Source organism: Ovis canadensis, chromosome 12, assembly GCF_042477335.2.
Source record: "Ovis canadensis isolate MfBH-ARS-UI-01 breed Bighorn chromosome 12, ARS-UI_OviCan_v2, whole genome shotgun sequence".
Taxonomy (NCBI): domain Eukaryota; kingdom Metazoa; phylum Chordata; class Mammalia; order Artiodactyla; family Bovidae; genus Ovis; species Ovis canadensis.
The window spans coordinates 49,019,373-49,163,551 of record NC_091256.1 but is presented as its reverse complement, the minus strand read 5'-3'; the positions used below and the strand labels follow the sequence as shown (position 1 = coordinate 49,163,551).

At 39.0% G+C, this 144,179-nt stretch overlaps 1 protein-coding gene across 1 annotated transcript; it reads right to left on the bottom strand.

The window, feature by feature from the left end:
* Positions 1 to 32,359: 32,359 nt before the first annotated feature.
* Positions 32,360 to 127,167, bottom strand: MROH9 (maestro heat like repeat family member 9). The gene is made up of 23 exons (XM_069545094.1): positions 127,113 to 127,167; positions 126,146 to 126,197; positions 119,153 to 119,159; positions 107,070 to 107,149; positions 99,481 to 99,616; positions 98,834 to 98,920; positions 96,322 to 96,426; positions 90,439 to 90,574; positions 88,935 to 88,939; positions 87,017 to 87,139; positions 82,740 to 82,889; positions 65,417 to 65,571; positions 63,035 to 63,200; positions 61,778 to 61,920; positions 60,377 to 60,514; positions 57,970 to 58,090; positions 54,447 to 54,584; positions 51,109 to 51,285; positions 47,729 to 47,881; positions 47,510 to 47,626; positions 46,825 to 46,927; positions 34,851 to 34,913; positions 32,360 to 32,882 (listed from the first exon to the last, which is right to left on the bottom strand). Exons 1-23 carry the CDS (start codon positions 127,165 to 127,167, stop codon positions 32,548 to 32,550), a joined length of 2,745 nt encoding a protein of 914 aa, XP_069401195.1. The 3' UTR covers positions 32,360 to 32,547.
* Positions 127,168 to 144,179: the final 17,012 nt, after the last annotated feature.

Below are 144,179 nucleotides of genomic sequence, written 5' to 3'. Positions count from 1 at the left end.
TCAGAGGACAGCCTCCTGGACCCTTGTGTAATCTGAACTCCCAGGTAAGTGACCTTTGTCTTGACCATCTGTGCTTTAGCACGGGAGACTTTATATCCCCTTTCTGTGAAGAAGTTTAGAACCTGAATTGCATGTTGTTGGGCACTTTTCTCATCTGGAGAGCAGATTAGTAGGTCATCTATGTATTGTAATATTTTTCCATTAGGTCCCAGGTCCAGATCTAGGAGATCCCGGCTAAGGGCCTGTCCAAACAGGTGGGGGCTATCTCTGAACCCCTGAGTTAATACTGTCCAAATCGTCTGTTGGTGTTTTTATCCTGGGGCCTCCCACTCAAAGGCAAAAAGATATTGGGATTCTTTAGCCATTGGTGTGCAAAAAAATGCATCTTTGAGATCCAAGACTGTAACCCACTTGACAGTGGGTGGGATTTCTCCCAAGATTACATAGGGATTGGGTACTGTGGGATTGAGGGGGACTACAGCTTCATTTGTGATCCGGAGATCTTGAACCATTCACCAGGTTCCGTCTTTTTTCTTTACTGAGAGGACTGGAGTGTTACATGGCGAACTGGTGGGGACCAATAGCCCACAAGCAAGGAATTTATTTATTAAAGGCTGTAGTCCCTCCCGAGTCTCTCTTTTGAGAGGGTATTTTTTCTGGTTAGGAAACCAAGTGGGATCTCGGAGGACAATGATGACTGGTTCGGCTTGGTAGGCTCGTCCAGGAATCCCCTGGTCCCACACCTAGGGGTTAATTTTGTCTTCCTGTGGTTTTTGGTCCCTCTCTATTGAAGGTGTAATGGGTTCCTCAGTAGTAACCAGGAGCTGTAGAGCTCTAGGGGCTGAAAAACTTCCCACCACAAGGGTGGTTCCCAGTTTAGTGAGTATATCTCTTCCCGATAAGGGAGTAGGATACTCAGGGACTACCAGAAACTGGTGGGAAAATATTTGTCCATCCCAGCAACAAAGAAGTGCTCAGGTGAATCTTTTAGTAGTTTCTTTTCCTGTAGCACCCAAAATGGTACAGATTTGGGAGGAGAAGTCTCCGGAGTAGGAGATCAAGACAGAGTAGGTAGCCCCTGTGTCAACGAAGAAATTTTCGGACCTACCTGCCGCATCCAGTTGCACCCTTGGCTCCAGCCCCGTGATGGTTATCTGTGACAGGCGGGTTGGCTGGAGTGGGCCGCTTCAGTCCTCTTGAACCATCGTGAGGGTAGGCTTGGCGCTTGACCTTGAGGCTCTTGGGTCCCAAGAGCAGAGTGCCACCCAATGTCCCAGTTGATGGCATTTGTGGCAAGCCATTCTAGGAGACTTGTCACGGTTTGGACACTCTTTGGCCCAATGCCCCACCTGTCTACAGATCAGGCATTTGTCTCGTGCCTTGTCCTTCAAGGACTCAGGGTTTGCCATAGGGCTTCTCTGGAGGGCGGCCAGTATCTGGGCATGACTTGTCTCTTTCTTTCTCTCCTTCTCCTGGGCCTTGGCCTCCTTCTGTTCCCTGTTATAAAAGGTATTAGTGGCTGTCTGGACCATCTCATCTAAAGAAGCAACAGGGTCCTGCTGTTGTAGCTATTGTAACTTAATTCTGATATCTGATGCACATTGGGACAGGAATTTGTCCTTTAAAATCACCTGTCCCTCGTAAGAGTCTAAGTCCAGATTGGTAAACTTTGGAGTGCCTCTTTTAGCCTTTCCAGAAAGGCAATGGGGTTCTCATTGGGCTCCTGAGTTATTGCTGAGACCGGCCACAGTCCCACAAGTAATAGGCTTCCTTCTGTTTCCATGGGTGGACTTCCTTAGCAGTGAGTCTTTCTGAAGCTTATCCTACCCAGAACTGTTGCAACCTGAGAGCCAGGCATCCCCGGGTCAGGGTGCAGATCCCCAGGCAGGCTGAGGCATGACAGCCTCCTAGAGATCGAATCCCCGGGCAGGCTGAGGCGTGACGGCCTCCCGAGAACTGGGTCCCTGGGCAGGTCGAGGCTTGACGACCTCCTGGGACCCCTGGGACTAGCAGATCCCCAAGCAGGCTGAGACATGACAACCTTTCAAGGACCTGATCCCTAGGCAGGTCAAGGCGTGATGACCTCCTGGGACCCCTGGGACTAGCAGATCCCCAAGCAGGCTGAGACATGACAACCTTTCGAAGACCTGATCCCTAGGCAGGTCAAGGCGTGATGACCTCCTGGGACCCCCGGACTGGAGTTTGGTTGTCTCCAAGGTCTCCAGTGTAACCAGTACTGGGTAGGATTAGGGGGTTGGATATTATAGAGTATTTCCCTCCCAAGGCCGGCTATTTTCTGGTTGTCTATCCAGAAGATTGTAGAGGCAACCTTGTGGGTCTGGATGGGGCTCAGGCAAAGAGCATGAAACAGGAGGGAAGGGGGCAGAGCACAACCTTTGAAAGAATGATGTAGCACAAGGGTATAATGTAAACCAATTAAAATCAATTAGGTCCAAGATGACAAGTCAAATTCAAGTACTTAATCCCCAATCTATAAGCCAACAGACACACCCAGGGGTGGCAGGACAGCTCCAAGGCAAGGTCAAAAGAGGGAGGAGTGGGTGGTTCCCCAATGGTAGGGACGATCCTCCCACTCATTAGCATATGAATTCCACCCCCCTCACAAAACCTAGCCAGCCCTTGGCAATGGTTCACACCCTGAAGAGTGGATTCCCTCTGGATCCTAACAAATCCACCTCTTATCTTTGTCTCTCAATGAATTTTTGCAATAAGACATCAGGGCCTGAGTTTTATTAGTTTTGGCCAAGCTTGAGTCCTGGGAGAGAGCTGAAGGACAGGAGGAAAAAGCAGTGGGAAAAACATGCCAAGGAATCCCCTTTATAGCCTGCTGGAAAATTTGCTAAATATCTGACCAGTGCTCACAATTTCATTGATCTGATCCTTGGCACAGAGAAGAGAAAGGACAGAAGAACCCCTACCAGCTTGTGTAACAGCTACTGGGGCTCAGCAGATAGCACCTTTGGGACATGCTGAGAAGTAGCCTCTCCAGAGTCCCTCAATTGTGCCTCCTGCCTCACGCCTGTTCACAGGAAGTTTGAGGGAACAAGAAACGAGAGATTGTAAAGGAATTAAGATTCCATTAGACATGGTCTCCAGCGAGGACCTGTTAGTTAACCGGAGGTCTTCTGGGATCTGAGACTGGGCCACATGAGCTTTCTGCTGAGTTTCTTTTTTGCTGTCACGGTTTCCAGCACGATGGGCCTTCCCCTGCGCTGGATTTTCTTCATGTTCCGCCTCTACTGCGGGAGCTTCGCTGAGTTGGGCTCCTGCTGTGCCTGGCCTCTTCTGTGTGGAGGTTGTTTCAGCCAGGTTATATCTGAGTCATGGCACCTTAGATGTCACACGAGTGTATGTTCCTCGGCTCTTTGTCTCATCACAACAAAGATTTGGAGCAACGGACATTAAAGCCCTCGGCGCATCACAGCTCTCGGGTCTTGAACAAACCATGTTATAGCTCTTAGGCAAATCAGTGTTACAGTTCTATTTTATTTAGAAGATAGCAGGAGAATCCATCCTCAAAGTGTGAGGACATGCCAACCCAAAGACTTGAAGAGAAGAGAGTGGAGGATAGAGAGAGAGGGAGAGAGAGAAAAAGAGCACACGCACGCAGGAGAGAAAGAGAGCGCTTTGGCTCCTCCTTTTATATGTTTTTCTTCCACCTGGGCCTGCCCTATGCAAATTGGGCTTAGCCAGGAGTGCTGTTTGTTCTACCTGAAGTCTTCACTCTGGTCCTCGGACCTTCTTTTGTTCTATTTTTGTGGGCTTTTCGTTCCTTGTCTTTTAGCCACCGCTATTTTGGATTCCTTTTCCCTATTCTACCTACCTAATAGAAGAACAGACTGGTTCCATATAGGAAAAAGAGTACATCAGGCTGTATATTGTCACCCTGCTTATTTAACTTTACAGATTACATCATGAGAAACGCTGGACTAGAAGAAATACAAGCTGGAATCAAGACTGCTGGGAGATATTTCAATAAGCTCAGATATGCAGATGACACCACCCTTATGGCAGAAAGTGAAGAGGAGCCAAAAATCCTCTTGATGAAAGTGAAAGAGGAGAGTGAAAAAGTTGGCTTAAAGCTCAACATTCAGAAAATGAAGATCATGGCATCCGGTCCCATCATTTCATGGGAAATAGATGGGGAAACAGTGGAAACAGTGTCAGACTTTATTTTTTGGGGCTTCAAAATCACTGCAGATGGTGACTGAAGCCATGAAATTAAAAGATGCTTACTCCTTGGAAGAATAGTTATGACTAACCTAGATAGTATATACAAAAGCAGAGACATTACTTTGCCGAGTAAGGTCTGTCTAGTCAAGGCTATGGTTTTTCCTGTGGTCATGTATGGATGTGAGAGTTGGACTGTGAAGAAAGCTGAGCCCCAAAGAATTGATGCTTTTGAACTGTGGTGTTGGAGAAGACCTTGAGAGTCCCTTGGACTGCAAGGAGATCCAACCAGTCCATTCTGAAGATCAACTCTGGGATTTCTTTGGAAGGAATGATGCTAAAGCTGAAACTCCAGTACTTCGGCCACCTCATGTGAAGAGTTGACTCATTGGAAAAGACTTTGATGCTGGGAGGGATTGGGGGCAGGAGGAAAAGGGAACGACAGAGGATGAGATGGCTGGATGGCATCACTGACTCGATGAATGTGAATCTGAGTGAATTCTGGGAGATGGTGATGGACAGTGAGGCCTGGCGTGCTGTGATTCATGGGGTCACAAAGAGTCGGACACGACTGAGTGACTGAACTGAACTGAACTGAACTGATGAGCTAAGTCTCAATAAAAAATTACCTTCTCATCTATTAAAAGGAAAACTCCCACAATTATGGGGAGGATCTACATGGTTAAGTCCAGGCTATGGTCATTTAGGTTTAAAGGCTTCTCTATGAGTGAACTCCGGGAGTTGGTGATGGACAGGGAGGCCTGGCGTGCTGCCATTCATAGGGTCGCAAAGAGTCGGACACGACTGAGCAACTGAATTGAACTGAACTGAATGATCAAGCTGGTGATTGTGAGACAAGGTCGGGTGCTTTATGAACTATGCCTATCATTACCCTTAGAGAGAATGATTGGTATGGAACTCAGTGGATTTGTGGCTCTAATTTATGGCCTTCACATCTACAGGGATGGATATGAAGGTGTAGCCTGGGATTCCCATGAATTTAAGGTCATACATGTTAACAAATTAGAGGTAACCCTAACCAATCTACCATTGGTATGATCCCAGTGGGTCAAAGATCTGTATTCTGCTGGTATGACCACTTAGCAGCTTGTGTTTTGTGTGCCTTCAATGGGATTGAAGGATGTAATTGACTGTATTGAAGCCTTAACAACGTTCATAAACTTTAAATGATAGTAACTGGGCTATTAGGCTATTGAATTCTGTCTCTATGATGAGAAAGGCAGTGCTCAGTTCAGTTCAGTCACTCAGTCATGTCTGACTCTTTGCAATCCCATGAATTGCAGCACGCCAGGCCTCCCTGTCAATCACCATCTCCCGGAGTTCACTCAGACTCACGTCCATCGAGTCCGTGATGCCATCCAGCCATCTCATCCTCAGTCGTCCCCTTCTCCTCCTGCCCCCAATCCCTCCCAGCATCAGAGTCTTTTCCAATGAGTCAACTCTTCGCATGAGGTTGCCAAAGTACTGGAGCTTCAGCTTTAGCATCATTCCTTCCAAAGAAATCCCAGGGTTGATCTTCAGAATGGACTGGTTGGATCTCCTTGCAGTCCAAGGGACTCGTGAGAGTCTTCTCCAACACCACAGTTCAAAAGCATCAATTCTTTGGGGCTCAGCTTTCTTCACAGTCCAACTCTCACATCCATACATGACCACAGGAAAAACCATATCCTTGACTAGACAGACCTTGGTCGACAAAATAATGTCTTTGCTTTTGAATATACTATCTAGGTTAGTCATAACTTTTCTTCCAAGGAGTAAGCATCTTTTAATTTCATGGCTGCAGTCACCATCTGCAGTGATTTTGAAGCCCCCAAAATTAAAGTCTGACACTGTTTCCACTGTTTCCCCATCTATTTCCCATGAAATGATGGGACCGGATGCCATGATCTTCATTTTCTGAATGTTGAGCTTTAAGCCAACTTTTTCACTCTCCTCTTTCACTTTCATCAAGAGGATTTTTGGCTCCTCTTCACTTTCTGCCATAAGGGTGGTGTCATCTGCATATCTGAGCTTATTGAAATATCTCCCGGCAGTCTTGATTCCAGCTTGTGTTTCTTCCAGTCCAGTGTTTCTCATGATGTACTCTGTATATAAGTTGAATAAGCAGGGTGACAATATACAGCCTTGACGTCCTCCTTTTCCAATTTGGAACCAGTCTGTTGTTCCATGTCCAGTTCTAACAGCTGCTTCCTGACCTGCATACAGATTTCTCAAGAGGCAGGTCAGGTGGTCTGGTATTCCCATCTCTTTCAGTAATTTCCACAGTTTATTGTGATCCACACAGTCAAAGGCTTTGGCATAGTCAATAAAGCAGAAATAGATGTTTTTCTGGAACTCTTGCTTTTTCGATGATCCAGCAGATGTTGGCAATTTGATCTCTGGTTCCTCTACCTTTTCTAAAATCAGCTTGAACATCAGGGAGTTCACAGTTCACGTATTGCTGAAGCCTGGCTTGGAGAATTTTGAGCATTACTTTACTAGCATGTGAGATGAGTGCAATTGTGCGGTAGATTGAGCATCCTTTGGCATTGTCTTTCTTAGGGATTGGAATGAAAACTGACCTTTTCCAGTCTTGTGGCCACTGCTGAGTTTTTGCAATTTGCTGCCATATTGAGTGCAGCACTTTCACAGCATCATCTTTCAGGATTTGGAACAGCTCAACTGGAATCCATCACCTCCACTAGCTTTGTTCGTAGTGATGCTTTCTAAGGCCCACTTGACTTCACATTCCAAGATGTCTGGCTCTAGATTAGTGATCACATCATCATGATTATCTGGGTCATGAAGATCTTTTTTTGTACAGGTCTTCCCTGTTTTCTTGCCACCTCTTCTTAATGTCTTCTGCTTCTGTTAGGTCCATACCATTTCTGTCCTTTATCGAGCCCATCTTTGCATGAAATATTCCCTTGGTATCTCTAATTTTCTTGAAGAGATCTCTAGTCTTTCCCGTTCTGTTGCTTTCCTCTATTTCTTTGCATTGATCGCTGAAGAAGGCTTTCTTATCTCTCCTTGCTATTTTTTGGAACTCTGCATTCAGATGCTTATATCTTTCCTTTTCTCCTTGGCTTTTTGCCTCTCTTCTTTTCACAGCTATTTGTGAGGCCTCCCCAGACAGCCATTTTGCTTTTTTGCATTTCTTTTCCATGGGAATGGTCTTGATCCCTGTCTCCTTTACAGTGTCATGAACCTCATTCCATAGTTCATCAGGCACTCTATCAGATCTAGGCCCTTAAATCTATTTCTTACTTTCACTGTATAATCATAAGGGATTTGATTTAGGACATACGTGAATGGTGTAGCGGTTTTCCCTACTTTCTTCAATTTGAGTCTGAATTTGGCAATAAGGAGTTCATGATCTGAGCCACAGTCAGCTCCCGGTCTTGCTTTTGTTGACTGTATAGAGGTTCTCCATCTTTGGCTGCAAAGAATATAATCAATCTGATTTTGGTGTTGACCATCTGGTGATGTCTATGTGTAGAGTCTTCTCTTGTGTTGTTGGAAGAGGGTGTTTGCTATGACCAGTGCATTTTCTTGGCAAAACTCTATTAGTCTTTGCCCTGCTTCATTCCACATTCCAAGGCCAAATTTTCCTGTTACTCCAGGTGTTTCTTGACTTCCTACTTTTGCATTCCAGTCCCCTATAATGAAAAGGACATCTTTTTGGGGTGTTACTTCTACAAGGTCTTGTATATCTTCATAAAACCGTTCGACTTCAGTTTCTTCAGCGTTACTGGTTGGGGCATAGACTTGGATAACTGTGATATTGAATGGTTTGCCTTGGAGACGAACAGAGATCATTCTGTCATTTTTGAGATGCATCCAAGTACTGCATTTCGACTCTTTTGTTGACCATGATGGCTACTCCATTTCTTCTGAGGGATTCCTGCCCGCAGTAGTAGATATAATGGTCATCTGAGTTAAACTCACGCATTCCAGTCCATTTTAGTTCGCTGATTCCTAGAATGTCGACGTTCACCCTTGCTATCTCTTGTTTGATCACTTCCAATTTGCCTTGATTCAAGGACCTGACATTCCAGGTTCCTATGCAATATTGCTCTTTACAGCATCAGATCTTGCTTCTATCACCAGTCACATCCACAACTGGGTATTGTTTTTGCTTTGGCTCCGTCCCTTCATTCTTTCTGGAGTAATTTCTCCACTGATATTCAGTAACATATTGGGTACCTAATGACCTGGGGAGTTCTTCTTTCAGTATCCTATCATTTTGCCTTTTCATACTGTTCATGGGGTTCTCAAGGCAAGAATACTGAAGTGGCTTGCCATTCCCTTCTCCAGTGGGCCACATTCTGTCAGACTTCTCCACCATGACCCACCTTGGGTTGCCCTGCAGGCATGGCTTGGTTTCATTGAGTTTGACAAGGCTGTGGTCCTAGTGTGATTAGATTGACTAGTTTTCTGTGAATATGGTTTCAGTGTGTCTGCCCTCTGATGCCCTCTTGCAACACCTACCATCTTACTTGGGTTTCTCTTACCTTGGACATGGATGTATCTCTTCACGGCTGCTCTAGCAAAGCACAGCCGCTGCTCCTTACCTTGGATGAGGGGTATCTCCTTACTGCCGCCGTTCCTGACCTTCAACTTGGGAAGGCAGTGCTACACAACTGCAAGGCCCTTGATACCTTACAGCATCTCAGGGAGATATCTGTGCTATAGTTCAAACTGAATGCTACATTTGCATACCTGATAAATCCTTCAATGTAACATGTTTGAACCACATGAAAAATCTGATTTCTGCTTTAAGTGACTCATTCCCTAGTCTTAACGATCTTAAAAATAAAACTGGTGTGGGAGGCTCATGGCTAAAATATTTACTTTTAATTCCACTAATGTTATTAACTATACCATTTGTATTTTCTTGTTTCACAAGATTATGATTTCTTATATTACCAAGTATATGACTGAGCCTCCAACGGCAATGATGAATAGACTTGAAATAGTGATCAAATGTATAGCTCGATATATGATCAATGATTGTAATAGTGTAACTCTAGATATGAAAACATGCAATGAGATGGACTACTTTCCTGGACCATAGAAGACGGGTGACCAGAAATCTTTGACTATAAAGACCTAGTCCAGTAATAGCACATTGAGTGTCTTATTGACAAAAACCTTCTTCAGAACTGGGAACGAACCTTTCCAGCAACGAGGGACAAAATGGTCATGAAATGCCCCCTAAAGTATGGTCGGATTTATAACCACAAGGAGGGGCATGTCAAGTACAAATTGACACTTAACAAGAGCATTGCCAGTGATTGAACAACAAAGTCATCTGCCATCTGCCTCTATGGAGATTGAACCCCATGCTGCTATAGCTGTTCAACAGTCCCTGAGGGAGTTCAGGGTGGAGGGAGGCACTCTGTGCTCCAAGGAATCTGGTGGGACAGGTCTTTAGATAGTTGGATGGTTTGGGGGACATATTTTATAATCTCAGTCCTTGCATCTCCTCACATCTTGAGAAGCATTAAATCCCTTCATGGTGACATCAGACCCTCATCACTAACAAAAAATCCTTTTGTAAATTGAGTGCTTCATGGTATTGAACTCCCCCTTCACCAAAACTTTGTGTATTGACCCTCCTCCACTGCCGCTTTGGAGCAGTCTCTCAGAGCTATCTGAGATGCTATCTCCTGGGCTGCAGTCCTCATTTTGCCCCAAATGAAACTTAACTCACATCTCTCAAGTTGTACATCCATAGTGAACTTTTATTGAACTCTTTGAGTAAATTCTTCCCAAGAGGCAAGCATTTTATATGGATTATATGATTTTTATCCACAACCTTTGAAGATAAGCATTTTTTAAATTGTCTTTCTGTAGACAAAGAAACAAAGACACAGAGAGTAATTTGCCCAAGGACACACAACTAGTATATGAAGTCTAAGTTCAAGCCCAGATTTCCTAACTCTAACACACCCAAGTCTTGACTGATAAGCACTAATCTTATCACATGAGCTCACCACACTTTGTTGTTACAGTACCTTAGTCATACAAAGATCCTGATTATCAAAAACCTTTTATATCTAGGATATATTCCTATTTAAGTATTTTTTAAAAATTAAACTTTAGGTTTATTAGTTTTCCTAATTAAGAGTTAACCTCAAACTGAGCCAGCCTTAGATATCTGGAGAAGTAGTAAGCCTGGGGCATCAAAAGCACACCCAGCTTCTCTGCCAAAACCAAGCCAGGGTACACTCCTTGCAAGCCTTTCATTTGTCACTGAGTTAATATTTGTCAAGTGCCATCTGTCAAGTGGGCCTCCCAGGTGGCCTAGTAGTAAAAGAATCTGCCTGCCAATGCAGGAGACACAAGAGACACAGGTTCCATCCCTGGGTCAGGAAGGTCCCTTGGAGTAGGAAATGGCAACCCACTACAGTATTCTTACCTGAAAAATTCCATGGACAGAGGAGCCTGGTGGGTCACAAAGAGTTGGACACAACTAAGCTACTGAGAATACACACACAAACACACAGTCAGATGGACCATCATGTGTGAAGGGAGGGATGTCATAATAAGCTGGCCTATTTAAGAAACAAAATAAATCAACTATAATCCAATAAAGATGAATTTAAAATATTGATCCCACATGCCATAACTACTGAAGCTCCACAACAAGAGAAGCTACAAAGCCGGTACACCACACCTAAAGAGTAGCCCCCACTCGCTGCAACTAGAGAAAAACCCAAGCACAAACAGAGACCCAGTATAGCCAAAAACAAATAAATAAAATTATATTAAAAAATACAGCCAGGGTTGATGGTATACAGCATGCGCAGGGGGAGTGACACAGGATGATACTGGAATTATTGACAGGGGTGAAGGCTGTGCCAAAAATTGTGGGCTTTATTTCAAATTCAATGAGAAGCCATTGAAGAGTTTTAGTCAGAAAAAGGACATCCAGTTTGAGGTTTTAAAAAAGATTGCTTTGGCTGCTTTGTCAAGAAAGGATTGGAGATGAGAGTGTGGAAGCACAAGGGCCAAGAAAGAAGTGGAGGTAATAAAATGTTGTGATTCAGGAGACAGAGAATGCATGCCAAACTAGGACATACAACACAAGCTGAGGTCAAATATTCACCAGTTCATTTAGATACACGTGTTCCAGAAGACCACTGATTAACTGATCTAACAATAGCTACACAGGCTCAAGCTTTCTCCAAACCAGCATCTCCTGCCAAGTTCACAAATTCTGACCAACACCTTGCCTTCTAAATTCTGCCTTAAAACTTCACGTTGATAATTCCAATCCCAGAAATGTGTAAGTACCTTTCCCAACACCCTTTCCCCACCCACATGTTAAGACATTGAAATTCCATCTGCAGGTAGCTTTCCTCTGGTCTTTGTTGATGGCAGCCTTGTCAGTAATGCTACCAGAGAAAACAGAAGTGGATCGACTCAAGGTGGACATAGACTCCATAGGTCTTGAAGCTGAATGTAAGGGTCAGAGAAGCAAGGTAATAAAGGTTAGTCCCAAGTTTCTGCTATTTCAACACCAAGGAAATAAATAAATCCTAAGGAACTAATATTTAGGAGCAGAAGCTCTGGATCTAGTGAGACAGAAATTTACTCCTTACTCTGTGACCCACTTTTACTTTTGCAAAAGTTGCTTGCCTAGTACAAGCCTCGATTTCTATATGTGTAGAATGGAAATAGGACCTCTGTCCTAAATTTATTAGGATTAAATGAGAAAATAAAGTACTTAGCACCATTCTTAGTATATGTCCAAAAATAAACATTACTTTCTATACTGAATATTATTCGCAAGCACAAATTCTAATATGCAAAACATTTAGTTTAATACAGTACCTGCATTTTTTCTATGACAACTTAATTTTTTCACAAGCTCCTTTTCTGCCTGGTAACAGAAATGTATTCTCAGTTACTTTAGTTTGCTCCAGCTCCTGCCTGCAGGTAGGATCCTGAGGGGCTCACCAAGCCATCAGGGGATGTGGAAGAGTGATGCAGCTGACCTTCAGTCACCATCGTTACAGTGACCTCTCTGAGACTGTCTCACATCTGTTAGGTGTTCAGTCATTCATCCTGTTGGGGAGGAAAAAAAAATGCTTCCTCTGCCCTTTTAGGTTTTTTATTTATTTTTGACTGCTCTAATAATTAAATTTATGTGAAACAGATTCAGAGGACAAACTAACATTTTAATTTCATATGTACAGAAATTCATAGAAATGTGAAACTCAAATAACCAAAGCAGGCAGCCTGTATAAGTTTTACACAAAGAAACAATGAATTTGTGAAGAACTGATAAGACAAAAGAACTTGGACTTGGGTGCTAGTTATTGAAGAAACTAAGCAATTTCTTCTGCCAACCACCAAGGGTAGGAAATTAGGTGGGGCTGCTTAAAGCACTTGGTCTTTTATGCTCTACTGTTCCCACTCCATGCTGGGACAGGGAAGCTCTGGGTCTTACCAGCTTCCATGTGCTTTCCTGAGTCTATAAGGATGGGCAGGAGGCTTAGGTTCTCTGCCACAGATCTGCAGATCCCTGGACAGCATGTCTCCCTCTCTCCCTTCAAGGGAATTGAAGGAAAGGGTGCCTGAAACCAAGGGTCCCAGTTCTCTCTCCTCCACTGAAGACACAAGCTCACCTGGCCTGAGGGATGAGACAAAATTATGTCCTTTTATATCTTTTATGTTCAGAGCTCACAATTTAATTCTTTTTAAAATATATTTTTATGTGGACCATTTTTTAAAATGTAGATCATTTTTTTAGTCTTAATTGAATTCGCTACAATATTGATTCTGTTTTGTATTTGAGGAATTTTTTTTTTTTTTTTTTTTTTACCATGAGGCATGTGGGATCTTACTCCTCATCAAACTCTCACTCCCTGTATTGGAAGACAAAGTCTTAACCACTGGACTACCAGGGAAGTCTCTCACAATTTAGTTCTTCTGTTTCTTGTGTTCTATTTCACCATGCCTTGCTGAGGGCACTAAGTCATAGGTGCTATTTGAAGGAGAGAAAAGATCATAAGGTTCAAGGGATACTGAGAACAATAGTATTTAATATATCAAAATGTGGATTATCCTATTATACAGCTACTATCATTGTTCATATTTATGTGAATTCACTGATTTAAGGAGGGCTTGTAAAGTTGTGAGTAAGCAACTTAGGCTCTAGAGCCAAATGGCTTGGGTTCAAATCTCAGTTAACTATGACTTTGGGTGTTTTTAGTGCCTCGATTTTTTTGTTTGTGTCATGGAGATGATCGTGGTACCTTCCTTACAGCATTGTTTCATGTGTTGAATGAGATAACAAACGTACAGTGGTCAGAACTGTGCACACAGTAAATGCAGTATGTTAGTCACTCTGTTGTGTCTGACTCTTTGCAACCCCATAGACTATAGCCCACCAGGCTTCTCTGTCCATGGAATTCTCCATGCAAGTATAAGTGGAGACATGTTTTCTTATGATATTAGAAACTGAGATCTAATTGGCAAGTTGAGGGATCGGTTTACAATTTGCTTTGTATCTTTTATAACAAAAATGACCATGAGATAGTAAATGTGAAAGTGACTTTTTATCTCAAATCATAAAATAAAAACTCTGAAACCTGGTATGTATGAGTATATACCTATTAAGTATGATCTGATTTAACTTCCCTACAAATACTATCTACCCTTGACTTTTCCTTTCCTATACATTCAGTTTGATATAGCAACTGAGTTATATGGGTAGAGAGTTCTGTGGCTACAATGCAAGCACAGTCTTCAAAAACACTTCAAAATGCCTCACTTGGCTTAATTCTCCTCAGACCCTACAGAGAACCCCAACTCAGCTTCTAAATCCACCTCCTGGTGAATGGGTCAGAATGGACACATTCTGGGAGCAAAGTGATTTGTTTTCTTAGGATTTTCAGTTCACATTACTACTGAATGTATACTGTGTGTCCAGCATTAAGTGCTGGGGATGTAGGAGCAAAACAAACCAAGAGGAATCCTCACACTGATGAAGTGTATGCTGTAGTAGAACATGGGAAAATACGCAATAAACAAAATAAATGAAAAAAAAAAAAAAAAAAGACCATGTTGGCTGATGGGGAGTATTGCAAGAAAAAATTATGTAGGGAAGGGGGAGAAATGTGAGTAAGAGTTAACTGTTGAATATGGCTTCTTTTGCTCTGCGTATGCCTAGGGTGTAAAACCAGAAAAGGACATCTCAATACTTGATGCACCACAGCAGGGCTCATTTGCTTTTTTCCAATGACAGAAGATCATGGCTAAGAGAGCTACTCTTCTTGGAGTTGTTCTGATGAGTAATTTGAGTCTATCTGCTTGGGAGAAACAGTGACATGGGAAAGACTGTGGAAATTCTGGGATGGAGGTGTCGCCTACATGGGTTGGTAACTTCCTCTTATTAAGGTTGTTTATCTTAGGAGGTGCAGACAACTTGGCAGTTATACCACTGGGAGGGAGAATGGGGTGGCCTGCACTCCCCTTGCAGTACCAATTCAACAAACATACCATGCTCTATTCCAGGCTCTGTGCTGTCCCTGAGAACTCTCTACCCATATAACTCAGTTGCTATATCAAACTGAATTTATAGGGAAGGAAGTCAAAGGAAGATAGTATTTGTAGGGAAGATAAATCAGAGTGTACTTCTGAATAGTTTTATACTCATACATACCAGGTTTCAGAGATTTTATTTTACGATTTGAAATAAAAAGTCACTTTCACATTTACCATCTCATGGTCATTTTTGTTATAAAAGATTCAAACATATTGTAAACTGATCCCTCAATTGCCAGTTAAATCTCAGTTTCTTATATCATAAAGTTGGTTTTAAATTATTTACCTTTACACTGTATGCTTTACTCTCTCTGCAATCCAGTGACCTTCCCTTCCTTACCACGTTAGCCTTTACTCCGGAGCATAGCAACATTCTGGATCTTGCCATCACCAGGAATTACCTGAGGAAACCTAGGGTAATTTGGGAAGTACCTACACTAAACACTTGTAGTGTACTGTATAATATCACATATTATATTCAGTATAAACATGGGCTTCCCAGGTGGCTCAGTGGTAAAGAATTGGCCTGCTAATGCTGGACGTGCAGGAGGCAAGAGTTCAATCCCTGGGTTAGGAAGATCTTCTTCCTAGAGTAGGAAATGGCAACCCACTCCAGTATTTTTGCCTGGAAAATTCCATGGAAAGAGGAGCTTTGCTGGCTACAGTCCATGGGGTTACAGAGTCAGACAAGACTGAGCACACATACCTATAAACACAAGCAATTCTCCTTTGGAATTTCAACTTCTTATCTTTCCAGAACCTTGACACCTTCTGTATTAGCTTGTTAGGGCTGCCATAACAAAGTACCCCAGAATGAGTGGTGTAAGCAACAGAAACTGACTTTCTCACACTTCTAGAAGCTACAAATCCCAGATGAAGATATTGGTGGGTTGCTGCTGCTGCTGCTAAGTCGCTTCAGTCGTGTCCGACTCCGTGCGACCCCATAGATGGGGTCCCACTGTCTCTGGGATTCTCCAAGCAAGAACACTGGAGTGGGTTGCCATTTCCTTCTCCAATGCATGAAAGTGAAAAGCGAAAGTGAAGTCACTCAGTCGTGCCCGACTCTTAGCGACCCCAGGGACTGCAGCCTACCAGGCTCCTCTGTCCATGAGATTTTCCAGGCAAGAGTACTGGAGTGGAAGTGCCATTGCCTTCTCCGATTGGTGGGTTAGATTTCTTCTAAAACCCCTCTCAACTGGATTAGTCAGGGTTCTCCAGAATAGAACCAATAGGATATATGTGTATTTGTATGTGCGTGGTAAGTCACTTCAGTCATGTATGACTCTTTGAGACCCCATGGACTGTAGCCCACCAGGCTCCTCTGTCCATGGGATTTCCAGGCAAGAATACTGGAGTGGGTTGCCATGCCCTCCTCTACAGAATCTTTCTGACCCAAGAACCCAATGGGTGTCTTGGATTATGTCTTATGTCTCCTCCACTGGCAGGTGGGTTCTTTAACACTAGCACCACCTGGGAAGCATGTAGATCTGTACAACAGGAGATTTACTGTAGAAATTGATTCACATGAACATAAAAGCTTCAAAAAACTCCACTGTCTGCTGACTGCAAGCTGGAAAATCAGGACAACAAGTGGAATAATTCAGTTTGAGTCCAAAGGCCTGAGAACCAAGAGCTCCAGCATTGGAGGGCAGGAGGACCTGGATACCCTAGCTCAAAAAAATAGAGTGAATTCACCCTTCCGTCACCTTTTTGTTCTATGCAGGCCCTAAATGGATTGAATGATGCCCACAGGCATTGGTGAAGGCAAATCTATTTTACTCACTCTACTGATTCAATACTAATCTCTTCTCCAAACACTTTCACAGACACCCAGAAATCATGCTTTATCAGATCTCTGGGCATTACTTACCCCAGACAAGCTGCCACCTAAAATTAATCATCACAGCTGCTTTCCCTCTGTGTCTTCACATAAGTCTTTCTTCTCTCTGTGTGTGTGTGTCCTATCTCCTCTTCTTATAAGTGGACCAATCATATTGGACTAGGGTCTAGACTAATGACCTCATTAAACTCCAATTACTTCTTTAAATAACTGGTCTACCTATAAAATCACATTCTGCAGTAATGGCAATTAAGACTTCAACAAAGGAATCTGGAAGGACACAATTCAGCCCATAACCTTCATTCCTACTACATCTGGTCTTCCAGTAGGACATTCAAACTGTCGAGCCCATCCTCTTGCATCTTCATTTTCTTCTTTGTATAGCCTATGATCTCTTGTCTTTTACTTCAGCCACCCTCCTAACAAAAGCCACAATTCCACCATCCCTCTTCCATTGAATCCATGTAAGAAATATACACTGTGGGTCAATTTATCTGTTACACATCCCTTCTCTGATCTTAGATTAACATTGCTCCTGGAGAAAAATCACACAAGCACATCCCAAATGGTGCTCCTGTGCATGAACAAGTTATGTTCTGTTTGAAATGCATGCTTCTCCATCCCAACTAGGCTCCAGGCAAGCCTCACAGCTATTTCCTACATTTTATGCTCTCCTACGTCTATGGGAAAACAGTGGAAACAGTGTCAGACTTTATTTTTTTGGGCTCCAAAATCACTGCAGATGGTGACTGCAGCCATGAAATTAAAAGACGCTTACTCCTTGGAAGAAAAGTTATGACCAACCTAGATAGCATATTCAAAAGCAGAGACAGATTTTTGGATCGCAGCCATTCTGACTGGTGTGAAGTGGTACCTCATTGTGGTTTTGATTTGCATTTCTCTAATAATGAGTGATGTTGAGCATCTTTTCATGTGTTTGTTAGCCATCCGTATGTCTTCTTTGGAGAAATGTCTATTTAGTTCTTTGGCCCATTTTTTGATTGGGTCGTTTATTTTTCTGGAGTTGAGCTGCATAAGTTGCTTGTATATTTTTGAGATTAGTTGTTTGTCAGTTGCTTCATTTGCTATTATTTTCTCCCATTCAGATGGCTGTCTTTTCACCTTGCTTATATTTTCCTTTGTTGTGCAGAAGCTTTTAATTTTAATTAGATCCCATTTGTTTATTTTTGCTTTTATTTCCAGCATTCTGGGAGGTGGATCATAGAGGATCCTGCTGTGATTTATGTCTGAGAGTGTTTTGCCTATGTTCTCCTCTAGGAGTTTTATAGTTTCTGATCTTACATTTAGATCTTTAATCCATTTTGAGTTTATTTTTGTGTGCGGTGTTAGAAAGTGATCTGAGGGTGTGGAGAAAAGGGAACCCTCCTACACTGTTGGTGGGAATGCAAACTAGTACAGCCACTATGGAGAACAGTGTGGAGATTCCTTAAAAAATTGCAAATAGAACTACCTTATGACCCAGCAATCCCACTTCTGGGCATACACACCGAGGAAACCAGAATTGAAAGAGACACATGTACCCCAATGTTCATTGCAGCACTGTTTATAATAGCCAGGACATGGAAACAACCTAGATGTCCATCAGCAGATGAATGGATAAGAAAGCTGTGGTACATATACACAATGGAGTATTACTCAGCCGTTAAAAAGAATTCATTTGAATCAGTTCTGATGAGATGGATGAAACTGGAGCCGATTATACAGAGTGAAGTAAGCCAGAAAGAAAAACACCAATACAGTATACTAACACATATATATGGAATTTAGGAAGATGGCAATGACGACCCTGTATGCAAGACAGGGAAAGAGACACAGATGTGTATAACGGACTTTTGGACTCAGAGGGAGAGGGAGAGGGTGGGATGATTTGGGAGAATGACATTCTAACATGTATACTATCATGTGAATTGAATTGCCAGTCTATGTCTGACGCAGGATGCAGCATGCTTGGGGCTGGTGCATGGGGATGACCCAGAAAGATGTTCTGGGGAGGGAGGTGGGAGGGGGGTTCATGTTTGGGAATGCATGTAAGAATTAAAGATTTTAAAATTTAAAAAATAAAAAACTAAAAATTAAAAAAAAAAAAAAAAAAAGCAGAGACATTACTTTGCCAACAAAAGTCCGTCTAGTCAAGGCTGCGATTCATGGAGTCACAAAGAGTCGGACATGGCTGAGTAACTGAACTGAACAGTCTATTCTTCTAAAACTTACTCGCTCACTAGTTTGTTTGTTTGTTTAATAAAATAAAAATAAACTAATAGAAAAAACTACAGGGAGGGAGGTGGGAGGGGGGTTCAGGATTGGGACCATGTGTACACCCATGGTGGATTCATGTTGATGTATGGCAAAACAAATACAATATTGAAATTAGCCTCCAATTAAAATAAATACATTTAAATTAAAAAAAAAAACCCAACATATGGAGGCTAAACAGCACACTTCTGAATAACCAACAAATCGCAGAAGAAATCAAAAAGAAATCAAAATATGCATAGAAACGAATGAAAATGAAAAGACAACTCCAAACATATGGGAATCAGTAAAAGCAATGCTAAGGGGAAGGTTCATAGCAATACAAGCCTACCTCAAGAAACAGGAGAGAAATCAAATAAATAACCTAACTCTACACCTAAAGCAGCTAGAAAAAGAAGAAATGAAGCACCGCAGGGTTAGGAGAAGGAAATAAATCATAAATTAGAGCAGAAATAAATGTTAAAGAAGCAAAGGAGACCATAGCCAAAATCAGCAAAACTAAATGCTGGGTTTTTGAGAAGATAAATAGAAACCATTAGCCAGACTCATAAAAAAAGGGGGGGGGGAGGAGAAGAATCAAATCAACAAAATTAGAAATGAAAATGGAGAAATCACAACAGACAACACAAAAATACAAAGGATCTTAAGAGACTACTATCAGCAACTATATACCAATAAAATGGACAACTTGGAAGAAATGGACAAATTCTTAGAAAAGTATAACTTTCCAAAACTGAACCAGGAAGAAATAGAAAATCTTAACAGACCCATCACAAACAGAAATCAAAACTGTAATCCGAAATTTTCTAACAAACAAAAGCCCAGGACCAGATGGCTTCATAGCTGAATTCTACCAAAAATTTAGAGAAGAGCTAACACCTATCCTACTCAAACTCTTCCAGAAAATTGCAGAGGAAGGTAAACTTCCAAACTCATTCTATGAGGCCACCATCACCTAATATCAAAATCAGACAAAGATGCCACAAAAGAAAACTGCAGGCCAATATCACTGATGAACATAGATGCAAAAATCCTTAACAAAATTCTAGCAAACTGAATCCAACAACGTATTAAAAAGATCATACATCATGACCAAGTGACTTTATCCCAGAGATGCAGGATTTCTCAATATTTGCAAATCAATCCATGTGATACACTACGTTAACAACTTGAAAGATAAAAAGCATATGATTATCTCAATAGATGCAGAGAAAGCCTTTGACAAAATTCAACATCCATTTATGATAAAAACCCTCCAGAGAGCAGGCATAGTAGGAACATGAAAGTGAAAGTGAAATCGCTCAGTTTTGTCCAACTCTTTGCGCCATGGATTGTAGCCTACCAGTCTCCTTAGTCTATGGAATTTTCCAGGCAAGAATACTGGAGTAGGTTGCCATTTCCTTCTCCAGGGGATCTTCCTGACCCAGGGATCGAACCCTGGTCTCCTGCATTGCAGGCAGACGCTTTACCGTCTGAGCCACCAGGGAAGCCCAACATTCCTCAACATAATAAAAGCCATATATGATAAACCAAAAATTGAAAGCATTTCCCCTAAAGTCAGGAACAAGATAAAGATGCCCACTCTCACCGCTACTATTCAACACAGTTTTGGAAGTTTTAGCCACAGCAATCAGAGCAGAAAAAGAAATAAAAGGAATCCAGATTGGAAAAGAAGAATGAAAACTCTCATTGTTTGCATGACATGATCCTCTACATAGAAAACCCTAAAGACTCCACCAGAAAATTACTAGAGCCAATCAATGAATATAGTAAAGTTGCAGGATATAAAATTAACACACAGAAATCCCTTGCATTCCTATACACTAACAATGAGAAAACGGAAAGAGAAATTAAGGAAACAATTCCATGCGCCATTGCAATGAAAAGAATAAAATACTTAGGATTAAATTTACCTAAAGAAACAAAAGACCTATATATAGAAAACTATAAAACACAGATAAAAGAAGTCAAAGAGGACACAAATAAATGGAGAAATATACCATGCTCGTGGATCGGAAGAATCAATATAGTGAAAATGAGTATACTACCCATAACAATTTATAGATTCAGTGCAATCCCTATCAAGCTACCAATGGTATTTTTCAGAGAACTAGAACAAATAATTTCACAATTTGTATGGAAATACAAAAAAAACTCAAATAGCCAAAGCAATCTTGAGCAAGAGCAATGGAACTGGAGGAATCAACCTGCCTGACTTCAGGCTATACTACAAAGCAACAGTCATCAAGAGAGTATGGTACTGGCACAAAGACAGAAACATAGATCAATGGAACAAAATAGAAAGCCCAGAGATAAATCCATGCACCTATGGACACCTTATCTTTGACAAAGGATGCAAAACTATACAATGGAGAAAAGACAATCTCTTTAACAAGTGGTGCTGGGAAAACTGGTCAACCACTTGTAAAAGAATGAAACTAGAACACTTTCTAACACCACACACAAAAATGAACTCAAAATGGATCATAGATCTAAATGTAAGACCAGAAGCTATAAAACTCCTAGAGGAGAACATAGGCAAAACACTCTCCGACGTAAATCATAGCAGGATCCTCTCTGACCCACTTCCCAGAGTAATGGTTGCTGCTACTGCTATGTTGCTTCAGTTGTATCTGACTCTGTGTGACCCCATAGACAGCAGCCCACCAGGCTCCCCCATCCCTGGGATTCTCCAGGGAAGCACTGGAATGAGTTGCCATTTCCTTCTCCAGTGCATGAAGTGAAAAGTGAAAGTGAAGTCGTTCAGTCGTGTCTGACTCTTAGTGACCCCATGGACTGCAGCCTACCAGACTCCTCCATCCATGGGATTTTCCAGGCAAGAGTACTGGAGTGGGGTGCCATTGCCTTCTCCAGAGTAACGGAAATAAAAGCAAAAATTAACAAATGGGACCTAATTAAACTTAAAAGCTTTTGCATAAGCAAGGTGAAAAGACAGCCTTCAGAATGGGAGAACATAATAGCAAATGAAGCAAGTGACAAAGAATTAATTTCAAAAATACCCAAACAACTCCTGCAGCTCAATTCAAGAAAAATAAGAGATCCAATAAAAAAAATGGGCCAAAGAACTAAACAGACATTTCTCCAAAGAAGACATACAGATGGCTACGAAACTCATGAAAAGATGCTCAACATCACTCATTATCAGAGAAATGCAAAGCAAAACCACAATGAGGTACCATCTCACGCCAGTCAGAATGGCTGCTATCAAAAGGGCTACAAACAATAAATGCTGGAGAGGGTGCAGAGAAAAAGGAATCCTCTTACACTGTTTGTGGGAATGCAAACTAGTACAGCCACTATGGAGAACAGTGTGGGGAGTCCTTAAAAAACCGAAAATAGAACTGCCATACAACCCAGCAATCCCACTTCTGGGCATACACACTGAGGAAACCAGAAGTGAAAGAGACACATGTACCCCAGTGTTCATCACAGCACTATTTACAATAGCTAAGACTTGGAAGCAACCTAGATGTCCATCGGCAGACGAATGGAATAGAAAGCTGTGGTCAGGTCAGTTCAGTTCAATTCAGTCACTCAGTTGTGTCCGACTCTTTGTGACCCCATGAATTGCAGCACTCCAGGCCTCCCTGTCCATCACCAACTCCTGGAGTTCACCCAAACTCATGTCCATCGAGTCAGTGATGCCATCCAGCCATCTCATCCTCTGTCATCTCCTTCTCCTCCTGCCCCCAATCCCTCCCAGCATCAGAGTCTTTTACAATGAGTCAACTCTTCGCATGAGGTGGCCAAAGTATTGGAGTTTCAGCTTTAGCATTAGTCCTTACAAAAAATACCCAGGACTGATCTCCTTTAGAATGGACTGGTTGGATCTCCTTGTAGTCCAAGGGACTCTCAAGAGTCTTCTCCAACACCACAGTTCAAAAGCATCAATTCTTCAGTGCTCAGCTTTCTTCACAGTCCAACTCTCACATCCATACATGACCACTGGAAAAACCATAGCCTTGACTAGACGGACCTTAGTTGGCAAAATAATGTCTCTGCTTTTGAATATGCTATCTAGGTTGGTCATAACCTTCCTTCCAAGGAGATAGCGTCTTTTAAAAAAAGCTGTGTACATATTAGAAATGGAATATTACCCAGCTATTAAAAAGAATACATATGAATCATTTCTAGTGAGGTGGATGAAACTGGAGCCTATCATACAGAGTGAAGCAAGTTAGAAAGAAAAACACCAATACAGTATATTAACGCATATATTTGGAATTTAGAAAGATGGTAATGATGAGTCTATATGCGAGACAGCAAAAGAGACACAGATGTAAAGCACAGACTTTTGAATTCTATGGGAGAGGGTAAGGGTGGAATGTTTTGCGAGAATAGCATTGAAACATCTATATTATCATATGTGAAATAGATCACCAGTCCAGGTTCAATGCATGAGACAGGGTGCTCAGGGCTGGTGCACTGGGATGACCCTAAGGGATGGGATGGGGAGGGAGGGTCAGGTGGGGAACACATGTACACCCATGGCTGATTCATGTGAATGTATGGCAAAAACCACCTCAATATTGTAAAGTAATTAGCCTCCAATTAAAAAAAAAAAGAATCTTTACCCAGTTCAGAAACTGTTATTTATCAAAAAGTCCTTTTTATACATCTTGAAGAGGAAGCATTTTTGAGATAGTAACTAGAATTATGCCTGATAACATTTTACCCAAACATCAAAATTTTAGGAACTCCATACAGTTTCTAGGATATCTATATTAGTAACATTTATCATCAATATAACCTGAGTCTTGTTACTCACTTGACAATACAACCCATGTAATTCTGTATACAAAATGAACCTAATTAGTGTAATATCTCTCTTTGGGATGTTTCAGGGGCCCTGTGAAGCATCCCAAAGTTAGCTAGAAATCTTCATTAGGATGATTTAGGAAGCTTTGTCAACAAACATCAAAAAGTTTTAGAACACTCAGTCAGATAGCATCATAGGCCATTGTGAAACAATGCTATTCACTTAGCCAAAGTAACAATAAGGGATTTCAGAACAGATAATTTACTATATAAAGAAACAAATCTATTATCAAAGGCAATTCAATATCTGAATAAAAGGTGTCCTCTTAACAGAGAGAAAAGCTAAATTCAAGTGTTTGCACCAGCTTACTTAAAAGGTAAACTTAATTTACTTTATTTTAAACTTAGTCCTAACCATATAGAAAACTCTTAACTCATGGTTCACTTTTCACAAACCTTATCACTTTCTATATCCATTATTGTGTTCTTCCATCCTAAAAAGCTACCTGTAAGTCAAGCTTACTTCCTTTTCCCTTCACAAAATGCAGTTTCATTCCTCATACTTTTTTTTTTTTTAACCAAAAACACACTTCCTACTTCCCTTAAGGAACCCAAAACTGACTTTTATATTAGCATTTTATAGATTGGTGAGCATAAATACTAGTGATAACTTCTAAACCTGTGTTTTCTTAGAACATTTTAGGATAGCACCAAACATCATTTATTTTTAATCTCAAATCTCTTTAGTTTCTCTGGAAGAGGTAATCAGTGTTTAGTAGTAAATGCTTCAAATTCTAATTTCATTTGGATATGACTTAGCTATTCAATAGACTTCCAACAGTTAGTTTAGCACAACTCTTAGAATTTCAAGGGCAGTGGCCAAGAGGAGCTACCCCACATCCAAGGTCAGGGGTGGTGGCCAAGAGGAGCTACCCCACGTCCAAGGTAAGGATCAGTGGCTGCACTTTGCTGGAGCAGCCATGAAGAGATATCCCAGGTCCAAGGTAAGAGAAACCCAAGTAAGATGGTAGATGCTGAGAGAGGGCATCAGAAGGCAGAAAGACTGAAGCCACAATCACAGACAACTAGCCTATCTGATCACACAGACCACAGCCTTGTCTAACTCAGTGCAACTAAGCCATGCTGTGTGGGGCCACCCAAGACAGATTGGTCATGAAGGAGAGGTCTGACAGAATGTGGTCCACTGGAGAAGGGGGTGAAAAACCACTTCAGTATTCTTGCCTTGAGAACCCCATGACCAGCATGAAAAGGCAAAAAGATAGGACACTGAAAGATGAACTCCCTGGGTTGGTAGGTACCCAATATGCTACTGGAGATCAGTGGAGAAATAACTCCAGAAAGAATGAAGGGATGAGGCCAAAGTAAAAACAACACCTAGTTGTTGATGGTACTGGTGACAGAAGCATGGTCCAATGCTGTAAAGAGCAATATTGCATAGAAACCTGGAATGTTAGGTCCGTGAATCAAGGCAAATTGGAAGTGGTCAAACAGGAGATGGCAAGAGTGAACATCGACATTCTAGGAATTAGTGAACTAAGATGGACTGAAATGGGTGAATTTAACTCAGATGACCATTATATCTACTACTGCGGGCAGGAATCCCTCAGAAGAAATGAAGTAGCCATCATAGTCAACAAAAGAGTCCAAAATGCAGTACTTGGATGCATCTCAAAAACGACAGAATGATCTCTGTCCATTTCCAAGGCAAACCATTCAATATCATGGTAATCCAAGTCTATGCCTGGACCAGTAACACTGAAGAAACTGAAGTTGAACGGTTCTATGAAGACCTACAAGACCTTCTAGAATTAACACCCCAAAACAATGTCCTTTTCATTATAGGGGACTTGAATGCAAAAGTAGGAAGTCAAGAAACACCTGGAGTAACAGGAAAATTTGGCCTTGGAGTACAGAATGAAGCAGGGGAAAGACTAAGAGAGTTTTGTCAAGAGAACGCACTGGTCATAGCAAACACCCTCTTCCAACAATGCAAGAGAAGACTACACATGGACATCACCAGATGGTCAACACCAAAATCAGATTGATTATATTCTTTGCAGCCAAAGATGGAGAAGCTCTATACAGTCAGCTAAAGACAGACCGGGAGCCTACTGTGGCTCAGATCATGAACTCCTTATTGCCAAATTCAGACTTAAATTGAAGAATGTGGGGAAAACCACTAGATCATTCAGGCATGACCGAAATCAAATCCCTAATGATTATACAGTGGAAGTGAGAAATAGATTTAAGGGACTAGATCTGATAGACAGAGTGCCTGATGAAGTATGGACAGAGGTTTGTGACATTGTACAGGAGACAGGAATCAAGATCATCCCCAAGAAAAAGAAATGCAAAAAAGCAAAATGGCTGTCTGAAGAGGCCTTACAGATAGCTGTGAAAAGAAGAGAAGCAAAAAGCAAAGGAGAAAAGGAAAGATAGAAGCATCTGAATGCAGATTTCCAAAGAATAGCAAGGACAGAGAAGAAAGCCTTTCTCATTGACCAATGCATAGAAATAGAGGAAAGCAACAGAATGGGAAAGACTAGAGAGCTCTTCAAGAAAATTAGAGATACCAAGGGAACGTTTCATGAAAGATGGGCTCGATAAAGGACAGAAATGGTATGGCCCTAACAGAAGCAGAAGATATTAAGAAGAGGTGGCAAGAATACACAGGAGAACTGTGCAAAAAGAGCTTGACGACCCAGATAATCATGGTGGTGTGAACACTCACCTAGAGCCAGACATTCTGCAATGTGAAGTCAAGTGGGCCTCAGAAAGCATCAGTACGAACAAAGCTAGTGGAGATGATGGAATTCCAGTTGAGCTATTTCAAATCCTGAAAGATGATGCTGTGAAAGTGCTGCACTCAATATGCCAGCAAATTGCGAAAACTCAGCAGTGGCCACAGGCCTGGAAAAGGTCAGTTTTCATTCCAATCCCTAAGAAAAGCAATGCCAAAGAATGCTCAAACTACCACACAATTGTACTCATCTCACACACTAGTAATGCTCAAAATTCTCCAAGCCAGGCTTCAGCAAGACGTGAACCGTGAAGTTCCAGATGTTCAAGCTGGATTTAGAAAAGGCAGAGGAACCAGAGATCAAATTGCTAGCATCTTCTGGATCATGGAAAAAGCAAGAGAGTTCCAGAAAAACATCTATTTCTGCTTCATTGACTATGTCAAAGCCTTTGACTGTGTGGACCACAATAAAGTGTGGAAAATTCTGAAAGAGATGGAAATACCAGACCACCTGACCTGCCTTTTGAGAAACCTATATTCAGGTCAGGAAGCAACAGTTAGAACTGGACATGAAACAACAGACTGGTTCCAAATAGGAAAAGGAGTACATCAAGGCTGTATATTGTCACCCTGCTTATTTAACTTATATGCAGAGTACATCATGAGAAACGCTTGTCTGGAGGAAGCACAAGCTGGAATCAAGATTGCCGGGAGAAATATCAGTAACCTCAGATATGCAGATGACACCACCCTTATGGCAGAAAGTGAAGAGGAACTAAAAAGCCTCTTGATGAGAGTGAAAGAGGAGAGTGAAAAAGTTGGCTAAAAGCTGAACATTCAGGAAATGAAGATCATGGCCTCTGGTCCCATCACTTCATGGCAAATAGATGGGGAAACTGTGGAAACAGTGTCAGACTTTATTTTTTGGGGCTCCAAAATCACTGAAGATGGTGATTGCATCAGTGAAATTAAAAGATGCTTACTCCTTGGAAGGAAAGTTATGACCAATCTAGATAGCATATTAGAAAGCAGAATTATTACTTTGCCAACAAAGGTCCATCTAGTCAAGGCTATGGTTTTTCCAGCGGTCATGTTTGGATGTGAAAGTTGGACTGTGAAGAAAGATGATTGCCGAAGAATTGATGTTTTTGAACTGTGATGTAAGAGAAGACTCTTGAGAGTCCCTTGGACTGCAAGGAGGTCCAACCAGTCCTTCCGAAAGGAGATCAGTCCTGGGTGTTCATTGAAAGGAATGATGCTAAAGCTGAAACTCCAATACTTTGGCCACCTCATGCGAGGAGTTGACTCATTGGAAAAGACTCTGATGCTGGGAGGGATTGGGGGCAGGAGGAGAAGGGGATGATAGAGGATTAGATGGCTGGATGGCTTCAGTGACTCAATGGATGTGAGTTTGAGTGAACTCCGGGAGTTGGTGATGGACAGGGAGGCCTGGCGTGCTGCGATTCATGGGGTTGCAAAGAGTCGGACATGACTGAGCTACTGAACTGAACTGAACTGAACTGAATGGAATACTTTCTTCTGCATCTGAGAGTTTGTGAAGAGAAATTTTATCTTCAGAACCAAAATTTATTTGGGAAATATTTATATATTTCTTACATGTTGGTTGTAAAAAAGGGAAAATAAAAGGCAGAGAGAAAGTCACTTACTGAAATCAAGCCATAAAGAAATAGTACACCCAAATTTCAGGAATTAAATTCTGTAACACTGTGGGACAGCCTAATAAATATAATTCTAAGTGGTGATTCAGTTTCAATCAATGTATTATTGTAGAATTCTGGTTCCTATGGCCTCTGACAAAGGACCTCCAAAAAGAATATTCCCTACCATTCTCTTTGCAAACTATAGATTTTTAGTTCTGCTAGACTTTCTCTCTATGCCATAGTGAGGTGATGAGGGAATGATGGTTTCTTTGCAGAGAAGTCAGCAGAGTCTCATTGAAAGGGAGCGTTAGAAACATTAGTAGTGTCATGTGACCCACAGGTCACAGAACTGATGCTGAGAGCAGTAACTGGATAAGACCCTTGTCTTCCTCAGGGAAGGGGTATGTTTTGGTGGGATAGAAGGGTTGTGTTATGTTCTTCATTCACCTCCAGAAAGGATCCTTTAGACTCATTTATTTGTAGACACAAGTGAATGCTACCTCATTATGCTAATGCTTTTTTGAGATACAGGGTTTGTATCTTAACAGAGTTGTTTTTATGGCAAAGGATAAAGACTTAAAGGTGTAATTTCAAGCTTTAGGGAGCTGGGGGTTTGAGAGAGGCAGAATTAATTAGAGTCAAGAGCAAATCATTGCAATAAAGAGATCTGTAAATACAAAGACTAAAATGGTAGTTGTTTATTTCTCTTTTAATGTAAAAATGCATCCTGGGTAGAATTTACTCTGAGAAGCTTTCCAGATATCCAGGCTGGTAGGGGCTTAGCCATATTCCAAGGGGCATATTATTATTGTCTGCAAGTTTGAAGCTGAGTTCCACATCCATATTCAACCATCAGGAAGAGATAGAACAGATTTCCTCTTTAAGGAAGTGATTGAAAATGAAAGTGAAGTCACTCAGTCATGTCCGACTCTTTGCAATCCCGTGGACTGTAGCCCACCAGGCTCCTCCATCCATGGGATTCTCCAGGCAAGAATACTGGAGTGGATTGCCATCTCCTTCTCCAGGGGATCTTCCCGACCCAGGGATGGAACCCAGCTCTCTGGCATTACAGGCAGATGCTTTAAAGGAAGTGATTAGGCTAAAGACATACACTTTGCTTCTGCTCACCTTCTATTGGTGAGAACTTTGGCCACTTAGAGACCAAAGGAGACTGATCTCCCCTTGAGTAGCCATGTGCCCATGTTGGGTGATTAGCTGACTCAGTTATTTGAGTGCACCCCACCACCACTCAACTCTATATTCAGAAGTTATACTTTCTTTCTATTCTTTGAAAGAAAAGATAACTGATGCTGTGATGGTCACAGACATAATAGCTGAAAACTTCCCCACGGTGGGAAAAGAAACATACATCTAAAACCTGGGAGATTGCAGAGAGTCCCATATAGGATTAACCCAAATAGTGACACATCAAGACACACTGGAATTAAAATGAGAAAAATTAGAAAAGGAGAAACAGCAGAAAGGACCAGGAAATGATGGAGGACATTACTGTTGTAGTTGAAAGCGAGAAAGAAATCCCTGGTCACCAATCTACAGGACTTTAAAGAACATGTAAATATCACAGATTATCTGACCTTTTACAAAACCCTCAACTTTTGTATAACAGGGCTTCCCTGGTGGCTCATATGGTAAAAAAAAAAAAAAAAAAAAAGCATCTGCCTGCAATGTGGGAGACCTGGGTTCGATCCCTGGATCAGGAAGATCCCCTGGAGAAGGAAATGGCAACCCACTCCAGTATTCTTGCCTGAGAAATTCCATGGATGGAGGAGCCTGGTGGGCTACAGTCCATGGGGTTGCAAAGAGTTGGACATGACTGAACGACTTCACTTTCACTTTCAACATTTGTATAAGGTCCACTGCTGTTATGTCTATTTTTGTGGGGAAGAGTTGAGGGTGGCCAAGGTTGAAGGGTTATGAACTGGTTTGGCTTGCTTTGTTTTGTAGAAATCTAGGTAGGTATATTAGCTTCCTACTGCTGCTTTAGCAAATTACCACAAATTAGTGCCTTAAAACAGTACCAATTTATTTTCTTATAATTTTGGGGCTCAGATGCCCAAAATGGGTTTCACTGGGCTGAAACAAAGTTGCTGGCAGTATTGTGCTCACTCTGGAGGCACTAGGGAAGGATCCATTTCCTGGCCCCTTTCAGCTTCTAGAGTTGCATTCCTTGAATTCCTTGCCTCATGGCCCCCATCTCCCTCTTCAAAGCTGGCATCACTGCATCTTCAAAAATCTTTCCTCTCTAACTTCCATCTTCCTCTTATAAAGAGTCTTGCAATTACATGGAGCCACTCCAAATAATACAGAAATCATTTCACCATCTCAAGATCATGTCATTTAATCATGACTGTAAATTTTCTTTGGCTACGTAAAATATACTCATAGATTCTGGGGATTAGAAATTGGTTATCTTTAAAGAGGTTATTGTTCATCCTACCACAGTAGGTATCCTGTTAGCTTAGAAGGTGGGAAAGAAAATTTGCTGTGATTTGGAAGAGTTAGGTCTGGGACATCTGGATGATATGAAATAATATGGGTTCAAAGGTAAATTAAAATAATTTATTCTGGCATCATTTCTAATATAAAGTAGCACTCATAATTATCTGAAAATTCTTATTGAAGCATGAGAGCAATATGTCGCTTTAGCATTTTATTCATTTGGCAAGTATTCATTGAGCATATATTAGGTGCCAGACTATGAGTTTCAGAGTACTTAACCAAGTGTAACATTTCCTTTCAGGAAATTTCAGTTTTGTGGGGCAGAGAGAGAAGGACATTAGTAATTTCACTACAGTGTGATGAATTTAATAATAGGTATTCAGAGCATTAAGGCAAAACATAGGAACAGCATCGAACTATCTGATCAAAGAGGATTGGAAATGCATCTCAGATATATCAGTCAGGGTTCAATCAGAAAGGCAGAACCAGAGGTCTGACTGTAAGCAGCTGTGGAAGCAGGTGAAGAAATCTCTGCAAGGTTGCTGTCTTCACATCTGACGTTGGAGCTTGAAATCTGCAGGACAGGCAACTGGGAAGGTGGGTGGAAAGTGGGGAGCAGGGATAAGGTAGAGCCCACAAGCTGGGGACTGTGTCAGGCTCTTGCTGCCTCCGACACTGAGGATGTTGATGATGTGGTTGTCCTGCACGAGAAGTTGGTGTCTTTTGTCAACATTACTCAACCCACTTGCCCCAGAAGTGACAGAAGCTGGAAGAAGACCCAAGGGAAAGTAGAGTGGCCCCTGCCCCACACCAACGAGGTGAGCTGGCAGAGAGATGAAAATGTGTGTGAACTGCAAGTTGACCCATCCCAAAGCCACAACACTGGAAGTAATGGAAGAAAAGGGGCTTTCATCTAACTATAAGTAGATGTCCTGTGGCTGGGATGGTTTACGCTAGGATGTGACATGGGTGGGAGGAAGGTAAGGTGAGGTGAGTGGAAGATGAACCTGAAGCCTTAAGTCAGGCAAGATCACTGCAGGTCAGCATTTATATATCAACTTTCTTATAAACCAGAGTCAAGTGTTAAACTGGATCCTGATGGCAATGGGGACCACTAACTATGTTGATTATGCAGTTTTCATTTCAAAAAGTTTAAAGCCATTAGCAGAGCACACTCTTCCCCTCAGGTTTCAACTCTACTTATTCTTCTCTCCTTAACCATCTGTTTCCACAAGAAACTCTCCAGCTTCCCCCAACACTCTTCTTGCCTCAATATCTCTACCTGGAATAGTTTGCCTGCTCTCAATCTTCTTCCCCTACAACGCTGTTTCTTCCTTTGTAAATACTGCACAAGGAGATCAAACCAATCAATTCTGGAGGAAATCAACATTGAATATTCATTGGAAAGACTCATGCTTAAGCTCCAATACTTTGGCTGCCCGATGGGAAGAGCTGAGGCATTGGAAAAGACCTGATGCTGGGAAAGATTGAAGGTAAAATGAAAAGGGGGCAGCAGAGGATGAGATGGTTAGAGAGCATCACTGATTCAATGGACATGAGTTTGAACAAACTCTGGGAAATAGTGAAATACAGAGGAGTCTGGCATGCTGTAGTCCATGGGGTCACAGAGTTGGACATGACTTAGGAACTGAACAACAACAGGCAGCATTCAGTGCAGGATGGAAAGAACAATACTGTGTGTCTTCCTGAGGATGGGAACCTTGTTGACATCATCCAGATATTCCCACACAGTGTCTGGCACTTAGAAGATGTTCAGTAGGTAAGTACTGACCGTATCTAGCTCCAAGAGTTTCTCATCAAACACTTTGCTTATATGTTTTTTCAGTTTTATTAGTGGTTTTGAAGAAGTAAGGCTTTTTAATCATTGTCAGACAGAGAGAGGCTGTACATTTCTACATTTGAGTAGAGGATCAAGAAGAGACTATAAAAGTTTCTTGAATCCTTCACAAAAATATCTAAAAAGGACTCCAGTTATCAAGGGAGAAAGGAAATCATTTCTCTTATGAGGAGTGCTCCAAGGCACTGGGGAACTTTGCATTCTTTACCGATGCACCTTCATTCTTTACCAATCCATCTTCATAATTATCATTTATGACGGCTTCTTTATCATTCCTGATTTCTTTAATCCCCATAGGACTGCCTGTCGGGTCCTTGGTCGGGTTATAATTATAAAGAAGCTTCAATTTTTTTAAGTAGAAGAAGTTAGACAGTCTTTGGAAGCTTTGTTTAATATTTGAGGTAGTCAATTTATACGCTATTTCCATAAAAATTTTGTTTGTTTTTTCTGCCAACTCCCTGATCACAGGATCTTCATCCCGAATCACTCGGTCAATAGCTGTAACAGTAGAAAGGCCATTAATTCAAAACATTGCTTTCACAGTCTGAGAAGCTCTCAGACTCAAAACAGTCTCACCATTTTTCACAGGAGCCCCGCTGCCCTAATTTTTGTTACTTAGACAAATAGCATCCAGGAAGTTTTTGTCTTCTGTCCTCACTGGACCTCGTTATGTGCTGAGGGCATATTTACGTGTTGAGCATTCTGCTAGACAGCATAAATATATATTCATGAATAGGCTCAATATTGCTCAGAATAATGAAAAAAGTAGAATCAGTCTAAATGTTCATCAGCAGGAAAGGGCTTAAAGTTATTAATGTAATATCATAAAGCCAAATAGGACATACATGTTAACATGATGATGTAGACTCATGTTTCTTAGCATGAAAAGATGTTTATGACATGAGTAAGTGAAAAAATTATAAAACAATTATGATAGTTAAAAAATAAATACATAATAGTTTATATTCTTTAAAAATACTTGCAATTAAATATATACCAAAATGCAAATATCATTATATCCAGATGCTGAGCTTGTGGGAAGTTATTATTTTCTTTCTTAATAAAAAGAAATAGAGAAGGAAAAAACAGATAGATGTAGAAATGAGAGAAAAAGAGAAGGAACAGAAGGAGGAGGAAGAGAGCAAAAATATCTGAGTAACATGGAGAGAGTGCTTAGCATTTAGCAGGCTGTTAATAAATATGAGTGAATGAAAAAATGAAGGAAGAAAATGATGTGTCAATGTAGGTTCATCAATTGTAACAAATATGCCACTCTGCTGGGAGATGTTGGTAACAGGAGGAAGCTGTGCATGTGTGGGGGCAGGAGGTATACAGGAAATCTCCATCTTCCACTCAGTGTTTCTACTAATCTAAAATGGCTCTTCAATATAGTTTGTTACCAAAAGAAGGAAGGAAGGCAGCCACCCTATTTTCTGCTGTAACCTGTTTGAAATTCTGATCCTGAAGGGGAAATAGGCAGAGGCCGAGAGAGATCCAAACATGTTGATAGAATAAGTATTGAAAAGTGAAAGTGAAAATCACTCAGTCGTATCCGAGTCTTTGCCACCCTATAGTCCATGGAATTCTCTAGGCCAGAATACTGGAATGGGTAGCCTTTCCCTTTTCCAAGGGATCTTCAAAACCCAGATTGAATCCAGGTCTCCCACATTGCAGGTGGATTCTTTACCAGCTGAGCTTCCAGGGAAGCCCAAGAATACTGGAGTGGGTAGCCTATCCCTTCTCCAGTGGATCTTCCCAACCCAGGAATAGAACTGAGGTCTCCTGCATTGCAGGTGGATTCTTTACCAAATGAGCTATCAGGGAAGCCCAAGTCACTCAGTCATGTCTGACTCTTTGTGACCTCATGGACTATATAGTTCATGGAATTCTCCAGGCCAGAATACTGGAGTGGGTAGCCTTTCCCTTCTCCAGGGGATCTTCCCAAACCAGGGATCAAACCAGGGTCTCCTGTATTGCAGGTGGATTCTTTACCAACTGAGCTATCAGAGAAGCTCTTCTGATGCAGGTATATATTGCTATCTCCTAAAATGTAAATTCTCTAAGGAAAGGGACTTTGCTTTGTCTGCTGCTGTATGTCCTGCTCTTAGAATAGTGCTGTCATATAGTAGATGCCAGATAAATATTTGTTGAACGAATTAATGAGTGATTGAATTCTTAACTCTCTGTAGTTCCTAAGGATTCTAGGATGATAGCTAGGTCTCAGATAATGAGAGGGGTAGATGGAGAGATTGAAGCAGAGAGAGAAAGATAGAGGGAAAGAATAAAAAGTAAAGAAAGATGTCCCTTAACCCAGTCCTTCTACTGATTTCCCCTTAACCACCTAACTACCTCTGTAGTACTCTCGTATCCCTGGCATCACTATAGAGCTCAGATATAAATGGAATCACAAATAGGGAAGTTATTTAGGCCTATATATAAAGATTTCATTATAATTTCAACACTTACCCTCAAGCATGACATCAATTTCATCTCTGAGCAGTAAATGGCCACCCAATTTTGCCAAGTACCCTATGCACAAATTAAAATTAAAGTTATCCCAAAATACATTATGAAAATACATTATCTGATATTATCTACCTTCAGTGCTTTTTTCAAAGCAAAATATCTCTAGATTATTCTTGAATAATCTATTAGTGATTTAAAATAATTAATAAATCTTTATTGAGATATATGTGTGTGTATAAATGTGCACAAATCACATTTGTACACCTTAATAAATGACCAGAGTGAATACTTGTAGCTACCACCTAGGCCTTTAAATAGAATATTACCATATCCTAGGAGCCGCCTTTATGCCCTTCCCAATTTCCTCCTTCAGCTTTCAGAATATATTCTTTTGCTCAACACTACATTGTGAGATTCATCCTGTTTTTAAACATAGCAATAGTTCATTCATTTCCATTGCTACATGACAGAGGTTAGCAATGTTCTCTCGAAACAGAGCCATGCTTATAGGCTTATTTGCTTATGGATCATCTCCAGCTTTTCTCACCCTACAAACAGCAGAGTTGAGTAGTTGCCACAGAGCCTGGTATTCAAAGCCTGAAATGTTTCCTATCTGGTTCTTCACAGAAAGAGTTTTCTGAATGCTTTTTGTATGATATGCCATCTTATTAATGCATCACGTTTTAGCCATTCTGCTTATGATGGACAATGTATTGTTTTTAATTTGAGGCTATTATGAATAGTGATGTTATTGTGGGCATTCTTGTACATGAACTTTGGTGTAGATTTATATGCATTACTGTTTGGTATATAGCTAGGAGTGGACTTACTAGCTAATGAATATGCTTATGGTCACCTTTAATCATTACTGCAGAAGGGTTGCCAAGGTGATTACCAATTTTCACTCCTACCAGCATTGTATGAACATTTCTACTGCTCTCCATCCTCTCTAACACTTGATAATTGTTAGTCAATCTTTCAGTCAATCTCATGGGTTTGGTGGTATTATTATATTGGATACACAAATTGGATATATAATTATATATATATTTAATATATAATTAGATATATAATTTTGTATATTGGATATACAGTTGTATATTTCTTTTGCAAAATGTCTGTTCCGTATGTCTCTTGCCTGTTTTTCTATTGAGTTGTTTTAAAATTATTTATTTTTGGGCATTTTAAATTCTGGTTACTAGTCTTTTAAAAATATTACACCTATTACAAATATTTTCTCCTACCCCAGGGAAAAATTTTCCATTTGTACTTTTCTTTTTGATGAGCAGAATTATTTATTTTTTGGCTGTGCTGGATCTTTGCTGCTGTGCAGGAGTTTTTCTCTAGTTGTGGCTAGTGGGGGCATCTCATGGTGGCTTCTCTTGTGGATCACAAGCTCTAGAGCACAGGGTCCACAGCTGTGGCACGTTGGCTTAGTTGTCCTGAGCCATGTGGTATCTCTCCAGACCAGGGCTCAAACCTGTGACGCTTGCATTGGCAGGTGGGATTCTTAACTGCTGGTCCACGAGAGAAGTCCTCTAATCTTATTGCAGTCCAATTTACAATTAGTGAATTTTGGGGTCCTGATAAGAAACAATGGCACCCCACTCCAGTACTCTTGCCTGGAAAATTCCATGGACAGAGAAGCCTGGTAGGCTGCAGTCCATGGGGTCGCGAAGAGTTGGACACGACTGAACGACTTCACTGTCACTTTTCACTTTCATGCATTGGAGAAGGAAATGGCAACCCACTCCAGTGTTCTTGCCTGGAGAATCCCAGGGAAGAGGGAGTCTGGTGGGCTGCCGTCTATGGGATCACACAGAGTCGGACATGACTGAAACGACTTAGCAGTAGCCGCAAGGTCATAAAGATATTCTCTCATATTTACTTCTAGAAACTTTATTGTTTTACCCTTTCACATTTTTGAATTTCAAATTCAACTGAAATTATATGGCATAAAATAGGGGTTGATTAATCAAGCACTATTAAGAGAGGAAAAAAAAAGTCCTTTCCTATTGCTTTGTAGGATCATTTACATCAAAAATTGTGTGAGGGTCAGTGTCTTAACTCCATTCTATCATTGTGCCATACCTTAATATATGATGGGTCTTGATATCTGATGGTATAAATTCTTCAACTTTGTGTTGGCTATTCTCAAATCCTTAAATTTTCATGTAAAAATTAGAATCAACTTCTCATATTTCATATACATACACACCCAAAACTGCTGGTAAAATTTTGTTTGGGGTTGTATCAAATATACCGATCAAGTTGAGGAGAGCTGACCATGTTACAATATTAAACATTTAATCCATTAACATGATATATCACTCTAAGTATTTTTTAAAAACTTCTCAGAATTTTCTAGTTTTGTTTTGTTTTGTGTGTGTATGTTTATGTATCAGTCTTGTACCTCTTTCCTTAGTTTTATTTTGGGATATTTGATAAATTTTGGTGCAATGTATTAGGCATTAAAAGATTAATTTTCTAGTATTTATTGTTAAGTGTGTAGAAACTGAGTTGATTTCTGTATGTTGGTATTATATATAGAAAACTTGCTAGATTTAATTCCTATAGTTTTTCTGAATTCTTTCCAGTGTTCTAAATACTCAATTATTTATCTGCCAATTTTGGAAGTTTTATTTTCTTTTTTTCCAAACATCCATTTTATTTCTTGTTATTACCTTATTTGGGAAATTCTTGGTCATTATCTCTTTAAATATTTAGTCTCATTTTTCCCCCTATCCTCATGGAAGTGTATATTAGGCCTTTTAACCATATCTCATGTTCTTATGCTCTTTTCATATTTTCCATTTTTATCTTTTCAAGTTTTGATCTTGAGGCTGAATATTTTATTCTGACATTTCTTTTTTTCTCTTCCTAAATTTATTTATTATAAATTGAAGGATAAGTACAATGTTGTGTTGGTTTATTCTGACATTTCTAATTCTCTTAATCTCATTTCAGTTCTTTCTAATATGCTGCTAACTTCATTCATTGAGATCTGCATTCTATCTCATTGTGTAATCTTTTGAACATACTAATCATATTTATTTAAAACTTCATACCTGATAAAGTTGAATAACTGCATATACTAGATTCTGTTTCTACGGTTCTTGCTTGTAATTAAAAAAATCTAAATGATTTTTAAAAATTAAATATCAGTTATAGTGTATACAGGTTTGTGTCGATACTGTTAGTTTCTGGGCATTTTATCTTCTCCCAGAGAGGATTTGTTTTTGCGTTTTTGGCACGCAGTTAGGCTAGAAGTATATCTCTTTAATTCCACCATGGAGTTAGATATTCAAAGATTCAATAATTATAAGGGCTGGTATATTTTTAGTTTACTCTTACTTGTAGGGTAGAGACATCAGGGATCAAGTGGAAAACTTGGGTGTTTTTACTAGGATCCCTCCTCATTGTCAATCCACTCCAAGTTTTGTTCCACTGGTTCAGTGAAACAGGTAAAATTTCTTCATAGTTTATCAGCCTCCCACTACCCTTTTTGAAATTAGAATTGGAAAATCTATAAAGGAAAATAACCCTCAAGTATCAGGCCTACTTCTTTTAGTTTTTCTACTCTTTACTGCCTTTATAAAAGCTTTTAAATGTTTTCAGATAGACTTAAAAATATTTTTGTTGATATTCTTATTATCTTCCTTTTACACATCATAAAAATTGATGTTATTGTTGTTTAGCTGCTAAGTCATGTCTGACTCTTTTGTGACCTCATGGACTGTAGCCCCACCAGGCTCCTCTGTCCATGGAATTCTCCAGGCAAGAAGACAGGAATAGGTTGCCGATTCCTTCTCCAGGGCATCTTCCCAACCCAAGGATCAAACCTGCATCTCCTGCATTGGCAGGCAGATTCTTTACCATTGAGCCACCAGGGAAGCCTGATAAAAATTCATAGGGATAAAGAAATTTGGTGAAGGTCACATGGCCAGTGGGTATTCATTCTGAGATTTCAGTGGAAGCTTATATATTCTCACCAATATTTCACATTGCCCCTACCTCAGTCAAAATAGGGATCACAAAAATCACAGCAATATATTATTTTGATAGTATGATTTACAGATAATAAAACTTGGGATATTCTCATTGACAGGTGGAACATGGGCTTAAGAATTTAAGACTAAAAAAAAAAAAAAAAGAATTTAAGACTAATGCTTAAAGACAAAGCCCTGTGTTGTGGAGGTATCCTTAACTGGCATAGTTTTGCTTAATTTTGTAATCCAGTGTAATTCCTTTTAGAGTTAGATGGAGGGTACAAATAAACGAATGAAAATTTCCTATGCTAGAGAGTACTAATCGTCTCTATTGTCAAATTACTTTGCCAATAAAGGTCGATCTAGTCAAAGCTAGGGTTTTTCCAGTAGTCATGTATGGGTGTGAGAGTTGGACTATAAAGAAAGCTGAGCACCAAAGAATGGATGCTTTTGAACTGTGGTGTTGGAGAAGATTCTTGAGAGTCCCATGGACTGCAAGGAGATCCAACCAGTCCATCCTAAAGGAAATCAGTCCTGAATTTCACTGGAAGGACTGATGTTGAAGCTGAAACTCCAATACTTTGGCCACCTCATGTGAAGAACTGAATCACTAAAAAAGACCCTGATGCTGGGAAAGATTGAAGGTGGGAGGAGAAGGGGGCAACAGAGGATGAGATGGTTGGATGGCATCACTGACTTGATGGACATGAGTTTGAGTAAGCTCCAGGAGTTGGTGATGAACAGGGAAGCCTGGCATGCTGCAGCCCATGCGGTCACAAAGAGTTGGACATGACTGAGTGACTAAACTGAATTGAACTTAGTGTGTGGGGAGGGGCAAATAGGGATTCTACAGGAAATAAATGAGATTTTAAGGGAATAAATGGGATGGGGAAAAAAAAATCTCAGTCCATAGCAAAAATGATTAAAGTATGGCACTATGAATATTATCAGATCAATTATTCACAATGTACAAATACTTTTTCAAGAGAGAGAAGTTAATGATAAAGTTAGATAAAATATTCTGCTTTAACAGATACTGTTAATCTGTTAATAATAGTTTGATTGTATAGAACTTAGTTTGTTGTTCAATGGACAGTGAGGTAGCAGAAAAGTAACAGGACAATGCTAAGGTTTTGGAAATATGTAATATGAAGCAATTGTTAGTAATAATAATAATATTAGTTTTCTTATATTATCTTATGAATTAGCTTTCATTTTATTTTAATGATGAACAATTTACATTATTAATTGCTTCAGTTTTTCTTACTGGTTATTTTAATAAAATGTGAATTACAGATAAATGATAAGCTTACATAATGAAAGGAAGCTATATTATAATGTTCCCATATAATACAACATCAAATAAATTTTCTTAGCATTTAATTAAAAAAATTACTTCTTTATCTTTAGTTCTCTTAGTAAAACTAAAGTGAGTTTTAGCTGGACACATGGTTGTTGAGCAGATGACTAGACTTTCAAGACTTCTCTGCAGCTAGGTATGGCGGCATGTCTATGTTCTGGGCAAATGATCATTTAGTAGGTTATATTCACTCTTTACAGAGATGGCTGTGTCCTCTTGATATATTTCCCTTTCCAGTTGATTGTTACATAGAAGTGGTGGCAGGAGCTAGAGCAAACATCTTGGCTCTGATGTAGGAAACTGTATGATGAGAATACAAGAGCAACAAAAGAACTGGCCCTAGTCTACTTACACTAGTATTGGTAAATGAGAAAGAAACCAGCTGCTATCTTGTTTAAGCCATAATTAGATTAACCCAGTGACACCTTTTGCCCTTTATGATTTTGCTTATGTCTTGGTGTAATGCTGCTAATACTGTCTGCAATGCAGGAGACCTGGATTCGATTCCTTGGTTGGGAATATCCTCTGGAGAAGGAAAAGGCAACCCACTCCAGTATTCTTGCCTGGAAAACCCCATGGACAGAGGAGCCTGGTGGGCTACAGTCCATGGGGTCACAAAGAGTCAGACATGACTGAGTGACTAACACACACATAATACTGCTAAAATGCTAAAGTTAATCAGAAAAGACAAAGAAGGACAAAAACCACATGCTAAGAATGATGAATTATAAATCCAATGATGCAATGAATATCTACATACACATATCACTTCTCATATGTGAATATATTGGAGGATAAATTCTCTTGGGAGGAGATCATTGAGTCAAAAGAACATGCATCTCACATTCGGATGGATATTGCCAAACTGTTCTTAGAGATTGTAGCTATTTACACTAACCAGTAATGTGATTGCCTAGTTCCTGCAACCTGGACAGAACTGTAGAGTATAAACTTTTTTGTTCTTTGTCAGTTTGATAGATGGAAACACCTTATCAATTCAGTTTGCATCATCTTTTGAATGAAGCTGTGAAAATTTTATGTATATGAACCAAATAAATTTTTTCATATATTTTGCCCATTTTCCTAGTGGGTTGTTTCTTTTCTTAGGGATTTGTAAAGATTAATTGCTATGTCGTGTTTAGTTGCCCAGTTCAGTTTAGTTGAGTTCAGTTGTTCAGTCCAGTTAAGTTCAGTTCAGTTGTTCAGTTGTGTCCAACTCTTTGTGACCCCATGAATCGTAGCACGCCAGGCCTCCCTGTCATCACCATCTCCCGGAGTTCACTCAGACTCACGTCCATCAAGTCCGTGATGCCATCCAGCCATCTCATCCTCGGTTGTCCCCTTCTCCTCCTGCCCACAATCCCTCCCAGCATCAGAGTCTTTTCCAGTGAGTCATCTCTTCGCATGAGGTGGCCAAAGTACTGGAGCTTCAGCTTTAGCATCATTCCTTCCAAAGAAATCCCAGGGCTGATCTCCTTCAGAATGGACTGGTTGGATCTCCTTGCAGTCCAAGGGACTCTCAAGAGTCTTTTCCAACACCACAGTTCAAAACCATCAATTCTTCGGTGCTCAGTCTTCTTCAAAGTCCAACTCTCACATCCATACATGACTACTGGAAAAAACATAGCCTTGGCTAAACGGACCTTAGTCAGCAAAGTAATGTCTCTGCTTTTGAATATGCTATCTAGGTTGGTCATAACATTTCTTCCAAGGAGTAAGTGTCTTTTAATTTCAAGGCTGCAGTCACCATCTACAGTGATTTTAGAGCCCCCCAAAATAAAGTCTGACACTGTTTGCACTGTTTCCCCATCTATTTCCCATGGAGTGATGGGACCGGATGCCATGATCTTCGTTTTCTGAATGTTGAGCTTTAAGCCAACTTTTTCGCTCTCCTCTTTTACTTCCATCAAGAGGCTTTTTAGTTCTTAACTTTCTGTCATAAGGGTGGTGTCATCTGCATATCTGAGGTTATTGGTATTTCTCCCGGCAATCTTGATTCCAGCTTGTCTTTCTTCCAGTCCAGGGTTTCTCATGATGTACTCTGCATAGAAGTTAAATAAGCAGGGTGACAATATACAGTCTTGACATATTCCTTTTCCTGTTTGGAACCAGTCTGTTGTTCCATGTCCAGTTCTAACTGTTGCTTCCTGACCTGCATACAGATTTCTCAAGAGGCAGGTCAGGTGGTCTGGTATTCCCATCTCTTGAAGAATCTTCCACAGTTTACTGTGATCCATACAGTCAAAGGCTTTGGCATAGTCAATAAAGCAGAAATAGATGTTTTTCTGGAACTCTCTTGCTTTTTCCATGATCTAGCGGATGTTGGCAATTTGATCTCTGGTTCCTCTGCCTTTTCTAAAACCAGCTTGAATATCAGGAAGTTCACCATTCATGTACTGCTGAAGCCTGGCTTAGAGAATTTTGAGCATTACTTTACTAGCATGTGAGATGAGTGCAATTGTGCGGTAGTTTGAACATTCTTTGGCATTGCCTTTCTTAGGGATTGGAATGAAAACTGCCCTTTTCCAGTCCTATGGCCACTGCTGAGTTTTCCAAATTTGCCGGCATATTGAGTGCAGCACTTTCACAGCATCATCTTTCAGGATTTGAAATAGCTCAACTGGACTTCCATCACCTCCACTAGCTTTGTTCGTAGTGATGCTTTCTAAGGCCCACTTGACTTCACATTCCAGGATGTCTGGCTCTAGGTGAGTGATCACACCATCATGATTATCCTGGTCGTGAAGATCTTTTTTGTACAGTTCTTCTGTGTATTCTTGCCATCTCTTCTTAATATCTTCTGCTTCTGTTAGGTCCATACAATTTCTGTCGTTTATCGAGCCCATATTTGCATGAAACGTTCCCTTGGTATCTCACATTAATGGACACTAAATGCTATATGAACCTGAAGTAAGCAGAGAAGGGAGCCTGGGGGATATAAAACTCAGAGGTCAGTTTTCAGAGGCATGGAGAAATTTAAAAAATAGTAAAAAATGGATTGGGAGCTGGAAGTCCTACTGTTAAGCATATACTGTATGTTCTACACTTCAGTTCGGTCGCTCAGTCATGTCCAATTTTTTTTGATCCCATGGAGTGCAGCGTGCCAGGCCTCCCTGTCTATCAGTAACTCCCAGAGTTTACTCAAACTCATGTCCATTGAGTTGGTGTTGCCATCCAACCATCTCATCCTCTGTCGTCCCCTTCTCCTCCCACCTTCAATTTTTCCTGGCATCAGGGTCTTTTCAAATGAGTCAGCTCTTCACATCAGGTAGCCAAAATATTGGAGTTTCAGCTTCAGCATTAATCCTTCCAATGAATAGTCAGGACTGATTTCCTTTAGGATTGACTGGTTGGATCTCTTTGTAGTCCAAGGGACTCTCAAGAGTCTTCTCCAACACCACAGTTCAAAAGCATCAATTTCAGTGCTCAGCTTTCTTTATAGTCCAGCTCCCACATCCATACATGACTACTGGAAAAACCATAGGTTTGACTAGATGGACCTTTGTTGGCAAAGTAATGTCTCTGCTTTTTAATATGCTGTCTACATTGGTTATAACTTTTCTTCCAAGGAGCAAGGGTCTTTTAATTTCATGGCTGCAGCCACCATCTGCATTGATTTTGGAGCCCCCCAAAATAAAGTCCGTCACTGTTTCCATTGTTTCCCCATCTATTTGCCATGAAGTGATGGGACCGGATGCCATGATCTTCGTTTTCTGAATGTTGAACTTTAAGCCAACTTTTTCCCTCTCCTCTTTCACTTTCATCAAGAGGCTCTTCAGTTCTTCTTTGCCTTCTGCCATAAGTGTGGTATCGATTTCATATCTGACTTTATTGATATTTCTCCTGGGAATCTTGATTCCAGCTTTTGCTTCATACAGCCCCGCGTTTCTCATGATGTACTCTGCTGCTGCTGATGCTAAGTCACTTCAGTTGTGTCCGACTCTGTGTGACCCCATAGACAGCAGCCCACCAGGCTCTTCTGTCCCTGGGATTCTCCAGGCAAGAACACTGGAGTGGGTTGCCATTTCCTTCTCCAATGCATGAAAGTGAAAAGTGAAAATGAAGTCCGCTCAGTCGTGTCTGACTCCTAGCAACCCCATGGACTGCAGCCCACGGGGCTCCTCTGTCCATGGGATTCTCCAGGCAAGAGTACTGGAGTGGGGTGCCATTGCATTCTTGGGATATACTCTGCATATAAGTTAAATAAGCAGGGTGACAATACACAGCCTTGCTGTAGTTCTTTCCTGATTTGGAACCGGTCTGTTGTCCCATGTCCAGTTCTAACTGTTGCTTCTTGACCTGCGTACAGATTTCTCAAAGTGCAAGTCAGGTGGTCTGATATTCCCATCTCTTTAAGAAATTTCCATAGTTTGTTGTAATCCACACAGTCAAAGGCTTTGGCGTAGTCACTGAAGCAGAAGCTGTTTTTCTGGAACTGTCTCGCTTTTTCAATGATCCAGCTAATGTTGGCAATTTGATCTCTGGTTCCTCTGCCTTTTATAAATCCAGCTTGAACATCTGGATGTTCTTATGCAATAATTTATCCATTCCTTCTTTAGTTGGCTGAATTCCATCCATCAATGCTTTCTTTAAGAGTTCATGGTAATGAACTTTTGCTGAGTTTTTATGTTTTAGAAATATTTTATTATCTTTATAGTTGGATATAATTTTATTGGAGGTTCCCTGGTAGCTCAGTTGATAAAGAATCTGCCTGCCATGTAGGAGACCCTGATTTGCTTCCTGGATCAGGAAGCTCCCCTGGAGAAGGAATAGGCTATCCACTCCAGTATTCTTGGGCTTCCCTGTTGGCTCAGATGGCAAAGAATCCACTTGCAGTGCAAGACACCTGGGTTTAACTGCTGGGTTGGGAAGATCCCCTGGAGGAGGTCATGACAACCCACTACTGTATTCTTGCCTGGAGAATCCCCATGGCAGACAGCTTGGCGGGCTATCGTCCATGGGGTTGCAAAGAGTCGGATACGACTGAATGACTAAGCAGAGCACGGCATCATTTTGATGATCTAAAATTCCTTGGTCACATATTTTTCTACTAAGGATTTGTAGGTATTATTCTACTATATTTTAGAGTTGAATACTGAAGTGGAGAAGTCTAATGGAAGATTAATTTATTTTGTAATGTATAGGTGACTTTTTTTACCCAAATGTTCAAAGAATTCTTTAACTCTAAAGTCCCATAACTTTGTTAGGAATGTTTTATTCTGTATAAAATATGTCTTGAAAATTTTTACCATCTTCAGTATATTTAATTAAAAATTCTTTTAGTTTTTAAATTTTATCTTTGAATACTTTTTTCTGTTTTAATTGTTCATTATTTTTTCAGGGATATTATCTTTCTGTAATCTGTCTTCTCTATTGTTACTCCCTAACTTTTCAAACTATTTCTTATTGGTTTACATCTTATTTTGCTAACATTTCTCAACCCTTTACTCTTGTCCCTTACAGGGTTATCAACACCATGTATTTTCTTCCATTGCCTGCAATGTAGTTTTTGTTTTCTTTAATAATGGTTATATATTTTTCTTATACTTCCTACCATACTTTGAAAGATTATTTTTCATGTGCTCCCATTTTACCATTATATATTCCTGAGCACTTATATCTATAGACCTTTATTTTTAAAACTTTTAGATTCATGGATAAAATTATTATCATTTTCAAGTACTCTGTAGAAACATTTTTTTAAATTTGATTTGTCTCCTGCATTGCAAGTGGATTCTTTACCACTGAGCTACCTGGGAAGCCCACAAGTATGATATGACCAAGTATTTTCTCATTCCTTGATGCCCTATGTACTTCCTGATGGCAAATGGGAACTCCTTCCTCTCATTCCAAATAAAGGATTATTAGTTTTGATCTTCCTGGTAAGAAGCTAGTGGGAAAAAAACTGGTTGGTCAGATTTGTTCAAGGTCAAAAATTTTGGTTGTCTTCTTTTAGAATCGAACTGTACTCCCTCAACTCTACATTTTCTTTTTTTGAACTTTATTGAATTTGGTAGCTCTTCTTCATCTGTTGTGGGCTTTCCTGGTGGCTCAGATGGTAAAGAATCTGCCTGCAATGTGGGAGACCCAGGTTCAGTCCATGATTTGGGAAGATCCCCTGGAGAAGGGAATGGCAACCTACTCCAGTATTCTTGCCTGGAGAATTCCATGGACAAAGGAGTCTGGCAGGTGCTGGTTCGTGGGTTGCAAAGAGTCGAACAGGATGGAGCGACTATCACTCATATGTTGTAATTTGTGTTAGAGATGTTCATGTTCTGTTAAAGACTGGCATTTTAAAAAATGTATTATTCTTCAATGGGGAGAGGTGATTTTTAAGCAGCAAAGGAGAACTGTAGTGGTTTGCCACCTTCTTAAATTTTGAAATTCATCCGGTTGAATATTTTGTATGATAGTTTAATTACATACTTATACTCAGCTGTGTATTATAAAATAGAACTCTATTCTCATCATATATTTTAACTTCTGCTCATTATAGATACCATCATGAAAATTAGAGTCCATCCTAAACAAAGAAAATCTGTAATTTTTTCAAGGCATCTTCTAGCTGCTATCCATTCTTTACTTGTTAAGACAAATTAGGAAATGAGAACTGAATTTTACTTACCTAGTAAAATAACTGATCCTCTTCTCAGATATGTTCTGGTACTCTCCAGGAATCCTAAGGTCTCAGATATCAAATTTCTAATGTATTTTTGATGAGAAATAAGCTGAAAATAAAAAGGAAAAAAATTCTCTCACTTCTTGAAAATACACATATGCTAAATTCAGAGAGGTTTCCAGGGAAACGAATTTGGTTGCTTATACCAAATCAGGGCCAGGTTAAAACTTGGGGGTTTCTATGTAGGAATGTTACTCTCTTGCTTGCAGGTATTATTTAGCTTGTTATATGATATCCAGTCTTTGGGTTTCCAACCTTTGGTTAAAATCCTTCCATCCCTACCTGTCTATTGTTGCAGTTTATGCTGATTTTCAGAAAACCAGCTCATTTAGGCATAGAAAACTAATTCCAGCTTTTCTTTTGGTGATCTGAAATGCTGCACCCATCTTTACACTGCTCAGAGTAGGTGGGTTGGAGGAAGAAAAAATAGATGATCCATGTAAAGGAGAAGAAAGTGGGAAAGTTTAATTTTTCTCTGGTCTCAAGCCCTAGATTTAATTGTCCATTTATTATCTTCTCTTCAGAGTCCTTCTAGATTCACCTTGTGCCCATTATGCTTTTCACCACTTTGTATATCCTTTAAAATTGTTTCTGTAACTCTTAGGGTAGTAAATCTTGAGTGGACACTTACAAGATTATTACAGATGTTGAGCACCACCAGCTCAAAATTGTAATATTCATCCTTTAGGAAATATGATGTTGACCATTTTAATTCTGAGGCACAGATTTTTAATGTATATTTACACGCCTGTGAAGCAGAAAAAGGTCAGTAAAGATCCATTCCATCTGGTGTTATATAAAACACTGTGATTCTCTGCAAAACTAAGAAAAACAAAATTTCAGGACTTACTTTAACTACTCTTTCCTCTGTATCTTCCAAAAACAGGATCAGAGGCACCAAGCCTGCATAAACCACATTGTTTAGCATCCATGTGTATTGACTCATGTCCATGAGTAACTGACCAAAGTGGTGAATGGCCATACTCCGAATACCTTCATTGCCCTAAAACATGCACACGGAAAAGACCTCATTTGAGGATATATAGACACACACACACTATACATATATACTAACATATAGTATGTATATATATACACACATGCACTATATAGTATATATATTTATATCATGTATATACACTATATATGATGTGTATATATGTGTGTGTATATATTTATCGTTTGTTTTTAGAAAAGATTCGCCTTGGGTCTAAGAAGTCACCTCTTCTTCTGATTTTAAAATAAGACTTACTTACCAAAATTCATATTACATGAAAGAAAATCCCCTGTGAAAAGTAAGCTTCTTAAATTTAGGAAGATAGTATTTAATAACATACTAAAGATATGACTGGGGATGGTCTTGATCACTGTCTCCTGTACAATGTCATGAGCCTCCATCCATAGTTTTTGCTCCTTGGAAGAAAAGCTATGACCAACCTAGACAGCATATTAAAAAGCAGAGACATTACTTTGCTAGTAACAGTCCATCTAGTCAAAGCTATAGTTTTTTCAGTAGCCATGTATGGATGTGACAGTTGAACCATAAAGAAAGCTTAGAGCCAAAGAATTGATGCTTTTGAACTGTGGTGTTGAAGAAGACTCTTGAGAGTCCCTTGGACTGCAAGGAGATCAAACCAGTCAATCCTAAAGGAAATCAGTCCTGAATATTCATTGGAAGGACTGATGGTGAAGCTGAAACTCCAATACTTTGGTCACCTGATGCGAAGAACTGACTCATTGGAAAAGACCCTGATTCTGGGAAAGATTGAAGGCTGGAGGGGAAGGGGACGACAGAGGATGAGATGGTTGGATGGCATCACCAACCTGATGGACATGAGTTTGAGCAAGCTTTGGGAGTTGGTGATGGACAGGGAAGCCTGGCATGCTGTAGTCCATGGGGTCGCAAAGAGTTGGACATGACTGAGCAACTGAACTGAACTGAAAAATATAACGTGAAAATCCATATAACTTGGAGATAATTTCTATCAAAATACTTAGGGTAATGTAACCACGATGTATTCAAATGCTGGAGGCCTTTACAGAATTGCTGCTGAATACCAACTCGAGTTCTTTGTGTAGTGGCATAATACTAGGTTTCCAAGGGTTTACTTAGTCCAAATAGGAATTGAATTATAAGGATTCTAGAAGAGAAAAATTACAAGTCAGAGGAAGAGGTTAATTTTAAAAAAATATAATATCACTTCCAGTTTTTACAAAAATATTATTCCATTCTGAAGATAAGTATTTACATGGACATACTAATTATCAGCTGTATGAACTTGGCCTAATATTCACTTCAGTTTGCCTCAGTTTGCTTATATGTAAACTGGATAATAGTAATAGAGTTGTCTTCTAGTGAAAGTGAAAGTTGCTCAGTCATGTCCGACTCTTTGCAACCCATGGACTATTCAGTCCGTGGAATTCTCCAGGCCAGAATACTGTAGTGAGTAGCCTTTCCCTTCTCCAGGGGACCTTCCCAACCCAGCGATTGAACCCAGGTCTCCCATAGTGCAGGTGGATTCTTTACCTGCTGAGCCACAATGGAAGCCCAAGAGAGTTGTCTAGAGAATTATATGAAATTGTCCATGTAAATCCCTTAGAATAATACCTGGTGTACAGTAAATGCTCACTAAATTTTAGCCAGTGTTATTATTACTATTATTATCATTATGTCCTTATTAAAATCTTTTCTGGCACTAAGTTTCCTCTTTTTATAATTTAATAATATTGAGCCCTTTTTCAATGAAATCTGCAGAACTAGTAAGAAGTTACAAATTTTGGCAAGATAATTTACTATGACACAATTCTCTGGTTCACAAACAACTCATCAAAGGAGTCTTTAAAAACAAATATATTTCTCATAGCATACCAACATGTTCTTGTTTATTAAAATACTATATTTTTAATAAACTATACATTTGCCATAAATACTACACATTTACCATAAAATGAGAATTTTCAAAACACACAACTTTCTGATCACAGACTTTCTAATTAATGTTTTCTATGATAATAAATTCATTGGGATATTACACATGTCAACTCTAATACCCATAATATGCCTGCTACTCACTCTGTTTTACAGATGATGCACTAACATACTGAGCCACTTGCTCAAGATTTCACAGCTAGTCAGTGGCAGCACAAGGATTTGAACCTAGAAATTCCAGATTCAGGGTTAACAAATATAGTCACTAAACTACAATTCCTCTTTAAGAATAAAGGCTACATTTTGACTCTCATTTCCTATGGTCAGACTTCTGTAGTTTAAAAACAAACATACAGGGCTTTCCTGGTGGCTCTGAGGTAAAGAATCTGCCTACCAATGCAGGAGACATGGGTTCGATCCCTGATCCAGGAAGATCTCACATGCCACGGAGCAACTAAGCCTGTGAGTCACAATTAGCCTGTGCTCTAGAGCCCAGGAGCCACAGCAACTGAGCCCATGTACAGCAACGACTGAAGCCCACGTGCCCTAAAGCCCATACTCTGAAACAGGAGAGGAAACCACAGTGAGAAGACTGTGCTGTGCAACTAGAGTATAGCCCCCTGCTTGCTACAACTAGAGAGAAGCCTGAGCAGTATGGAAGACCCAGCACAGCCAAAAATAAATAGAGAGTTGGACTGTGAAGAAGGCTGAGGGCCGAAGAATTGATGCTTTTAAACTGTGGTGTTGGAGAAGACTCTTGAGAGTCCCTTGGACTGCAAGGAGATCCAACCAGTCCATTCTGAAGGAGATCAGCCCTGGGATTTCTTTGGAAGGAATGATGCTAAAGCTGAAGCTCCAGTACTTTGGCCACCTCATGTGAAGAGTTGACTCATTGGAAAAGACTCTGATGTTGGGAGGGATTGGGGGCAGGAGGAGAAGGGGACGACCGAGGATGAGATGGCTGGATGGCATCATGGACTTGATGGACGTGAGTCTGAGTGAACTCCAGGAGATGGTGATGAACAGGGAGGCCTGGTGTGCTGCGATTCATGGGGTCGCAAATAGTCGGACACGACTGAGCGACTGAACTGAACTGAACTGAAAATTTTTAAAGTGTGTAAAAACACATATACAAACTTAGAGCTTTCTTGGTTAATATTATTATCTCTGAAAAACAAATGGCAGATCTGCACAAATTGCCTGCCTTCTGTTCAGTTATTCTGGTATGTAATATCATTGCCTTAGCTGGTGCTTCAGCTGAATGATGAAACCTAATGATCTCACATATCTGCACAACTCACATGATCCATCAGAGGACAGTAGCTGGAGGCAATTCTGGTAGACAGGGAGGAGTAGGTCACCTTGTCCAGTTTGTCTAAAAGTTTTCTGAGGGTTATCAAGGCCCGGATTACAACTGTCGTATCTTTGGAAAGGAAGGCATCCAAGATGGATGTTAATAAGCTGCAGACATTTTCTATCTATGTATAAGAGAAAGAAAATAGTGGGAATTAGGAACTAGAAGGAGACTTGAGGTAGCATTTGATATGCACACCTCTGAGTTTGGGCAGCATGCAGTGATGTGCTGGGGCTGGCTTACAGGAATCAATTGTCAAAAAAAAGTCACTATTAAAAATTTAAATTAAAAAAATTTAGAAATAAATAAAAACAATGGTAGTAAATACTCAAGACTCATTTCTTCCTATTTCTTTTGCTAAATTTGCTAAAATTTTCTGCCTTTCAGGAAGTTTACATGTATTGTATCTGTATGGTGGAAATATTAACTAATAATGTGCTACTGTGCATCTCTGCCCAGATCCATGTTCACTGATGTCCCTTTGATAGACTGAAATCAGCGATGGTGGGAGTATTTACACCAGGGAATAAGTGGCCTTATTTTCACAGAGTTGATTGTTTAATAAATATTTACCAACATGCCATTGGCAGTACTAACACCTAAACTAGATGACAATGACCTGTTTGGACATGAGAGCCACTGAGCTCCTGAGCTAAGTTGTGGGCTTCAATTGCAAATCAGAGACATGCAGAATATCAAGCCATTAGAACATGAAAAAGAGGCATCAAAAAAGAAAAAGAAAGGCTGGAAAGAAAAGAAGTAAAAGAAATAAATACTATTTGCCAAAGTAATAGCCAGGAGACACTTGTGTCATGCAGGAAAACTGAGTCCTTACTAGTAGATGGTATGTGAAACCTCAATCCAGACCACTTTCTACTATGTCTCTCTTGGTCAGAGCACTAGACAAGGCAATAAATAACTTTCTATTTACAATTCATACTACTGACTTCTAAAGCCAATAAACTATGTCTTACTTCATTCTAAATGCAAAATGAGTGCCCACTGACTGTCTTTAAGCTTTCAGAGACTATTCTTAATAGATATACTAGGATTTATTAAAGTTATTGTTAAATCAATAACAATTTATGGAATATCTACAGTCTCAGCATTGTGCAAGGTACTTTGGAATTTGCAAGTGAATTACAAAACTTAGGAGTATGCATTGATGTACTCTTCTGGGAAGGCCAGCAGTATTCACATGACAGTGGGAAATGATATAGGACAGTAGTTCTCTGGTTTAGCCTGTATTAGAATCACCTGGCTAAAGCCTTTGACTGTGTGGATCACAACAAACTGGAAAATTTTCAAGAGATGGGGATATCAGACCACCTCACCTGCCTCCTGAGAAATCTGTATGCAGGTCAAGAAGCAACAGTTAGAAATGGACATGGAACAAAAGACTGGTTCCAGATCAGGAGTACGTCAAGGCTGTATATTGTCACCCTGCTTATTTAATTTCTATGCGGAGTACATCATGCAAAATGCTGGGATGGATGAAGTAAAAGCTGGAATCAAGACTGCAGGGAGAAATATCAATAACCTCAGATACACAGATGACACCACCCTTATGGCAGAAAGCAAAGAGGAACTAAAGAGCCTCTTGATGAAAGTGAGAGAAGAGAGTGAAAAAGTTGGCTTAAAACTCAACATTCAGAAAACTAAGATCATGGCATCCAGTCCCAGCACTTCATGGCAAATAGATGGGGGAAACAATGGAAACAGTGACAGACTTTATTTTCTTGGGCTCTAAAATCACTGCACATGGTAACGGCAGCCTTGAAATTAAAAGACACTTACTCCTTAGAAGAAAAGTTATGACCAACATAGACAGCATATTAAAAAGCAGAGACATTACTTTGCCGACAAAGGGCCATCTAGTCAAAGCTATGGTTTTTCCAGTAGTCATCTATGGATGAGAGATTTGGACCATAAAGAAAGCTGAGTGCCAAAGAATTGACGCTTTTGACCTGTGGTGTTAGAAAAGACTCTTAAGAGTCCCTTGGACTGCAAGGAGATGAAACCAGTCCATCCTAAAGGAAATCAGTCCTGAATATTCATTGGAATACTGATGCTGAAGCTGAAACTCCAATACTTTGGCCACCTGACGACTCATTTGAAAAGACCCTGTTGCTGGGAAAGATAGAATGCAGAATGAGAAGGGGACAACAGAGGATGAGTTGGTTGGATGGCATCACCAACTCAACAGACATGATTTTAAGCAACTCCGGGAGTTGGTGATGGACAGAGAAGCCTGGCATGCTGCAGTCTATGGATTTGCAAAGAATCAGACACGACTGAGTGACTGAACCAAACTGAACTGAGGATCACTGGAGGAATTTTGAAGTCATAGGTTGGTGGGCACAACCTCTAGGATTTCTGATTCCATAGGCCTATGATAGGACCTGACAATGTGCATTTTTAACAAGTTTCCAAGAGACGCTGATGCTGTTAGTTTCAGAGTCATAGGTAGAGAGCCAAAAATATAAATATTATATAAGCAATTGCTTATAGTTGGTGTGGCTCTGAAAGGGATCAGGCTGCTAGAAAGCAGAATATTCAGTGAAATTTGACTTGAGATAATCATTGAAAAATAAGAAAAATGTGAATGTGTGAAGGAGGAAAGTATTATAAAGGAAGAAAAAACTTGAACGAATGCTCTGAGACAGGAATTAATGTGTATTCATGTGTGTATGTTGGAGTGAAAAATAACTTACAGACGTGGTTTAGACTGTAACAAGAGTGTTTATGTAGGGCAATTTTGGTAAGTCCTGAGTGTAGTGAATAATCTTCTGGAAAAATATAAATAAGTTGATAAAGCCTATTGACAACACATCCTTTCAATTCAACTCAGTTTCCTTATTGATAAAATACTTGACTTGGTTTTGTTTTAGTGATGTATAAACTAAAAATAATCAGTGTTTTGTCAGTAGTCCGACTCTTTGCAACCCCATGGACTGTAGCCTACTAGGCTCCTCCCTCCATGGGATTCTCCAGGCAAGAGCACTGGAGTGGGTTGCCATTTCCTTCTCCAGGGGATCTTCCCGACCCAGGGATCGTACCCTGGTCTCCTGCATTCCAGGCAGACACTTTAACCTCTGTCGTGTCGCGCAGTTGTGTCCAACTCTTTGCAACCCCATGGACACCAGGCTCCTCCGTCCATGGGATTTTCTAGGCAAGATTACTGGAGTGGGTTGCCATTTCCTTCTCCAGTAATGATATTGAGTTATATCAAATCTCAGATCATAACTGAATGCTGGCAGACACAAATCACATACACACGCATACCTCATTGATAACTGGTGCCATACTGGCAATTTTCTGAAGGCTCAATTTGCAAACTGCAGGATCGGGGTCATTGACCCAGTTTCTGAAGAGAACCAAAAATTTTTCTGGGAATGGGTCCTTGAAGAAATTGTTGAGAAGCTAAAAGAAAACAGTTAAGTTCGTAGATGGAATAAAGGCCAAGCATGATTTTTTTGCTTCAGCAATAAAAATCACAAGATGTTTAGTAAAATGAATACAAATCACACTAAAACTCTAAATACAGACACATACTTTTACTTCACATATATTTCTGGGCCCATAGAGGGAAGGAGAAGTAGCAGATATAATAGGAAATATGTGATTTGTTATATACATATGATGAAAGAAAATTTCATCATATCTACATATAGATATGATGAAATAAATTTTTACATATAGGATAATAGAGTTTATGTTGACTTTTTATACTTTCATGCTGCCTCCTTCTTTCTCTTACCTGGAAAACCTTAATAGCGGTTATATGTTTATTTATTCATTTTCTACCATGTAATGCATACCATGGGCTTCCCTGGTGGCTCAGATGGTAAAGAATCTGCCTGCAATGCAGGAGCATGTGTGTGTGCTAAGTCACTTCAGTTGTGTCTGACTCTTTGTGGCCCTATGGACTGTAGCCCGCCAGGCTCTTCAGCCCATGGGATTCTCCAGGCAAGAATACTGGAGTAGGTTGCTGTCCCCTACTCCAGGGATCTTCCCAACTCAAAGATCAAACCCATGTCTCTTATGTCTCCTGTATTGACAGGCAGGTTCTTTACCTCTAGCATCATCTGGGAACCCAGGAGACCCAGGTTCAATCACTCGGTCCAGAATATCCCTTGGAGAAGGGCATAGGAACCTACTCTTGTTTTCTTGCCTGGAGAATCCCATGGACAGAAGAGTCTGGCCTGCTACAGTCCATGGGGTTGCAGAGAGTTGGACATGACTAAGCAACTAACACTTTCACTTTCAATGCATATCATAATCTTAAAATTATAGTATCAACACGTATAATATCAATAAACCCTCTGGGGGGGGGAATTTCTTTACAGATTTTTTTTTTAATCTTTGTGTTTTATCTCACTAATGATGTTTAAAGTACCATGTTCATATGTTACTTAATATCCTCCACAAATCTGTGGGGTGTGTGTGTGTGCATGTGTGAAAGAGAGAGAATCATACAATTCATTAAGAAAAAACTAAGGTCATAGTAGCTGAATGGATAAAGATCAGGGTATTCATATATGAAACTTTAATTTATAAATAATAATATTTTTAAAATGTTCAACCTCTCTGAAGGTTTTAACAGTAAGAACAAATCAAATCACCCTCAGGACATCCATTCTGCCTCTCACATTGGAGAGCTTGTCCACGGGGGTGAAGTGCTATGGAATGAGCTCACCAATGAACTATGTGGGGAGCACTGATGGCCCTGCCTTCCAGTTAACCGTCCCCAGCCTGAGAATGTTTATGTTGCTAAGTTGTGTCTGACTCTTCTGTGACCCCATGGACTGTAGCCCGCCAGGCTCCTCTGTTCATGGGATTTCCCAGGCAAGAACACTGGACTGAGTTGCCATTTCCTTTTCCAGATACTCTTCTTGACCCAGAGATCAAATCTGCATCTCCTGCATTGGCAGGCAGATTCTTTACCACTGAGACACCAGGGAAGCCCAAGAATGCTTATACACTTTAGTTATTATTGCAAACTCTTGGAATTTATTATAAGAAAATAAAATACCAAAAGAAAGAGAATTTAGGCACAAAGATGTAAACTCAATTGCTGTTTACAGTAGTAGGAAACTAGAAATAACAAATATTAATATATGGCATGGGCATTGGTAATACTATCTTAGGTATCATTGGCTGAGAAGACCATAGCAAGGTAAAATACATAGACTGTGTGCTCAGAATAACTAAAGGCCAAGGGGCTGCATAGTTGAACTGGAAAGTTGACAATTGCCCAGAAGTTCTAAATAGAGAAAGCAGTGGAAGAGTGTGGTCATTGCTGATTTCCTGGAAGGACAGTCATGTGATTCTCCAATTTTATTACATCCATAATATAATATTACATCAAGTAAGTATTACATCCATGATTAGAGAGACAACTAGGATTCATTCAACATTATCAGGTATATTAATGATGCTTATATACATTTTATGTAGTCGGTATGTTTATTTTTTATTTTTTTTTTTCAGGCTCAAGGATTCTTATTTTATTCAAAGGATTATATGCCATTACTGTCAATCCTTTTGATGATCAGATTGTCATGGGTTTTCCTGGGGATGCTCCTTCAAGCTGGCTTCTGTGTCCTTTTGACCCATTCTGTCATTTTTTAAGTAAGTCTAGCAGAACAGGGTGTTCCAGATTCATTGCGTACATTCCCTGGAATCAACCATTCCTATAGGGAACCTGTGTTCCTTTTTGTGGGAAATGTATTTAGAAACCAAGATCTGAGGAGTAGAGATACTCACAACTTCTAGGCCTTTCTGAGCTAAGAAATTTCTTTTCTCCCTCCCTCCATCCTTTTTTTTTCTCCCCCACCACCTGTCTTTCTCTTCATAAATCTATTTATGTTAAAAACCTGAACTCATTTGTTTTATTTGAGATAGAAATTAAAAATGAATAGTAGGTGTAAATTTCTTTTAACTGTGTTATTGTATGGGAGGGATTTTGTATGTTATGTTTAGACTGATTCGGTATTTGTATAATAAAAATAACGAGTCACAAAATAAAATATGAGAGATTCAAATGTATTAAGCAAGTTTGAAAAACATAGGTGATCTGCTATTGCAATGTTACATTAAACTAATTCTCAAAGCTTTAGAAGTACATACTATAGTATAGGGGTATGCCTTTGTAATTTATTAACTATTTTGCTATGAAGTTTGAAATCATGTCAAACTTTGGGAAATATTTAGCATCATACCTTAGATTGAAACTTGTATATTATATATTACTTTTAGGGAAGATTAGATTTCATTTAGTTAATTTCATTTAATAGAATTTTCTACATGCTTTTTGTAAGCAAAAAGCTTCAATTTGCTTAATGTTTTATGGCATTCCAATATTTGATGTAATGTTCATGTACAAAGTGATACAGTTCTATATCTTCATGTTACCCAGTTATTTAGTCCATTCTTTTTTTTTCCTCCATGCAGTCTGAAGTCTCATTTAGATTCAAAGGTTACCTAGCACCTTTAGTAAACTCAATTATCTAGATACTTTAACAAGCAGGCAGAGATATATGCATTAGTGCTACAAAAATAATTAGTTTGCACAATTCACACCCCCTTCAAAGGTCAACTTCTGAAACAGTCTAAAGGGACAACCCTCTCATAATCCAAATCTATCTTCACCTTATCCCCTCAGCTTCAGATATCTGTTATTGTCTTAACTTTTGGTAAGAATCAGTATTTGGAGAGGGAGATAAAACATTGGAGTGTTGATTTAAGTTTGGATTATCAAAGGAAATGAGAACCTAGTTATTCACAGTCTCCTAGTGAAACTCACTTCAGTGAGGAATATTATTGTGATGACACTGTCTTCTGACCTTCTAGGACCTTCTACAGCGAGTTTGTAGAGATAATGCAATGTCTCTGGAAACTGTGGAAAGTTATATTCACTGAGAGTTCTGTAAAGGAGAATAAGGCACTGAATTAGCAAAGAAGATAAAAACACTTTCTGCATCAGTATATGCTAATGGTAGAAAAGGGAAAACCATTAGCCTTATATTTTGTATCATGCAGATAAAAATAATATTCTCAAATATCCCTTTATCCAAGGTAAACTGCAGCCCCATTATGAATTCTATGCACACTCTGGGGAGTTTTATATACCTGGATCACTGATAACATCTCTGTCCTTAACATTACTCCTCTTTCCTGTTTTTCCTATCCTGTGTCACAGTACAGACTGCCCTATGTTACTGCAAGCTCCCATCCATGCCTGACCAAAAGGAGAAAAAATAAATAATGCAAAATAAATATCTTGACAATCAAAGATGACCACACAGGTTCAGTTCAGTTCAGTGCAACTCAGTTGGTCAGTCATGTCCGACTCTATGTGACCCCATGAATCGCAGCATGCCAGGCCTCCCTGTCCATCACCAACTCCTGGAGTTTACTCAGACTCACATCCATCAAGTCAGTGATGCCATCCAGCCATGTCATCCTCTGTCGTCCCCTTCTCCTCCTGCCCCCAATCCCTCCCAGCATCAGAGTCTTTTCCAATGAGTCAACTCTTCGCATGAGGTGGCCAAAGTACTGGAGTTTCAGCTTTAGCATCATTCCTTCCAAAGAAATCCCAGGGCTGATCTCCTTCAGAATGGACTGGTTGGATCTCCTTGCAGTCCAAGGGACTCTCAAGAGTCTTCTCTAACACCACAGTTCAAAAGCATCAATTCTTCAGCGTTCAATCTTCTTCACAGTCCAACTCTCACATCCATACATGACCACTGGAAAAACCATAGCCTTGACTAGATGGACCTTAGTCAGCAAAGTCATGTCTCTGCTTTTGAATATGCTATCTAGTTGGTCATAAGTTTTCTTCCAAGGAGTAAGCATCTTTTAATTTCATAGCTGACAGGTTACATTGGTAGTTTTAGACCAAATCATTCCTTTGAATGATATAATTAAGAAACTATCTTGGGAGATATCCTAGGTTATTAAGGAGAAGAGGTGGTGAGCCCTGATTCACTGAGCCATTCTCTATAAGACACTTGGGCCTGTGACCAGGCTTACAGTTATTCCAACATGCTGGCCTCGATCAGATTGGCAGGACTAGGAAGGATCATGTAACAGAGCTTCGATCTGAAGATTCCAGGTAGAGAAGCACTAAAGTGTTGTTGTTCAGTTGCTATTTTGCATCTGACTTTTTGCGACCCCATGGACTATAGCATACAGGCTCCTTTGTCCCCTACTATCTCCTGGAGTTTGCTTAAACTCATGTCCAGTGAGTTGGTGATACCATCCAACCATCTCATGCTCTGTCACCCCCTTCTCCCTGATCTCAGTCTTTCCCAGCATCAGGGTCTTTGTCTGATGCTCAAATTTGAATGTGCATACAGATCAATCAGGGATCTTGCTAAAATGCAGCTTCTGATTAGTAGGTTTGGACAGAACCTTGAGATTCTGCATATTTTACTCCCAGGTGATGCTCTTGTTATTGGTATGTGGACGATGCTTTGAGTAAGAAGATTCATATGTACTAAGGTACTGATGATAGAATGATTCTATCTGTAGGATGGAAAGGTACCTCCTTTTGTTTTTATATAAAATATATTCTTGAAATCTATGTGCAAATAAAATGTTGGTTTAAAAGCACCAAGAGTCCAGAAACCATATGCACTGTACTTTCTGAGTCAGTCACAACTTCAAATGGTCTACTAAGTTGTCAAGGCCATGTATCATGATTCTTGATCAGAAAATCTGATTCCTGTAATCAGAAGCTTGCTATTCACTGGTGGATTAGCTAGAAAAAGAACTATGGTACAAGTAAAAGCTCTTTTCTATTATACTTTCCCGAATTTATCTCTCTCATTGGGCACAGGTTTATATCAGACCTCTTCTAAGTGGGAGCACATTTATAACCATCTGATGTCTATAAAGCAGAAATCAGCTAACAACAGAGGAAGGAAGCAGCAGATTCCCCTCTAGTTCTCCTTATCTGAAAGAGAAGCTTGTTGGGTAGAGGAAGGATAATTTGGTATCTATGTCATTAGCTAAGAAAGCAAGGAAAGGAAAAGTAACCCCCCCCCTCAAAAATAAGTGAAAAAGTAGGAGTTGAACAGCAATTCAGGTTATTAAGAGAGATTTGGAAGTTTGGAGTGGATACTGACTGTGTTCCCACATGGCTCAGCTGAAGAAAGATGAAACAGGTGGGAAAGAGACAGAACAGTTCTCAAAGCCCCTGTTCTTACTTGGCCACAAGGTAGACTCCGTGATGGTGAAACAGCACTTGGGAAAACTGGTTCCAGCAGTTCTTTCTCTTTAGAGCAGTATCCACCTCTTGAAGTCCAGAACAATTTAGCAGAACTCTCAGGGCATCCCGGGCATACCTAAGGGCCCAAAGAAGAGGAGAGTCATCACCTGCCAGTAGCCGTTACATAACTAAATACAAATGACCTGCCTTTTCTACGATGGGCAGGATGCTGATTTTGGGAAAGGGGATGCTTCAAAGGAAAATAGCACTAAATGGTCTTCATCTCTGCTGATTAACAGGGTGTGGAGTTAAACTGAAATTGTAGCATATAAAATCTAGGATGAATAATAGAGCAGCATACTAGTTTATTAAAAGCTTATTAGCAAAAGATGCTTAATGATGTGAAAACATGCTAAAGGTGCTTGTTGATTGTCTTCTTTGGATGCTTTAAATAAATAGAATATATTCTTACCTACTGGAGATGATTTGGTATATGTCTGCTTGAAAGAGAGTAGATTATATTAGCATACTTAATATCTTAATGGAACAGATTGTGTTTGAGAGTCCTGCCTGGCTTAGATGAGGGCAAATAGCAGACAGTTGGGTCTAGATTACCCTGCACAGTAGCAAAGCTAACTGTAATCTCTTGGGCAAAAGAGAGAAGCTGAATTTACCTTATGCAGACAGAATGACAGGCTTCCCAGGTGGCACTAGTGGTAAAGAACCCAGCTTCCAATGCAGGAGACATAAGAGATGTGGGTTCAATCCCTGGGTTGGGAAGATCCCCTGGAGGAGAGCATGGCAACCCACTCCAGCATTCTCGCCTGGAGAATCCCATGGAGAGAATTTCCTGGTGGGCTATATAGTCCATGGGGTTGCAAAGAGTCAGACACGACTGAAGTGGCTTAGCGTGCATGCACACATGGACAGAATGGCAGCATGCTGTCATAAGCCCACGCATCCTATCACCAACCACAAGGCAACTGTACATTTCACAAAGCACATTTGGGCATATTATTTCACCTTACACCTAATTTACCCTGAGAGATCACTATCAGAGGAAATGGCAGAGCTAGTACATGTCCAGCTTTGGACCTGCTGCTCCTCCCTACTCTTTCTGTGTGGTGGCGTCCCTTTGGGGCAGGAATAAACTGTGTTTTGTGGGAGTGATTTTTTTTTATACACTACAGACACATTTGGGGAAGGTCCTAGCTTACTTTGAGGTACTTAGAGTAGTTACTTTTCCAAAGGCATCCTACCCTTCAAAGGGGAGAAAACTATAATAAATGAATATACTGCACATGGGATTATGTAGTTCCAAAGGAACCCAAAGGAGTAGAGATATTTGACAGCTGGAGTGCATTTCTTATTCAGTCTGAAACAACCCCTAGTATCTCACAAAGGCCTTTCTTCTGTCATCAGTCTCAGGTTGCTGCTGTAAAAGAGTTGAAGCATGAGGGCCATCAAAAGCTGGGGGAAAAACTGGGCCACCGCTTTCTTGTAAGGACCAAGAGGCAGTAATGTGCACAGGGCCTGGGATGCCTGTAACGGAAAGGTTTGGCGTCAAGAATGTAACCATCTCCCTTTAAACCCAGTCAGCAGTGATGAGGGATGTGGAAAGGGAGGGACTCTGCAACCCTTCCCCCAACTTCCTTGAAGGAAACCTGAAGCGAGCATGCATACTCATTCATACAATAATGGTCACTAAGTCCATTCTGAAGCAGGAACCGTGCCAAGCATTTTCTGGCCATGGGCTCCTAAAGCACTATCAACAGTGCCTGACTGCCAAACCGGCAGGAAGCAAGCTGATTCCCAAGAAGGACACAGATCCCCAGACTCCATGCCAATGTGGTTAATAACGCAGGTCCTCCCACGCTTCAACAATCCAGGACAGTGAAATATTTAAAGGGGGCGGGGCATACCAGGTCACTAACAAATTGCTTGGTGCCCTGACCACTACAATACCTACAATATCAGAGAAACATATCTCACTACCTCATGTTTGTGGAACATTATCCATTTTTTCCTATTATATCTCTGTAAGACTTGAATTTACTCTCAGGAGTGCCAATGTGGGTGCTTGGGAGATATATAATGATGGCATGAATGAGATTAGGCCTTCACTTGCCTATCAAGTCTGTGTGACCTGACTGGTGGCTACCTCTCCGATACCATCTCCTACACTTTCACCCTTGCTTAGTTCTCTCCAGATGTTTTGACCTTGCTTCGATAACATACCAGGTAAACTCCCATCGCTACATGGCTTTTGCCCTTCTCTCTGTCTAGGACTCTCATGCCCAGGTACCTGCAAGGATCACTCCCTCACCTCATTCAGGTCTTTGATTAGATTACTATAGTAGAGAGACCTGCCCTGAGCAATTTACCAAAACCCTCCCAGCCACTTCTTTTTCTTACCCTGCTTTATATCTCTTCTAAGCTTTGTATCATCTGACATATGACACATTTTTTTGGTTCATTGTCTCTGTCTCTTACGAGACTGTAAGCTTTGTGATCATGGATGTGCACTGAGTGAATGAATGAATGAATGAGAGCCAAACTGTGTCAAGGAAGCATGACTGAGTCTGTGGGCAGATAGGAATTTTCATGATTAAGAAAACAATGACAACAAATGGAAATTACTCATTGTGTTATTTACCGCCACAGGCATCATATTCGTAGTGTCGAGAGAGAAATGTTTTCTTTCTGTTGTTATTTTCTCCACTTCTCTAGGCTTTCCTTTCAGTATCAACAAGATTGTCTTCAGTACATGGGGGACCACACTTGACTCGGAACCGGCTGCATACCACATCAGTATCAAAATGCTGCAAACACAACCCCCGACCCCCAATCATGAGAATCATGCACTTTTCATTTTCTGCTCAACAGTGTGACTCAAATCAGGAAAACAATCTTGGTTTTATGTGTTTATAGAGCAAAGAAACTTCAGACAAGTCCAAAACAAACTGATATTCCTATTCCCAAATGATCCCATTAAGATTTTTGTCCTTGAAAACAAAGGAAGAATTTTAATAAGGTCTTATGGAAAATACAGTCTCTCAGTCTGCAAGTTCATTTCCTACTGTTATTTAAATATCTGTCCAGCTCAAAGTCAGGAACTGATCAGCTTCTGTACCCCATACCCTTCCTTCCATCTTGTGACCTTATTTGTCCAGGGATAATTGAATATTTTAAAACTGGTATCGATATACAAATTAACATATACGTAAATAAATCAATGTGAAAAGCTAGAAGGTAATTAAATAAGAAGCTACATAACTTAAAAATTAAAAAGTTAAATTTAAAAACTAAGCCATTTCCCCAAATGTCACATATCTAATCAGCTCACCAGATATGACTAGAATCCCAGCTTCTCAGCCTCCAATTCCCAAGTTCCTTTCCCTACATACCTGCTACTCTTCAAGATTATTCTTATTGTTGCTCATTTTAAAAACAGTCCTCTGTGTTGGTATATTCTTGATACCTTGTGAAGCCGTGCTGAGCTCTGAACTCTGTTGCTCATTCTCTCTGCATTTGGGTTCTTAATAGGGGGCCCAGGCCCTTCAGAACATGGACACACTCAGCTGTCTAGAACCCTAGTACCAAATGCTTTTGTCTGCAAGGCTTATTCATAGAACCATGCTTAGAACCACATGGATATCAAATCTTTCAAGGCCTCTTCCTTTACCTCTTGATTATATCTTCTGGCTGACCAGATCTTCTTTCTGTTTCTCCATTTAAGATTACCTACAAATTCCAGTCTTTTTTATGTCCATCCTCACCTACTACTGCACAAGACCTCCTGGTGACCAGTTTAATAAAGTTCATCTAATTCTAATTAGGTTTGCTTTCTGTACCTTCTCAATTCATACTGTTCATGATGGACCCATTGGCAGCTTTTATCTTATATTCATGTGGGTATATTCACTCTCCTCAACAAAATGCTTGAAGGTTGGGAATACTTTACACACAGTGGGTACTCAGTTCCTACCTAAACAAGAAAACACTGAGTCCTATGAATATTTTTACTTTTTAAGAATTGCCTAAGTAGTAAAATACTTTGTGAATTTAAGCTTCCTTAAAAAATGCTATCTCCAATTAAAATAAATAAATTTATATTTTAAAAACCGCTATCTTTTAGTTGAAAACAGTCAACAACAACAAGAACAACCAACAAAAAGCCAACAAACTTGGTTGACTTGTTGAAAAAATCAACAAAATTTGTTTAGCGTTTTGTTGATTTCATTGATCTCTTGTAGACATTAATTTAATCCATGTAACAGCTTCATAGATAAAATTTTTGCTCATATCACAGATTAGGAAATTGAGGATCATGATGTTTATGAAACTTACATGATGTCACACAGGATATAAGGGTCAATATGTTTCCAAGGCCTGCATTCTTTCCATAATGTAACTTCCTGCCTTTTACACTGTAATAGAGAAGTAATACCTTCCCTTCCAATGTATGAACTATAGAAATGGAGTAATGTGAATTAATAAGCTCTTCTAATTTGGCTGTTAGTTTCATAAAGTCATGTAGGCTCACATTAGCATCCTTTCTTCTTAAATATTTCTTATGATCCTGGATCATGAATTTCAAATAAACAGTTAAGGGACAAGAGACTCCCAACTATACCTGGGAATTTTGTTTTATTATTTTATTGGTGGGTGGAAATATCTTAGGTCCTTCATAAATGAAAAACAAACAAACAAACAAAAAACAACCCACTATGAATTCTATCACATATGGGGAAAAAAACATTATTACTTTGAGGAGAGGTTTTTCAATGTGGGATACACAACAGGACACAATTAAAGCCTCAAATAAATAATAACAAGTATCATTTCTTGATTGTCTACTATGTGTCATGTATTTTATGAAGCTATACATACTGTATATTATCTTAGTTAAGCCTTACAATCATCCCATGTGGTGTAAAAATAGACATTATCCTTCAGGAAAAAAAGAAATGAGATCTGCCCTGCCCTGCTCTATCTGACTCTCAAGACTGAACAAACCCTGCAGGAGGGATCTTACTCATCTGCTGGTACCGGATAGTCCATAAGTTGAAAGATGACCTTCTTCGGTGAAGTACGTGTCAACAAGGTGATGACCCGCAACATAGCTTCCCTCAGAATGGGAGAATCATCTCCACACAGCTGCTTATAAATAGTATCCACAATTTTAGACACCTGTAAAAGCAATTTCACAGGCCAATTAGAGTCTCTTGTTCCCTAGGCACTTATAAACCAAATATTTCTTAGACATTAAGAATTTAGTCCTTCTCAGAATGACCAAGGCAGCAACTAACACGCAAATAAGCACCAATGGAAAGCATATTTATGTGCTTTTTTACATAATGAAATGATTATTTTCATGAGAAATTAACATGTATTTATTTTTTTCCTTGACGTTTTTAAAAAATGTAATACTGTTTATTTGATTTCAAAAACATTTAAGTACTCCAAACATACAAACAAAATTAATAGGATATTGCAGATCATGTTTAGTACAGAGCGTTCTTGAACTTTCATTGGTGCAGTGGCTCTTGGCTTTGTTGACAATGCAGAGTTCTATGGTTTGTTTAAAAAAGTTTAAAACTACTGTACTTCAGTGAAAATGAAAGTCGCTCAGTTGAGTCCAACTCTTTGCAAACCCATGGACTATACAGTCCATGGAATTCTCTAGGCCAGAATACTGGAGTGGATAGCCTTTCCCTTCTCCAAGGGATCTTCCCAACCCAGGGATCAAACCCAGGTCTCCTGCATTGCAGACAGATTTTTTTTACCAGCTGAGCCACAAGGGAAGCACTTCAAAGAAAAATGATCCAAAACAATTCTCATTCCAGCTGACCCTCTCCTTTTCCACAGCTAATAATGGCAGTGGGATGCTATGTCACTATATACAAAAACAAGACAACCTTGGATGCCCACTCCAGTGTCCACAGGTCCAGTTCCACAGTGCACGCCCTGAGCTACAGCCCCTCTGGAAGGCATTGACCCACAGCCTCCACACCAAGCAAGGAACATTAAGAGTGTATCTCCGTTGCTTTTTTTTTTTTTTTTTTTTTTTTACAAACTATACATATGTACAGCTGAGAACTTGGGATTTCTAGCCAATGACCATAAAGTTAACCCATATACTTACAAATTTAAAAAAAAATGCCAGGAACATCTTTAAATGCCTTGTCATACCAACAGCAAAGTGCAGAGTGAGGAGAATATGAAAGCCTTTTCATTTTAGAAATATGTACAGTTTTGATACAGTTTCCATACAGTTTTGTACAGTTTGAAACACCCTTGGTCACTTCATGTAAACCACTGACAATTACTAGAACACTTTGAGAGACTAAGATATGATCATGATCCAACTGGGTAATTAAACCTAATGAGGGCAACAGACACATCTCGTGCTTGCTGCCTTCATGAGAGTCGCTGCCTCCATGAGAGTCACTGCCTTCAAGTTTTATTGAGATCATAATTGACATAAAGCATTGTATAAGTTTAAAGCATATAATACAATGATTTGATGTCCATACATCATGAAATGGTTACCACAATAAGTTTAGCATACATCCATCATGCAAAATAAAAGGAAAAGAAAAAATATTTTCTGGTGAAGAACTCTTAGAATTTACTCTCAACAACTTTCATATATAATATACAGCAGTGTTAATTGTGCCTTAGTACTTATTTATCTTCTAATTGGAAATTACACCTTCCACCAGCCTTTGGCAAACCACAAATCCTATCTCCTTTTCTATGAATTTAATTTGTTTTTGAAATATAATTGACCTACAACACTTCCTTATTTCCTGGCGTACAACATAGTGATTCCATATTTCTATTTGCTACAAAATGTTTACCATGTAAATTTCTCATCTGTCTTTATGTGAAGATATTACATTATTCTTGGCTACGTTTGCCACACTGTAACTTTCATCCTCATTACTCACTAGAGTCTATGTCTCCAGGTGAGTCCATGTTGCCTCCTGTCTCTCTAGAAGGCTCTCCAAGATCAGTGTGTTTGACCCACATTCTTTCTGAATTACTGCTTCTGCCCTGGGTCTTTGAGAATATGAATTTTACCATGTATGCTTTAAGAGTGAAGTCTTTGTTTCTTACAGCCCTCTGACTCTCCTGAAAGCAAGGCTTAGAGGCCTTCAAAATCAGATATTCTGTGAGTTCATCTTTCTGGTGCAGGACCCCCAAGCTGGGTAGCCAAATGTGGGGTTTAGATGCCTTACACCTTGGGCAGAACCTCTGAGATTGTGATTATCTTCTGCTTCATGGGTCTCCAATCTGGGGGTTTGGATACTGACTGTATAGTGTCTCTGTACTTCCTACCCATCTTATTGCGCTTCCTTCTTTAGTTCTTTAGTTGTAGATTTGTTTTTCTGCTAGTTTCCTAGTCTTTCTCATCAATAGTTACTCTGTAAATAATTGTAATTTTGGTGTGCCTTTTGGAGTGGGTGAGCTCAGGGACCTCCTAGTCTACCCTTCTGGCAGCCTCCCAGTCTGTGCATTTATGGATAATAGGAGAAAAGCCATTTTTAAAGAAAGGTTTATTTTGGTTGGGTAGACTTTATTAGGTAAAACATATAAGCTCAATTCAGAAAGCATATGTATAACTTGAGTCCTTTAAAAAGCAAGTCAAAATAATGGAATAGAATAATAATGGAACAATACACTTCCAAAAACATTTTTACAGTTAAAGAAGACATGTATCTGTATTTTGAAGGAATGAACTATGCGTAGTGGAATGGCCTAGAATGGTAAACACTGAGTTATAATCTTGCAAGTTCTCTTTATAGGCTTCATGTAAGGTTTATTTTTCCCATTTTCATTCAACTTTTTCTCTTGTTTTATGGCTTTACCTTTTTAAAAAGTATTATTGAAATATAGTTGATTTGCAGTGTTGTATCAGTTTATATATATGGGCTTCCCTGTTAGCTCAGCTGGAAAAGAATCCATCTGCAATTCAGGAAACCCCGGTTCGATCCCTGGGTTGGGACAATCCCCTGAAGAAGGGAAAGTCTACCCACTCCAGTATTCTGGCCTGGAGAATTCCATGGACTATAGATTCGGACATGACTGAGTGACTTTCACTTTCACTTTATATGTTATTTTTCTTTGTTGTCTGGCTTACTTCACTTAGTGTGATAATCTCTAGGTCCATCCATGTTGCTGCAAATGGCATTGTTTCATTTTTTTATGGCTGAATAATCTTATGGCAGCTCTATTTTTAGCCTTTTAGGGAATCTCCATACTGTTCTCCATACTGGTTGTACCAATTTACATTCCCAACAATGGAGGAGGTTTCCTTTTTCTGCACACCCTCTCCAACATTTATTATTGTAGACTATTTGATGATGGCCATTCTGACTGGTGTGAAGTGTTATCTTATTGTAGTTTTCATTTGCATTTCTCTAATAGTGATATTAAGCATCATTCCATGTACCTTTTTTGATTGGGTTGCTTTTTTTTTTTTTGTATTGAATTGTATGAGCTGTTTGTATAGTTTGGAAATAAATCTCTTGTTGGTTGCATCATCTGCAAATGTTTTTTACCATTATATAGGTTGCATTTTGTTCTGCTTATGGTTTCCTTTGCTGTGCAAAGGCTTTTAAGTTTAATTTGGTCCCACTTGTCTATTTTTGTTATTTCCATTTTTACATTATATACATTTTTATTTTTAGTGTATAATATTATGCCAGCTAGGAGATGGACCCAAAAAGATATTGTTGAGATTTATATCAAAGAATGTTCTGCCTATGTTTTTCTCCATTATTTTTATAGTATCTGGTCTTACATTTATGTCTTTAATCCATTCTGAGTTAATTTTTTATATATGGTGTTAGAAATGTTCTAATATTATTATTTTACATGTAGCTGTTCAATTTTATGAGCACAACTTGAAGAGATTGTCTTTTCTCCATTGTGTATTATTTTCTTTGTTGTAGATTCATTGACCATAGGTGTGTGGGATTATTTCTAGGCTTTCTATGTTGTTCTAGTGATCTATGTATCTGTTTCTGTTGCCAGTACCATACTATTTTGATTACTGTAGCTTTGTAATATAGTTTGAAGTAAAGAAGTGTGATTCCTTCAGGTCCATTCTTCTTTCTCAAGACTGTTTTGGGTATTTGGGGATCTTTTATGTTTCCATGTAAATTTAAAATTTTTTTGTTCTAGTTCTGAGAAAAATGCTATTGGTAATTTGATAGAGATTCCACTGGATATGTACACTGTTTGGGGTAGTCTACTCATTTTTGTAAAAAGTGTATTTCTTTGGTTTTGGCTATATTAGGTCTTTTTCACTGCCTGTAGGGCTCTAATTCTGCTGAGCAGGGGCTACACTTCATTGCAGTGCATGGATTTCTTATTGTGGTGGTTTCTCTAGTGTGGAGCATGGGCTGTGAAGCATGGGTTCTAGAGAACAGGTTCAGAGAGTTGTGGTGCATGGGCTTAGTTTCTCCACAGCATGTGGGATCTTCCTGAACCAGAGATCATAACCACATCCCCTTCATTGGCAGGTGTATTTTGAACCACTGGACCACCAAAGAAGTCTCAACCTAGTCTTTTTAACAATACTCCTCCAATCCAAGAATATGGTATATCTTTACTTCCCTTTGTGTCATCTTCAATTTTATCACCAACCTTCCGAAGTTTTTCTAGTATAGGTCTTTTGCCTCCTTATATTCAGCTCAGTTCAATTCAGTTGCTCAGTCATGTCTGACTCTTTGTAACCTCATGGACAGCAGCACGCCAGGCTTCCCTGTCCATCACCATTCCTGGAACTTATTCAAACTCACGTCCATCAAGTTGGTGATGCCATCCAACCATCTCATCCTCTGTCATCCCCTTCTCCTCCAGCCTTCATCTTGCCCAGCAACAGAGTCTTTTCCAATGAGTCAGTGCTTCAAATCCAGTGGCCAAAGTATTGGAGTTTCAGCATCAGTCCTTCCAATGAATATTCAGGACTGATTTCCTTTAGGATGGACTGGTTTCATCTCCTTGCAGTCCAAGGGACTCTCAAGAGTCTTTTCCAATCCCACAGTTCAAAAGCATCCATTCTTTAGCACTCAGCTTTCTTTATAGTCCAACTCTCACATCCAAGCATGACTATTGGAAAAACCATAGATTTGACTAGGCAGACCTTTGTTGGAAAAGTAATGTCTTTACTTTTTAATATGCTGTCTAGGTTGGTCATAATTTTCCTTCCAAGGAGCAAGCATCTTTTAATTTCATGGCTGCAGTCACCATCTGCAGTGATTCTGGAGCCCAAGAAAATAAAGTCTGTCACGATTTCCATTGTGTACCCATCTATTTCCCATGAAGTGATGGGACCAGATGCTATGATCTTAGTTTTCTGAATGTTGAGTTGTAAGCTAGCTTTTACACTCTCCTCTTTCCCTTTCATCAAGAGGCTCTTTAGTTTTCCTTCACTTTCTGCCATAAGGGTGGTGTCATCTGCATATCTGAGTTTATTGATATTTCACCGAGCAATCTTGATTCCAACTTGTGCTTCATCCAGCCCAGCATTTTGTATGATGTACTCTGCATATAAGTTAAATAAGCAGAGTCACAATATACAGCCATGACATACTCCTTTCCCGATTTGGAAATAGTCTGTTGTTCCATGTCTTGTTCTAACTGTTGCTTCATGGCCTGCGTACAGATTTCTCAAGAGGCAGGTCAGGTGGTCTGGTATTCCCATCTCTTTCAGAATTTTCCACAGTTTGTTATGATCCACACAGTCAAAGGCTGTGGTGTAGTCAATAAAACAGTAGTAGATGTTTTTCTGTAACTCTCTTGCTTTTTCCATGATCCAGCAGATGTTGGCAATTTGATCCCTGGTTCCTCTGCCTTTTCTAAATCCAGATTGAACATCTGGAAGTTCACTGTTCATGTATTATTGAAGCCTGGCTTGGAGAATTTTGAGCATTACTTTACTAGTGAGATGAGTGCAATTATGTGGTAGTTTGAGCATTCTTTGGCATTGCCTTTCTTACAGATTGGAATGACAAGTGACATTTTCCAGTCCTGTGGCCACTGCTGAGTTTTTGCAATTTGCTGCATATTGAGTGCAGCACTTTCATAACATCACCTTTTAGGATTTCTAATAGCTAAACTGGAATTCCATCACCTCCACAAGGTTTGTAGTGATGCTTCCTAAGGCCTGCTTGACTTCTCATTCCAGGATGTCTGGCTGTAGGTGAGTGATTGCATCATCATTGTTATCAGGGTCATGAAGATCTATTTTGAACAGTTCTTCTGTGTATTCTTGCCACCTCTTCTTAATATCTTCTGCTTCTGTTACACCCATACCATTTCTGTCCTTTATTGTGCCCATCTTTGCATGAAATGTTTCCTTGGTATCTCTGATTTTCTTGAAGAGATCTCTAGTCTTTCCCATTCTGTTGTTTTCCTCTATTTCTTTGCACTGATCACTCAGGAAGGCTTTCTTATCTCTCCTTGCTATTCTTTGGAACTCTGCATTCAGATGCTTATATCTTTCCTTTTCTCCTTTGCCTTTTGCTTCTCTTCTTTCCACAGCTATTTGTAAGACTTCTTCAGACAACCATTTTGCCTTAAAAATTTTTTTTTCCCTTGGGGATGGTCTTCATCACTGCCTCCTGTGTAATGTCACAAACCTCTGTCCATAGTTCTTCAAGCACTCTGTCTATCAGATCTAATTCCTTGTATCTATTTCTCACTTTCACTGTATAATTGTTGGGGATTTCATTTAAATCATACCTGAATGGTCTAGTGGTTTCCCTACTTTCTCCAATTTAAGTCTGAATTTGACAATAAGGAGGTCATGATCTGAGCCACAGTCAGCTCCTGGTCTTGTTTTTGCTGACTATATAGAGATTCTCCAGCTTTGTCTGCAAAGAATATAATCAATCTGATTTCAGTGTTGACCATCTGGTCATCTGGTGATGTCCATGTGTAGAGTCTTCTCTTGTGTTGTTAGAAGAGGGTGTTTGCTATGACCAGTGCGTTCTCTTGACAAAACTCTGTTAGCCTCTGTCCTGCTTTGTTTTATACTCCAAGGCCAAATTTTCCTGTTATTCCAGGTATCTCTTGACTTCCTACTTTTGAATTCCAGTCCCCTACTATGTAAAGGACATCTTTTTGGGGTGTTAGTTTTGGAAGGTCTTGTAGGTCTTCATAGAACCGTTCAACTTTAGCTTCTGGTCGGGGAATAGACTTGGATTACTGTGATATTGAATGGTTTGCCTTGGAAAAGAACAGAGATCCTTGTCATTTTTGAGATTGTATCCAAGTACTGCATTTTGGACTTTTTTGTTGACTATCATGGCTACTCCATTTCTTCTAAGTGATTCTTGCCCGCAGTAATAGATATAATGGTCATCTGAGTTAAATTCACACATGCCAGTTCATTTTAGTTGATTGATTCCTAAAACGTTGATATTCACTCTTGCCATCTCCTGTTTGACCACTTGCAATTTGCCTTAATTCATGGGCCTAACATCCCAGGTTCCCATACAATATTTCTCTTTATAGCATCAGACTTTGCTTCCAACACCAGTCACATCCACAACTGGGTGTTGTCTTTGCTTTGACTGTCTCTTAATTCTTTCTGGAGTTACTTCTCCACTGATCTCCTGTAGCATATTGGGCACCTACCAACTTGGGGAGTTCATCTTTCAGTGTCCTGTCTTCTGCCTTTTCATGCTGTTCATGGGGTTCCCAAGGCAAGAATACTGAAGTGGTTTGCCATTCCCTTCTCTGGTGGACCATGTTACATAGGTTTATTTTATTCTTTTTGATGTGATGGTAAATGAGATTGTTTCCTTGATTTCTCTTTATAATCTTTTATGGTTAGTGTATAGAAGTGCAACATATTTCTGCAAATTAATTTTTCATCCTGCAACTTTACCAAATTCATAGATGAGTTTTAGTAGTTTTCTGGTAGCATTTTAAGGATTTTTGATGTATAGTATCATGTCATATGTAAACACTAACAGTTTTACTTCTTCCTTTCCCATTGGATTCCCTTTATTTCCTTTTCTTCTCTGATTACTCTGAATAGGACTTCTGAAACTATGGTTAATGAAAATGGTGTTTACCTGTCTTGTTACTTATCTTAGAGGGCATGCTTTCAGCTTTTCACCATTGAGTATTATGTTAGATGTGGGTTTGTCATATATGGTCTTTATTATGTTGAGGTATATTCCCTTTGTGCCACTCTCTGAAGAGTTTGTGTTTTTTTTTATCATAAATGAATGTTGAATTTTATCAAAAGATTTTTCTGCATCTGTTGTAATGATCACATGGATTTGTTCTTCAATTTTTAATGTGTTATATCACATTATGATTGATTTGCAGATTTTGTAATATCCTTGCATCTGTGGGATAAGTCCCAGTTGACCACGGTATATGATCCTTTTAGTGTACTTTTGGATTTGGTTTGCTAACATTTTGTTGAGGATCTTTACATCTACGATCATCAGTGATATTGGTGTGTAATTTTCTTTTCTGTGGTATTTTTGTCTGGTTTTGGTATCAGGGTGATGATGGCATCATAGAATTAGTTCTAAAGTATTCCTTCCTCTGCAACTTTTTGGGAACAGTTTTAGTAGTATGGATGTTTAGTATAGATGTTAGTAGTATAGATGTTTAGTATAGTATAGTTGTTTTCTCTGAATATTTGGTAGAACTTGCCAGTGAAGCTACCCATTCTGGAACTTTTGCTTTTTGGAAGTTTTAAAACCACAGTTTAAATTTCAGAACTTGTTATTAGTCTGTTCATATTTTCTGTTTCTTCCTGGTTCAGTCTTGAGGGATTGTACCTTTCTGAAAGTCTGTCCATTTCTTCCATATTGTCCATTTTTGGATGTATGGTTGCTTCTGGTAGTAATATGATCCTTTGTACTTCTGTTGTGTCCATTGTAACTTTTCCATTTTCATTTCTAGTTTTATTGATTTGGATCCTCTCCCTTTTTTTTTTTCTTTATGAGTCTGGCTAAAGCTTTATCAGTTTTTAAAATATTTTCAAAGAAACATCTTTTATTTTTATTGATCTTTTCTTTCCTTGGTCTATATTTCATTTATTTCTGCTCTGATCTTTATGATTTCTTTTCTCCTACTAATTCTGAATTTTTGTTGTTGTTGTTGTTCTTTCTCTAGTTGTTTTAGGTGTAAGTTAGGCTGTTTTTCCGAGATTTTTCTTGTTTTTTGATAAGCATATCACTTTAAACTTAGCTCTTAGAACTGCTTTTGCTGCATCCCATAGGTTTTAGATCATTGTTTTAATTTTCATTTGTTTCAAGGTATTCATTTTCTCTTTGACTTCCTTAGTGATCCATTAGTTGTTTAGTTACATATTGTTTAGCTTCCATGTGTTTGTTTGTGCTTTTTAGTTTTTCCCTTATAGTTGATTTCTAATCACATAGTGTTGCAATTGGAAAAGATGTTTGATATGATTCAATTTTATAAATTTAATGAGGCTTCCTTTGTGGCCCAGATCTATCCTGGAGACTGTTCTATGTGCTCTTGAAAAGAATGTGTATTCGGCTGCTTTCAGATGGAATGCTCCATCTAAATATCAATTCAGTCTATCTAGTCTAATGTGTCACCTGTATTTCCTTATTGATTTTTTTGGATAGATGATCTGTCTGGACTCAGAGGGAGAGGGAGAGGGTGGGATGATTTGGGAGAATGGCATTCTAACATGTATACTATCATGTAAGAATTGAATCGCCAGTCTATGACTGACGCAGGATACAGCATGCTTGGGGCTGGTGCATGGGGATGACCCAGAGAGATGTTATGGGGAGGGAGGTGGGAGGGGGGTTCATGTTTGGGAACGCATGTAAGAATTAAAGATTTTAAAATTTAAAAAATAAAAAACTAAAAAAAAAAAAGTGGGATGTTAAATTTTCCCACTATGACTGTATTACTGTTATTTTCTTCTTTTGTGTTAAATAATGTTTGTCTGATGTATTGAGGTGCTCTTATGATGGAGGGACATAGAAATTTACAATTGTTATTTCTATTCCTTGGATTGATCGCTTAATCATTATGTAGTGTCCTTTTTTGTCTCAGATAACAGGCTTTAAAGTCTATTTTGTCTGATAAGTATTACTACTTCAGCTCTCTTTTGACTTTTATTTGCATGGAATATCTTTTTCCATCACCTCACTTTTGTCTGTATATGTCTCTAGATCTTAAGTAGATCTTTTGTAGGCTGCATATATATGGGTCCTGCTTTTGTATCCATTCAGCCAATCTATGTCTTTGGTTGGAGCATTTATTCCATTTATATTTAGGTAATTATCAATATATGGGTTCTTACTGCCATTTTGTTAATAGTTTTGGATTGTTTTTGGTAGATATTTTCCTCCCTTTCTTCTTTTGTGGTTTGATGACTATCTTTAGTGTTGTGTGTGGATACCTTTTTTGTGTGTATAACCATTACAAATTTTTGATTTGCGGTACCATGACATTTGGGATCAGTTCAGTTCAGTCGCTCAGTTGTGTCTGACTCTTTGCGACCCCATGAATTGCAGCACGCCAGGCCTCCCTGTCTATCACCAACGCCCAGAGTTCACTCAAACTCATGTCCATTGAGTGGGTGATGCCATCCAGCCATCTCATCCTCTGTCGTCTCCTTCTCCTCCTGCCCCCAATCCCTCCCAGCATCAGAGTCTTTTCCAATGAGTCAACTCTTCGCATGAGGTGGCCAAAGTACTGCAGTTTCAGCTTTAGCATCATTCCTTCCAAAGAACACCCAGGACTGATCTCCTTTAGGATGGACTGGTTGGATCTCCTTGTAGTCCAAGGGACTCTCAAGAGTCTTCTCCAACACCACAGTTCAAAAGCATCAATTCTTTGGTGCTTAGCTTTCTTCACAGTCCAACTCTCACATTCATACATGACTACTGGAAAAACCATAGCCTTGACTAGATGGACCTTTGTCAGCAAAGTAATGTCTCTGCTTTTTAATATGCTTTCTAGTTTGGTCATAACTTTCCTTCCAAGGAGTAAGTGTCTTTTAATTTCATGGCTGCTATCACTATCTGCAGTGATTTTGGAGCCCCCCAAAATAAAGTCTGACACTGTTTCCACTGTTTCCCCATCTATTTCCCATGAAGTGATGGGACCAGATGCCATGATCTTACTTTTCTGACTGTTCAGCTTTTAGCCAACTTTTTCACTCTCCTCTTTCACTTTCATCAAGAGGCTTTTTAGCTCCTCTTCACTTTCTGCCATAAGGGTGGTGTCATTTGCATATCTGAGGTTACTGATATTTCTCCCGACAATCTTAATTCCAGCTTATGCTTCCTCCAGCCAAGTGTTTCTCATGATGTACTCTGCATATAAGTTAAACAAGCAGGGTGACAATATACAGTCTTGACGTACTCCTTTTCCTATTTGGAACCAGTCTGTTGTTCCATGTCCAGTTCTAACTGTTGCTTCCTCACCTGCATATAGGTTTCTCAAGAGGCAGGTCAGGTGCTCTGTATTCCCATCTCTTTCAGAATTTTCCACAGTTTATTATGATCCACACAGTCAAAGGCTTTGGCATAGTCAATAAAGCGGAAGTAGGTGTTTTTCTGGAACTCTCTTGCTTTTTCCATGATCCAGGGGATGTTGGCAATTTGATCTCTGGTTCCTCTGCCTTTTCTAAACCCAGCTTGAACATCTGGAATTTCACGGTTCATGCATTGCTGAAGCCTGGCTTGGAGAATTTTGAGCATTACGTTACTAGTGTGTGAGATGAGTGCAATTGTGTGGTAGTTTGCACATTCTTTGGCATTTCCTTTCTTTGGGATTGGAATGAAAATGGACCTTTTCCAGTCTTGTGGCCACTGCTGAGTTTTCCAAATTTGCTGACATATTGAGGGCAGCACTTTCACAGCATAATCTTTCAGGATTTGAAACAGCTCAACTGGAATTTCGTCACCTCCACTAGGATAGCAGTCTATATATATGTGCATGATTATTTTAAATTCCTGATCTCTTAATTTCAAATGCATTTTTAATATCCTGCATTTGTACTCTTCTTCTCTCATGATTACTGATTTTGATATCATTGTTGTCTGTGGATAATTTCCTACAGTAACTGTTTCCCTTTACTGGTGAGCTACCACTTTCATAATTTTTTGGTTTCTACTTGTAGTCTCTTATTTTCCACTTTGAGAAGTTTCTTTAGCATTGATTGTAAAGCTGGTTTGGTAATGCTGAATTCTCATAGCTTTTGCTAGTATATAAAGCTTTTGATTTATCTATCAAATCTGAATGAGATCATTTCTGTTTTATCACTTTAAATATATTATGCCACTCCCTCTTGGTCTGCAGTTTCTGCTAACAAATCAATTGATAACTATTTGGGAATTTCTTTGTTATGTTATTTGTTGCTTTTAATGTTTTCTCTGTCTTTAATTTTTGTCAGTTTGATTACAGTGTGTCTCTGCGTGTTCTTGCTTGGGTTAGTCCTGTATGGGATTCTCTGTGCTTCTTGAACTTAGGTGATTGTTTCCTTTCCTGTGTCAGGGACATTTTCACCAGTTATCTCTTCAAATATTTTCTCAGCTTCTTTCTCTCCGTGTTCTACTTCTGGGACATCTATAATGTGAATGTTGGTGTATTTGACCCAGTTGTCTCTTAAACTGTTCTCACTCCTTTTCATTCTATTTTCTTTATTCTGTTCTGCAGCAGTCATTTCCAATATTCTGTCTTCCAACACTCTGTCTTCCAACTCACTGATTCATTCTTCTCCCTCACATATTCCACCGTTAATTCCTTTGAGTGTATTTTTCATTTCACTTATTGTATTCTTGAAACCCAAGTTATACACACACACACACACACACACACACACGCACATGAAGTGAAGTGAAATTCACTCAGTTGTGTCCAACTCTTTGCAACCCCATGGACTGTGGCCCACCAGGCTCCTTTGTCCATGGAATTATCCAGGCAAGAATACTGCAGTGGGTAACCTTTCCTTTTTCCAGGGGATCTTCCTAACCCAGGGATTGAAATCAGGTTTCCCACATTGCAGGTGGTTTATTTACTATTTGAGCCACCAGGGAAGCCCAAAGAAATTGGGCTTTGAAGAGACTGAAAGTGCTCAAGAAATTGAGCACTGAAGAATTGATGCTTTTGAACTGTGTTGTTGGAGAAGACTATTGAGAGTCCCTTGGATTGCTAGGAGATCAAACCAGTCAATCCTAAAGGAAATCAGTCCTGAATATTCATTGGAAGGACTGATGCTGAAACTGGAGCTCCAATAGTTTGGCTACCTGATATGGAGAACTGACTCATTAGAAAAATCCTGATGCTGGGCAAGATTGAAGGCAGGAGGAGAAGGGGATGACAGAGGATGAGTTGGTTGGATGGCATTACCGACTTGATGGACATGTGTTTGAACATGCTCTGGGAGTTGGTGATGGACAGGGAAGCCTGGCGTGCTGCAGTCCATGGGGTTGCAAAGAGTTGGACACAACTGAGTGACTGAACCGAACTAAACTGATTGTATTCTTGATAAAAAAAACTTGTAACTTCTTGCTCTGTGAATCCATTCTTTTCCCAAGTTCTTGAATCATCTTTGTGTTCATTACTCTGAACTCCTTTCTTGGATAGATTGCTTTTTACCACTTCATTTCACTTAGTTGTCCTTCTGAAGTTTTATCTTGTTCCTTTGTCTGGAACATTTCTTTGCCATCTCTTCTTTGGCCTTTTTTCTAAATTTCTATTTGTATTTTTATGCATGTAGTAGGTTAGTTATATTTCTTGACCTTGGAGAAGTGGCCCTATGTATCACAGCAGTACCTTTTCCTCTTATTACCCATTGGCCAGGAACTAACTGGCCCCAGGGTAGTTTCTGACCTGTGTTTGCACACTCAGTTCTGCAGGCTGTGGAATTATGATTTTCTTACTCTAGTGTCTGCCCCCTGGTGGGGGAGGCTGGATTAGAGAGGCTTGTGCTGGCTTCCTGGTGGGAGGAGTAGGTGCCTGCCCTCTGGTGGGTAGAAATGCGTCATAGTTCTCTTGCAGACAGGGACATGTCAAGGGGTGTATCTGTTGGTGGCTGCGGGCTCAGGAAGTCTTTAGGCAGCCTGTCTGCTGGTGGGTGTGGCTGTGTTCCCACTCTGTTGTTTGACCTGAAGAGCCCCAGCACTGAAGCCTACAGGCTGTTGCATGGGGCCAGGTCTTGGTGCCAAAGACCCAAACAAGATATTTTACTCATGTAGATGAACACTCCCCAGTATGTCTACCACCAGCTTTTATGACCCCAGAGAGAGCCAAAGCTTCTCCTTGCCTTCTCAGGAAACCCTCCCAGACCAGCAGGTAGTTCTGGCCCAGGATCCTGTTACACACAAGAACTTGTGTGTGCCTTCCGAGAGTGATGTCTCTGTTTCTGTTAGTCTTGCAGACCTCCTGCAGTCAAGCCTTACTGATCTTCAAAGCCAAATACTCTGAAGATTCCTTCTCCTAATGCTGGTCCCCTAAGCTGGGGAGCCTGGCGTGAGACTCAGAGCCCTCACTTCTGGGAGAACTTCTGTGACGTTATTATTTTCCGGTTTGTGGGTTACCCGCCTGAGTGGTATGGGATTTGATTATATGACTATTGTGCCCCTCCTACTGCTTCTTGTGGTTTCTTCTTTGTGTCTTTGATGTAGAATATTTTTTTTTGGTATGGTCCAGTCCTTTTTGCCAATGATGGTTCAGCAGTTAGTTGTGATTTTGGTGCATTTGTGAGAAGAGGCAAACTCAGGTCCTTCTACTCCACCATCTTGTCTCCAACCCCTCTTCACTTTTAAATGAGAGTTTTAGCTGGACCTAAATTCTTCTTAAACCAAGGGTTGTATATTCAACATCAAGCTTAATCTACCCAGAGTACCTTGCTTCTTATTTCAAAAATGCTTCTCAGAAGTTATAAGCTGAAAAGTTGGTTGATGTAAATTTACATTCCATTGCAGTTTCCTTATGTACAATTGAATTATCTGTGTATAACCCTTTACTCTGGGGCTACCCTGGTAGCTCAGCAGTGAAGAATCCAGCTGCAATGCAGGAGTCTCAGAAAACACAGGTTCGATTCTGGGATTGGGAAGATCCTCTGGAGGAGGGCATGGCAACCCATTGCAGTATAATTGCCTGGAGAATCCCATGGACAGAGGAGCCCAGCAGGCTACAGTCCATAGGATCTTGGAGTTGGAATTGACTGAAGCAACTTAGCATACATTCAACCCTTTACTCTAAACAAGTGTTTACTGTAAAATATTCATCATACCAAGGTGAACATGAGATGGAAGACATAAACCATTGTTCTCCTCTACAGATCTCTTAACTATTAGGTTTGGAGCTTTGTCTTCTCATCCTCCCCCTACTACTATAAATTCAGCATGCCCCTAAAACAAGCCGGCTATGTTACTGTATGTTCAATTGTAGAAAAGACTATTTTCTTCAGTCCTCAAGGAAGGATGTGCTGGATTAGATTAGAAATTGTAAGCCCACAAACTATATTTGAAATCTAGGAGATTTTCAGGAAAATTTTAATGCGATTTTTCCTTATAACTGACTTTAGAACCTAACCCTGTTCAAGACAAGAATCCACTGTATTCAGCAGTTCAATTGTTTGTGAGAGCTGGGGAAATAAGTTGCTAAACCCCAGTTTGTTCATTTTTTCTGCCTAGTTAATGATTTTTGTAGAACAGGCTAGTTTTACACATCTAGTTTTCTATTTGGCTTCTCCTCCTCTCTACAACCTGATATGGCTTTACCTAGATTCCTTCCCTCACTGCATGAGAGGAGAACTTTATTTTGTTAAGGAAATGACTGTTGCCCTCAAGCTTTCCCTTTTGCTCTGCTTGCCTTTTGGAATGCTCCTGACTATATTAGCATGGGAGTTTGTAAGAAGCATTACTTCCTTTTTCTTGCTCTCTGAATTTGTGTGCAAGCACTCAGTTTATCTGTAATCACGTAACACTGCTATGTCAAGAGCGGGGACTGGGAGTTCAGCCCTTGCGTCTGCATCAGAGCTGGTTTAATGGGCATATGACCTATGTATCTGCATAAGGTTCCATATGCCGAAGGTCCATCAGTTTGTTAAACTTCCGCTGTCACTATATTGAATTTTTAATCAGTTTTCCCTTTAGCTTGTGTTTTTTAATAAAGTCCCAAAGGACAATGGAGCCTGTGTATACATGGAGGAGATAAGAACAATATGTGAGTCAGTGAAAGTCTCTCAGTTGTATGCGACTCTGCAACCCCATGGACTATACAGCTCATGGAATTCTCCAACCCAGAGTACTGGAGTGGGTAGCCGTTCCTTCTCCAGGGAATCTTCCCAACCCAGGGATTGAACCCAGGTCTCCTGTATTGCAGGTGGATTCTTTACCAGCTGAGCCACCAGAGAGGCCCAAGAACGTGAGTCAGTAGCCCCTTTCAGAGGTAGCATTCACAATGCCCTAAGTCCATAGAATTCCAGTGGCTACATTAATGTGTAGGGGTTCAGTGGGAAATCAAAACGGGTATAAGATAAGCATTCATTGATGCTTCAATCAATTAGGCTGAAAATGACAACACAGAGGAAAGAGAAAGATGTGGCAATCCATAAATTGTTTTCCTTCCAATCTTTCCTTATTCATGAGTAAGATTGTGATAGAGAGTGTTAAAGAACATGTGAATGACAAGAAGTTGAATAAAGACAATTAAGTTAGTTTTGTGTAGTGTTTATAACTCTTGTGGTAAGAATAAATTGGATATGCATGCATAAGCTGTGAAATAGGAATTATAGTATTTTGTTAAGTTGTGTGGTCTTTATTTGCATCTATAACTGGCATTGCACAATATAAAGGTGGACTGCAGAATTCATGCTAAAATTTTAGTTGTTTTTTTTTTTAATTAGAAAATAACACCATGATAAATTGAGGAGGGGGAGCTTCATATGTTTGTACATTTAATACTACTTTTTTCTATGTTTTGAATAAGAAGTCCTACATTTTAGTTTGCACTGGGACCCACAAATATGAGGCCAGCCCTACAGCAAACTGAGGGCTCTTAAAACTTTCCTTAATGGTACAGGGTATTTCAATTATAGTTGTACTATTTTATTGTTGTTAATATATTTCTTTAAAATTTGAAGCAAGTATAGCAAAATGTTACAATTTGGTATGATTGGTGGTTGGATGTTCATTACACTAGTTTTGAAACTTTTCTGCATGCTTGAACTATTTCACACAAAAAGCTTCATTTGATTGAAGTGACATAATGAACAATGGCAAGAAATATATATGAAAAGAAGTAGGCATATAAAAAGGCAGAAAAAGCCCATTAGAGAATGTACTCTGCACTCCTCCACTCATTGTGAAATGTCTTACCATGGTGACCTTATGGGCATTACATTCCAGAGTCAATTTCAGTATGGTTGCTGCCTCAGATGCAATTGATTGATCAGGTACAGAGAGTTTCATGAGGAGACTCCACACAAAGTCAGTCAGCAAGGGTGGCAATAAGGTTTTTCCTACACTCTGAAACCAAAAAGAAGAAGCATGATCTCACATCTTACTTATATCAACAAACACAGCTACATGATTTTTTGTGGGTCTTAGGTACCTTTGCTGTTGTCAGCCTCTTCCTCCATTAAACATATTAAAAATTACACTTTACACTGTATTAGTATTAAGATGACTGTCATTCAAACTTAATCATATTTATTTTTCATCATATTTTAAAGCAATTAAAACATTTTCATCTGAATAAGTCAGCTCTGGGGCAAGCCAGAGAGAAATGGGAAACCATGGCATTAAAATTTAGAGCAACTATAAAATATTGATTTAACCCCATTTCAGCTATTCAAATACTAAAAACTATTGTGAAGTTCTTCAGCTTTGGAAATAAGCTTGTTCAGATCCAAAACAAGCATGATTTGTAGAAGATGAAGAAAAGGATAGGATAAGAAAGGAAGGGCCATTGAAGGGTGTGTATTTTTCTCTTTTTCAGAGAAGCATCAAGAAGTGGGAAGAGAAAAAAGGGCACATATGTCTATGATTGAGGCACAACTGCAATTCAAACAATCTCTTTTTAAAGTTAGAGGAACATCCATGGATCATAAAATGAGAACAAAATCACAGTACTATGGATCTCTCAGTTAAGAAAGATGAATGAATGACATTTTCTCCCTTTCTAAATGTATATGTATATATACAAAAGTTCTTTTGTGTGCGTGTGTATGCCATTCTCTGAAATACAGAAAGTATTCAATATTGCCAATAACAGCTTTTTGGCATCCCTGTTAAGGGAATGGAGCATACATCTTTCTGGTCAGTAGGGAAGGACTGAGGTCTAATTGAAAATTGATGACCACCAGGCTCCCTCCTACTGAGCAGACAGGTGAGGTATAGTATTTTTGGAAAGCTACAAAAGAAAGATAAAGGATGGTCACTAAGGCTTAGTGAGGTGAACAGAATATCATAGTTGGCTATACTTTGAGAAAGTCAGATTTGATTATACAAGATGTTGAGTTAAAAAAAATCATTGAAGAGGGGATATTCTTTGGGGATATTTGTTTATTCAACAAAATAGCTTAGTGTCTATTAACAGTTGTGGAAGGAGCAATTCCTAGTGAGACTTAGAGATAGTGTTGGAAGTTTCTGTCATGTGAAGGTAGAATGGAGAAAAACAAACCTGACTCCATATTGGATCCTTTAACTCTAGCCTTTGTGTTCCATAACCTGTGATTGGAAATGCTGGCTTTGCACTTTTATCTCAAATAGTAAAAGAGTGTTACCTATAGCCTGAAATATACATACTAGCCCTTTCTCAACAATGTTCTTCCTCCCAGGCTTGACCTTTAAAGTATAACACATTTCCATTAATATAGAGGTCAAATGTTAAAGAAAATAACAGTTGTCTTTCTGAAGGTTTATAGGAGCATTGTGACCAGACCAACCTGGACAGCTGCAGGAACAAAGGATTCCAGTACCAATAAGTTTCCAACAACCAGCCACATCTCCTCTGTTTTTAATATAAAAGAAGCTTAAATTCTAAGTCTGGTAAGATGGTTCCTTGGGATACTAGTCCATCATCTTCTTGGGTTTTCTGGTTTTCCAAATATGTTGCTATCTCTTATTCCAACACCTTGTCTGTTGATTTATTGGCCTATTGTGTGGTGAGCGGTATGAACTTGGACTCAGTAACAAAGGTATAGATATGACAGTAGAGTACATCAAATGATAGACCTCGTTATAAAACGTGATCTAGCTCTCTTGGCTAAAAACCTTGATGTGTATCCTCCTATTTGCATCCTCTGGACTTTGTTGTTGTAAATAGTTCTGTTGGTTTCCTTACTACAACCTTAGATTCTCTCACCCTCCTGTCCCAATCTACCTCTGAAAGTCCCTACCTCCGGATTTTTTAGCTACTGCTCGTGCACACAGTGCTGTCCTAGGCCTGTTTTGATCTCACAGTTGGGAACTGAGTAATAGAGGTCATGAACACAAGGACCCAGGGCACCCTCCCCAAATCCAGGATTTCTAACTCTTATGGACATTAAAGTCAGATAAGAGGACATTAAGCTGGAAGTGGATATAGTAAGCTTCAAAGACCACTTGAAAGAGACAGACCCTGAGGAGGCTGCTAGTGCTATGCTCACTAGCTAATCATGGGTCTCAGGATTTCAATTCTAGGGCTCTGGAGTTAAGAATGGAGGAATGTAGAAGGACTTTCTAGTAAACCTAGATGGATGCTTAGTTTCTTAATGTAAATAGAAAACTTTATAGTTAACCAGGCTTGTGACTTCTGAGGGGAGGTGGATTATGAGTAATGCTTGAGTTTGGAAAGATGCATCATTTTACAGATGCATGTTTAAGAATATCAATGTGGTCTTTTTTATTCTATTATTTGAGATGTATTGCTTCCATATCTCCACAGCCTCTGACAATTCTATCTGCCTCAATGTGGGAGGGCAAGGCACTGCTTTATGTATGTAGTTTTAGGAGAAAATCCAAGACCTTTTGATTCAAGAAATAAGCTAGCCTGAAGGGCCTCTCCAGCCAGTTTTGCTGAACTATTGATTCCTGTGTAGCTAGAAGAGCATCAGTTGGACAGTATGATTCAGGCACCTGTGCCAGATGACCTTGCGAGCATGTGAATAAGCATATATACTTTGAAGAAGATGAAGGACTGTATAGAGATGTAGACTCTCATGATTTTCCCTAAGGTTGGGTCAATGTAGGAATTACTTACTTAGTGCTAAGGTTTATCACTTAAACTTAAGAAATTTTTAAATTTTAATAGGTTTTTAAAATATATACCAAATTATTTTGATGTTTGCTAAGTAAATTATAATAGCATTGTAAATCCTTTTAATTTCTGACTTCACTAATTTTTCTAGAAAACCAGAAGTTTTCCATCTTTAGTAACTTATTAGCCAAACAAAAAGAAGCATAACAACTAGGAAACACTTACCTCATTTTGCTTTCTATAAGAATTATCTAGTAAATAATGTAAATTGCTATGTTCTGGAATAATAGGCATGATTCTTATTAACAGATGAAGATCAAGAAGTCAAATACTCTATCATTTACTCTTTGCTTTACTGAATTTAATTTAAATAAAAGAGAAAAAATCTATTAATATAAATTTTGTTGAAATAAGTTGCCACTCTAACAAACACATGAAAAGATGCTCAACATCACTCATTATCAGAGAAATGGAAATCAAAATCACAATGAGGTGCCATTTTACACTAGTCAGAATGGCTGCAATCCAAAAGTCTACAAGCAATAAATGCTGGAGAGGGTGTGGAGAAAGGGGAACTCTCTTACACTGTTGGTGGGAATGCAAACTAGTACAGCCACTATGGAGAACAGTGTGGAGATTCCTTAAAAAACTGGAAATAGAACTGCCTTATGACCCAGCAATCCCACTGCTGGGTATACACACCGAGGAAACCAGATTTGAAAGAGACACATGTATTCCAGTGTTCATTGCAACACTGTTTATAATAGCCAGGACATGGAAGCAACCTAGATGTCCATCAGCAGATGAATGGATAAGAAAGCTATGTACATATACACAATGGAGTATTACTCAGCCATTAAAAATAATACATTTGAATCAGTGCTAATGAGGTGGATGAAACTGGAGCCCATTATACAGAGTGAAGTAAGCCAGAAAGAAAAACATCAATACAGTATATTAATGCATATATATGGAATTTAGAAAGATGGAAATGATAACCCTGTATGCGAGACAGCAAAAGAGACACAGATGTATAGAACAGTCTTTTGGATTCTGTGGGAGAGGGAGAGGGTGGGATGATTTGGGTGAATGGCATTGAAACATGCATAATATCCTATATGAAATGAATCACCAGTCCAGGTTCGATGCATGATACAGGATGCTTGGGGCTGGTGCACTGGGATGACCCAGAGGGATGGTACGGGGAGGGAGGAGGGAGGGGCATTCAGGATGGGGAACACGTGTATACCTGTGGTGGATTCATGTTGATATATGGCAAAACCAACACAATATTGTAAAGTAATTAACCTCCAATTAAAATAAATAAATTTATATTAAAAAAAGAAATAAGTTGCCACTAAAAGTAATTTACACGTGAAACAAAAGCTACAGGAAAAAGTGGGGGCTAAGTTACCTGAGCGATTTTACTTTTGTCTTTTTGTAAATTCCTGGGTAGAAATTCTGTACCAGAGGAAGAAGGCTGCATACCATGATTTTCAGGCTTATAATACTTTTTATTTTTACTTTTTGCAGTACCCTCTGTATCAAGGAAGAAAGTTTAAGATTTTCATTTGATCACTGGTTCCTTCTATAACATTACTATTTCTAGTTTCCTCTTCCTGCCCAATTCTGGGAATGTAAAGTTTTCTGAATGTTTAACTCTCTGCTGAAAGTTTAGTCACATAAAATACTAATATTATGACTACATTGGCCCAGAATTTATAAAGTGTTAAGAGAAGCCTCTGTGGAGGACATATATAATTTTAATAGGTTGACCAAGTATCAAGTACATTTCGGCCATCAAATCCATAGTTCAGTGCAATGGAAGAGCTATTGCTAAGTTGGAAAGTCTATTGGTAAAAGAGCAGACTTGGAGGCATTTTGCAAAGAACTGAGGGAGTGGTATAGAGAAAGAGAAAAGCTCTCAAATAAGCTTCAGGTGCAGATGTCTTTAGTTCTAGAGAAGGTAGATTTTAACTGAATTTTTATTTGCTAACAGCTTTATAGAGATATAGTCAATGTACAACATATTTAAAGTGCATAATTTGGTAAGTTATTAAAGGGAAAAGCTACCCACTCCAATATTCTGGCCTAGATAATTTCATGGACTACAGTTCATGCAGTTGCAAAGAGTCTGAGTGTATTTCAGAAAGGACATGACTGAGCGACTTTCACAAATGACAAAGATATATATATATGTTCAGTTCAGTTCAGTTCAGTCGCTCAGTCATGTCCAACTCTGCGACCCCATGAATCACAACACGCCAGGCCTCCCTGTCCATCACCAGCTCCCAGAGTTCACTCAAACTCACGTGCATTGAGTCTGTGATGCCATCCATCCATCTCATCCTCTGTCGTCCCCGTCTCCTCCTGCCTCCAATCCTTCCCAGCATCAGTCTTTTCTAATGAGTCAACTCTTTGCATGAGGTAGCCAAAGTATTGGAGTTTCAGCCTCAGCATCAGTCCTTCCCATGAATACCCAGGACTGGTCTCCTTTAGGATGGACTGGTTATATATATGCATATGTCCATAAAAGTATTACTGCAATAAAAAAAGATTTATTCCCTCCAGAAGTTTCCTCCTGTCCTTTCATAATTGCTCAAACCTGCTACTGGATACACACTATAGCACTTCCTGATTCAAAGATACATACAGATCTGCATTCTTGCATTTGTATTTTCTAATTTCAAATAAGTGGAGCAGTTCAGTATGTGCTGCTCTTCTGTTGCTTGGCATCTTTCATTCAGCAAAATTATTTGCAATTCATTCACATTATTGTATTTGTCAATAGTTGATTGATTTCTCTGTGATGACTACTACCCCACTGTACGTATATACCATCATCTGTGTATTCATTGGCGTCTTGGTGGACATTTGGTTGTTTCCAGTTTGGGGCTATTAAAAAGACAAGATCCTGTCAACATTCATGTACAAGTCTTTGAGTGGATATTTACTTTCATTTCTTTTAGGAATGACTGAGGAATGACTGGATCATATGATAGATGTGTGTTTGACTTTTTAGGATACTGCCAAATTATTTTCCAAAGTTGTATCATTTCACATTCCCTCTGACACTCTATGGTGGCTCAGATGGTAAAGAATCTCTGGCCGGTAAGGCAGGAGACCTAGGTTCGATTCTTGGGTCAGGAAGATCCCCTGGAGAAGGGAATGGCTACCCACTCCAGTATACTTGCCTGGAGAATTTCATGGACAGAGGAGCCTGGCTTACAGTCTGTGGGACTGCAAAGAGTCAGACACAACTGAGCAAGTAACGCAGACAGGCTGAATGGCACTAAAGTAATTCAGGGATAATTTTTTCCTCCTGATGAGACCAAATCTCTTTGAGTAATCTGCTTTATTACTTGTGAATTATGAAGTTTCAAACTCTAGCTTATAGGCATGGGCACCATTGCCAGTCTTTTGGAATTCAGTGCGTTTACCTCTTTAACCATTTTGGGTATTACCCCTCACCCCACAAACAGCAGGTAGTTTTCTTACATAGCTAATAGTTAAATGGACTCTCTGCAGATCTCTGGAGCACTCCTTTCTGGTACTCTGCCATGTGAACTCTAGATATCTTGATCCTTCTGGATTCCCAATTCTGTCTTTTCAACTTGGGACCCTTGGGTTGCTCATTTCTGGGCTGCAGCCTAGAAACTTACTCTAGGTTGTAAACTCAATCAATTGCAGACTCTGCTTTATTTATTCATCTGTTCTCTTCTCTCAGGAATCATTGTGCTTTGTTATCTGTTGTCTTTAAACAGTTTATTATGGGAGGGCAAATCTGTTCTCTGTTTAAGTACTTCGAAATAGTTTGATATCATAAGGTCTTGCCCTCAAGCTTTGTTAGGTAGACCGGAACAGCTTTTATTTACATCTTTTTCCCCATCGTTGAAGCAAGAATTCTATTTGACGCTGCATTAGAGACAAAAAGAATGCCTCTTTTTAAGAGTCCCATATAGTTTTTCCAGTGGTCATGTATGGATGTGAGTGTTGGACTGTAAAGAAAGCTGAGTGCTGAAGAATTGATGCTTTTGAACTGTGGTGTTGGAGAAGACTCTTGAGAGTCTGACCTTGGACTGCAAGGAGATCCAACCAGTCCATCCTAAAGGAAATCAATCCAGAATATTCATTGGAAGGCCTGATGCTGAAGCTGAAGTTCCAATACTTTGGCCACCTGAGGTGAAGAACTGACTCATTGGAAAAGACCCTGATGCTGGGAAAGATTGAAGGCAGGAGGAGAAGGGGACGACAGAGGATGAGGTGGCTGGATGGCATCACCAACTCAATGGACATGGGTTTGGAACTCTGGGAGTTGGTGATGGACAGGGAGGCCTGTGTGCTGTGGTTCATGGGGTCTCAAAGAGTCGGATACAACTGAGCGACTGAACTGAACTGAACTGAACTGATCGGTAATTTTTCTTCTCTTTCTTCCCTGCCTCCACCCAGCATTTCTGTCCCTGCCAGTAACACCCTGACACTAATCTAAGTATGAAAGTGAAACTGTAAGTCACTCAGTCATGTCTTACTCTTTGTGACCCCATGGACTATAGCCTGCCAGGCTTCTCTATCCATGGGATTTTCCAGGCAAGAATACTGGAGTGGGTTGCCATTTCCTTCTCCAGGTGATATTCCTGACCCAGGGATACATATTGAAGAACCAACTATAACATTTTAAAAATAATTCTAAAAAATATTTAAAAATACATTTTGATAAATGGAGCTATAGACCTTGGGGCAGGATTTAGAAATCTACAGATGTAGAACCTCCTTCGAACCCACAATAGAATAATTAGGAACAGATTCTTCGTAGCCCTTAGAAAAGATGAATCTTACCGCTTTGACACTTTGCAATGCAGAGGAGGTGATACATTCCCACAAATGCCTGTTGTGTGATTGAGGGATCAGAATGAGAACACAAAAGAGATAACTCTGCTGCCAGGACACCCAAACATGGAGCGTTAACACTTGCCTAGTGAACAAACAAAGTAGAAAAATACATTTGCTAAGCATCAGCTCAGTTCAGTTCAGTTGCTCAGTCATGTCCGACTCTTTGCAACCCCATGAATCACAGCATGCCAGATCTCCCTGTCCATCACCAACTCCTGGAGTTTACTCAGACTCGTGTCCATCAAGTCAGTGATGCCATCCAGCCATGTCATCCTCTGACGTCCCCTTCTTCTCCTGCCCCCAATCCCTCCCAGCATCAAAGTCTTTTCCAATGAGTCAGCTCTTTGCATGAGGTGGCCAAAGTACTGGAGTTTCAGCTTTAGCATTATTCCTTCCAAAGAAATCCCAAGGCCGATCTCCTTCAGAATGGACTGGTTGGATCTCCTTGCAGTCCAAGGGACTCTCAAGAGTCTTCTCCAATAACACAGTTCAAAAGCATCAATTCTTCAGCGCTCAGCCTTCTTCACAGTCCAACTCTCACATCCAATAGTCAATGTTAAATGTTTGTGTCTGATATGCACACACACATGCACACACACACACACACTCACACAGTCTCAAACGCACAGTAAGTCCCCCACATATGAACATACTCTGTTCTGAGTGTGTGTTCATAAGTCCAAAAAATTTACCTTAGGTACAATTGGCTATAGAGTACTCTACTGTAATAGGTTTACAATACTTTTTACATAAATACATAAAAAAATAAAACATCTAACATCTTACAGTAAAGTATTTTGAAAAGTACAGTAGTACAATGAAACAGCTGGCATATTTGCATTCATATCTTTGAATGATCACAACTTGAAGATTTATATGTAGGGGGCTTACTGTATCTGACTATGGTTACAGTTGAGTGTCAGAATACACAAACTATGTATTAAAATCCTTGCTCTGTTACTGAGTCTCAATTTGCTCATCTGTGAAATGCATATAACAAATGCTACCTTGTAACATTATTGTGGGAACTAAGGGGGTAACATTTATGACAAAAAGGAAAGTTCCTAGCTAAGTGCTTGGAAATATTAGAGATTCCACCTAATGTTAGTTTCTATTCCATAGAGTAGGTACCTATTTGTAGGTAGCAAATTCTTAGGATACTGGGTTGGGGAGTGAATGTCCAAAAATGTTGCTGCTCCTTCTCCATGTATGAAACACTTCAGATGACTCTGTGAGTCACTGGAGAAGTGTGGGTTTTCTTCCTACAATTACTCTAATTCTTTCCAGGAAAATTAATTTTTTAAAAAACTCAGTACATTTGCTTCTGGTATAAAAGCTACTATCAGAACATTTATGTATCTCTCCTCCCACCTTCCCCCCACCCCATACACACACAACTTCCTTGTGGCTTCTCAAATAGGCTTCTCGAATATTTAGGTTTTCATCTTGACTGATTTGTTTGGTCAGATCACATGTAAATAAAGAGGGAAGCAGACGTGTAGAAGAAGAGATGGAAGAGGCATTTTGCTTTTCTGAAGGTGTGAGTGTTATTACCAATTTTTTTAAACAATTAGGACTCTGCCCACATGTAGGTTTGCTCAACTAGTGGGCCTGCAGAATCTTCTTGTCTCTAAGATGAATTATTACTTTTCCTAGATAGATGTTTTGATGAATGAGCAATGGTTGGTGGTAAAAGAGTCAAACCAACCTTCCAGGGAGATCTCAAGACCTGTTTCTCCTTCTTTGTATTACTCTCATATACCCTTATCTCATATACCTTCTCTTGTTGCTTGACTCACTCACATCTATCTCAGTCTTACACACATTCACACACACATAGCGCACACACACACTTATATGGAGTCATTCCTGAAATAACATGAGGTGACCTAGGTCATGTGCCAAGGGTATAACCAAGTTAGAATGCTGGGAGTGATGGTCTAAGTAGAAGGGAAGATAATCTCTTGCTTCTGTGGATGTCTTCCTTGGATTCTTTCTGCCTATACTTCTTTGTAAGGCTACCTGGGCCCCCCCCCCCATCCTTAGGTGGCTCAGTGGTAGAGAATCCATCAATGCAGGAGATGCAGGTTCGATACTTGGGTTGGGAAGATCCCCTGCAGTAGGAAGTGGCAACCCACTCAAGTATTCTTGCCTGGGAAATTCCATGGACAGAGGAGCCTGGTGGGCTACAGTCCATGGGGTGGCAAAGAGTTGGACAAGCTTCAGCACACGATTTAGGAGAATCTACAAGCAGACAGTAGAAGTCGCTGTTCAGGCCCTAGGAAGAAACCTTTTATTTCTATTGGGTAGTCTCCTCTTTTGGTTTGCATTCCAAGTTTCTTTTTCCACTGAATGTCAAGATTTTCAGAACTGTAATTGTGTTATAGGTTTAAGAAAAAAAGGCAAGGTGCTCTTTTTCTCTACTGGGGGTAACGGAGGAGTATGAGTATGTGTCTAGTATTTTTGCCACAAGCTTCTCTACCAAAAAAGTTTTTGCCACATACATTTCTGTTGCAAACATTTTAACATACGACTAATTGGTGATAAGGCAATTTTGCTGTGAAAGATAAAATAATTAGTTGACAGTTCGGTCTGACACTTTAGTTTCAACTGGTTAAAATGAGTCAGACTTTCTTTCAGTTAGCCCACTTATTGATGGCTTTATTGAGCTGACAGATGACAATGATTTGCCCCAAGAGTTGGTTTCTTATTTTGAAACATGCTACCTTGAAGGAAAAAGAGGTTAAGAGTCTCAAGGCCTCAGAGGTGAACCTACATTTCCCATAGAATGTTGGAATGTCTATGAACAGACATGTGGTAAGATGCCAAGAACAAAAAACAGGAAAGAGGTTTTTATGACACAATATAAAGTTCAGTTACAAATATGCATTCTAATATACTCAGAAACCAATGCCTCTCTTAATGAAGGAAGAAATTTTGTCAAAAAAAGAAAATTGCCATGCTGAATGAGGAGATGAATCAATAAGCAAAAAACTTATACTATGAACGAAAACCTTCAAAGACAGGAGCTTAAGTACCACCCACAAAATAAATTCCATTTTTTTTGCAGGGGCAGGGTTGACATAAATTTACACACATTTTAAATGTGTTTAAATTGCATTTCTCAAGAAAGTCTTTTAAATTTTGTTATTAAGTTTTCAAGTTTCATAATGACCTTTTCAATGTCCTCCTTTTATTTTTCATTATTTTATTTTTTATGAAAAAAAATTGCCTCATGGCCAATTAGTTACACTGCAAAGATATCTGTGGCAAAGATGCTTATAGCAAAGGTACCTAGAACCAGGTGAGTATGTCTTACAGCTTATCTCATTGGAGCTGGGGGGCATTTACAGGGGATTGGCCCTAGAGTTTTTTGTGTATAGTTTTTTTGCCTTGAACATTCTCTGTTTATCCCTTCTCATGAACTTGTGTATGTATAACTCTGAGCAGGTGTCTTTGTAAAGGAAGCTGCTAATGATGCCAGATAGGGTCTTTCTAGATGTGTGTCTCTAGCAGAGTAAGCGTGGCCATGTCTAGGCTGCATAGCATGTTTGAGGTGGAGGGGCGACATGATCTAGTATGGCCCAAGAGAAGAGTAAAGCTGTTTGAACCTTGGGGCACACTGATTATGCCCTGCACAGGTCCTTTCAGAAGTCTGCCAACCTCAGTCACACCTCCTCAAACACAAGACTTTGGGGAATTTTAATACAGTCTAACTCTTTTTTTTTTTTTAATAAGAAAATCTATATAAAGTGCTGAAAGTAGGAAAGAGTTAAGATCTGGAGAAATGTAGCTTCTCTGTTTCTGTCCTTAAGTGCTCCTGCTTAGTTTTCTGGCCCTTTCTTACTGGATTCCTTTTTTTTTTGCATACCGCTGGCCTCTCCATTCCTTATAAGAATTCTGAGAGTTTCAACTGTTAACTTCCAAAAGTAAACACTAAGTCATTTAGCTGCTTCTTATCCATCTCCAAACAATGGACTTCCACTTCGGTTCTCACATCAGTTTGGGACATTGCCTACCTATTCCTGCTTGATGAATCAGTACAGAGGCCATATTCACTTTTTGTTGTTTCCTTTTGGTATATAAATATTTCCTCTTTACTTCTTTTGAGACTAAATACTCATCTGTACACCAAATTATTTATTTTTGATTATCATTTTGTACTCTTTATTTACCCGGGGCTATTATATTTGGAGGGTTTTCTCAAATGCCTGCCAAGTCTCAGTTGTCTAGTCATATTTAAGAATGTGATGCCACTAGTGGGATTTTGTATGTGAGCAAGGCTTGTCAACTGGTCAACTTGGCTTTAGAGTAGCTGAATGGGGACACTGGGTCATGCTGAAGTATGTCTAAACAACAGAACCAAGATGATTTTCTCAGAGAATTTGCAATTGTTTTGAGAAATAAGTCCTCAACATTTCATCTACCAATGGACTCATTTCCCTGTGGAATAGTGTATGTGTAAAGGAGGATGGGATGCTACGTAGATCCTTCTGTATGAGGTGAGTCTTTTCAGTGAGTTAGCACATCTTCAAGTTTCCTCTGCCTCCCACCCTTCATCATTACTTGGGTTTCCATAGCTTCAGACTCTCCAGGGTCCATAGGGCAAACTACCTCCCTTTTCAGCCATCCTCCATCCTGCTGTTCACGTGCCCCTGTCTTTCAGCTTCTCCTGCCAGACTTTATCAGTTACCATCTTCTATCTATTCTGTCATCCAGAAGTTTGCTGACCTCGCTAGCCCATTAGGATCCCTTTACTAATTCTCTTTGTTGCTGTAGCTTTATACATTTAACACATTTTATTACTATCATTTTGTGGACGGAGTGGAGATAGACGTGTGGACAAGGTGTTAGCTTCGACTAGAAATCCTTCACCTGTCTTTTGAATGCTGATATGCCAAAGGAACAAATCTAGGACAAATCTCTGTTGATGAGATAAGGTGACATGTTTAGCTCACATGTCTTCATCTGTTTGAAAATAGTTTAATCGAAAGGGCAAATATTCTTTGAGTGGAGCCATTCCTTCATCCTGATGGGGACACAGGTCATGTAAAAGGAATACTATTTTAAAATACATTTCTGATAGAATACAAATGAAAGAATTGTTCGATTAGGACAAGGGCCTCTCAGAGTCTGGAAGACACAGGCTATGGTAATTTATGAAGAAAATAGTGTTTATCCAGTGAATGGCCAGAACCTGAGAACAGAATGGGTAGTTATATTTAGAGAATGACAGAACAAATCTTCCTTTATTATTTACACTGTGTCAGATATAGATATACACAGACCTTGCCTATGGGAAGTTTAGCTTTTAATTTGTTAATCTTTTTGCCCATTGTATGTATTTGTCCCCTCACCTCCATTAATTTCACTGACTTAATTATCTTTAAAAATTGTGATCTTCCTGTGCTTCAAAGACGGCTCTGATGGTAAAGAATCTGCCTGCAACGTGGGAGACCTGGGTTTGATTCCTGGATCGGGAAGAGCCCCTGGAGAAGGGAATGGCAACCCACTCCAGTATTCTTGCCTGGAGAATTCTGTGCACAGAGGCTATCATCCATGGGGTTGCAAAGAGCCGGATACGACTGAGCGACTAAAATAATAATGATTATCTTTAGAAGACATTATTTAAAGAGAATGTTAATTTAGCAAAGGTTTGTTTCCAAGACTGAGGTAAGCTGGATGAGGCTATTATAGTTCCCACCATCTGGAAAATGCTGGTGTGCTTCCACCTGGTGGCGGTCAGCAAACACTGCAGAACATAGGAAAGCAATGCCGCAGAAGCGGTCTTCAGGAGCCCGTGGCAAAGGGGCAGTCCCTGTGACTTACAGATCCCTTGACTTTCCTGGCTGCAAAGCTTAGCACTCTGCTGATCACCACCATGGCTTCCTCCTGCATGTGCGAATTATCTTCATTCATCCATACAGCCATTTCCTGTTGAAAACACAAGAACCATCCTAGAACCGTGGCGTTTCTATTTCCACAAGTTCCTTTCTTCTGCTCAGATCATCACCTTCAAGAAGCCAAGATTCCCCGTGATCTCCCAGTGATTTCACACCTATTCTATATGTATTTAAGAAGTATGACAGTGAGCTTGTATACCACTGTCTATCATAGTATAGTACTTCATCTGCCATAGTAGCTACACCTGGGTTTTGTTGTATTTAATTCTATCCAACATGTATTTACTAATATCCACTATTAACAATCACTTTGCCAGACATCATGAAAAGTTCAGCATGGGTTATTAGGATTACCATGATTATCATGGATTATCATGGAAAACAGGATGATCATCAACTATTTCTCCTCTTTTTATTTTAAAGTGCATGTTAATTCTCTCGGTTAAATCATAGGATCTGATTTTCAGTTTTAAAAAATAATCAAAATGTGATCTGATCCTGAAATGGCATTTTATTCCATAATTTCCTCTGCAAATTCATGATACAGATACTTTCTGTCTCATGGTATAGAATATATTCCTGGAGTCAGCTCAGTGAGAAAGTTCTTGTTAATTTTAATTAATTGCTAAATCTGGCCTGTCTTGCTGTGGCTTCTGCCTCTTTGTTCTAAATCCTCAGGTGCAAGGACATAGGTATAACCTTGGGAAAGGAATAAGACTTCATGTGCCTCACATGTTAACCACCATTAGTAGACTTATTAAGACTGATTGTTGGAGTCCTTAGTATTTATGTCAATGGTTGGCTAAATCTCTTCCCATTCACTTGCTCCCATTGTATAAAACTGTTCTGAAGTTTATTTCCTAGGAATGAAGAGTCTTTAAATCTCAGCCTCTTCCTTCTCCAGGAGTGAGGTTCAGCTCTTTTTGAGAATCAGGGGAGTTTCTAGATGTGGTAGGTTTAAGAATAAGGTGGTCAAGTAACAGACTCCCAAGTTATAGTAGCGCCTCCACTCATTAGATGCCCATATATTATTGCTTCTCTCTCAGCTTCCATTTCCTTCTCTGAAAAATGGGAGAAATAATTTTAACTTTCTTATAGGGTTATTTTAAGGATTAAATTAAATAACCCATTTATTAAGTATTCAGCTTAGTGCCTGACATAGAGTAAATGCTCAATAAGCAGCATAGGGTGGTTGAAAGAGTATACATGGGAGTGTTAGCGAAAGTGTTAGTCACTCAGTTGTGTCCAGCTCTTTGCAACCCCATGAACTTGTAGCCCACTAGGCTCCTCTGTCCATAGAATTCTCCAGGCAAGAATACTAGAGTGGATAGCCATTCCCTTCTCCAGGGAATCTTCCTGACGCAGGGATTGAACCCGCCTCTCCTGCATTGCAGGCTGACTCTTCAGCATCTGACCTGCCAAGGAAACCCTTGGCTTTACCTTTCACTTTCAATAACCACCTTAAAGTGCATGGAAAATATATGGCTAAAATCAGGCACAAATTACATCTGTATATTTTATTATCTTTTACATTTCTACTTATCTACATATATATCAATTCTACTTCTTTCCTTGAATGTATTTTATGATTTGCAAAACCCATCGATCTAGTTTCTCAGTATTTCCAGACAGCTGCCTCCTGATGCTATCATGTTAAAAATGCAAAATTGAAAATCATAATATGTCCAGATAAGTCTGTGTCTCTGGCTGGCACATTAAAAATATACTGAAGTCTTGGATATGAAAATTGGGATTATAGATGTTTATGAGACCTTCCTTGATACCATGGTATCCTTGAAGATAGGATGCCCATGGAATTCCCTAGTCCCAGAGCTGTGAGGGAAGAACATGCATATTAACATTATCAAAATATGCTAACTGTTACATGGACCTGAAGATGGTTTAGACCAATCATTGTATGTTCTGCTACCCTATATTGTGTTCACACTTCTGTTGCCACATAATACCTGGCTTCTTAAGTGTCTGTTGTTGCCATACTCCCAAAATTGAATTCTTAAAATTCTGTCTCTGTGGTTCAAATAAAAGGAAGGGATTTCATTTGGGAGATAATGACATATTCTGAAAGGTAAAGAAAATCTTTCAGCTGCCAGATTCTTGAAGGAGATGTAAGTATGGCAAATGATAAAAAGTAAAATAGAGTATGGGCTTCCCTGGTGGCTTAGTGGTAAAGAACCTACCTGTCAATTCAGGAGGCACAAGTTCAACCCCTGGGTTGAGAAGATTCCCCTGGAGGAAGAAATGGCAACTGATTCCAGTATTCTTGCCTAGAAAAATCCCAAGGACAGAGGAGGCTAGAAGATTACAGCCCATGGGTTTGAAAAAGAGTTGGACATGACTTAGGGACTAAACAACAATAGCAATGTAGTATACTCTTTAGCTTTATGACAAGAAAACAAAGCCATTTGTCTTCTGTTTACCTTTAAGATCTGCAGTTTGTAGACGTCTTTAGACACTAAGATCAGAAGAGTGTCCTCAAATATGTTTAAAATAGTTTGGTATAAATTCTGAAAAACAAGGAAGTTAGACAACCAGCCAGCCAGTAGTTATGTAATCCTGGATCGTCAGTTCTCCCCATATATTGAAGGTAAAAAAAAAAAAAAAGCAGAGATGTAGCTATGGAGGTGAGACCTCATTCAATACAACATGCCATGAATTGCTTCAGTACCTTGTAGGACAAGTGAACTGTGTAGCAAGACTGAGAAATGAAAAACCATGGATGTTACTGATCTTACTACAGAAGTCTCCCAACCTGCACTTTTCTTGGCTCCTATTTACTTCTTTGAAGCACTTGCCAGTAAACTTGCTGGACTTGCTAAACAAATTAACCAAAATATCTCTTCACCCATTTGTTCCTATAAATTCTATACAATTCCTTACACCCCAGGGATTGTAGAGTTCACCGGGAGTCCAGAAAAAGAGATTAGTGCTGGAATATGCTGCTATTTATCTATGATATCCAAAAAGAGTGAAGAAGAAAACATAGATTACAACTTGTGGGCAGACATTCTGTGGGATTGCTGTGCATAAAGACGTCTCATCATGATTAAAGGAAGCAAAGTCTTACTTCTAGGTCGTTTTCGTCACCTTCATTCATACCAGCTTCCCTCACTTCATCAAGATTTGTGACAGCAAATGCCATTTTAAAGGATGACTTTATTATCTTCAATTGAGTTTCAAACTGCAATGCGGGATCCACGAAGCTGACCGAAAAAAAAAAAAAGATATAATTATTAAATTAAAGAAAGAACAGATGTAAGCTAAATTTAGTGGCCTTTTCTTAGTTTAAGAGTCAGGATACTAGAACATGAGGCCCAACTTTTGGCTTTATATAATGTGTGAATTTTAAATATTACTCTAAAATTATTATGGTGATTTAAATATAAAGGAATCATTTTTTTGATAAAAAAATAATTTGTAATCAGTTATTTAGAATTTAGAATATATTTCTCCATAGACATAATACTTTACAGGGTGGTTATTTCCCAGCTAAGCTCTTTAAGCCATGCTGAAATTTAGGTAGTTGAAATATATCACTGCCACATTTTATCTTATCCATGAGACTGTGTTTCTCACATGTAACACTTCTGATATTGAGATACATCTTCCAGTAGATGGCAAAAGAAACCTTCCCATCAACTGTTAAAAAGATAAGTTGCGACACAGCTATTTTTCCTTTGATAAGTGTGATCTGGATAACGGTGCCTCCTGGGTTTTTAAAGTACAAATAATTATTTTTTTTATAAGATGGTAATATAGTTGGAAAAGGTAGGAAATCTTGTGCTGAACTCAGAATCATTTCCCTCTACTGGACAAGAACATCTAAATATCTGCTATCCATTGTTTGAAATGGAATCTCCTGGAACATAGTAGATAATTTTTTAAATCTTAGGAAGATTGATTTGACTTATTCATGGACTCCAGCGGATTTTCAGACTCTGAACAAATAAAAGTGTGTTTCCTATCAAAAAGTTCCAGTGGTTTTTTTCAGTGGTAGGATTCTAGGGATGTATGATTTGATTTAGGAAAATGAAAAATTAATATTTTGATAAAATAGAAAATTGTCTTGTAATGTACTTTGAAATCATATTACCAGTTCTAAAAATGCTAAAATGGTCCACATGATGAACAAGGATTAGGAAAGTAGCATGATGCTCCCCTGGTAGCTCAGCTGGTAAAGAATCTGCCTACAATGCAGGAGACCCTGTTTTGATTCCTGGGTTGGGAAGATTCCCTGGAGAAGGGATAGGCTACCCACTCCAGTATTCTTGGTCTTCCCTGGTGGTTCAGACAGTAAAGAATCTGCCTGTAATGTGAGAGACCAGGGTTCAGACCGTGGGTTGGGAAGATCCGTTGGAGGAGGGCATAGAAACCCACTCTCGTATTCTTGGCTGGAGAATCCGCATGGACAGAGGAGCCTGGTGGGCTAGAGTCCACGGGGTCGTAAAGGATGAGACACAGCTGAGTGACTAAGCACACACGTGACGCTCTGATGCCATTCACAACAGCTGATGGAGTAAGAGTCTTCTCATTTTAAATGTGAAGGAGGTTGGGGGTCAGATATTGGTGATACTAAAGAAAGCCCAACAAAAATATATGGGTCAACATAGACAATTATCAGCAAAATGGCAGTTATTTTCAAAAGAGCAGTTATTAAATTTCTAGTATGTTTTACAGCTAGAGACATTTGGTCTTGAGAATTGCAGTGTAAAACTTTTCTTATATTCTAAGATATATAACAATATGGTATAGAAATAAATGTGAGAAGAAACAATAAATATCTCTCACAAATTACTGTATGCTTTTTAAAAATTTTTGAACTAAATACTTGTTTCTGATATTGGAGTGAAGTGAGAATTAGTGGTAAACCAAATATACTAAAAATTTTTCTTGAAATGCTTTCTTTTCATTATAGAGCAATAGTATTATATAATATTAGTAAGTGAAATTTTTGCAAGATTAATTTCAAGAATCACAATTGAATAAAGGAAAGTAGATGCCTCTTGATAAAAGCATGGGAATATTATATAAAACATGATCAGAAATAAATCAGGAGGGCTATATCAATATATTATATGATTAATTCAAATAAAAAAGCATTAAGAGATAGGTACAATTAATATTAAATGATAAAAGTTATAGTTATTAACATAAAATCTCAAGCACATAGAAACAAAATTGAAAATTGTTGAACATATTTATTAAAATATAATTTATATGTTGAGGTATGTTCCTTCTATTCCTGCTTTCTGGAGAGTTTTTATCATAAATGGATGTTGAATTTTGTCAAAGGCTTTCTCTGCATCTATTGAGATAATCATATGGCTTTTATTTTTCAATTTGTTAATGTGGTGAATTACATTGATTGATTTGCGGATATTGAAGAATCCTTGCATCCCTGGGATAAAGCCCACTTGGTCATGGTGTATGATCTTTTTAATGTGTTGTTGGATTCTGATTGCTAGAATTTTGTTGAGGATTTTTGCATCTATGTTCATCAGTGATATTGGCCTGTAGTTTTCTTTTTTTGTAGTATCTTTGTCAGGCTTTGGTATTAGGGTGATGGTGGCCTCATAGAATGAGTTTGGAAGTTTACCTTCCTCTGCAATTTTCTGGAAGAGTTTGAGTAGGATAGGTGTTAGCTCTTCTCAAAATTTTTGGTAGAATTCAGCTGTGAAGCCGTCTGGACCTGGGCTTTTGTTTGCTGGAAGATTTCTGATTACAGTTTCAATTTCCGTGCTTGTGATGGGTCTGTTAAGATTTTCTACTTTTTCCTGGTTCAGTTTTGGAAAATTGTATTTTTCTAAGAATTTGTCCATTTCTTCCACGTTGTCCATTTTATTGGCATATAATTGCTGATAGTAGTCTCTTATGATCCTTTGTATTTCTGTGTTGTCTGTTGTGATCTCTCCATTTTCATTTCTAATTTTATTGATTTGATATTTCTCTCTTTGCTGCTTGATGAGTCTGGCTAATGGTTTGTCCATTTTATTTATCCTTTTAAAGAACCAGCTTTTGGCTTTGTTGATTTTTGCTATGGTCTCTTTTGTTTCTTTTGCATTTATTTCTGCCCTAATTTTTAAGATTTCTTTCCTTCTACTAACTCTGGGGTTCTCTAATTCTTCCTTTTCTAGTTGCTTTAGGTGTAGAGTTATATGACAAACCCACATCAAACATTATCCTCAATGGTGAAAAATTGAAAGCATTTCCCCTAAAGTCAGGAACAAGACAAGGGTGCCCACTTTCACCGCTACTATTCAACATAGTTCTGGAAGTTTTGGCCACAGCAATCAGAGCAGAAAAAGAAATAAAAGGAATCCAAATTGGAAAAGAAGAAGTAAAACTCTCACGTTTGCAGAGGACATGATCCTCTACATAGAAAACCCTAAAGACTCCACCAGAAAATTACTAGAGCTAATCAATGAATATAGTAAAGTTGCAGGATATAAAATCAACACACAGAAATCCCTTGCATTCCTATACACTAGTAATGAGAAAGTAGAAAAAGAAATTAAGGAAACAATTCCATTCACCATTGCAATGAAAAGAATAAAATACTTAGGAATATATCTACCTAAAGAAACTAAAGACCTATATATAGAAAACTATAAAACACTGATGAAAGAAATCAAAGAGGACACTAACAGATGGAGAAATATACCATGTTCGTGGATCAGAAGAATCAATATAGTGAAAATGAGTATACTACCCAAAGCAATTTACAAATTCAATGCAATCCCTATCAAGCTACCAGCCATATTTTTCACAGAACTAGAACAAATAATTTCAAGATTTGTATGGAAATACAAAAAACCTCAAATACCCAAAGCAATCTTGAGAAAGAAGAATGGAACTGGAGGAATCAACTTGCCTGACTTCAGGCTCTACTACAAAGCCACAGTCATCAAGACAGTATGGTACTGGCACAAAGACAGACATATAGATCAATGGAACAAAATAGAAAGCCCAGAGATAAATCCACACACATATGGACACCTTATCTTTGACAAAGGAGGCAAGAATATACAATGGAGTAAAGACAATCTCTTTAACAAGTGGTGCTGGGAAAACTGGTCAACCACTTGTAAAAGAATGAAACTAGATCACTTTCTAACACCGCACACAAAAATAAACTCAAAATGGATTAAAGATCTAAATCTAAGACCAGAAACTATAAAACTCCTAGAGGAGAACATAGGCAAAACACTCTCCGACATAAATCACAGCAGGATCCTCTATGATCCACCTCCCAGAATTCTGGAAATAAAAGCAAAACTAAACAAATGGGATCTAATTAAAATTAAAAGCTTCTGCACAACAAAGCAAAATATAAGCAAGGTGAAAAGACAGCCTTCTGAATGGGAGAAAATAATAGCAAATGAAGCAACTGACAAACAACTAATCTCAAAAATATACAAGCAACTTATACAGCTCAATTCCAGAAAAATAAACAACCCAATCAAAAAATGAGCCAAAGAACTAAATAGACGTTTCTCCAAAGAAGACATACGGATGGCTAACAAACACATGAAAAGATGCTCAACATCACTCATTATTAGAGAAATGCAAATCAAAACCACAATGAGGTACCACTTCACACCAGTCAGAATGGCTGTGATCCAAAAATCTGCAAGCAATAAATGCTGGAGAGGGTGTGGAGAAAAGGGAACCCTCCTATACTGTTGGTGGGAATGCAAACTAGTACAGCCACTATGGAGAACAGTGTGGAGATTCCTTAAAATATTGCAAATAGAACTGCCGTATGACCTAGCAATCCCACTGCTGGGCATACACATGGAGGAAACCAGAATTGAAAGAGACACATGTACCCCAATGTTCAGCACAGCACTGTTTATAATAGCCAGGACATGGAAACAACCTAGATGTCCATCAGCAGATGAATGGATAAGAAAGCTGCGTACATATACACAATGGAGTATTACTCAGCCGTTAAAAAGAATACATTTGAATCAGTTCTGATGAGATGGATGAAACTGGAGCCTATTATACAGAGTGAAGTAAGCCAGAAAGTAAAACACCAATACAGTATACTAACACATATATATGGAATTTAGAAAGATGGCAATGATGACCCTGTATGCAAGACAGCTAAAAAGACACAGATGTGCATAGCGGACTTTTGGACTCAGAGGGAGAGGGAGAGGGTCGGATGATTTGGGAGAATGGCATTGAAACATGTATACTATCGTGTAAGAATCGAATCACCAGTCTATGTCTGATGCAGGATACAGGATGCTTGGGGCTGGTGCATCGGGATGACCCACAGAGATGTTACGGGGAGGGAGGTGGGAGGGGGGTTCATGTTTGGGAATGCATGTACACCTGTGGTGGATTCATGTCAATGTATGGCAAAACCAATACAGTATTGTAAAGTAAAATAAAGTAAAAATAAAAATTAAAAAATAAAATAAAATATAATTTATAAAAAAACTATTAAATTATTAAGGATATAAGGAGAAATAGAAGCACATAGGAGAAGATTAAGCATTCAGTTATTAGTATGTGGCAGGTAAAAGTTAAAAATCTGTAAATAATAATATCTTTAATATAATTAATAAGGAGATATAAATAAATTATACTAAATCAGATAACAAGGGTTATCTTTTTAAATAATCATGGAATGCTGAAAAATATTCTGCATATAGTTAGCCATAGAAAGTTTCAAACTATAAAAGCATATATATTTCATTCTCTAATCACCATGAGAAATCTATTTTAAAAATTAGAAAATTTGAAGCATTTAAATATTATCAACATTCTTTTCTTATTTAAAATGAGACAAATAATAAACTATCCATATAACTTAAGATTTTGAAAGGTCTGAAAATACAACCAAAGAAGTGAAGGGCATAAACAAAATAAATACATTATTTTAAAATTATTATAAAGGGAAATAAGTCTAAAGCAATTTTAAAGATTTAAAAGAGCAGTAAAAAGGGAGTAGAAACTAAATAATTAGAAAGACTAAATTAGTCAAAAAAAGAAGGAAGATATTATATGGGTTTAATTTTGTTATTGTTTAGTTGCTAAGTTGTGTCTGACTATTTTGTGACCTCATGGACTATAGTCCACCAGGTTCCTCTGTCCATGGGATTTCTCAGGGAAGAATACTGGGGTGGGTTGCCATTTCCTTCTGTAGGAGATCTTCTCAATCCAGGGACTGAACTCACATCTCCTGCTTGGCAGGCAGATTCTTTACCACTGAGCAACCTGGGAAGTCCATGGGTTTAATAGTAACAGAATTCATTTATATTGTTAAATTATATAGGTATATATGAAGATATAATGTGTAAATCTTTATTTACCAAATAATACTTGATCAAAATATGAAAAGTAAAATTTATAATAAATTTATAATAAATTTTTTAAAATAAAGGAAAACCATTATGTATGTGGGAGATTTTTAACACATTTAGGTAGACCAAAAAATTAAAATATGAAGAAGGGGATTCTAATCTACAGTCTGCCTTTCCATGAACCTTGTAAAATAATATAATATTCCAAATCTTGTCTATATGTATCTTTGTATATATGCATGCATATCTTCCAGGTGACTAGGCTTTAATGAAACACTTACAGGTGCATTTTTTCTGGAGAACAGACTGATGCTATCAAAAGCTCTAAGACAATTCATCTCATTTGCATTACTTCGGGTTTGGGGGAAACAGATGCTAAAAGAGTATTTTAAGAAGTCTAAGAGAAGTAAAAGAGATTTCGAAGAGAAGCAGAGAAGGAAGGAAGAAGGATTAGGGTAGGAAGAGTCTTGGATTACAGCAAGTTCCAAGGAGGGTTCAGCCTGGCTGATGAGGATCTCTCAAGCTGAAGTCACCCACTGGCACCCATTGGAGTTATTTGTCCTACCGTGCTGGGTCATTGATTAGAGAAGCCCACAGGAAGTGAGGCCTCACAGACCATGTTGGCAAATCTACACAGGCAGCAGCTGTAGCTGTTGGCCAGTGAAGATCCTCCAGAGCAGGGCATTTTTATGGTTGCCTATCATTTAAATCAGGGCTTCCCTGGTGGCTGTGTGGTAAAGAAATACATCTGCAATGTATGAGACTTGGGTTCAGTCTCTAGGTTGGGAAGATCCCTTGGAGCAGGAAATGGTAACCCATACCAGTGTTCTTCCCTGGGAAATACTATGGGCAGAGGAGCCTGGCGGACAACAGTCCATGGGATGGTAAGAGAGTCAGACATGACAGCGATAACACACACACACACACACACACACACACACACACACACACATCACTTAAACCAGAAACCTCACTCTCAGAAGGGTATTTCAAAGAAGTTTTTCAGAGCAGATACAATCTTTTGTGTACAAGGATGATAATTACAGTACTGATAAAATTTAGTTTAGAAAATGTCAAAATTTGGAAATATTCTGTTGCCATCAAAATGAAAATATGATCTTACAGAAAAGTTAAAATTAACACAAAGTAAAAATGAAAAGTAGTATAGTAGTTTATCTGCCTATTTATGCAGTACAGAAAGGTTTATAAACATCAGAAAGAATAGGTGCTGAATTAGGGTAGAGGAACCTGGAGTAACTTTTCACATTGTTGGTATGTATCTATTACATTTTAAAGGTATTCAACCAGTCCAATAAGAGAGCATGAAAGCTTATTATACCTGGAGTTTAAGGCCAGGATCATGGCTTGATTACTTATCAGACCTGCATATGCGTCCCATAGGCTGGTAGCTGATTGCTCCTGCAAGTACCAGGAAAAAGAAAAGAATCAGTGATGATGTATCTGCGGAGCTCATAACACCATGTGTAATTCTGCCTTCTACAGAGACAAAAGAGGCCAAATTGGACTTGAAACATAAGCCCAAACTTTTATAAAAGTGTTGAGACCAAACAAATTGTAATTTAAAACCTATTCATGATACTAAATGCTGGCCTTTTGTAGCCAGTCATGGTTGTCTATATAATTGGCATTTCCAGACAAAATTTTGTTAGGAATGCTGTTTACCAAGTGCTCTTGTATACACCACTAAGTGCAATATACTCCTTGTGGAGTCTGTCTATGAAGATACCAGCAAGGTGGTTTATGTTAGGCCTTACTGAAGAATGTCCAAACTCACACTACTATAGAATGAGAACCAGGTACAGATCAACATATAGCTATTGATATAACTAGTTAATATAACTAGTTAAACTTATATATGACGTTCAGTGGGATCCCAATAAGAATTGCCAGTTTTTTATACAAGTTGGAGAACTAGAGAAGGACTAATAGAACAGGATCTCTTTTCTTCTCTGCATCTCACCCCTGTTTATGTAAGCCTCTGTTGCAATGTCACTTTCTTGTATCAGGCCCATTAGTACTGTTTATAGACATTCTCAGTATTTCTGAAATAGCTCAGAGTTCTCTTTTGGTGCATGTATGTGCGCATAGTCGTTCAGTCATGTCTAACTCTTTGCGACCCCATGGACTGTAGCCCACCAGGCTGCTCTCTCCATGGAATTTTCCAGGCAAGAATATTGAAATGGGTTGCCAATTCATACTCCAGGGGATCTTGCCAAACCCAGGGATCAAACACATGTCTCTTTACCACCACTGTGCCACCTGGGAAGCCCCTTTCTTTTAGGTACTGCTTTATAATAATGATTTTTCAAAAAGGGTTTTCTCTCTCTAGCACATAGGCAAATGGCTGCCCCTGATTGCTTCTCACCCTAAAAAAGCCCATCTCCATTTGCTCAGTGCTGGTCCACTGACTCCAGCAATGAGTGCCCTGTGGGATCTATGTTCTGCCTCTGTGGAGTGTAAGAGCAATCTTGAAGGATGGAACTGTATTCCTATTAAGTCCATGTTGTAGGGTGCATGTTTGAATTTTCATAAATTTCTATATTGAAATACTAACCCCAATGTAATGATATTAGGAGGCAGGATCTTTTGGCGGTGATTAGGTTTAGATGAGGTCATGAGGGATAAGACCTTTAAGCAATTAGAGCCTTTCTAAGAGAAAGCTTGCTTTCAATTTATCTCTCTACCAAGTAAGGATACAAGGAAAGGATGGCTGTCTGAAAACCAGGAAGAGGAATCCCACCAGATACTGAATCTGCCGTTTTTTCGTCTTGGATGTCACAGCATCCAGAATTGTGAGAAATAAATTTCTGTTGTTTAAACCATTCATTCTCCTATTGTTGTTTAGTGCTCAGTCATGTCCAATTCTTTTGCTATCCCATGGACTGTAGCCCTCCAGGTTCCTCTGTCCATGGAATTTTCCTAGAATACTGAAGTGGCTGTGGAATACTGGAGTGGTTGCCATTTTCTCCTCCAGGGGATCTTCCCGACCCAAGGATCAAACCCACATCTACTGCTTGGCAGACGGATTCTTTACCACTGAGCCCCCTGGGAAGCCCACCCATTTTCTGGTCTCGTATTAAACCAGCCCAAACTAACTGAAATAGTCATAGAAGCTTCCTGATTGGGGATCTTAACTAGAAAATAGCGTCTTCCCACTATAGATAAGCATCCTGCTGTGACCTTTCTGGGAATCACATTGATTTTTGTCTAACACCTCTTCTCTGTGCTGTGCTCAGACTGAGTGGTGCAGAGGACTTAATTTCTTTTCTCTAAAATATTTATATTCATATTTAGTATTGATTCCTAACAACATCAAATATGATTTTACTTAATCGAGAGAATAGGTCTTTGCTATGTTACTTATTAACACTTTGCACATTATTATTACTTAGAGAGCATGGAACCTTCTGTATGGCAGACAGCTCTCACTGTAACATGGAAGTATAATGGTAATTCGTTTATTTTGGAAAGGCATTTTTGTCCTCGTCACCACTTTCATTTGATTTGCCCAGAAACCCACTAGTTGTATTTCTCGACAATGACTAACTGAACATTTTGTCTGACATAAGCAATGATCCTCTGGCGGTATTGTCTCAGTGGCAGATTTTCTTATAAAATACATTCTAACTGAGCTTGAGTCCTTGGAATATGACCCTTTAAATCTCAGTCACTGGTTCTCAACACTGGCAGTACATTCAGTTCAGTTCAGTTCAGTCACTCAGTTGTGTTCAACTCTTTGCGACCCCATGAACTGCAGCACGCCAGGCCTCCCTGTCCATCACCAACTCCTGGAGTCCACCCAAACTCATGTCCATCGAGTCGGTGATGCAATCCAGCCATCTCATCCTCTGTTGTCTCCTTTTCCTCCTTGCCCCAATCCTTCCAAGCATCAGGGTCTTTTCCAATGAATCAAGTCTTCACATGAGGTGGCCAAAGCATTGGAGTTTCAGCTTTAGCATCAGTCCTTCCAAGGAACACCCAGCACTGATCTCCTTTAGGATGGACTGGTTGGATCTCCTTGCAGTCCAAGGGACTCTCAAGAGTCTTCTCCAACACCACAGTTCAAGAGCATCAATTCTTCAGTCCTCAGCCTTCTTCACAGTCCAACTCTCACAGTACATTAAGGGGTTAAAAAATACTGATTTGAATACTGGACCACACCTTCAGAGATTTGGATATAATTAGTCTGTATTCTAGACCTGGCATCAACATTAAAAAAAAGTAAAAAGCTTCAAGGAAGTTTTGATGTACAGCCAGAATTGAGAAGGCCTTTTTAATCTTCCTGCTTGCTTGTGCAGTAATAATCATTGTTAAGTTGATCTATAATAATGTGGACCTCTGCTTCCCCTGTTAACTAGCATCTCTCTTTTTCATGGAGTCAGATTTGTTACCACAGCTCCAGCACCATCTTATTGTTCTGTCCATATTACTTTAGCATCATATCATTTGTGGATTCACTGATTTACAACAATACTCCTTCCTTGTTATAAGCTTGCTTTCATTTGGGCTATATATACTGATAATGCTTACCTAATTCCAAAAACCAGTGTACACACTGATAAGCAACAAGGATTGTCTAACATATACAAACTGATTCTCCAGTGGTGTCAGTAGAGGAAGTTATAGAATTTAGCTAGGAATTTCTGCTTTTCCCAATTAGGCTTTTTGTTATTCAGAATATATAACATGTTCACCAGTGTTCGCAGAAGTTCTTCAGTGCTTCCTCTGGGGAGATACAATTATCATTATAGCTTTAACTTCTATTATATGGATAAGTTCTCTTTTATATCATTTTCAATTACTCCTTAATCACTAGGACACTTCATTGGAAACCTATAATAATTGACAAAATGGTCACAATCCTGGAAATGTGTACTTCATAATATATTTCATAACACTGGATTTTAGGGCTAGTCTTATGGGCCTTAAGCTTCCATACTTATTATTTTGGTTTTCTTCTCTAAGCTAGCCATCTGCTTTATATATATTTCTTATATCATTGACATCTTTGTTCAGTATCACTTGTCATTCTTGGCCAGAAAAATTGGAGTTGTGCCAACTTGGCTAGTTTCTTGAATTTCAGATGTTTCAAATCACATACATATCATGTGTGTTTCTTATGCCACCTTGGCCAGAGTTTTATCATCATAATCACTATCCTGAGGGAATTTGAACTCCCCTCTTATAATTCACAAACTATCCTGGGAATGTTCAAAGGGAGCCATGGACTGGTCTTCTAAGAATAGTATGTGAGTCTGTACCCTTTCCTTCATCTCTACCTCACCAGAACATTTCTTTCTCTGACAGCAGCAAACTATCAAAAGCTCAGGGCAATGGGGCATGTGAATTGAGTTACGAGTATTCGACGCCCTTGCCTCTTTGTTTTGCGCTGCTGCCATACTGAAGGTAGTGATGCTGTTGCTGATGCTTTTGTGTCCCTACCAACCCTGCCAAGACTAGATGCTAAGAGAGCCGAAGGCTACACCCAGAATAAATTCACCCCCTACCCAGGTGGCTCAGAGGTAAAGAATCCACCTGCCAAGCAGGAGATGCGGGTTTGATCCCTGGGTCAGGAAGATCCCCAGAGAAGGAAATGCAACCCACTCCATTGTTCTTGCCTGGGAAATGCCTTGGACAGAGGAGCCTGGAGGGTTACAGTCCATGGGGTCGCAAAGAGTCAGATACGACTTAGTGACTAAAACAACAACCCCTCAATCCAGTTAAATTATTTTTCACTGCTTCGAAAAGCACCAGAGCCAGTGTAATTACACTGTGCACTCTCAGTGTTGTAGTTTTTTCAGTTTTCACTTGTTCTTACATTCATTTTATTTTATTTTATTTTTGGAATTGGCCACCATGGTTTTTATTAACTTAACACCTGGGACTTTAAAGACTTTAACTCTGGGGAAGATTGGTGCGACAAATTCCTGAGAGAAATTTACTATGCTGTTATATTACATAGAACTGCCCCCCTCCTTTTAAAAACTCATTCTATTTAAACTAGTTTTGTGCCTCACTGTCTTTCCTTAGAAAGTTATTTTCCAGAGAGGTGTGGGACTCTCATCTCTGCACCCTACTAAAAGTCACACTTCACCAATTCTCCAGACATTTTAGGGTTTTAGTGTCAACATGTTAATAGCTTGACATGTGATAGGCCCCCAAATACACGCTCCCCTCATCAAAAAGCCTTTGCCATCCTTACAAATCTACCCTTTCAAACAAGCATCTTGCTATGGAACAATAGAGAACTGAATAGTTCTTTAATATTACTGTAAGACTGCATTCCCGGGATGCAGATATTTTCAGTTGACCGTCAGCCAGTTATTTAGTATCTGCCCTGTGCTAGGCACTGTGTTAAGCAGTGAGACTAGAGCAGGGGGCAAGACAGATAGTATTTGCCTACAGTTTCGTGGGTAAGTAAACGTGAAACGAAGGAAACTGGTCAAAAGAGGAATTACAGGGATTACTATGGGAATCTAATCTAGCAGAGGATATTAAGGAAAATTTATTTTCTAAAGAAGTGTTAGACTTAAGCTTAGAGACTATAGCGGTCAGGAGAGCAGAGGAAGAGTTTTTCAAACAGAGAAACACTGGGCCTAAAGATGACTTGAGAAAGTACTTGTTGCATTACAGATGTGGTTCTCAGCCCTGGCTGAACCTTAAAATCACTTGGATCCCTTCTAAAAATACAAATGCCTTGACTTCACACCACAAAAGTGATTCAAATTCTCTGACGATGTGGCTCCAACTACAGTATTTAAAAAGCTCCACAGACAGTTCCACTGGGTTGGCCAAAAAGTTTGTTTGAGTTTTTCCATAAGATGGCACAAAAACCCAAATGAACTTTTCAGCCAACCCAATAATATGAAGCTGGAATTGAGAACCACTGTATTGAGGTCATAAAATGAAACCATATGGATGGAGCAAAGAGAGTAAGGAGAATGGTAAGTCATGGGGCCAGAAAGGGTGGATCTCAGCTGGTCCTATTGGGAGCCCTTTTGTGAGTAAAAGGATTTAGTACTCATCTCTTAGTTCAGTTCAGTTCAGTCTCTCAGCTGTGTCAGACTCTTTGCGACCCCATGAATTGCAGCACACCAGGCCTCCCTGTCCATCACCAACTACCAGAGCTCACCCAAACTCACGTCCATCAAGTCGGTGATGCCATCCAGCCATCTCATCCTCTGTCGTCCCCTTTCCCTCCTGCCCCCAATCCCTCCCGGCATCAGAGTCTTTTCCAATGAGTCAACTCTTCGCATAAGGTGGCCAAAATATTGGAGTTTCAGCTTTAGCGTCATTCGTTCCAAAGAACACCCAAGACTGATCTCCTTTAGAATGGACTGGTTGGATCTCCTTGCAGTCCAAGGGACTCTCAAGAGTCTTCTCCAACACCACAGTTCAAAAACATCAATTCTTCGGTGCTCACTTTCTTCACAGCCCAACTCTCACATCCATACATGACCACTGGAAGAACCATAGCCTTCACTAGACAGACCTTAGTAGGCAAAGTAGTGTCTCTGCTTTTGAATATGCTATCTAGGTTGGTCATAACTTTCCTTCCAAAGAGTAAGCATCTTTTAATTTCATGGCTGCAATCACCATCTGCAGTGATTTTGGAGCCCAAAAAATAAAGTCTGACACTGTTTCCCCATCTATTTTGAATGAAGTGATGGGACCATTTGCCATGATCTTAGTTTTCTGAATGTTGAGCTTTAAGCCAACTTTTTCACTCTCCTTTTTCACTTTCATCAAAAGGCTTTTTAGTTCCTCTTCATTTTGTGCCATAAGGGTGGTGTCATCTGCATATCTGAGGTTATTAATATTTCTCCTGGCAATCTTCATTCCAGCTTGTGCTTCTTCTAGTCCAGTGTTTCTCATGATGTACTCTGCATATAAGTTAAATAAGCAGGGTGACAACATACAGCTTTGACGTACTCCTTTTCCTCTTTGGAACCAGTCTGTTATTCCATGTCCAGTTCTAACTGTTGCTTCCTGACCTGCATACAGATTTCTCAAGAGGCAGGTCAGGTGGTCTGGTGTTTCCATCTCTTTGGAACAGAATCTTCCACAGTTTATTGTGATCCACACAGTCAAAGGCTTTGGCATAGTCAATAAAGCAGAAATAGATGTTTTTCTGGAACTCTTGCTTTTTCGATGATCCAGTGGATGTTGGCAATTTGATCTCTGGTTCCTCTGCCTTTTCTAAAACCAGCTTGAATATCAGGAAGTTCACGGTTCGTGTATTGCTGAAGCCTGGCTTGGAGAATTTTGAGCATTACTTTACTAGCATGTGAGATGAGTGCGATTGTGTGGTAGTTTGAGCATTCTTTGGCATTGCCTTTCTTTGGGATTGGAATGAACACTGACCTTTTCCAGTCCTGTGGCCACTGCTGAGTTTTCCCAATTTGCTGGCATATTGAGTGCAGCACTTTCACAGCATCATCTTTCTGGATTTTAAATAGCTCAACTGGAATTCCATCACCTCCACTAGCTTTGTTTGTAGTGATGCTTTCTAAGGCCCACTTGACTTCACATTCCAGGATGTCTGGCTCTAGTTGAGTGATCATACCATCGTGATTATCTGGGTCATGAAGATCTGTTTTTACAGTTCTTCTGTGTATTCTTGCCACCTCTTCTTAATATCTTCTGTTTCTGTTAGGGCCATATCATTTCTCTCCTTTATTGAGCCCATCTTTGCATGAAACTTTCCCTTGGTATCTCTAATTTTCTTGAAGAGATCTCTAGTCTTTCCCATTCTGTTCTTTTCCTCTATTTCTTTGCACTGATCACTGAGGAAGGCTTTCTTATCTCTCCTTGCTATTCTTTGGAACTCTGCATTCAGATGCTTATATCTTTCCTTTTCTCCTTTGCTTTTTGCTTCTCTTCTTTTCACAGCTATTTGTGAGGCCTCCCCAGAGAGCCAATTTGCTTTTTTTGTATTTCTTTTCCATGGGGATGGTCTTGATCCCTGTCTCCTGTACAATGTCACAAACCTCTGTCCATAGTTCATCAGGCACTCTATCTATCAGATCTAGTCCTTTAAATGTATTTCTCACTTCCACTGTATAATCATAAGGGATTTGATTTAGGTCATACCTGAATGGTGTAGTGGTTTTCCCTACTTTCTTCAATTTAAGTCTGAATTTGGAAGTAAGGAGTTCATGATCTGAGTCACAGTGTGCTCCTGGTCTTGTTTTTGCTGACTGTATAGGGCTTCTCCATCTTTGGTTGCAAAGAATATAATCAATCTGATTTTGGTGTTGACCATATAGTGATGTCCATGTGTAGAATCTTTTCTTCTGTTGTTGGAAAAGGGTGTTTGCTATGACCAGTGTGTTCTCTTGGCAAAGCTCTATTAACCTTTGCCCTGCTTCATTCCGTATTCCAAGGCCAAATTTGCCTGTTACCCAGGTGTTTCTTGACTTCCTACTTTTGTATTCCAGTCCCGTCTAATGAAAAGGACATCTTTTTGGGTATTAGTTCTAAAAGGTCCTGTACTCATCTCTAAGGCCAATAAAAGTGAAAGTTGCTCAGTTGTGTCTGACTGTTTGCAACCCCATGGACTATATAGTCCGTGGAATTCTCCAGGCCAGAATACTGGAGTGGGTAGCCTTTCCCTTCTCCAGGTGATCATCCCAACCCAGGGATCGAACCCTGGTGTCCCACATTGCCGATGGATTCTTTATAGCTGAGCCACAAGGGAAGCCCACAAGGCCAATGGGAGCCATTTAATAGGAGGGATAAGACCACAGGGCTGCTTTGTAGAGACTTGATTGAATGAGATAAAGTTGTTGCCAAGAGAATGTTATCAAAGAGAGATTGTAATAGACTAGGATTAGAATGTTGGCAGTAGAAAAAGAGAGATGCATAGCGACTGGGAGTAATATCAAATGCTGCTTAAAGGTCATACAGGAAAATTATCCGTTGGATTTGAGACATGAAAACTATTTGGGACCTGGAGGGTTTTTGTAGATGCCAAGACTGGCAGGTCATCATGCTGAGTATTCAGCTCAAGTTTTATTTTTGGATCTGAGGTTCTCAGCTATCTTCAGACACAAACGAAGCTATACACAAATAAACAAAGAAAAAAATTCCACTAGTCAAAGATTGCTTTTCCTTTCTACAAGAAAGACCAAAGTCAACAAGTGAGACACTCAAAACAAAACAAAAACAAGCTGTGTTATTGTGACAAAACCATTTCATTTGTTCCCATTTCAGAACCATGTATACTGGGGACAATACTTGTCACTTATTGATTCCGGTGTGACATCATTGAAACTTGATGTTCCATGCCCAGAGACCTAATATAATACCTTTTCCTATCTCATTTTTCTCAGCTGGATTTCTGCCCTTAGTGCTTTCTCTGATTTCTCTACTCCAAACAGAGCAGTGAACATTTCTGTTGAACTCATTATTGATGGCCGCTATAGTATACTTTCTTAAGGCATCTCAGAAGTTATAGCATGACTGTAAAAGTAGACAGCCTTTTCAGAGACCCAAATATCCCTCACTTCCTTCACTTCCAAAGGGGAAGATTTCCATTTTGTTTGATTGGGGCCAGTAAAAAGAGGAACTTTTTCAAGCTCAAGTGTACATGGACATCGTAACCAGTTAATATATCCAGTATCACTGCCTAGTATCAATAGTATCAGTACTTAAGTCCAAGTCTTAATATGACTTCATTCCAAACCTTTTTGGTGATTGTCCACTTTGGAGCCCTATATGTTCATATATATCCACTTCAATATCTGAGAGAATTTTGCTGATAAAACTTAATGGTTTCTTCCTCTTTGATTTTTCAAAAATATAATTGTGTAAACCATCAGAACTAGTAATACAGTATTATCAGTACATAAATACAAAAAACCATGAGCAGAACAGGTGATGAAGCTGTCATATTCACGTCAACTTCAGTGGTTCAAGAGGATGAGCATTACTAGTTACTTTTATTTCCCAAGGCTCCTTATAACCCATTCCTCTAATAAATCCCCAATTTAGACCTAGATTAGACCTCTGAGTTAGGTCAATATGGATTATTGTAATAACATAAACATTCTTCACATCTCTTCCATGATATCTGTGGAAGCAGAACACATTTTTTCCAAATGATTAATAAGGTTTAGCCAGTTGGTGATACAGACATTGTTTCCTAATCCCCACATTTTAGAAAGGCCTCTAGAACAGGTCAGGAAGATCTCCTGGAGAAGGAAATGGCAACCCACTCCAGTATTCTTGCCTGGAAATTCCCATGGACGGAGGAGCCTGGTGGGCTACAGTCCCCGGGGTTCCAAAGAGTTGGACACAACTGAGCAACTTCACTAGAATAGGCACTTGTTTTGGAACAATTTCAATTTAGCTTTACCTAGTCCATCTAGGCAATGGCACCCCACTTCAGTACTCTTGCCTGGAAAATCCCATGGATGGACGAGGCTGCAGTCCATGGGGTGGCTGAGAGTTAGATACAACTCAGTGACTTCACTTTCATTTTTCACCTTCATGCATTGGAGAAGGAAATGGCAACCCACTCCAGTGTTTTTGCCTGGAGAATCCCAGGGATGGGGGAACCTGGTGGGCTGCCATCTATGGGGTTGCACAGTGTTGGACATGACTGAAGCAACTTAGCAGCAATAGCAGCGGTAGTCTATTTAGGACTTCAATTTCCCATCTGTTATGCCTTTTATTTTCCACTTTGACAAAACTCATGTTATCTGTGAACACTAGTAGTTCTAGGTAACTCATATTACCTAACTGCTTATCTATTTAGTGTTGAAAAGTTCCTCTTTAAATGAATAAGTCTTCAATGGGCAGAAAAATCCTTTATTATTATCCTCATCAGTGAATGCTATATGATAATTGGAAGCAGTAACACTGACTTAGCAAGTGTAACCCATGGAGAACCATAACATTCCAGCAAGTAGTCTGATGACTCTTGAAGGCAAGATAGAGGGTATTAGCTCAGTGATTATGTTAATACATGGAATTAAAAAAACTTCCATATTTCTTTTTACTGTTACTCTTGGACAGACATTTAGCAAAAGCAGTTAGAAAGGAAAAGCAATGTTCTAACTATATGAATACCTAAGGCATTAATCTCTCCTCACATAGTCCTTCTAGAGCATTGTTTAAGTTGTCTTGTCAGTGAACATTCAATGTGCCAAATCACTAACACACACACCTCAGTCTCTCCACAAGGAGAGACTCTTTGGTTATGTCCTGAGTTGATTCTTCAGTATGTTTCCACACGTCTCAGATCAAAGCCAGGAGATCTTGGGATTTCTTAAAATGTTACAGTATAATATCTAATAGGAGTCTCAGGGGAAAGAATGAAGAAACCCTGAGGAAGAAAACTGTCCACGCAATAGAGATAGGGGCTTCCCTGATGGCTCAGTGGTGAAGGATCTGCCTGCCAGAGTAGGAGACATGAGTTCGATCCCTGGTCCGGGAAGATCCTACATGCTGGAGAGCAAATAAGCACATGCTCCATAGCCACTGAGCTTGTACTTTAGAGCCCAGGAGCTGCGACTACTAATGCCCATGTGCCCTGCACTCTGTGCTCCGCAACAAGAGAAGCCCGCACACCAACAACTAGAGAGTAGCCCCTGCTTGCCGCAGCTAGAGAAAAGCCTGTGCAGCAATGCAACCCCACACAGCCAAAAAATTAACAAATAAATTCTTTAAAAAATAATACAAGACTGTGGTGGATTCATATCAATGTATGGCAAAACCAATACAGTATTGTAAAGTAAAATAAAGTAAAAATAAAAATTCAAAAAAAGAAAAAATTATGTAAAAGTAAACCAAAATTATATTTTACATTAAAAAAAATAATACAAGATAGTTTCTCAAAGATAAATGGGCTGGAATCTTGAGATTGAAATATGGGTAAGTACCTAACATACTTGAATAAAAAATGCACCTAAAACTATTGTTATGAAATTTCACTTTAACCAAGATGAAGAAAAATCTTAAAGGCTTCCAGAAAAATAAAACAGATGACTAAGGCTACAGAATCAGATCATGATCAGATTTTTCACTGATTATACTGTATACCAGAAAAATGTAAGTTATGCCTTCAATTTTATTGTTTAAAGAAAATGATTTGCAACCTAGGGAAATGGCTAGAATCATCACTGATGATAGCTGTTTTTATTATTATATTTAAAAAATTTCATCTATATTGTATTATCTAAAAGATGGAAGCATACTACTTTTACAAAACTAAAAAAAGCCATTTAAAATTGATCATATATCTACTTCACACACACACACACAAATCTCTAAGTTCCCAGAACAGAAATTGTGCAGGTCACATTTTGCTGCAACAATACTATGAGATTATATGTTAAAAATAAAAGAATGAAACAATGGATATGTATATGTAAAAAGATGAATTTATATTCCTACCTCACACCTAAACAAAAATAACTCAAAATAGAGTATAGATCTAAGTCTAAGAGCTACAACTGTAAAATCTTTAGAAGAAAATGTAGGAGAAAATCTTTGTCACTTTTGGTTTAGGCAGCATTTTTTTAGATACAGCCCCCAAAGCACAGTCAACAAAAGAAAAGAAAAATTAGATTTGATCAATACTAAACATTTTTGCTTTTCATAAAGACACAATTAAGGAAAAGAAAAAAAGTCAATGTGCTGGGAGAAAATATTTACAAATCATGTATTCTACACTCAATAACTATAAATATATAAAATACCCCTAGATAAATTATTAAGAAATATTTAAGGTATACATGAAAAAAACTTTACTGAAGATTCAAGTAAATGAGAGAATAAAACATGTTCCTGATGATAAGAATTTAAATGATGTCTCCATAAACTAGTCTATAAATTTAGTATTTATTGTTGTTGTTCAGCTGCTAAGTCATGTGTGACTCTTTGCGACCCTGTGGAGTGCAGCACACCAGTCTTCTTGTCCTTCACTATTTCCCAGACTTTGCTCAAACTCATGTCCATTGAGTTGATGAAGCCCTTCAACCATCTTATCCTCTGTCACCCCCTTCTCCTCCTGCCGTCCATCTTTCCCAGCATCGGGGTCTTTGCCAATGAGTCACTTCTTTACATCAGGTGTCCAAAGTATTGGAACTTCAGTTTCAGCATCAGTCCTTCCAATGTATATTCAGGGTTGATTTCCTTTAGAATTAACTGCTTGATCTCCTTTCTGTCTAAGGAACTCTTAAGAGTCTTCTCCAGCACTGCAGTTCGAAAGCATCAATACTTCAGTGCTCAGCCTTCTTTATGGTCCAGCTCTCACATCCATACATGACTACTGGAAAAACCATAGTTTGACTATATGGACCTTTGTTGGCAAACTGATGTTTCTGCTTTTTAATATGCTGTCTAGGTTTGTCATAGCTTTTCTTCCAAAGAGCAAGTGTCTTTTAATTTCATGGCTGCAGTCACTGTCCTGAGTGGTTTTGGAGCACAAGAAAGGAAAGTCTGTCACTGTTTTCTTTTTTCCCCCTTCTATTTGCTATGAAGTGATGGAACTGGATGCCATGATCTTAGTTTTTTGAATGTTGAGTGTTAAGCCAACTTTTTCACTGTCCTCTTTCACTTTCATCAAGAGGCTCTTGAGTTCCTCTTCACTTTCTGCCGTTAGGGTGATATACAATTTAGTATAATTCTAATCAAATGCCAAAAGAAATTCTAGGAGAAATTTAACAAGTACAATTCAAAGTTTTTCTGAAAGTGGGGACTTTTCTGGTGGTCCAGAGGTTAAGACTCCACACTTCCACTACAGAGGGCATGATCCTAGGTGTAGAAACTAAGATCTCAGATGCAGCACAGTGTGACCAAAACAAAAAAGTTAATCTGTAATGGCCTATACAGAAAAAAATATATAAAAAAGAGTGGATAAATATATAAGTAATTACTTTCCTGTACACCTGAAACTAATGCAACATTGTAAATCAACTATACTCCAATAAAATAAATTAAAAAACAAAGTTGTTTTGAAAAGCGTAAATAAGTAAAATTAGTCAACACATTTTTGAAAAAGAGGAACCACTGGATAGATTCACTTAATTAGATATATAAAAGCTCTGTGCTATTAATATATAGCTGAGCCATCTATAATAGATTAAAGGTGTGATAGCTTCTTTACTGCTGTGATTTGCTAGGATAATATTGACTATTTTTGCTGATTGTAAAGGATCCGCTTGCCAATGCAAGAGATGGAAGTTTGATCCCTGGGTTGGAAAGATCCCCTGGAGTAGGAAATGGCAACCACTCTAGTATTTTTGCCTCCATGGACAGAGGAGCCTGGCAGGCTACAGTCCATGGGGTTGCAAAGAGTTAGACATGACTGAGAAAGCACACATTTTTGCTGGAGCCAAATGATGCTGCTGAAGCGGCCATCTGTCAAAGGCATTGCTACTGCTGCTAGTGCTTGCTAGTAGAGTCCCATGATGGATGATACCCGCAATCAAGAGAACTCGTAACTTATTTTACTTAGCATAATATCCTCTAAGTCTATTAATGTTGATGCAAATGGCAAGATTTCATTCTTTTTATGGCCGAGTAATATTCCATTGTATATATGTACCACATATTCTTTATCCATTTATTTGTTGATGGACAGTTATGTTGCTTCCATATCTTGGCTGCTGTAAATAATGCTGCAATGAACATAGGGGTCATATATATTTTCAAATTAGTGTTTTTGTTTTCTTCAAATAAACACAAAGGAGTTGAGTTACTGGTTTGAAGTAATATAATTTGAGAGTCAACTATACTTAAATTTAAAAAGAGAGAAAAAGAAAACGCATTGCACAAGAGATTCTCTCACTTTCTAGCAAGAGCCACAGGTGACTGCATTCACTCTCACCATTTTATCTACTCATTGTTTCTCTATCTTTTACAGCAGCCTCATCTTTCTAGGACTTGGCAGCTAGGACTGCTGTAGTGAGACTCTGCCCACTCTTCTACCAGCTCATTGTCCTTGATTACACTGAGGCACCTTGATAATATTTTCACACAAGAGATATTCTTCACTTGCAATCTTTTCCATAATGATAGTCCTGTCTCATCTGGAGTGGTCCATCTGGAGTGGGCCTGAATTCTAGCAAGAACTTAGTTTAGGCTCAAACCATGACCTTTACATGAAACAAGTTTAATTTTTGTCCCGTGAGTCATTTGACCATCTCCTCTCTGTCTCAGTTCAGTTCAGTCACTCAGTCATATCCAACTTTTTGCAACCCCATGAACTGCAGCATGCCAGGCCTCCCTGTCCATCACCCAAACCCATGTCCTTTGAGTTGGTGATGCCATCCAGACATCTTATCCTCTGTTGTCCCCTTCTCCTCCTGCCCTCAATCTTTCCCAGCATCAGGGGCTTTTCAAATGAGTCAGCTCTTCGCATCAGGTGGCCAAAGTATTGGAGTTTCAGCTTCAACATCAGTCCTACCAATGAACACCCAGGACTGATCTCATTTAGGATGGACTGGTTGGATCTCCTTGCAGTCCAACGGACTCTCAAGAGTCACCTCCAACACCACAGTTCAAAAGCATCAATACTTCAGCGCTCAGCTTTCTTCACAGTCCAACTCTAACAGCCATACATGACCACTGGAAAAACCATAGCCTTGACTAGATGGACCTTTGTTGCCAAAGTGATATCTTTGCTTTTTAATATGCTGTCTAGGTTGGTCATAACTTTCCTTCCAAGGAGTAAGTATCTTTTAATTTCATGGCTACAGTCACCATCTGCAGTGATTTTAGAGCCCAGAAAAATAAAGTCAGCCACTGTTTCCACTGTTTCCCCATCTATTTTCCATGAAGTGATGGGACTGGATGCCATGATCTTCGTTTTCTGAATGTTGAACTTTAAGCCAACTTTTTCACTCTCCTCTTTCACTTTCATCAAGAGGCTCTTTAGTTCTTCGTCACTTTCTACCATAAGGGTGGTGTCACAAGGGTGCGTATCTGGGGTTATTGATATTTCTCCTGGCAGTCTTCATTCATGTGCTTCTTCAGCCCAGCATTTCTCATGATGTACTCTGCATAGAAGTTAAATAAGCAGGGTGACAATATACAGCTTTGACGTACTCCTTTTCCTCTTTGGAACCAGTCTGTTGTTCCATGTCCAGTTCTAACTGTTGCTTCCTGACCTGCACACAGATTTCTCAAGAGGCAGGTCAGGTGGTCTGGTATTCCCATCTCTTTCAGAATTTTCCACAGTTTCTTGTGATCCACAGAGTCAAAGGCTTTGGCATAGTCAATAAAGCAGAAATAGATGTTTTTCTGGGACTCTCTGTCTATATACATCTATTTCCAACATAAGTCTATGTCATTCTCTTAAATATAATTTGGTTTTCAGACCTAAGTGAAATATGGACCCTGCTTCTGAAAATCATTAAGAACTGAAATTACAGTGCAATTTTAACCTTCTTAGGACCATATTGTTACTTTACGAGTCTAGCAACTGTCTTACTAGATCACCAGTTTATCTCTGGAGACATAGCAGGAATCAGTAAAACAGTTGTCTGAGCAACAACAGCTAAGAACAAAACAAGAGTTTCAAATTCACACAGTAAGATTGCTCTATATTAATTTATTTTATTAAGATACCCCTTCACCAGAGAAATAAAAAGGCTTAGGGGTGACTTAGAGACAAAGAAAAGAAATCCAATGGCACAAAAGTAAAATAAAGATTAAAATTAGGATAGAGTTGATGATCTGTGAGGCACATTCACAGAGGTACATAGGAAACAGCATCTTTACAAGAGCAGGAGATGGGTTTCAAATTTAGATACAGATGTGTAGGCTGAGCCAGTGATGAAACTTAATTATCTATAGAAGCATCTTTTTGACTAAAGTTTTAAAGCACTATGTTTATTTAAACATTTTAAAAAGTAATACACACACATACAGCACAGCACAATAGGGTAAATAGCAACAAAATTTCCAAGTCTTCCTTCTATCTGTCCAGAGATAGAATACACTGATATGGAAGTGCAAATAGCACTGTTTTGGTTGAGAAGACCAGGAAATGGATTTATTTTTCCTTGTAATTCTTCTGCTGTACTCTACCCTTCTCTACTCACTGATACGATCCTCTCCTTGATCATTGTCTCCCTTATTGACTTCTAAGTCTGATTTCATGAATTTTCCATCTCTTGTGGTTACTAAAATGAATTCACCATTATCTTTAATACTGAATCTTGTTTATTTAAAATCTTCAACCTTATTATTTATTCCTTGATCCCAAGGGCAGGCAAGATTCTTGTTTTTAGGGCCAACACATTACAACTTGGTGGTGATACCAGTGATTCTGGAACCAGACTCCATGAATTTGTATCCTGTTCTGCCACTTGAAGATTATGGGCCCACTGGCAGGTCACACCTCTTGCCTCAGTTTCCTCATTTTCTGAGCAGGGATAATAGAAGTACTTACTGTGTAGGACTGCTGTGAGCATTAAATGAGCTTTTCATGTAAAGCACTCAGAGCGTAACTAAGATGTTATTAAAGCTATCTAAGTGTTAGCCATTTTTACTATTATTGGAGTGAATAATGGAGTTTCTCTCACAGCTCCCCTTGTCTCCTCTGTCTTTAATTTTATATTTAAAATAGTATTTATTTTATTTCTGGCTGCCCCGCGTCTTCATCCCTGTGTGAGCTTTCTCTAGTTAGAGTAGAGGCTGTTCTCTAGTTGTGGCATGCAGGCTTCCACTGTACTGACTTCACTTGTTGTGGAGAATAGGCTCTGGGGCTCCTGGGCTCTAGAGCACTGGCCCAATAGTTGCAGCACAAGGGCTTAGTTCTCTGCTGCATGTGGGATCTTCCCAGACCAGGGATCGAACCCGTGTCTCCTACATTGGCAGGCAGACTCTTTACCACTAAGCCACCAGTGAAGCTTCTCTGAGGTTGCAGTGGTGAACTGGGAAAATATTTTTCTTTTTTGTCTGCCCATAACATGACTTCTTGTCCTCTTTCTAGTGGTCACTCACTTCTGACATAATTTGGTGGGAAGGATTCCCACAGTAATGAAGAAGAAGAATAGGCTATTGTAGCAGGCCAATCAGGAGGTGAAGGTGGATGGGAAAAATAGTGAGATGAGTCAAAACTTTCATCCTTTCGAATTAGTGTTGAAGGTCATTTTCCAGGGCACACAGGGTAAACAGGAATAGGACTCTGCCAAGAAAAAGCTAAAAACAGTTTTCAACCAAACTGCCCTTTTCTCTCCCATCTACCCACACAATTGTATTTTAAGCATTATTTATAACAGGCGTGTAATGGAGACAATGAACAAATTAGTTTCCCCCCCAAGAGATTTCAGTTACATTAATATACTCATAGAATATCCCTTACCATGCGGTGCCACTTGACACTGGACTGTAGAATGTGGAGACTACTTACTATTCAAAGAGAAGAGAGAGACTCATTAAAAGAGAATAAACTCACACATGTACACCATGGCTGAGTCACATCAATGTATGGCAAAAACCACTACAATACTGTAAAGTAATTAGCCTCCAACTAAAATAAACAGATTAACTTTAAAGAGAGAGAGAATGAACTCTTACCACCTGTTGGAACATATCCCCAAATCTAAAGCTTTGTATAACCTTAATGGCAAAGCCCAATTAAGATAGTATATGAAGACACACACATACAGGAAAATTTCAGACAAATTCATCACAAATTTTACTGAACCCTTAACTAAAGATTAGCCAAAAAGCCATATTAAAAGCATAATCAAGTGGTATTTATTTCAGACATACAAGAATGATGATATTAAAGAGAACATAAAATATAATCTCAACTTTATTAAAAATTACATGATAATTTTTATTAAGGCAAAATTTCTGATAAAATTTTAAATCAATTCTTGATAACAATTCTTTAATAAAATAGATGTGTGTCATTCTCTTCATGTGACATATAAACACAAAAGCCAGAGCCAGGTGTAATAAGAGATAATTGGACGTATTCTCAATTAAGAACAAGACAAAGATGACCATTATTACTGCTATCATTTGCCATTTCTGGACATTCCATCTAGTATTACCGAAAAATAGAAATAAGTATATTAAAATTGGAAAGAAAAAGACTGTATTATCTTTTAATTCTTTATCTCATGGGAAAGTATACTAGTGCCTTTTAAATGTCTCTATATCAGAATGATTTAACTAGCATTGAAGTTATGGATGACTGAAGTGTTTGGTAAAATACTCTAATAAAACTTTTAGAACGTGATATGTTTTGTTTGCTTGTTTAAGAGGGTAGCCCTTTGATCATTACTTTCATTTCTTCTAATTGTTCTATTAAAATTTTTTAGGTCTTCTGTACTTCTTTTAAAAAAATAATGTCTTTATTTTAGAATAATTTTAGATTTACAGAAAAGTTCCAAAGATAGCATAGAGTTTTCATGTACCCCTCACCTTATTTCCCCTAATGTTATCATCTTACATAACCGTGGCACATCTGTCAAAACTGAAAAGTGAATAAAAGCACAACTTTATTAACTAAACTGTAGACTTTATTTGTCTATTAAAGTCCTTTTCCTGTTCCAGGATTCAATTCAGGATCCCACATTGCATTTAATAGTCATTTCTCCTTCATTTCCTCTATTTTGTGATTATTTTGTAATCTTTCCTTGTTCATGAATTTGACTATTTTGGAAGGGTACCTGGTCAGATGTTTTGGAATTCCCCTCAAGTTTGCATTTATCTGATATTTTATCAACATTTCATTGGAGATACAGTTTTTTGGGGGAAAATATCACAGAAGTGGAGTGTTCTTCATATCAGAAAGTATCAGATTTTGAGTTTATTCACATATCAAATTTGTTTTTCCCTTATCAAATGCAGGGATGCAGCTTCATCTTTATGCATGCTTTCTTTCCTCCATCTTCCTTGGATTTACTGAGAGGTTCTTTTTTCTAACTTCTTGTGGATTCTTGATTCAATTATTTCCATCCTTCCTAGTTTATAATTCTAAGTATGTAAATGTGTGGATTTTTCTCTGCATGCTCTTTCAGCTATATGTTATAGATTCTAATATGTAGGGCTATCAAGATTCTGTAACTTCTGTATTAATTTTCTCTTTAACCTAAAGTTGTTTAAAATAGAGTATCTTATATGGCAAATGATAGGAATTTTTTGTTTCCTAAATTTGTTACTGACATATATATATATATATATATATATTGCATTGTGATCAGAGAATATTTCTGCTGTTTCTACAATTTGGAATTTATACAGAAATTTCTAGCTTAACATATGGTTATCTTTTATGAGTATTCCTTTTTGTGAGCACTAGGAAAAAAAGATATATTCTTTGCATTCAGGGCTAGAGATTAATATACGAGTTTATCTCTCTCACCCACACACGTATATACACACTTACCTTTGTCTTCAACATAGCCTAAATTCTTACTTGCTTTAATAATCCTGAAGGACATGCTGACAGAGGTGTCTTAAAGCTTCTGCTACTAATGCTGTAAAAGAGTATTTTGTATTAGTACGTAAACCAGTATGTGTTCCTAGAGCTTTGTTTTGCTTTATGAATTTTGATACTACTATGTTATATGGTATTTCAGTTCAGTTCAGTTGCTCAGTTGTGTCCAACTCTTTGTGACCCCATGAACCGCAGCACGCCAGGCTTCCCTGTCCATCACCCGGAGTCCACCCAAACCCATGTCCATTGAGTCGATGATATGATGCAACCATCTCATCCTCTGTTGTCCCCTTCTCCTCCTGCCCTCAATCTTTCCCAGCATCAGGGGCTTTTCAAATGAGTCAGCTCTTTGCATCAGGTGGCCAAAGTATTGGAGTTTCAGCTTCAACATCAGTCCTACCGATGAACACCTAGGACTGATCTCCTTTAGGATGGACTGGTTGGATCTCCTTGCAATCCAAGGGACTCTCAACAGTCTTCGCCAACACCACAGTTCAGAAGCATCAGTTCTTCAGTGGTCATCTTTCTTTATAGCCCAATCCATACATGACTACTGGAAAAACCATAGCCTTGACTAGACGGACTTTTGTTGACAAAGTAATGTCTCTGCTTTTGAATATGATGTCTAAGTTGGTCATAACTTTTCTTCCAAGGAGTAAGCATCTTTTAATTTCATGGCTGCAACCACCATCTGCAGTGATTTTGGAGCCCAGAAAAATAAAGTCAGCCACTGTTTCCCCATCTATTTTCCATGAAGTGATAGGACCTGATGCCATGATCTTAGTTTTCTGAATGTTGAGCTTTAAGCCAATTTTTTCACTCTCCTCTTTTACTTTCATCAAGAGGCTCTTTAGTTCTTCTTCACTTTCTGCCATAAGGGTGCTGTCATAGGGGTGCATATCTGAGGTTATTGATATTTCTCCTGTCAATTTAGATTATTTTAATTTTCAATTGCTGTGTAACAAGTTACCATAAATGTAATGATTTAAAAAAACACCCATTTATTATTTGACATTTTCTGCTGGTCAAGGTCAGGCGGTGCTTAGGGTCCCACATGGCTAGAATCAAGGTGTCAGTATGAACTTCCATCTCACTTGAGATTCAAGATCCTCTTCCAAGGTCATTAAGTTGTTGGCAGAGTTCAGTTCCTTGAGGCTGAAAGACTGAAGATCCTGCCCTCTTGCTGGCTGTGTCTGAGGGCATTTTTGAGCTTCTAGAAATTGTCTGCAGTTTCTTGCTCTGTGGCCCCTTCACACTACCAACACAACTTCTGTCTCCAACATCTAAGACCTAGACTTAAAGGGATCATGTGATTACATTAGGCCATTCATGATACTCCTTTGATGAACCCAAAGCCAACTGTCTAGTAAATTACTTACATCTATACAATCCCTTTTGCTAAGTATTGTGTAACAATCATATCCCATTATATCCAGAGCTCCAGGCTTTATCCTTTCTTAACCTTTTAGCTTCAAGAGGTGAGATTTATACAAGGCAAGGATCCCCAGAGACAGGAATATTGGAGGACATCTTAAAATTCTTCTTGCTGCATGCATTTTTATAATTTTTATCTTCATTATGGTTTATAGATTTTCTCATTACATGATTCACTTAAAAAATCACATTTAATGCTTTAAAGTTAATTCAAGTCTAAAAGTCAACTTGTCTGAATTAAGATCCTGACTTCTAATTTTTTGTTGTTGTTTACATTTTCTTTGTGTACTTTGCCCCATCTTTGAGTTATTTTGCTTTTTAAATGTTTCTAGTAGGTAGAATATCACTGGGTTTCATGTAATTTAACCAGATTCCTTCTCTGTAATGCAAAAGTAGGAAGTCAAGAGATCCCTGGAATAACAGGCAAATTTGCTCTTGGAATACAGAATGAAGCAGGGGAAAGACTAATAGAGTTTCGCCAAGAGAACACATTGGTCATAGCAAACACCCTCTTCCAACAACACAAGAGAAGACTCTACACATGGACATCACCAAATAGTCAATACCAAAATCAGATTGATTATATTCTTTGCAGCCAAAGATGGAGAAGCTCTATACAGCCAGCAAAAACAAGACCAGGAGCACACTGTGACTCAGATCATGAACTCCTTACTTCCAAATTCAGACTTAAATTGAAGAAAGTAGGGAAACCACTAGACCATTCAGGTATGACCTAAATCAAATCCCTTATGACTATACAGTGGAAGTGACAAATAGATTCAAGAGATTAGATCTGATAGAGTACCTGAAGAACTATGGACAGAGGTTTGTGACATTGTACAGGAGGCAATGATCAAGACAATCCCGAAGAAACAAACATGAAAAAGGGCAAAATGTTTGTCTGAGGAGGTCTTACAAATAGCTGTGAAAAGAAGAGAAGTGAAAGTCAAAGGAGAAAAGGAAAGATATACCCATTTTAATGCAGAGTTCCAAAGAATAACAAGGAGAGGTAAAGAAGCCTTCCTCAGTGATCAATGCAAAGAAATAGAGGAAAACAATAAAATGGGAAAGACTAGAGATCTCATTAAGAAAATTAGAGATACCAAGGGAACATTTCATGCAAAGATGGGCACAATAAAGGACAGAAGTGGTATGGACCTAACATAAGCAGAAGATATTAAGAAGAGGTGGCAAGAATACACAGAACTCTACAAAACAGATCTTCATGACCAAGATAATCATGATGGTGTGATCACTCACCTAAAGCCAGACATCCTGGAATGTGAAGTCAAGTGGGCCTTAGGAAGCATCACTACAAACAAAGCTAGTGGAGGTGATGGCATTCCAGTTGAGCTATTTCAAATCCTTAAAGATGATGCTGTGATCGTGCTGCATTCAATATGCCAGCAAATTTGGAAAACTCAGCAGTGGCCGCAGGACTGGAAAAGTCAGTTTTCATTCCAATCCCAAAGAAAGGCAATGCCAAAGAATGCTCACGCTTCCGCACATTTCACTCATTTCACACGCTAGCAAAATAATGCTCAAAATTCTCCAAGCCAGGCCTCAATACTATGTGAGCTGTGAACTTCCAGATGTCCAAGCTGGTTTTAGAAAAGGCAGAGGAACCAGATTTCAAATTGCCAACATCCATTAGATCATTGAAAAAGTAAGAGAGTTCCAGAAAAACATCTACTTCTGCTTTATTGACTATGCCATAGCCTTTTGACTGTTGGATCCAAACAAACTGTGGAAAACTCTTTAAAGAGAAGGAAATACCAGGCCACCTCACCTGCCTCCTGAGAAATATGTATGCAGCTCAGAGAGCAACAGTTAGAACTGGACATGGAACAACAGACTACCTCCAGATCAGGAAAGGAGTATATCAAGGCTGTATATTGTCACCTTGCTTATTTATGCAGAGTATATCATGAGAAATGCTGGACTGGATGAAGTACAAGCTGGAATTGAGATTGCCAGGAGAAATATCAATAACCTCAGATATGCAGATGACACCACTCTCATTGTAGAAGGTGAAGAAGAACTAAGGAGCCCCTTGATGAAAGTGAAAGAGGAGAGTGAAAAAGTTGGGTTAAAGCTCAACATTCAGAAAATGAAGATCATGACATCTGGTCCCATCACTTCATGGCAAATAGATGGGGAAACAGTGGAAACAGTGACAGGCTTTATTTGGGGAGGGGCTCCAAAATCACTGCAGATGGTGACTACAGCCATGAAATAAAAGATGGTTACTCCTTGGAAGGAAATTTATGACCAACCTAGACAGTATATTAAAAAGCAAAGACATTACTTTGCCAACAAAAGTCCATCTAGTCAAAGCTATGGTTTTTTCAGTAGTCATGTATAGATGTGAGAGTTGGACTATAAAGAAAGCTGACTGCTGAAGAATTGATGCTTTTGAACTGTGGCATTAGAGAAGACTCTTGAGAGTCCCTTGGACTGCAAGGAGATCCAGCCAGTCCATCCTAAAGGAGATTAGTCCTGAATACTTACTGGAAGGAATGATGTTGAAGCTGAAACTGCAATACTTTGGCCACCTGATGGGAAGAACTGACTAACTGGAAAAGACCCCGACGCTGGGAAAGACAGAAGGCAGGAGTAGAAGGGGATGACAGAGGATGAGATGGTTGGATGGCATCACCGGCTCAATGGATACGAGCCTTAGTAAACTCCGGGAGTTGGTGATGAACAGGGAGGTGTGGTGCACTGCAGTCCATGGGCTCGCAAAGAGTTGAACACCACTGAGCAACTGAACTGAACAGAGTAGATTTTGGTCTTAATTTTGTTAAAATTTTATGCTGTTTTTTTGTTGTTTTTGCTACGTTTAAGTCCTTTAATGCCTAGTATTTTTTCCCTTACTTTCTGTGTGTGTGTGTGTGTGTGTGTGATATGGTGTGTTTTGGGGTATTTCTTTAAATATGAAATGTTACATTCCTGTTGTGATTATCATTAAGATGACTATAATTTTTGTAATGTATTTATTTCTCAAAACTTTATAGACTGAATCTGTCAATTCCAGCTGTGAACAAAGATGAAGTTTGTTTATTTCTATTTCCTCCCTTCCCTCATTCCCTATATGATTTTAGTTGGTTAAATCACTTAGTGAAAAATTTATGCTTTTTGTATATATTACTTGATGACCTATTAATCCTCAAATTTAAATAAAGAAATCACAGTACTTACCTTTTCTTCTTCCTTATTTCCTAATTTTCATGGATGATTAGTTACATAATTTTCATGCTTACCCGGTTTGAATATTTACATTCAGTTCTGTAAAAACAATCCCCATTTTCTTTTAAATAGATTCAGTGCACACTGCTTCTCTAGCCTCTCTGTGAGCTGAAGTTTATTTTCTATTAGTCTCTTGAAGAAGGGAATCACATTCCTTGAGTTCTACCATGTTAAAAACCATTTCGCACAATCACTCTGATTGTTTTTTTCAAACATTCCATATTGACTAAATGTGTATTACCAGTTTACTGTATCAAAGTCTTAGCTTTAGCAAAAGTTTTCCTTTTAAAATTCTCACAGGATTGAATACAAATGTGAAGAAATTTTAGAACCAATCTAGAATGTTTCCTGCAATACAAGTTTTGCTACTCTGGGTTTTTACATGTGCAAGGTTTATTTTAATAAATAAATTGTGACTGACATTTAAACAAATTGATCTTTAAACTCCTTAGTCTCGAGCGTTTCACCACCTGATGAATTTGTCTGTTTCCTGACTCCTTGAAATCCAGCTTCATTGAGAAAAATAAATGTTTTATGGAAAGGAGCTCAATTTTAGAGCTTGAGTGCTTGAGGTGAGTCTAAACTTTGATGGTGTAAACTGCCATAAGTTAGTATAAGTACTTGAGATGCTCGTGAGGCAAGAGAGATGTGGTCAAGATGGTGGGAAAGAAGATAGACATGGAGTCAGGAGATTAACAAAAATAAACTCTTCCAAATGGCAAATTTGTTAAGAACGTTAGAAGAGGGCTCATTATGAGGTAAATTATAATATATTCATAACTTTTTCAAGAGAACAAAAACTAAGAAAAGTAATCAAGGTTAGAAAGAAGACAGGCTTTTGACTGAAGGACCAATAGAAGAAAAAACACTTAACTTATGTGTACCTTCTTTGCAATTGATAGCAGGCAGGTAGTGAAGAGAAACTCCAGTGTTTTACCTCTTAGACAAAGGAATCCTTTGAGATGTTGTTGCTCGTCATGACAACAATATATTTCAAAGATTCCATTTTGGAATGGACATGGTTCTTGCCTAGAAAGTACTGATATGCCCAAATGGCTGGTAATGCTCACTGTCACTCCCGGGGAGGGAAGCCTCTGGTTCCTATGTCATCAGCACTTAAAGGCAGCCCTGCAAACCAACAGCTTGACAGCCAGCGGACAAAGGATATGAATAGAAAATTCACAGAAGAGGAAAAGTGAATGGTCAATACAGATTACAAGATGCTTAATCTCCCTCAAAGTCACAGAAATGCAAACCAGTAAAGTACCATTTCACAACAAATAAGTAAAAATTAAAACTGAAAATAAAATTTAAAAACTGATTATTTAAATATTGGCAAAGATCAAAGAAACTGGAATTTTCTCACACCACTGGAGGAAGTACAAATGACATAGCTACTTTGTAGAGCAATTTTCAGCTTTTAGAAAAATTGAAAAACTACATGCCGAAATTTTCAGTTGTTGGTCCACAGACCATTTGTAGAATTTGCAAACTTGGAGGCAGGGGGAAGGATATTCACTGCAGCATTATTTTTATGATGAATTTAAGATATATTTTGCATTCCATAAAATTTACCATTTTAAAGTGTACAACTCAGTAGTTTTAATTATAATTAAAGATTTGTACAACCATCAGCACTACCTATGCAGCTATAGCTATGAGAGATATAAATCTGGTCTGAAGTTGTCTTTAGATGTCTTCTTCTGGTTTTGATATCAGGGCCTCATTGCATTAGTCAGACATGTTCAATCCTCTCCTACTTTTTGAAAAAGAGTTTATAAAATTGGTGTAAATTTGTCTTTGAACATTTGGTACAACTTAAAGTAATTTGGTTCTGACATTCTTTTATAGGAAGGTTTTTGACTATTAATTTAATCTCTTGTTATAGTTCTGTTCAATTTTTTCCTACTTTTTGAGTCAGTTTTGATAGTATATGTCTCTATAAATCTCTCCATTTCATATGTTATGTAATCTGCTGGAAATTATTCAGAGCATTCCTTTATGATCTTTTCAATTTTGGAAAGGTTTTTCATTTTTTAAAGCATAATTTTGCCAGATATAAAAATCTTAGTTGCCAATTTTTTTTTCCTCCCAGCCCTTTCCACATATCACCCTACTACATTCTGCCATCTGTGTTTCTGATGACAAACCAGCTGTTAATCTTATGACAATATCTTATACAATAAGTGAACTGCTCTTCATTTGTTGCTTTTAAGATTTTCTCTTAGATTTTGGCTTTAGACATGCTGTTTCACATTCTCTGAACTTCTGTGTGTGGAGGTTAATGGATTTTGGGGTCAAATTCGGGAAGCTTTTGGCCATTAATTCTACAAATATTCTCCCTCTCCTTTCCTGCTGTTCCTCATATTAGGCATATTTTAGTACACTTGATGATATACCATGAGTCTCTGAAACTTTGTTTATTTTTCCTCATTCTTTCAAAGTTCTGCTTTTAAAATTGGATAACCCCAACTGACCTAGATGCAAGTTTGATGATTTTGTTGTCTGCTATTCAAATCTGCTGTTAAGTCCCTCTAAGTAAAATTTTCATTTTAGTTATACTTTTTACTTCAAAATTTCTATTTGACGGTGTTGTATAATTTCTATTTCCTTTTTGATATGCCATATTTAGTAAGAGAAACATTGTTTTTATATTTTTTTATTTTTATTTATTTATTTTTTTGTTGTTTTATGTTTTTAAATATAAATTTATTTATTTTAATTGGAGGTTAATTACTTTACATATTGTATTGGTTTTGCCATACATCAGCATGAATCCGCCACAGGTATACACGTGTTCCCCATCCTGAACCCCCCTCCTTCCTCCCTCCCTGTATATATTTTTTAAAACACAGTTTCTTTTAGTTCTTTCACTATATCTTTTACAGTCTATTAAAAGTCTCTGTCTAGTGGGTACAACATCTGGTTTTCTTAGCAACCATTTCTATTGTTTTTCTTTTTCTCCCTGCATATGGACCATAGTTCCTTTTTTCACATGTCATAATTTTCATTAAAATATGGATATTTAAAATAACTTAATAGCAGCTCTAGTGATCATAATGCTCCCCTCTCAGAGTTTGTTGTTATGCTCATTATTGTTATTGTTGGTGGTGTTTGTGTGTGTGTGTGTGTGTGTGTGTGTGTGTGTGTGTGTGTGAATGTAGTGACTTCCCTGGACTAATTCTGTAAAGTCCATATTCTTGGTCACATATGGCCACTTTCTTTGTTCAGTTACCTAAGGATTGTGCTCTGTTAGTTGCTCAATTGTGTCCGACTCTTTGTGACCCCATGGACTGTAGCCCACCAGGCTCCTCTGTCCATGTGATTCTCCAGGCAAGAACACTGGAGTGGGTAGCCTATCCCTTCTCTAGATATTCCTGACAGAGGAATCAACCCAGGGTCTCCTTCATTGCAGGCAGATTCTTTACCAGCTGAGCTACCAGCTAATGATTAGACAGAGATTTTCTCAAGGGTTTTGAACCAGTAAGTCTTCCTTCCTTTGCCAAGGAGCTCTGTCTGTGTGCATGTGTTGTTGAATGCCTTCCACACTTCCAGCAGTTTACAACACTGCCTTAGCCTTTGCTCCCTAATTGCAGAGCCTTAAGGTTGCCCAGAGGTAAGAGATTACAACCTTCTCAGGTTTTACCCTGGCATGTGCAGAGCCCTGAACATGATTCCCAGAAATGTGTCAGAGCTTTCAAAACCTCCTATGGGCACTTATTTTTCAATTTTTCTTTTATTTGTCAGCCTCTTATTTGCTCCAGCTGGTATTGCCACCTCTGGGAGATACATTGAAATAGTTACCACTGATTGGTTTTGGCAGTTGCTCTGAGAATAAAGCTGTTTGCACTGAAAAATCTTTGAGTCAGGTAAAACAGTAACAGGACCTATGAACAGTAACTTCTCAGGGAGATAACAAAAAAGTCAAATAGTAATTGTTCCCTAAACGATTTGGGAAATCTACAAACATATTCTGCCCTCTCTAGCAGTGGCTAGGCTTCCGATTTTCACAGCTACCATGGAACTGGGGTTCTTGGTTATCAGCTATTTTTTAAAACTAACATTTCTTACATGATTGCATTAATTAATCCCCCAAGTTATAAAAAATTGGATTTTGCTAGTGTTCTCATTGCTTTTATAGAATAATAAATTTTTGGAGGTTTTACTCCATCATTGAGCTTACCAGGTGACACTAGTTGCCAATGCAAGAGACATAGAGACGAGGATTGGATCCCTGGGTCTGGAATATCCTCTGGAAGAGGGAAGGGCAACCCACTCCAGTATTCTTGCCTGGAGAATCCCTTGGACAGAGGAGCCTGATGAGCTATGGTCCATAGGGTCACAAAGAGTCGGACATGACTGAAGCAACTTAGCACACATGCACAGACTCCACCATTATGAAAGTACTTACAGAGCCTTACTTTTAATAGGAAAAAAATTGTAAAAATATGTTATACTAAGAGAATGGACAGTTAATTGTGATCTCTGTACAGTGGAACTCAGCAGTTAAAATAATGGACTAAGAGTATAAATCTGTACATGGATAGCTACAAAAATCAAATTGTAGAATTATACCTACAGTAAAAATATTTATATAATTAAGACACATAAAATACACTAATATTTTTGATATGTGCATATATTGAAAGAAAATTATTTTTACAAAACACAGGCTGGGAGGGTAAATATCTTATGCACAATAGTGATAGAGATTTGGGATAAAAAAATAAGAGCAACTTTCCCCATATTTATTTATAGTATTTATTCTTTTATGAAGAAAACATGGACACATGAATGTTTGCTATATTATTTTTGTGTTTTCTCTATTTTAACTCAGGAAAAAAGAAGAAAGTCATAATGGTTTGGGGTCTGTTCTCTGGCAACTCACTTGACTCTGTTCAATTTTTTATAATCTATGAGTGAACAGAAAAGAAAAGAGTAAGATAAATAACTGCTGAATCACCATTGGGTCTGTTATAAAATGATTTTGAAATTGATTTTAAATCTGGAATGTCAAATTCTGGTTTTCTTCCTTCTTTAGAAAAAATAATCACAAGTTCAAACCATACAGAAGAAATGTGAATCATTCCCTTCAGCCTCCCTAAAATCTCCATAGTACGTCTCTGCTCCAGTGACGGAAATGAAACAATCGACAGAGTCTCTCTTCTCTCCAAATTCTTGGTTTGTAATGCCTCCATAGCTTTCCAGTGGAGGGAAAAGGAGTTACTTTACAGTTATAACCACCTGAAAGAATTACCACCTCATTTCCAGAGATTCCTGACATCCCACTATAGGAGCACAAATATCAGTTCTATTTTACAAGCAGTAAGTGGGGTTATCTGAATTGCCATGATGCATAATTTTTCTCACAGACTATTTGACAAGGTAAAATGAAAAACAAACCCAAGCCTAGTCCCTCTTGACCTGTTATCCAGCTAGAGAAAGCATCAGAAAGAGTTCTCGTTACCATGTGGAGCCACTAGGTGTCACTAAAGATAAAGCTTGTATACATTAGCAACTATAATTAGGAAAACAGAAAAGGCATGCGCAATTCATCATGTTAATTGAGAGAACTGAAATTTCCACCTTCATTTGACACAATGGAAAATGGCTTAATACCTAGCTTAATACCCCCAGGAAATGGTTTCAGGCCCTGTCATATCTGTGCATGGACCCATTTGGGTTGGCAAAAGCATTTAGCAGAAAAATAACTAAATGACCTCACAAAAAACTCAAGAAGTATGTTATAGAACGACTTTGTTAATAAAATGGGGGTAAAATTTCAAGCCTCAATTTCTGGAGTCCCTCTTGAGAATTGTGCCTAAAATTTCAACAGCTGCCTCCAGGTGGCAGTGAGTCAGATAAATTAAATTCTCTTTAGACAAGGAAATTGAGATATGATTTTTTTCAAATTAATTTCTACTTTTCTGTATGATTTTCCCCATTCATGTGTTTATCCTGAAAAACAAGACTGGCAGATAGTGTAAATTCAGTACATATTTGCTGGATGAATACTATGAACCAAGGGAAAGAAACCAGTATTTATTTAGTTCTTCTTTATGCCTTGTTCTCTTCTGGCTTTCTTGCATTCCCCTTTTACCTAAGCTTCACAAAAAAACCCTGTGAGGTAGTTATTGTAATCATGGGTGAGTACAAGCAATACTCACAGCATAGAAAGACAAATGGTCTTTACTTTTATCTCTCATCATCCCCTAAACCTGTATTCAGTAGGAAAATTCTTTCCCTGCTCCTGGGTAAAACCTTCAGGCACACCTAGGATATATGATCTCCTGTTGATACTAAAACATCCTATGATTACTTTCAGTGGTAGAACTGTCACAATTTAGTAATGAAAACTGTACAATTGCATGTAATAACACAACTTATTTCACTCAAAATCACAACTTACCCTCCCCAAGCTAGGGCTGGTGGTGGTCTGGCAGCTTCCAGAAGTGACTAACATACTCTTCTCAGCTCCTGTGGTGCTTCTACTCAACTCCTTTCTGACTCCCTAACATACTTTGGAAAGAAGAAGAGATGACAAGGGAAGTAAATGGTCTTTCTTTGAATGGTGCTTTTGAGATAGAAACATTTGATTGCACTTTCAAAGGTGCAAGCTAAGCATTTTCTTCTATCTGGCCACTCTCTCTCAGTCTTTCATGTCTTTTAAATTTATTTTATGTCAAATTTATCTTTAATATACCTTTCTTTATTAAATAGTGTGGTATTCCCTCCTTCTATAATAATAGAAGTCCCAAGTTTTAGCTGAGCCCACGGCCCCTTGCAATAAAGACTTCATTTCCCAGTCACCTATATCATGCTGCTAAGTCACTTCAGTCATGTCCGACTCTGTGCGACCCCATAGACGGCAGCCCACCAGGCTCCCGCGTACCTGGGATTGTCCAGGCAAGAACACTGGAGTGGGTTGCCATTTCCTTCTCCAATGTATGAAAGCAAAAAGTGAAAGTGAAGTCGCTCAGCTGTGTCCAACCCTCAGCGACCCTATGGACTGCAGCCTTCCAGGCTCCTCCATCCATGGGATTTTCCAGGCAAGAGTACTGGAGTGGGGAGCCATTGCCTTCTCCCTATATCATGATCCATGTACACATTCTAGAAGCATCCTTAAATGGAGAGGCTAGCTTTGTTTTTCCTTTCCTCTTTTGTTATCAGCTGGAGCAAGGACATAGTCTTGCAGGCTCTGTGACAGTGAGGTGGAAGCCCTGTGCTGAGGGCCTTGGCAATCCTGTAACTGACTTGTCAGTTTTGTATACATAGGCTTCTTTTAATGAAGATAGTTAAACTTCTAGTCTACTGCTTTAAGTTTTTACCACTTGCAGACAAGCAAACTCCAAGGTGACAGATTTGGAAAAGACCCTGATGCTGGGAAAGATTGAAGGCAGGAGAAGGGGATGATAGAGGATGACATGGTTGGATGGCTTCACTGGCTTGATGGACATGAGTTTGCCTGGGACATGGACCAGGAGTTGATGATGAACAGGGAAGCCTATCGTGCTGCAGTCCATGGGGTCACAAAGAGTCAGACATGACTGAGTGACTGAACTGAAGTGAGAGGAACATACAAGTAAATGAGCCTTAATTTTAGATGAGGTTTGTTAATGGAGAAAATCAAGATTAAGAAAATGGCATTTCCTCATGCATCCTAACTTTTATCACTTTACACTCATGACACTGAGATTCTGGAAGAGTAAACAAAGGTGAAGTAAAGGAGGTTCTGCCCACAAGAGGTCACTCTCATCCTCTTCTCATCCTTCCCATGCCAGACACTGCATCAACACCCTGAGGCTGATTTCTTCTCCAACATTCCATAGCTGCTGCTTCTCTGTTCTCTGAGGCAGCATGCCTTGTTTTTTCCTTATTAAATTCCAAGAATATCTACTGACATCCGGGGAAATAAGTAAAGAAAGAAAGAATGTTACCATGGTGTTTTCATGCTTAATTTCCTATAATTATATTTCTCTTAGATAAATTATGTATTATAATGTGTTATAAAAATATATAGGAGGAAATCAGATTTTTTATTTTTCCTAAAATGGTCAATTCTCTGTCAGATTCTGAGACTATTTCCCTAAGAGACTTCCAGTTCAAGGACATACTCCATGAACAAAAGATTCCATAGTTACTGCCTCTTTTTGCAAATTCATGTTGCACATTAGCATATTAAATGGCAGAGTACTCCTGAGGTGCTCTCAGAAATGTGTTTAATTTCCTTTAACCTAGCATTTTCCAATTTCATTTGATTAGGGGACCCTTTCATCCTATGGCATCTATTAACATGTATTAATACGGCACCCTCTGCATCCTGGGGTGTCCCAGTGAGCCTTTCATCTTGTCTACATGTTTGATCACTGGTTGAATAATAACAGTCTTTCATGATTTTCAGATAAAAGGCTTATGCAGAGCATTCCTTAGTTTGAAATAATTTTCTCATAAATTTTACTTAACACTCTGGTATCAATGACTGATTTTCTGTTTGACAAAATAAATGTACAAGTAACAAGCATTCTTACTGAAAAAAAATTTTAAAGAGCTAATTATAGATTTAGGCTTATTTTTCCAAAGTAATAGTTTCCATGGTTGTGATTTTGTGTTATGCACATATGGTATTATATATTTGTTGGAAACGTATTTGTGGGTCTTATGATAAAATGCATTTTGATTCTGTCTTTGGTTGTGTGTGTGTGCATGGATGCTCAGTCGTGTCCAACTCTTTGCAATCCCATGGTCTAGAGCCAGCCAGGCTCCCCTGTCCACGGAAGTTTCCAAGCAGGAATACTGGAGTGGGTTGCCATTTCCTTCTCCAGGAGATCTTCCTGACCCAGGGATTGAACTCTCGCCTGTGGTGTCTCCTGCTTTGACAGGTGGGTTCTTTACCAGCTGAGTCAACAGGGAACCCCATCTCATGGTAAATTTTAAATGTACAGCTGAGGAGCTAGAGACCCTTCACCCTTTGGATTGAGTGAAGGAAGCATGAAAGAGCAGGAAGGCAATTGGGGGAGGGACTTGAGAGAAGGGAAAAGAGGGAGAGGGAGGCATTGCTTTCTTATTAATGAAAGCACTACAAAGTCCACACTTCCCATGTTTATAAACTGACCTAAAGAAACGTCAGTAACCTCAGATATGCAGATAACACCACCCTTATGGCAGAAAGTGAAGAACTAAAGAGCCTCTTGATGAAAGTGAAAGAGGAGAGGGGAAAAGTTGGCTTAAAGCTCAACATTCAGAAAACGAAGATCATGGCATCCGGTCCCAGCACTTCATGGCAAATAAATGGAGAAACAGTGGAAACAGTGGCTGACTTTATTTTTCTGGGCTCCCAAATCACTGCAGATGGTGATTGCAGCCATGAAATTAAAAGACGCTTGCTCCTTGGAAGGAAAGTTAAGACCAACCTAGACAGCATATTCAAAAGCAGAGACATTACTTTGTCAACAAAGGTCCGTCTAGTCAAGGCTATGTTTTTTCCAGTGGTCATGTATGGATGTGAGAGTTGGACTATAAAGAAAGCTGAGTGCTGAAGCATTGATGCTTTTGAACTGTGGAGTTGGAGAAGACTCTTGAGAGTCCATTGGATTGCAAGGAGATCCAACCAGTCCATCCTAAAAGAGGTCAGTCCTGGGTGTTCATTGGAAGGACTGATGTTGAAGCTGAAACTCCAATACTTTGGCCACCTGATGTGAAGAGCTGACTCATTTGAAAAGCCCCTGATGCTGGAAAAGATTGAGGGCAGGAGGAGAAGGGGAGGACAGAAGATAAGATGGTTGATGGCATCACCGACTCAATGGACATGAGTTTGAGCAAGCTCTGGGAGTTGGTGGTGGACAGAGAGGCCTGGCGTGCTGCAGGACATGACTGAGTGACTGAACTCAACTGAACTGAGAGAAATGTCCTTGTTTTTTTCCCCCAGGTACCTCTCTTTCTTCTCTTTACATTGTGTTTCGAAATGGAAAGGACATGGTTAAAATGAGCAAAGGCCATTCTGATTTTTTTTACAACCTAGCATTTAATTATAGGAATGATAAATATATGAAGCTAAAAATAATGCCTAGTGGAAAACAAACCCTAATGGAAAAATCAACAGGAAGGCAGGATGCTGGCCCCACCACTAACATGTACATTGTAGTTTAGATTTCCATTGTATTTGATTTTTTATTTGGTATTTTAAGCTTTTAATTATCAGGATATTTCTTTAAAACTATAGCTGAATAATTACGCCACATTTTTATAAAAAAGAAAAAGAATTAAACTTTCCACCTTCACGTTAAAGAAAATTCTTCCAACAATTGACCTTAATTTTTTTTAAGTTTAATTTCTGGAAAACTGGCAATCTGATGAGGTGGAGGGTGGGAGAAGGACCTAGTTATATATTACATTTTCATTTAGATATGGTAATTTTCAGGATGTATCATTGAATTCAGAATGAAATTCTTATAATGGGGAAAAAAGGAGGAAAGTCCATAAACAATTTTAGCATGCAATCTGTTTTATGTAAAATTTAAGAATTGTTACAAAGTGACTCAAGATTCCCCCATGGAAGTTTTTAAATATGAAAAATCCATAATACTCTTGGTAGTCCACCATCAAGTTTTTTAATTTAAAAGACTTATGTAATATGTAGGGTACCAGACATTATGTAATAATTTTCTGTCCTTTCACACCACCATATTTCTAAAGTAGATAGAAAATACAGAAACTCATCTCCATTCACCAAGAACAAATAAACAAAAAAGACTCTCAAAAAAGTATGATCTAGTCCCATCAGTTCAGTTGCTCAGTAGTGTCTGACTCTTTGTGACACCATGAATCACAGCACGCCAGGCCTCCCTGTCCATCACCAACTCCTGGAGTTCATCCAAACTCATGTGCATCGAGTTGGTGATGCCATCCAGCCATCTTATCTTCTGTCCTCCCCTTCTCCTCCTGCCCCCAATCCCTCCCAGCATCAGGGTCTTTTTCCAATGAGTCAACTCTTTGCATGAAGTAGCCAAAGTATTGGAGTTTCAGCTTCAACATCAGTCCTTCCAGTGAATACCCAGGACTGATCTCCTTTAGGATGGACTGGTTGGAAATCCTTTAGGATCTCCTTGCAGTCCAAGGGACTCTCAAGAGTCTTCTCCAACGCCACAGTTCAAAAGCATCAATTTTTCAGTGCTCAGCCTTCTTCACAGTCCAACTCTCACATCCATACATGACCACTGGAAAAACCATAGCCTTGACTAGATGGACCTTTGTTGGCAAAGTAATATCTCTGCTTTTTTTATGCTATCTAGGTTGGTCATAACTTTCCTTCCAGGAGTAAGCATCTTTTAATTTCATGGCTGCAATCACCATCTGCAGTGATTTTGGAGCCCCAAATTATAAATCAGCCACTGTTTCCACTGTTTCCCCATCTATTTCCCCTGAAAGTAATGGGACCAGATGCCATGATCTTAGTTTTCCGAATGTCGAGCCCACTTTTTCACTCTCCTCTTTCACCTTCATCAAGAGGCTTTTTAGCTCCTCTTCACTTTCTGCCATAAGGGTGGTGTCATCTGCATATCTGAGGTTATTGATATTTCTCCTGGCAATCTTCATTCCAGCTTGTGCTTCTTCCAGCCCACTGTTTCTCATGATGTACTCTGCATATAAGTTAAATAAATAGGGTGACGATATACAGCCTTGAACGTACTGGAACCAGTCTTGTTCCATGTCCAGTTCTAACTGTTGCTTCCTGACCTACATGTAGGTTTCTCAAGAGGCAGGTCAGGTGGTCTGGTATTCCCATCTCTTGAAGAATTTTCCACAGTTTATTGTGATCCACACAAAGGCTTTGTCAAAGTCAATAAAGCAGAAATAGATGTTTTTCTGGAACTCTCTTGCTTTTTCAATGATCCAGCAGATGTTGGCAATTTGATCTCTGGTTCCTCTGCCTTTTCAACACTCAGGGTTTTTTATTTTCAAAGAATTAAAGTGAAAACATTAAAGAATATGTTGATGAGATTGAAAAGTATAAAAATTTAGAGACTGATGATAATCTTACTACCCTCAAGGTCACCCTCTAGAATGGGAAGAAGACAATAAAAAAAAATCAAAATGTAGGGTGTCATTTGGTTATAAATGCTGCAAAAAAAAAAAGAAAAAAACAAAGTAGAGACAGGGGAGCAGAGATTTTGATTTTGGGCATAAGAGGAGGGGATGTAATTTGCAGTTTTACATAATGTGGATAGCAAATGCTTCAATGAGAAAGTGATACTTTGGCAAAGACTAAAAGAAGTGATGGAGAAACCATGCATCTACCTGGAAGGAGGGCATTCCAGTAGTGGAAACAGCAAGTGT

What these genes read in the sequence shown, in the direction of transcription:
- MROH9 (XM_069545094.1), bottom strand. Translation starts at nt 127,167, where the DNA reads ATGTCCTTCAGGATTATTAAAGCAAGTAAGAATTTAGGCTATGTTGAA. An exon ending in GGAGTCTACCTTGTGGCCAA is followed by an intron (nt 58,091 to 60,376) that starts GTAAGAACAGGG and finishes TCTCCTTTACAG; the next exon opens with AACTCTCAGTGAATATAACT. An exon ending in TGGCACCAGTTATCAATGAG is followed by an intron (nt 51,286 to 54,446) that starts GTATGCGTGTGT and finishes TCTTATACATAG; the next exon opens with ATAGAAAATGTCTGCAGCTT.